Source organism: Chiloscyllium plagiosum, unplaced genomic scaffold, assembly GCF_037043375.1.
Source record: "Chiloscyllium plagiosum isolate Xiang-an unplaced genomic scaffold, Cpla_swu_hap1 HiC_scaffold_15, whole genome shotgun sequence".
In the NCBI taxonomy this organism is placed as follows: Eukaryota; Metazoa; Chordata; class Chondrichthyes; order Orectolobiformes; family Hemiscylliidae; genus Chiloscyllium; species Chiloscyllium plagiosum.
In genome coordinates, this window is record NW_028270153.1 from 69984399 (window position 1) to 70128577 (window position 144179).

The window sequence follows — 144179 nt, forward strand, 5'->3', positions numbered from 1 at the left end:
TTGTCCAAACCTTGCAAAATAAAGACACAGTATGCTTCAGTAACTGAGGAGTTGCAAATCATCAGCGAACATCCCCCACGTCTGACCTTATGGCAGATGGAAGGTCATTGATGAAACAGCTGAAGATGGTTGAGTTTAGACACTCTCCAAAGGAACTCCTACAGAGATGTCCAGGAGCTGACGTGATATACCTCCAACAACAATCATCTTTCTAATATGCCATGTATGACTCCAATCAGCAATGTGTTTTCCCCATATCCTCATAACTCCAGTTTTACTAAGGCTTCTAAATGTCACTCTGTCACATACTGCCTTGATGTCAATGGCAGTCACTGTCAACTCTTTCGTCCATGTTTGAACCAAGGCTGTAATGAGGTCAGGAGCTGAGTGATCCTGGCGGAACCCAAACTGGGCAGGTAATTGCTGAGCAGATGCAGCTTGCAATACTGTTGATATAATTTTCTATCACTTTACTGGTGGATAGGTAGGTAATTGGACGATTTTGATTTGACCTGCTTTGTGTCCAAAGACAATACCTAGGCAAATTTCCACATTGCCAGGTAGATGGGACAGCATGGGTAGGGGATCGGCAAGTTCTGGAGCACAAATCTTCAGTACTATTGGCAGAATGCTGTCATGGCCCAGTATCCAGTGCCTCCAATGGTTTCTTGATACAGTTTCATAGCAATACAAGCAGGAATATGCCATTTGGCCCCATCAAGCCTGCTTCACCATTCATTAAGACCATGGCTGATCCATCCATCGTCTCAGCTCATCCTACCTGCATTCTCCCCATAATCCTTCCATGCAAAAATCCATCCAACTGTGTCTTAAATATATATACACAATGAAGCTACTTCCACGGCTTTCTTGGGCAGAGAATTCCATACATTCACTACTCTCTGGAAAAAGTTCTTCCTCATCTCTGTCCTAAAGCTACTCCCTCTGAGGCCATATGCCCTAGGCCTGGTCTCACCCACTAACAGAAACAACTTGCCTGCCTCTATCTCATCTATCCCTTCCATAATTTTAATTTGTTTCTAGAAGATTCCCATTCTTCTAAATTCTGGCAAGTACAGTCCCAGGTGGCTTAACCTTTCTTCATAACCCTTCATCTCCAAAATCAACTTGGTGAACCACCTCTGCACCAACTCTGAAGCCAGTACATCCTTCCTCAGTAAGGAGACCAGAACTGTGCACAATACGCCAGGTGTGACCTCACCAACACCTTGCACAATTGCAGACCCCATTAAGCAGCAGGAGCTGGATGAACTCCGAATCGCTTGGGAGGCTGAGGAACTGATGAGTTACAGGAAGGTAGTCACACCTAGGTTATGAGATGAAGGTAGCTCGGTGACCATCAGGACAGAGAAAGGGAATCAGCAGTCAGTGCAGTGATCCCCTGCAGCCATTCCCTTCAATAACAAATTGACAGTTTTGGATACTGTTCAGGGCACGACCTATCAGGGGAAAGCCACAGCGGCCAGGCCTCTGCCTTGGAGTCTGGGTGTGTGTGTGTTTGGGGAGGGTGGGGCGGCGGCACAGAGAGAGTGTGATAGGGGGATTCATTGGTTAGGAGGGCAGACTGAAGATTCTGTGGTCACGAACGAGACACACAGGTGGTACGTTCACATGGATGGTATATTGCCTCCTGGGTGCCAAGGTCAGGGATGTCTCAGAGTCTATGACATTCTGAAAGGGGAAGGTGAGCAGCCAAAGTCATGGTACACATCAGTACCAATGACATAGCTAGGAAAAGGGATGAGGGCATTGAAAAGTGAATTTAGGCAGTTAGTAAGGAAGCTAAAAAGGACTACAAGGGTAATAATGTCTGGGTTTCTATCTGTGCCACATGCTAGTGAGGGCAATAATATGAAGAGATGACAGACAAATGTGTGGCTTAAGGGTTGGTGCAGGGGGCAGGGTTTCAGATTTGTGGATCATTGGGTTCTCTTCTGGGGAAGGTATGACCGGTTACACCTGAACTCAAGGGGGAATCAATATCCTTGCCGACAGGTTTGCAAGAGCTGATGGGGACACTCTAAACTAGGTTGGCAGGGGTGGGAACCAGACATCAGGTCAGAAGCAGCAGCAGTTGGTGTAAAGATAGATGCAAAAAGCAGAGAGACTGTGAGGAAGGATTGACTAAAATGGCAAGAGGATGGGAGTCCCAGCAGAAGGAAGCAATGTAGAGACCAGAGCAAAAGTTAAAGAAAAACAAAATCGAGCGACAGAATAATATGCAAAAGACAAGGAGATTGCTAGATTCTAAAGGAATAATGAGCATAAGAGCACTTTATCCGAATGCTTGTAGTATTTGAAACAAAGTCAATGAACTTGTTGTGCAAATCAGTACAAAGGGATATGATTTAGTTGCCATTCGAGAAATGTGGTTGCAAGGTAGTGATGACTGCACTGGTTTTGTAGGTTATTTACAATGACTGGGATAGAACCCATGCTCCTAGAGCAATAGCCTGGTCTTTTGCATTACCAATTTAGTGATATTAACACTGTATGAGCATCCCTGAGATAATAATGGAGGCTGGATGTCTGAATATATTCAAGGCTGTATTAGGCAGATTTTGGATCTACAAGGGAATTCAGATTTATGGGATGCAAGAACATGGAAATAATGCCAAGATCATACTGAAAGGGCCGAAGGGACAGTGATTAACATTAAGCATGGACTATCAGTCTTTTGTTTGCAATACAACTTCAGTTTGGGAAACAATTCCTCTCCACCCTCCCAGCCATTGTAAAGAACATACAGAACCACTGCTGTCCCATGACACAGTCGCATTGTGATTGTGAATGATTCACAGAGGACATTATCTTTTAACATATATGTGAAAGAGGAATAAGGAGGAATTAATGACATTTCTCAAGGCATAATATCCCCAGGTTTCAGTCAGATAACAAATAAATCCCATCGCCTAAAAAAATCAAATACATGATCATTTAAATATCTATATTTTTATTTAGTATTTGGTAAGTTTTACAATACGGTCTTCAAATGGGTTCGCAGTTCCATTCAGACTGCTGGGTCAAAGAGTTCTCATTTAGAAGTTCAGGTCTGTGGACGTTGCTCAGATCCTAGGGTAGATATAACACAATTAGCAGTTGACAAGAGGTGTTCAAAAATAATTTATCAAGGTTCTTTCCTGCAAAATTATGGGTTTCTAAGAACAATGGCAACTGACTACAGAAACATTTAAATGCAACAAATGAGGAAGCAATTGGAAACATAGAACAATACAGCACAGGAACAGGCCCTTCAGCCCACATCTGTTCCGACCATGACACCATTCTAAATTAATCCCATCTGCTTGCATATGATCTTATCCCTCTATTATCTGCCTGTTCATGTGTCTGTCTAAATGTCTCTTAAAAAGTTGCTATTATTTCTGCTTCTACCACCTCCCCTGCAGCATGTTTCCGTCACCTACTACTACCCTGTTTAAAAAAAAATTGCCTCATATCTCCTTTAAACTTTACCACTCTCACTTTAAACCTACGCCCCCTAGTAATCGACATTTCCACCCTGGGAAAAAGACTCACTATCCAGCCTAAACATACCTTGTAATTTCATAAATTTCTATCAGGTTGCCCCTCAGCCTCTGATGCTCTAGTGAAAACAACCCACGTTTGTCCAACCACTAGCTAATACACTTCAATCCAGGCAACATCCTGGTGAACCTCTTTTACACCCTCTCCAAAGCCTCCACATTCTTCCTATTGTATGGGGACCAGAACTGCACACAATACTCCAAATATGGACTAACTGATTTGATTTATTGTAGTTACATGTACTTAAGTACACAGAGAAAAACTTTGTTTCGCAAGTACTGCAGGGAAATCATAGTAAGCAAGGGCATACAGATCATGGGGTGCTTACACACAGCAAGACAGACAAGGTTATTACTGCACAGAAGGTGCACAAAGCAAGATCAACAGTATTTGTAGTTAGAGAAGTCCATTCAGCAATCTATGAACAGGGAATAAGCTGTTCTTGAACCTGTTAGTACATGTGTTCAAGCTTCTATAACTGCTGCTTGACAGAAGTAGTCAGGCAGGAACTAAAGTCTCATTCAACTGCAACAACTTGTCAACCTTTACACTCAATGCCCCGATCAATGAAGGCAGGTATGCTGTACAACGTCTTTATCACCTTTTACACTTACGTTGCCAGTTTCAGGGAGCTATGGACTTGCACCCCAACTATAAAGCACCTCTATATCAGTGCTCCCGGGGTTCTACCATTTACTGTACAAGGTCCCTCTTGCATTTGACCTCCTGAAATGCATCACCTCACTTGTCCAAATTAGACTCCATCTGCTGTTTCTCCACCCAACTTTCTACATCCTTTGACAACCTTCCTCACTATCCACAACTCCATTAGTTTCATGTCATCTGCAAACTAACTACTCAGGCCACTTAACCTTTTCATCCAAATCATTTATCTATATTACAGACATCAGAAGTCCCAGCACTGATCCCTGTGGAACACCACTGGTCTTTGTCCTCCAGTCAAAACAAAAATCTCTATAACTGCCCTCTGCCTTCTATGACCATGCCAATTTAGTATCCAACTTACCATGGATCTCATGTGACTTAATCTTCTGGACCTGCTAACCATGAGGGACCTTGTCAATACTGCAGATTGGGATATACACAGTGGTGTTTCAACAGGAATGTTGTGAATACAATGGTAATGTCCCTACTTCTGAGCCAAGAGACTTGCTCCACAGGTGTGCAAGACAACTCTAAACAGACTGATTAAAAACATCTACAGTGGCATTCCACACAGGGACAATTTTACATATAAGCATATTAATAATGCGAACTGCTACACATTTGATATAAAACTAGGAATTTGGTAAGTAATGAGGAAAATAGTAAATACTTCAGAAGGTTGGTGAAATAAACATATATATGGGAAAACAAGTTCAATTCAGGGGGTATAAACAGACATTTGGATCTGAAGAATGTACTATTTAGTTTCAATAGCTGCTTCTCAATATTAGATTAGATTACATTACATTACAGTGTGGAAACAGGCCCTTCGGCCCAACAAGTCCACACCGACCTGCCGAAGCGAAACCCACCCATACCCCTACATTTACCCCTTACCTAACACTACGGGCAATTTAGTATGGCCAATTCACCTGACCCTGCACATCTTTGTGACTGTGGGAGGAAACCGGAGCACCCGGAGGAAACCCACGCAGACACGGGGAGAACGTGCAAACTCCACACAGTGGAGCCTGAGGCGGGAATTGAACCCGGGTCTCTAGCGCTGTGAGGCAGCAGTGCTAACCACTGTGCCACCGTGCCGCCCACAGGTAGTGGGCAGTATTGTAGTGCAGGTACAGAGACTTCTGGGGGCAAACGAACAATGAAGTTGGAAAAACAATTGAAAAGACAGTTTAATAAAGTTTTGTTAAAAGAGTCAGAGTTCTCGTTATCCGCATAAAATACTGGTTAAGCTTCTGCTGGAGTATTATATCAATTCCCGCAGACTTTAGGATGGCCCAAGGGTACTGAAGAGATTTATAAGAATGGTATCCAAGATGGTGATTTTCAGTTTAGAAAGACTGAGGTTGTTCTCTTTAAGAGGAGGTTTGAGTGCAGAGATTTTTTTTAAATTTCACATGTGGGATTTGGGTGTTGCTCCTGGGCCAGCATTTACTGCCCATTCTAAGTTGCCTTTGGAAGTCATGGTTGACAGTTTCATATGAATAGAATTGTTTGTACTGATAGATAGATCAGTAACCAAATGATAAATTGACAGCTGATTGGCAAAACAATTTTTTTAAATAATGCAGCAAATTGTTGAGAACTAGAATACAAAGCTAAAAGGGTAACAGAAGATTCAATAGTGACATTTATGAAAGAATTGAATGCAAACCTGAAGCAAAAATATTTACAGGACTACAGGGGAAGAGAAGGGTATTGATTGCATCATCACTACAGTCGCTAGGAAATATGCAGCCTTTCTGCTGGGGTGTTACCATTTGTACTAAAAACCTCAGTGACTCAAGTGTTCATGGTAACCTCTGATATGGATGTTCCGAGGTTTACTTCCTGGTCTGTCAAGTTAGCTAATCTGACAATTACAACTGTTCTGTCTCAGAATGGTCAGAAAATTGCAGTACTTAGTGGTGAAGTGGATCTCAGCAAGGCTGATTTGCATGATTCACAAGAGTGCTGCAGTCACTCAACACTGAAGAGCACTACTGTCTCTTCGGGCAAGATCTTAGATGCACAGTTAACCTTTCAGCTTCATAACTGAAATGAAAGCACTTGTTTGTTTGATAAGAGCACCACATTAGATACAGCTGAGGATTAATGAAAGTTATTATTAATAATTAACAACCAGCTGATGATACCAATATCTACCATTTATTGTGATTTTTTTTAGCTTTTAATACAAATTCACTATTTAATTTTACTACTTTGATACAGCTCAAAATCCACATTCTTAGTAGAAGCAACACACTTCTTGTTAAACTCCATAAGAATGGGAATAGGGGACAGTGGATTGTTTTAACATTTCAAAAGGGAGCTCAACACTGACGCTGCTCAATACTCTAGTACGGTGACTCAGTGGTTTGCACTGCTGCCTCAGCGCCAGGGACCAGGTTCATTTCCAGCCTTGTGCAACTGTGTCGTGTCGACACGGGCTTCCTCCCACAGTCCAAAGATGTGCAGGTTAGGTGGACTGGCTCCATTAAATTGCCATAGTATCTAGGGATGTGCAGGATAGGTGGATTAGCAGGATTACAGGGATGCTCTTCAGAGTCTGTGCAGACTCGATTAGCCGAATGACCTGCTTCCACATTGTGGTGATTCTATTCAATTCTAGATCTATGGCTTGAGCATGGCTGATGGTCGGAGCAGATTGCTCATATGGAGAAAATGACAAATGATGGGCAAATGGAAGGTTTCTGACTGCAATATCGTTTGGCGCAAATGTTTTTGTAAACAAGGTGTATTTCTACAGGTAAGTTCAGGCTCAGCATTTTGTTTCCAAGAAAAAAATGCCATATTCAGAATTTCACCATCCCAAAAACAGGAGATCACCACAGTACAGCACTTACACTTTACTCTTTCGGCTTATTGACTTTGACATTTACATCTGCTGCTTTCTTGGCCTCTGCTTGGTACTGGGGTTTCAAAGCAGCTCTCACAGCTTGTGCACAGATTCGAGAGTACTGGATGTAACTGGAGAAGGCAAGATAATAAAAACCATCGTTGAGATCTTGATTGAACCACGATGAAACAATTAGATTACAGAAATGCTCAGCCTAACAAAGCTTAAAAGCAAACCCCAGTACTCCCAAGCTATGGTCTTGTTCATCTCAGACAAAAAGTTAAATTCTACTAGAATAATGGAGAAAAGTCAGGCCTAAATTGTACCCAGGCAGAAGATATGCAAGAACAATTGATTCACATTTCGTTTTCTGATTACTTCCACAAGATTACAAAAGGTACAACTATTGTGTTCAAAACAAAAAAAAAATCATGGTTTTCATATGATGCAAAGATGTCAGACTAGGGTGGGCAGTTAGAAGTCACATTACGTTAGATTATAGTCCAAGAGTTTTATTTGAAATCACAAGATTTTGGAGCATTGTTCCTTCATCAGGTGAGGCCTAATCATTAGCAAGTTGACAGTAGCTACATTTGAGTCAAAAAGTATGGTGTTCGAAAAGCACAGCCAGTCAGGCAGCATCTGAGGAGCAGAAGAATTGACATTCGAGCATAAGCTCTTAATCACATCCCTGGTTAACAGTTTATGCTCAAAACATTGACTCTCCTGCTTATCAGGTGCTCCCTAACTGGCTATGCTTTTCTAGCACCACACGTTTTGGCTCAGATTTCCAGCATCTGCCATCCTCACCTTTTCCTGGTAGTGGATTTGGATCAATACAGCCAGAGCAAGTTGTATTTATAACAAAAATCTCAAGCATCTCTATCTGCTAAAAACATTAATCACGTGGAATCTGTAAAGGAACAAAGCGTCCCAAATATTTTTTTTTAAATTAAACAACACGTGATTCAGTATTGGCATATGGTGCAGAATTCAGAGAAGCTCTCAAAGCTGGGTCAAGGACAATATTCCTCATTCCTGAAGAAAGGCTCATGCCCGAAACGTCGATTCTCCTGCTCCTTGGATGCTGCCTGACCTGCTGCGCTTTTCCAGCAACACATTTTCAGCTCAAGGACAATATTCTCCTGCAGACAACACAAGTCTAAACAAAGTTATCAATATCCTAGAATAGACTTAATACAGCCTGCACAGATTAACTGCAATTGTTTACAGCTTATCCCAATGATACTGAAAGGTGCTGCATCCTCAGGGTGTAACCTGCTCCGATCACAGCTTGATACCGGGCTCCGAATGATTCGTTGACCGGGTCTTTGCCGCACTCCCGGGCCCGGGTTCACCTTGGCCGCCCGCATTGACCTCTAGCCCAGGACACAACCGCAGTTATAGTTATGGTTATGGCTCCCTCAGCCTCGGGCCGCAGTTATACCTCAGGCCCTGTCCCCCTCAGCCCCGGGCCGCGGTTATACCTCAGGCCCTGTCCCCCTCGGCCGCGGTTATACCTCAGGCCCTGTCTCCCCCTCGGCCCCGGGCCGCGGTTATACCTCAGGCCCTGTCCCCCCCCGGCCCCGGGCCGCGGTTATACCTCAGGCCCTGTCCCCCCCCGGCCCCGGGCCGCGGTTATACCTCAGGCCCTGTCCCCCCCGGGCCGCGGTTATACCTCAGGCCCTGTCCCCCCCCGGCCCCGGGCCGCGGTTATACCTCAGGCCCTGTCCCCCCCCGGCCCCGGGCCGCGGTTATACCTCAGGCCCTGTCCCCCCCGGGCCGCGGTTATACCTCAGGCCCTGTCCCCCTCGGCCCCGGGCCGCGGTTATACCTCAGGCCCCCCTCAGCCCCGGGCCGCGGTTATACCTCAGGCCCTGTCCCCCCCCGGCCCCGGGCCGCGGTTATACCTCAGGCCCGGCCCTGTCCCCCTCGGCCCCGGGCCGCGGTTATACCTCAGGCCCTGTCCCCCCTCGGCCCCGGGCCGCGGTTATACCTCAGGCCCTGTCCCCCCGGGCCGCGGTTATACCTCAGGCCCTGTCCCCCCCCCGGCCCCGGGCCGCGGTTATACCTCAGGCCCGGCCCTGTCCCCCTCGGCCCCGGGCCGCGGTTATACCTCAGGCCCTGTCCCCCCTCGGCCCCGGGCCGCGGTTATACCTCAGGCCCTGTCCCCCCCCCGGCCCCGGGCCGCGGTTATACCTCAGGCCCGGCCCTGTCCCCCTCGGCCCCGGGCCGCGGTTATACCTCAGGCCCTGTCCCCCCTCGGCCCCGGGCCGCGGTTATACCTCAGGCCCTGTCCCCCCTCGGCCCCGGGCCGCGGTTATACCTCAGGCCCTGTCCCCCCGGGCCGCGGTTATACCTCAGGCCCTGTCCCCCCCCCGGCCCCGGGCCGCGGTTATACCTCAGGCCCGGCCCTGTCCCCCTCGGCCCCGGGCCGCGGTTATACCTCAGGCCCGGCCCTGCCCCCCTCGGCCCCGGGCCGCGGTTATACCTCAGGCCCGGCCCTGTCCCCCTCAGGCCCTGTCCCCCTCGGCCCCGGGCCGCGGTTATACCTCAGGCCCTGTCCCCCCCTCGGCCCCGGGCCGCGGTTATACCTCAGGCCCGCCTGCCTCCAGAACGCCACCATCTTGCCCAGATTCCGGTCTCCGCTTCAGACAAGATGGCGCCGCGCGTCCAGCCAATGAACGGCAGGGGGAGCTCGGCTCAACCAATCACAGAGAGACGGCTATGGACCAATCACGGAATAGTGTCTCCGGTAACTGTGGAATCTGCTCCAATCAGAGTATAGATTCTGACCTCTGACCCTTGACCCGTTCCCACCCCAGCCCTAAACCCTGACCTTGACCCTTGTATTGAATTGAATTTATTGTCACGTGTACCGAGGAACAGTGAGAAGCTTTGTCTTGCGAGCACAGAGTGAAGTATCATAGACAGTAAATAGTGGGTAAAGAGGGGCAGGAACAAAACACTAACAGTCTGTGAAGTTAAACATCACACTGCACCAGGTTAGGGTCCAGCAGGTTTAATTGGAAGCACTAGCCTTCGGAGCATCGCTCCACTACCACCTGCTGAAGGAGCATCGCTCCGAAAGCTAGTGCTTCCAGTTAAACCTGTTGGACCCTAACCTGGTGTTGTGTGATTTTTCACTTTGTACACCCCAGTCCAACACCGGCACCTCCGAATCAAGAGTTTGTGAGTCCATTCAGTATTCTAACAACAGTCAGGTAGAAACTGTTAACTAAACCGGCTGGTGCGTGTGTTCAGGCTTCTGTACCTTCTCCCAGATGGTAGAGGTTGTAGAAAAGCATTGCCAGGGTGGGATGGATCTTTGAGAATGCTGGAGGCCTTTCCTTGACAGCGGGCCTGGGAGATGGATTCTATAGATGGGAGGTTGGCCTTTGTGATTGTCTGGGCCAAGTTCACCACTCTCTGTAACCGTCTCCGATCTTGAATGTTACAGTTGCCATACCAGGTAGTGATACATCGAGACAGAATGGTTTCGATGGCGCACCTATAAAAGTTGGCAAGGGTATTTGCCGTCATGCTAAATTTCCTCAGCTGCCTGAGGAAGAAGAGACATTGTAGGGCCTTTGTAACCAGTGCATCTACATGAATAGGAGAATCGACGTTTTGGGCATAAGCCCTTCTTCAGGAATGAAGAAGGGCTTATGCCTGAAACGTCGATTCTCCTGTTCCGTGGATGCTGCCTGACCTGCTGCGCTTTTCCAGCAACACATTTCCAGCTCTGATCTCCAGCATCTGCAGACCTCACTTTCTCCATCTACATGAATAATCCAATAAAACTTGTAGATGACCACATCCAGGAGCTTAACGCTCTCCAGTCATTCCACCTGTATGCTGTTAATGTGTAGGGGGTCATGAGTAACATCTCACCGAAAGTCAATAATGAGTTCCTTGGTTTTGCTGACTTTGAGAGATAGGTTGATCTCAGTGCACTATTTTTCCAGGTCTTCCCCCTCCCGTCTATAGTCTGTTTCGTCACCATCGGAGATTTGACCGACTATGGTGGTGTCCAGTCATGGTATACAGTGAGTACAGTAGGGAGCTGAGTACACACCCCTGGGTTGAGTGTTAGTGAGGATGAAATATTGTCCCAACTGTTCACTCATTGTGGCTTGTGGGTCAGGAAACTGAGGATCCAGTTGCAGCGAGAGGGGCTTAGTCCGGAATCACTAAGTTTAGTAATCAGTCTTGAGGGGATAATACTGTTGAAGGCTGAGTGTAGTCAATGAATAGGATTCTTACGTAGCTGTTCTTGGTGTCAAGATGTTCTAGGGAGGAGTGAAGGGCAAGTGATATGGCATCTGATGTGGATCTGTTGATCTGACAGGCACATTGTGGGTCAAGAGTAGTGGGGAGGCTGGAGTTGATTAATGCCATGACCAGCCTTTCAAGGCACTTCATGATCACTGAAGTTAGGGTCACTGGGCGGTGAGACATGCTGCATGAGTCTTCTTAGGCACAGCGATGATGTTGGCTGCAGTATTTAGGGATGGGTTGTGTAATTGTTTTAATATAATTTTAAGAGAAGCTGCAGTATGAAGCATTAAAATGCAATGATTATTCTATATCATTATAAAATAAGAGGGATACAACCTGCCAACAACCAGAAGGATTCCAGATGGTGCATCTCAGGTGGCTTTAATGGTAATACTGGATGTGGCTATATCCAGTCTCACTTAGAACAAGTAGTCATGTCTTATGTCTTACAGTTTTTTTCTAATCAATATATTATCCACAGAAATATCATCTAACAACACATCTTATTTCACATCTCACCCAGCTCTACCTCAAAACTAGCACTTCTCATGACCTTTTTGCTCCCATGCACTAATGAATAGGCAAAAATGATAAATGTTGTGTTGCGACTGCCACACAGTGTGTTTTGACACTTATATTCAGCAAAGAACTGTAAGTTGACTCTTAACAGTAATAAGAAATGATCTTTGTCTATTTCAACACAGTTAATACTATAATAACAAGTACACTACAAACTAACAATTAACACTATAAATCTAATTAACTAACTAATACTTTAACTTAATGATCAAGTACCACCACACTAGATCTTGGCCTCGATCCATGTGGCGATAATTGTCTGGTCTTCTTCTTTTGGTCTCAAGTTACCGCTCCTGAGGGTGGTGTTGTGGAAATTCTTACACCTGGAAGCTTTTGTGCATCTTTGGATAGGTCATCGATTCCTACCAATAGCTCAATCAGGGCTTGATCACCCCAATTGATTGGGTCCAATCAGGTGTGGGTGTATTGATGGTAGGGTAGTCCTTGGGCTTCCATTCCTGAAGGTATTAGGGGCACGAAGGGCAGGTAGCCTTTCCCAAAAAAGGCGCCCATTTGTTTTGGAAAACAACTGAATGTTTCCTATTGTCCAAGGAATGGGCTAGGTCAATTGTAAATAGTGCTGTCTGGATCTGTAGCCTGTAGCTTGTTTATTACAGTAATTTTAGCATAGGTATTTTTGGCCAATGCATGGCTCAATTTCCCAGCATGCTTTATTTATTATCTGGTTTTCATAAGTCCGACATTTCGAGTGGCCTGTCCGGTCACAGTCACAGTTCTCTTGATACTGAACATGAAATGTGATTCAGATCAATTTCTGTGTAGTGACTATATGATCATCCAAGCTCAAGCAAAGTACAACATACACTTAAACATTTAAAATTCTACAGATAGAGTGTTCGAAAGTGACACCTAACTGAGATCAAGCAAAAGTCAAACTTTACATAAATGAAACATCAAAATTTGGACTTAATGGCTTATCAAGCAAGTGTGGTAAATTAGAAATAAGACATTGGAATTCATGGCAAAAATGAAACAAATGTTACAAAACCAGATATATATATATTATATCAGTTAGTGATCAAACAAGGGTTGCAGTGTACAAATGAACAAATAATATGGAGAAACATTTTATACAAACAATAGGATAAACAAATATTTATAGTGTCGCAATAAGATGACCTTTTAATAGGCTCATCGAGACTGTGAATTGAGTAAGGTCTCTATTCAGTCTTCGTGATCGTTCTCTTTTCCACCAGGTGAATTTGACAGTGAGGATGATGATGTATACCAGAGTAACCAGGATTAACAACGCAGACAGATGTGACACAAGATGGACCCAGGGATGGATTTGTATGCTGGAGCCCCAGTCCCAGAAATCTTCCCAACAAGTTATAACTTTAATTTCTTTTATTTAATCTTTGGCATCATTGACCTGATGTACTACATTATTGACCTGATGTACATCATTGACCTGATGTACAGCAATAAGCTGTGTCCAATTGGGTTCCAATTTGGCGTAACCCCTCTGGCAGGGATTTGAGACCAATGTTGTACTTCTCCAGTCATTCCCCCACAGTTTGCTGGTGTTCCTCACTTGCATTAAATTCCTCCTTTTCCATTTTGTGTACATTTATCAGCTGAGTTCAGCCTTTCATGGCAGTATGTATGTCCTAATACAGAAGGTAGCGTTGGTAACATTACATTGGGCTGTTCTATACTGATACATGCTAAGTGAGGTTGTGAGGCAATATTCCCGTTCTTCCCTGTAGGCCACCCCGGGTTATGTCAGTATTCCCGTTCTCCCCTGTAGGCCACCCTGGATTATGTCAGTATTCCCCTTCTCCCCTGTCGGCTACCCCGGGTTATGTCAGTATTCCCGTTCTTCCCTGTAGGCCACCCCGGGTTATGTCAGTATTCCCCTTCTCCCCTGTAGGCCACCCTGGATTATGTCAGTATTCCCCTTCTCCCCTGTCGGCTACCCCGGGTTATGTCAGTATTCCCGTTCTTCCCTGTAGGCCACCCCGGGTTATGTCAGTCTTCCCCTTCTCCCCTGTACGCCACCCCGGGTTATGTCAGTATTCCCCTTCTTCCCTGTAGGCCCCCCCGGGTTATGTCAGTGTTCCCCTTCTCCCCTGTAGGCCACTCTGGGTTATGTCAGTGTTCCCCTTCTCCCCTGTAGGCCACCCCGGGTTATGTCAGTATTCCCCTTCTCCCCTGTAGGCCACCCCGGGTTATGTCAGTATTCCCCTTCTTCCCTGTAGGCCACCCTGGGTTATGTCAGTATTCCCCTTCTCCCCTGTAGGCCACTCTGGGTTATGTCAGTGTTCCCCTTCTCCCCTGTAGGCTACCCTGGGTTATGTCAGTATTCCCCTTCTCCCCTGTCGGCTACCCCGGGTTATGTCAGTATTCCCCTTCTCCCCTGTAGGCTACCCTGGGTTATGTCAGTATTCCCCTTCTCCCCTGTCGGCTACCCCGGGTTATGTCAGTATTCCCCTTCTCCCCTGTCGGCTACCCTGGGTTATGTCAGTATTCCCCTTCTCCCCTGTAGGCCACTCTGGGTTATGTCAGTGTTCCCCTTCTCCCCTGTCGGCTACCCCGGGTTATGTCAGTATTCCCGTTCTTCCCTGTAGGCCACCCCGGGTTATGTCAGTATTCCCCTTCTTCCCTGTAGGCCCCCCCGGGTTATGTCAGTGTTCCCCTTCTCCCCTGTAGGCTACCCTGGGTTATGTCAGTATTCCCCTTCTCCCCTGTAGGCTACCCTGGGTTATGTCAGTATTCCCCTTCTCCCCTGTAGGCCACCCCGGGTTATGTCAGTATTCCCGTTCTTCCCTGTCGGCTACCCTGGGTTATGTCAGTATTCCCCTTCTCCCCTGTCGGCTACCCCGGGTTATGTCAGTATTCCCCTTCTCCCCTGTCGGCTACCCTGGGTTATGTCAGTATTCCCCTTCTCCCCTGTAGGCTACCCTGGGTTATGTCAGTATTCCCCTTCTCCCCTGTAGGCCACCCCGGGTTATGTCAGTATTCCCGTTCTTCCCTGTCGGCTACCCTGGGTTATGTCAGTATTCCCCTTCTCCCCTGTCGGCTACCCCGGGTTATGTCAGTATTCCCCTTCTCCCCTGTCGGCTACCCTGGGTTATGTCAGTATTCCCCTTCTCCCCTGTCGGCTACCCTGGGTTATGTCAGTATTCCCCTTCTCCCCTGTCGGCTACCCTGGGTTATGTCAGTATTCCCCTTCTCCCCTGTAGGCCACCCCGGGTTATGTCTGTATTCCCGTTCTCCTCTGTAGGCCACCCCGGGTTATGTCAGTATTCCCGTTCTTCCCTGTAGGCCACCCTGGGTTATGTCAGTATTCCCCTTCTCCCCTGTAGGCCACCCTGGGTTATGTCAGTATTCCCCTTCTCCCCTGTAGGCCACCCCGGGTTATGTCAGTATTCCCCTTCTCCCCTGTAGGCCACCCTGGGTTATGTCAGTATTCCCCTTCTCCCCTATAGGCCACCCCGGGTCATGCCAGTATCCAGATTGTGTGTCTCTATGGGGCAATTCAGTCTTGAAGCCACAAAGTGCATGTTCATTCCAATAAATTGGGTACGGGCATGTTAATACTGTGTTAATTTATTGACATCCGTCCAGAGTAGTGCCTATGAGCCTCCCTTCCTTCTCCACATCATACAGTAAGGTGCCATCATATCCTATCCATAGCCGTCTTGAATAGTGCCTATGTTTTGTACTTCGAATACCCTTAGTCCAATTCTGTCATCTGTAATTATTGTGAGACCTAATACTGTTCGTAATGCTTTCCCGGGAATCCATTTACAGTTGTTGTTGAACCAGACTTTGGTCAGCTGCATTTAGTTGGCAGCCTGATAATTTGCGGTGGTTCTTTCCCCTAAATAAATGCTCTTTCTGTTCGTCGCTGACCCCTGTCTAACTTGTTCGAAATTTTCTCTCAGCTGTTGTATTATCCAGTGTCCATATATGCGGCATAGTGTTTGACTCTGTTGCCTGCTGTCATCTTCTAATTTCCCTTTTATTATCTGGTTTATTGTATTGACATGTCCTTCTTGCACAGCTACCATAAGGCTGCCGGCTTTATCCCCAACTCGTTCCCCTTGGACATCCTGCCAGCTATTCTCATTAATTGTGTCCAAAGTCTGTTTTAATTGTTCGGTCAGGACTCTGAGCTTATTGTCCAGGTCGGCCAAATCAAGGGCATTAATGGTTGATACCCCTGCCCCATATCCTGTCACTAAGTCACTCAGTATTTCCCTTTTATGTTGCTTCTCCATTCTGGGTTTGGCCTTCCCTTAGTCTGTCCCTATCTCTTGTCCCAGTAATCTATGGATCAGTGGAGGTATAGTCTTCTACATTGGGGGGAGCACCACTCTGGCAGTTGGGTTCCTGCTAAATTCACCACTGGAGGTACTAATTTGTGGTGGATGTTATCATACAGGACTTTTCCAATGAGTTTTAAAACTAGTCTGTTTTGTGGATCAGGGTAAACATAGGTTGGGGTGCCTGTATGGCTGGTTTTAGCCCATTCTTAATCTTGTACAGAATGATCTTCCCCGTTACGAGTTTCCCAGGGCATCGCTGACTGAGTTCCAGTCCCTATTCTGGGAGCCCAATATGGAATGTTAATTTCGGTGTAGATGTCTGGCAGGTTCCACCCTCGGTTTCTAATGGCTATGGTCTTGTTTCCTAATGGTAGGGTTTTGTCAAGTGTGCAGGTTTAAATGGCCTGGCCATGGAATGGTTGGAAATGACTGGAATGAGGCGGTCAACTTGGACCCCAAAAATTTTCATTTAGTGCTATGAAGTGGTTGTTATGACCAAAGAATTAGCAACACGATGAGGCAAGTTCTGTCACAGAGGTTGTACCTAGTGAACAACGCTGGGAAACCATAGGTTCAGTGGCAACCTGTAGGAAAGTCACTGTAAAGAGACTAAGTGGCGCCTGGAAGTAAACAGGCAATTGTCTGAACTGAGCATAACTGATCTTTGATCTGTCTGCTACTATGCTAACCTGGTTAATCCAATCAGAATTTACAACAATATGAGTCGGTCCGACTGGACCTATGAAGAAATGTGAATTGCATTTGAGTGCAGACTATCAGAAATAGTTGCACCTCACCTTGGGTGACTGTCAGGAACCGTTTCATCATCTGGATTAATGACTTAGTACCTTCATTAAGTAGGCAGTAGGGTTGGACGAGGGTTGGGGGTGGGGGCAGGTGGGGGCGGTGTTGGATGAGGTTGGGGGTGGGGGCAGGTGGGGGCGGTGTTGGACGAGGTTGGAGGTGCAGGGGGCAGGATTGGACCGTGTTGGGGGCCCTGGGGCAGACAGGGGGCAGTGTTGGGCTGGGGGCGGGTGGGGGGTGGTGATGGGGGCGGGGGCTCGCACGCTGTCCTGCTGCTGTCTCCTGAACGGGGAGCAGAGTTTAAAAACTCCGAGCCCCAGAGGAAAGGCATTTAATGGATTAACCAAATAATTGATTATCCAAATGAAATAGTGCCCGCCCACCTTGTTCGGATAATCGAGGTTCCCCGTACATGGTACCAGCCAGTCTTTCCTGTGGCTAGTAGAACCTTGTATAATAGGAGTTCACCTCATCCACCACAGTGTGGGGACCTGAATATTTAGGGGAGAGAAAGGAAGTAGGGTTGTATATCTGTAGCATCACCTGCTGTCCTATGGGGTATTCGACAGGGTTAACTTTACTGTCAAAGTAAGCCTTGCTCACTTGCTTTTTGGTCCCTAACCTGGCTGCTGCTGCTAACTGAGAGGCCTTGCTATTCTGTGTGAGCTGCTGCACCCCTTTTTAGTGGGTGAGTGCAGTGAGGGCAAGTTCTGTGAAATTGAGACCAAACAGGTCGTCACCTCCTTTCATGTCATCAGAGTGTGAGGGTATACTCTGTGGATCAGGAGATGGTGTTATGCACTGTCATGAGGACAAATGGAAGTACGTGTCCCAGGCTGCACCATCTTCCCAACCATCCCTTTTAGGATGCAGTACATCCTTTCCATGATCCCACTGGATTAGGGGTGGTATGCAATGTCAAATTTCTGCTGGATGCCAAGCATAGTCATCACATTCTGCATGACTTGGCCACTGAAATGGCTTCCCTGATCTGACTCGGTACTGCAGAGTAGACCACATCTCGTAAATACCTGTTGTGTTAGGATTTGTGCAGTCATTTTGACTGTATTTGTCCTAATGGGAAAAGCCTTGACCCATTTTGTGAATGTGTTTATGACTACTGGAATACAGGTAAATCCATTGCTTCATGGTGGAAGGGGACCTAGATAATCAATTTGCAGATTTGTCCGGGGCCCTTCCACTGGACAGGAGCGTACCTGTCTGGATTATTTTGGGCGCACACCACACAGTTTTCTATGTTGTGTGCTACATCCTGACATAACTCAGGCCACCAGCACAGTTCTTTCAATCATTCGGAAGTGGCCTCAATTCCATGGTGTCCATGCCTGTCATGGTATTGGCATATGATCTGATTTCTGTCTTGAATTGGAACTACATAAACTCCTGCCTTTAAGGCTAATATGTTCTGTACCTATAAGGAACCTTCCCATTTATCATAAGCATCTGGATAAACTCCGTCCAAAATCTGTTTCAAAGAATCATCATGGTGTTGTGCTTGGCTAAGGTCCTCTGCGTTCATGTGGCTGATAGTGTTCTCCTATAGGTGGCTGCCAGACCTCTCCTACATGAGTGCCTCTCAGTTAACTTATCTGCTCTGCGGTTGCTTTCTGGGGATGTTTTGTGGTGGTTCCTAACTTTAATTATGCCATATTTCCTTCCATTAGCCACCTGTAGTACATATTTTAATTAGGGGACTGATGGTAGGGATTTCCCATCGGCAGAAATAAAACCTCCAACTTCCCATAATGGTAAAAATACAGTGAGGCTGTTGCACACATCCATGTTGTCAGTGTAATGTCAATTCTGCTGGAACGTGGTAGTTCCGTTCTCATGCAACCCTATTGTTGCAACTGCCACACAGTGTGTTTAACTCTTATATTTAGCAAAGAAACTGTGAGTCAACTCTTAATAATAATAAGTAATAGCATTTATTTATTTAACACAATTAATATTATAATAACAAAATACACTACAAACTAACAATTTACACCGTAAATCTAATAAACGACCTTTTGTGCCTTAACTCTGGATGATCATATCCCAGAGTTTGGCTTTGATCCACGTGGTGATGGTCAGCTGGTCTTCTCCCTGGGTAATACCCCAGGGGTATCTTCTTCTCTTGGTGGCTGGTCTCGAGTCACCGCTCCTGAGGGTGGTGTTGCAGCCATTATTATACTTAGAAGTCTTCGTGCCCTTTTGGGAGGGTCTTCGATGTTCACCGATAGATTGATCAGGGTTCGATCACCCTGATTGATTCGACCCAACCAGGCGTTGATGTGTCGATGGCAGGATGGTCCTTGAGCATTCACTCCTGGAGGTGTTAGGGGACATACAGCTCAGGTAGCCTTTTCCAAATAAGGATGTGAGGCTCCCCTTCATCTGGTAGACAACTCAATGTTTCTGATTGGCCCGGGGATGGCATTCAGGTCGATTCTATTCAATTCAAACTCAAGTCTGTCAGTAGCCTGCCTGGATTATGCAGCTTATTATAGAATCATTGAGCACAGTCACTTTTGGCCAAAGCTTGCCTCAATTTCCCGGCATGCCTCATTTAATGTCCCTTTTTTTCATAAGTCCTTCGTTTTGAGCAGCCTGTCTGGCCACACCATCTTATAACAAAATCCCGTAATAGCAGCACCATTTAAACTAATGGGGCTGGAATCGTGTTATAACCAAAACACGCTTTAAACGTTCACACTTCAGAAACAGTGTCCCCCCAATTCGTGTCCCCAACACGGGTTATAGCAGAACAACCTGGATATTTCTGTGGGTGAAGGGAACAGATCGGGGTGGCTGACCACAATGGCTACAGCTGCTAGTTCTGCAGCTTGACCGCTGAGATGGCCAGGTAATTTTAAAGCGGGTTCAGTAAGTGGCTTTCCCAGCGTGACTGTCATATATATACCATAGCCAGTAATCTGACTGCCGTCCTCCACTGTGAAAGAAACATCTAGACAGATTTTGACTGCGGTTTCTATGCTCCTATCCTTTTGTCTCATCTCTAACCATCTCTCATGCTGCTTTAGGATGAAAAGGCCAGCGTGGTGTCTTGCTGCTATTATTTGGCGGTCATATTAGTCTCCCCCATAATTTAGTTTATCGGCTAGGAAGGTGGACACCTTGGTATGTCTGACTGTGATGTCCCGACCTTGAAACAGTAAGAGTCTATTGTGTGACTCGAATCTGGCTCTCTGAGCTGCCCAAAAGACTGCAAGGAGATGTCGTTCGCACATGGAAAACACTTGCTCCACGGGCTGTAGGATCCTGGAGGCATAGGTCACTGGGCCTGAACAGCAGCTATTGTTATGGTTTGTGGCTGCAACTTCTAAGGCGTTTGGTACATCAGGGTTGTGAACTAGCAAAGCTGGTGCGAGGGTGTGTTTTAAATCAGTTATTGCTTTTATATGTTGGGATGTTCAATTCCAGGTGGCATTCTTTTCCAGCAATTCTGAGAGTGGGGGTGTTTTGGTAGTGAACCCATCGATGTAGTTCCTGCAGTATCCCACTAGACCTAGGAAAACTCAGAGTGGGAAATCTCAGGGGAGTGGGAGTTAATCTATCCACTTTTGATGAATGTCTCTTTTGCCATGGGTGACTATGGTTCTCAAGCATGTAAGTCAAAAAGTGTGGTGCTGGAAGAGCACAGCAGGTCAGGCAGCATCCAAGAAGCAGGAGAGTCGATGTTTTAGGCATACGTCCTTTATCGGGAATGTAAGGGTTGGGGAGGGAGAGGTTGGTGGGGGAGGAGGCTGAGAGATATATAGGAGGGGGGGCTGGGGGAAGGCGATAGATAAATGAGGTGGGGGGTGATAGTGATAAGTTGGAGAGGAGGGTGGAGTGGATAGGTGGGAAGGAAGGTGGACAGGAAGGACAGTTCAAGAGGGTGGTGCCGAGTTGAAGGGTTGGATCGAAGATGAGGTGGGGGGAGGGGTGATTAGGAAACTGGTTGATGTTGATGTTGTGTGGCTGGAGGGTCCCAAAGACGGACTTCCACCAGGCATCGGGTGGCTTGGATCTGGCGTTGGAGGCAGCCCAGCACTTGCATGTCCTTGACGGAGTGGGAGGGGGAGTTGAAGTGGTCGGCCTCAGGACTGGTTGGTTGGTGCGTATTGTCCCAGAGATGTTCTCTGAAATGTTCCGCAGGTTGGCGTCTTGTCTCCCCAAGGTAGAGGAGACCACATCGAGAACAACGGACACAGTAGATACCATGTATGGACGGTGCAGGAAATACTCTGTTGGATGTGGAAGGATCCTTTGGCGCCTGAGATGAGGTGAGAGGGGAGGTGTGGGCACAGGTTTTACACCTCCCGCAGTGGCAGGGTAGGTGCCGGGAGGGGAGGGAGGGTTGGTGGGGGGCATGGACCTAATGAGGGAGTTGTGGAGGGAATCATCTGTGTAGACAAGAGTTGGGAGGGAAATATATGGTGGTGGGGTCTGACTGTAGGTGGCGGAAATGGTGGAGGGAGGATGATGTGTTGGAGATTGGTGGGCTGGAAGGTGAGGATCGGGGGGCGTTCTATCCTTGTTGCAGTTGGAGGGGTGGGTTTCAAGGGCGGAGGTGCAGAAAGCTCACGGCATGGTTGATCACGTGCAAGGGGAAATTGCAGTCCCTGAAATAGGAGGCCATCCGGGGTGTCCTGGAGTGGAATTGCTCCTCCTCGGAGGGAGCAGATATGGTGGAGGCGGAGGAATTGGGAGTAAGGAATCATGTTTTTACAGGAGGGGCTGGGTGGGAAGAGGTGTAGTCCAGGTAGTTGTAGGAGTCGGTGGGTTTGAAATAGGTATCTGTATTGAGTCGGCCATTGAGATGGAGACAGAGAGGTCCTGGAAGGGGGGGAGGTGTCTGAGATGGTCCAGGTGAATTTAAGGTCAGGTTGAAAGGTATTGGTGAAGTTGATGGACTGTTCAACCTCCTCGTGTGAGCACGAGGTCGTACTGATACAGTCATCGATGTAGCGGAGGAAAAGGGGGGGAATGGTGCTGATATAACTCCGGAAGATGGACTGTTCCACATACTCGACAAAGAGACAGGCAGAGCTGGGCCTCATGCGGGTCCCACAGCTACCCCTTTGGTCTGAAGGAAGTGGGAGGAACGAAGGAGAAGTTGTTGAGGGTGAGGACCAGTTCCATCAATCAATTGAGCATGTTGGTTGAAGGGTACTAGAGGTCGATGAAGAAATGGAGGGCTTGGAGGCCTTTGCTGTGGTAGATGGATATGTATAGGGATTGGATTTCCATGGTGAAGGGATTTTCCCAAAACATCAACTCTCCTGCTCCTCGAATGCTGCCTGACCTGCTGTGCTTTTCCAGCACCACACTTTTTGACTCTGATCTCCAGCATCTGCAGTCCTCACTTTTTCCCAAGTATTTATCCCTAGGCTGTCGAATCTACACCTTTTTTGTGTTTATTTTACAACCTAGCATGTGTAAAAGGTTAAGTAATTCACCCAGGCATTGAATGTATTCCTCCTTTGTTTCGGTTTGTAGGAGTAGGTCATCTACATATTGGATAAGGCAGTCAAGCCGGGAAAACGTCTCTCATCCGTTGGCTAACCGTCTATGAAAAATTGGAGGGTAAGTTATGGAACCCGTGCAGCAGCAAGTCCAGGTGTACTGCTGTTCCAGGGACGTAAATGTGAATTTGTATTGACAGGACTGATTTAAGGGTAGGGACATAAACTGTCAAGTATTTCGCTTGTGGGGCTTGCTTCATTATTATAGCTGGGCTAGTGGCTACTGTTGATGCAGTGAGCAGTGTGACTTTATTAAGCTTCCGATAGTCAATGGTTAAACGCCATGACCAGCCAAACTGGAGTATTATTAGTGGAGGCTACAGGTCACCGCACTTCTTGCTCTAAAGGACCTTCAGTCACCTTGGTTACCTCTCCCTCTGCCTGTCTGGGGAAACCGTATTATCTTTGAGGTTTCGAGTCTGGCCCCTTGATTATCCGCTCTCCTGGGATACAGTCATGTTTGTGCTGGGCGAATACCTCCTTGTGTTTGACAATCACCCATCTCATAGGCAGATCCTTGGTCATTGTTAGGGCATTGAACCAAAACTCCCCCATTGTGCTGATTCGATTAGCATAACTTCCTGTTGAAATGATGGGTGAGGCATTGCTAAGCTGAGACATCTGCCATATGCAAGAATTTACTGGATCAACAGCAAGTTTACGCTCAGTCATGTAATCGGCCTGAAGGATGTGTTAGATTAGAGTACTTACAGTGTGGAAACAGGTCCTTCGGCCCAACAAGTCCACACTGACCCGCCGAAGCGCAACCTACCCAGACCCATTCCCCTACATTTACCCCTTCACCTAACACTATGGGCAATTTAGCATGGCCAATTCACCTGACCTGCACACCTTTGGACTGTGGGAGGAAACCGGAGCACCCGGAGGAAACCCACGCAGACACGGGGAGAATATGCAAACTCCACACAGAGAGTCTCCTGAGGCGGGAATTGAACCCAGATCCCTGGCGTTGTGAGGCAGTAGTGCTCACCGCTGTGCCACCGTGCCGCCCAAAGTCAACTACACCTGGTATTCCCAGGTGGTCTCCCATCCAAGTACTAACTAGGCCTGAGTCTGCTTAGCTTCCGAAATCAGACCAGATCGGGCGTTTTCAGACTGCGGCTTGGGGCAGGTCGACTGTGATAGCAGGGTGGTGGCATGTCATGCCTCCGAGTTTAAATCCCATAGGTTCAGTAATGTATTCCTCATGTATATGGCCAGTAAATCTGCTTAAAGCAATAGTCCCTGGGATCTGCCAGGCTGGATTATTAAATCTCAAGGTGATCAGGGTTGTGTGGGAACCTCTGGTATCCCAAAGAAATTCTGTGGGGTGACCTCCTACCTTGCCATTGACTAGTGCTCTACCTACAGTATCCCATTTTGTGTTGCAGACCCACACTGAGGAGCAGAAGCCTGATATTGTAATACGGATGCCTTGTGGGTTGGAGGTAGGGGGCACATTGGTTGGCTAGTATCCACAGCATGGACCGGTCCCTACCGAGTGGAGCCTTCTAACAGGAATTAGTGACGCCCCTCTATCATCCCTTGGTCCCACTGTAGTCGGTGGTCACTGTGGCTATGAGTCCAATCATGCCTGGGTTCCACATTATTGAGCATAGTGCCCTGTGTGCCAGCAGTAGTGGTACCGTGCTGGCTGCCCCCCACCCCCCCATCTCTTCCCCCCCCAGCTGTGTATGGAGGAGCTGGGTTCTTTTGATAAGAATTGCCTCCTCTTCTGTCATTCCTCCACACTAGACCTTGGCTGGATGTTCGGAAAGGAAGCATTTTCTCTTCTTTCTCTGTTTGTGGATCAGACTGAGGGTACGGCTTTCACTATGTTCTGGTCCTAATCTCACCAGGTCTGTACTGACATTTGGTGTTTTACCTTACCTATCCCACCAAGAATCTGCCCCCCACCACACACACACACACGTACACAGACAAAGAAACAGCCATTTGCATGATCAAGAGTAAACATCTGTTGACTTTATTCTTTAAAGAACATTCCCATGTAGACCTTTCTATTCCCTTTGATTTGCTTGAATTCCTGGCCGTCACGTGGGACTTTGTTTTCTTAATTCAGGCTCAAACAAAATTTTAGGGAATATTAGGTTCTGTGGGGTTTAATTTCAGAGCAACAAAGTCACTTCTTATCAGGTCCCACTAGAGTCTCCAATTTGTTGTGCCTGCCACACAGTATGACCGTCTGATCTTATTCTTCTGGCGGTCCCAGCATCGAGTTCTCATCTCGGTTGGTGGTCACAAGTCTCCACTCCCGAGGGTGGTGTTGCAGTGATTCTTATACTTGGAAGCTTTCACGCCCCTTTGGGTGAGTCTTTGATTCCTACCAATGGATTGATCAGGTCTTGATCACCCTGAGTGATAGGGCCAATGGGGTGGTCCTTGTGCCTCCATTTCTGAAGGCTAGGGGCACGTAGGTCAGGTAGCCTTTCCCAAATAAGGCTCATTCAGGTGCCCTTTTGTTCTGGAAAACAACTTAATGTTTTCTATTGTCCTGGGAATGAGCTGGGTCAATTGTATATTGTGCTGCAGGCTGTTTGGCTCCATAGCTTATTTATTTAGTTGGTTTTAGCACAGGTACTTCTGTCCAGTGCTTGGTTCAATTTCCCAGCATGCTTTATTAATTGTCCGGTTTTCGTAAATCCGCCATTTTGAGCAGACTATCCGGCCACAGTTTGAAAAACTGTTCCTCAGGCAAAAACCTCATCCTTACCTCTGCAAGTGAATGCAGGAGGAATAAATAAGTTATAAGTATTAAGTTAAGTAAGTAAGAATTAGTACATTTGCAGATGACACCAAAATTGGTGTTGTAGTGGACGGTGAGGAAGGTTATCTCAAGAGTAGAACGGGACCTTGATCGGATGGGCAATGAGTTGAGGAGTGGCAGGTGAAGTCTCATTTAGATAAATGCTAGGTGTTGACTTTCTGTAAGGCAAACCAGGGCAGGACTTATACATAATGGTCCAAAGGAGTGTTGCTGAACAAAGAGATCTTGGCAGGGGGGGAGGGAGCAGTGGGGCAGGTTCATAGTTCCTTGAGGGTAGAGTCACAGGTAGACAGTTAGGAAAGAAGATGTTTGGTACACTTGCCTTTATTGGTCAGTGCATTGAGTAGAGGAGTGAAAATGTTGCTCCTCAGGTCCCTCTTAAATCTATGGTCCTCTAATTTTGGACTCCCCTACTCTCAGGCAAAGATCTTGACTATTTACCCTATCCATGCCCCTCATGATTTTATAAACCTCTATAAGGTCACCCCTCAGCCTCCCACTCTCCAGACCAGAAAAAATAGCCCCGGTCTATTCAGCCTCTCCCTACAGCTCCCTACAACCTTCTCGACATCCTTGTAAATCTTTTCTGAACCCTTTCAAGATTAACAACGTTCTGCCTATAGCAGGGAGACCAGAACTGAATGCAGTATCCCAAAACTGGCCTAACCAATGTCCTGTACAGCCGCAACATGGCCTCCCAACCCCTAGTCTCAATGCTCTGACCAATAAAAGAAAAAAACCCGAACCATTAAGTGTATATATCCTGCCCTGATTTGCCTTTCCAAAATGTAGCACTTCACATTTATCAAAATTAAACTCTATCTGCTACTCCTTGGCCCATCTGATCAAGGTCCTGTTGTAATCTGAGGTAACCTTCTCTGCTGTCCACTACACCACCAATTTTGGTGTCATCTGCAAACTTACTAACTGTACCTCCTATGTTCACATCTAGATCATTTATATAAATGACGAAAAGCAGTGGACCCAGCATGGATCTCTGTGGCATACCACAGGTCACAGGCCTCCAGTCTGAAAAGCAATCCTCCACCACCACTCTCTGTTTCCTACCTTCTTGTCAATTTTGTATCAAATGGCTAGTTCTCCCTGTATTTCATGTGATCTAATTTTGTTAACCAATCTACGATATGGAATGTTGAATGCCTTACTGAAGTCCATATAGACAACGTCCAGTGTTCATCAATCCTCACCATTTCTTCAAAAAACTTCAAAAATACATGCAACTACATGCAAATCCTATCCCTCAGAATCTTCTCCAACAACTTGTCCACCACCAATATCAGGCTCACTGGTCTATAGTTCCCTAGCTTTTATTTACCACCAATCTTAAATAATGGCACCACGTTAGCCAACCTCCAGTCTTCTAGCACCTCCCCCGTGACTATCAATGATGCAACTATCTCATCAAGGGGCCCAGTAATCACTTCACTAACTTCCTACAAAGTTCTAAGGTACACCTGATCTGGTACGAGGGATTTATCACCTTTATGCATTTTCAGACATCCAGCACCTCCTCCTCTGTACTTTGGATATTTTTCAAGATATCACTATTTATTTCCCCAAGTTCTCTAGCTTCCATATCCTTCTTCACAGTAAACACTGATTCAAAATACTTGTTTAGTATCTCCCCCATTTCCTGTGGTTGCCCACATTGGTGGCCTTGCTGATCTTTGAGGGGGCTCTATTCTCTCCCTAGTTACTCTTTTCTCCCTAATGTATTTGTAGAAACCCTTTGGATTCTCCATAACCCTATTCGCCAAAGCTATGTCATGCCCCTTTTTGCCCTCCTGATTTCCCCTTAAGTATACTCCTACTGCCCTTCTACTCCTTTGAGTTTTCACTCGATCCCTGCTGTCTAACCTGACATATGCTTCCTCCTTTATCTTGACCAGAACCTCAATTTCAGTCATCCAGCATTATCTACACCTACCCGTCTTCCCCTTCACCCTATCAGGGACATACTGTCTCTGGACTCGTCATCTCATCTTTGAAGGCTTCCCACTTTCCATTTGTCCCTTTACCTGCAAATATCTGCCTTCAAGCAACTTTTGAAAGCTCTTGCCAAATCATTTTAGAATACTACATTCAATTCTGGTTTCCCTAATTAGATTAGATTACTTACAGTGTGGAAACAGGCCCTTTGGCCCAACAAGTCCACACCGACCTGCCAAAGCGCAACCCACCCAGACCCATTTCCCTACATTTACCATTTCACCTAACACTACGGGCAATTCAGCATGGCCAATTCACCTAACCTGCACATTTTTGGACTGTGGGAGGAAACCGGAGAACCCGGAGGAAACCCACGCAGACACGGGGAGAATGTGCAAACTCCATACAGTCAGTCGCCTGAGGTGGGAGTTGAACCCGGGTCTCTGACACTGTGAGGCAGCAGTGCTAACCACTGTGCCACCATGCCAACCCCAAATATAGAAAAGATATTGTTAAATTGAGAGGATGCAGAAAAGATTTGCAAGGATGTTGCCAGGATTGGAGGGTTTGAGCTACAGGGAGATACTGAGTAGGCTGGGACTGTTTTCCCTGGAGTGTCAGAGGCTGACGGGTGACCTTATGTAGGTTTATAAAATCATGAGGGGCATGGATGGGATGAATAGCCGAGGTCTTATTCCCATTGTAGAGGAGTCCAAAACTAGAAAGCACAGGTTTAAGGTGAGATCGGAAAGATGTAAGGGGCAACTTTTTCATGGTTTTATGGAATGAGCTGCCAGAGGAAGTGGTGGAGGCTGGTACAATCACAGTCTTTAAAAGGCATCTGAATGGATATATGAATAGGAAGCATTGAGGGATGGACCAAACGCTGGCACATGGGACTAAATCAGTTTAGGATATCTGGTCGGCATGGATAAAGTTGTGTGTTGTACATCTCAATGATTCTGTTATACCTAACACTATGGGCAATTCAGCATGGCCAATTCACCTAACCTGCACATTTTTCATTAACGTAAACTTAAGCAAAGCAGCTCTGCCCTATCCTAATTCCCATTCATACATCAGCCTATGCTCGCTGACCTAGTGGAAACATTGCCTCAATTTTAAAATGTTCATCCTTTGCATTGCAGCTCTCTGTCTCTGTTTTCTCCCTCAGCTGTACAACCCTCCAAGATCTCTATGCTTATCTCTCTGGCTTACCTACTCTCATAATTTTAGTCATGCCACCCTTGGTGGCTGTCCCTCCAGTTGCTGAGTCACAAAGGTCAGGAACAAGATGTGAAACTCCCACCCAAAACCTGCTTCAATCATTGCTCAGACCCCAGCTGGACCTAGTGGCCAGTTCTGGCCATTAAGCTTCAGGAAGACCCTGAGCAAAGGGTCCACAGGAGCTTCACCAGGATAGTATTAGGCATGAGAGTCTTCGGTTTTGTGAGAATCAGAAAAACTGATATTGTTCTCACAGAGAAAGTGAATGAGAGGTTCTGAGTGATGAAAGGTAAATAGGCACTAACTGTTACCAGTGTTATAAAGGTCTTTCACTGTGTCTCCTGGTTACAGTATTTGCAAATAGAACCAGAGGCAAGTTCAATGTTTTTCCCTATTGCTGCGAGTTATTATAGGCAAAAATACAAGGCCTGAAAGGAAAGATTCATTAAAAGCTTTGAAAAAAAAGTTTAGGTAAAATACCTGAAGGGGAAAAAAATGGTGGAAAGCAGTAGTGCAGATCACTGCTGCATCATCCTGTGATGCTATGTCACTCAGGGTAATGTTATTTCAGCACAAAGTCAAACCTGGGATTAATACCCATGCACACACATATACACCGCCCCCCCACCTCCCAAACCTGCCAACCCATGGGACATTACCACAGAGGCTATCATTGCCAGGGTAATGGCAATACGGGGATTTCATCCCACAGGAGTCTTTGAGGAAGGGTCACCCCCAAGGAACTTCTACCTCTGCCTTAGAGTCTTTGAAGATTTCTGTCTCCACAACCATTTGAGATAGCGTTCCAAAGATTCAATCCTGTCAGAACATTTCAACTCTTAAGTAAGCTTATTTTCAAACTGCGACCTTTAGTGCTACATTTGCCAAGAAACAACATTGATTCCACATCCCCTCCTGTCAACACCCCTCAGAATTTTACATTTTTCAATAAAGTTCATGGTTTGACTGGATGCCATTAAGTATTATTGCCTGATGACATCTGAAAGATGTCTACATTGGGTGATTTCCCCTGAATTAGTCCCTTGATAGAACATGGATCAATAAACTGTGATTTTGCTCTTAGTTCCCAAATCTGCTTGAAAGGTTTCTTTAAATCACATTTGTGCTTTACCTTTGGTATCAGTCCCATGAAAAATAAAATTGGTTGTGTATTTTGATGGTAATCATTCCACAATCTACTATTGTTGGTGTGAATCTAAAAGCCATACTATTGCCTTTATTCTGCAGCACACACTAGTATCCAGCCAAATGAGCTCACCCAATCCTTGTTCATTACCATAAAGAACAACTACTTCCTCCTGTTAGGCAGTCTGGCTATGCTAAATTGGTCAATGTCCAGGGATTTGCAAGCTAGGTGAATTAGCAATGGGAAATGTAGGGTTACAGGGATAGAGTAAGAGGAAAGGATGCCCTTCAGAGGGTCAGGGTGGCCTCAGTGGGTCAAATGTCCACACTGATGTTCTAATCCTATGGGAGTCCTGTGGGAGATGATGCTCAACCAAAGGCCCACTGGATAGTGTTAATACATAAATGAAATCTCATTCAAACAATGCCTAAACCTTTTTTAAAAGTAATAGTTAAGATCATAAGATATGAGTAGAAATTAGGCCATTCAGCCCATTGAGTCTGCTCCACCATTTAATCATGGCTGATAAGTTTCTCAACCCCATTCTCGCTTCCTCCCTGTAACCCTTGATCTCTTTGACAAGCAAGAACCTATGTATCTAAGTCTTAAGTATGCTCATTGACCTGGCCTCCACAGCCTTTTGTGGCAGTGATTCACCACTCTTTGGCTGAAGAAGTTTCTCCTTATCTCCATTCTAAAGGGTCTTCCCTTCATTCCAAGTCTGCGCCCTTGGGTCTTAGTCTCTCCTACCAGTGGAAGCATCTTCCAAACATCCACTCTGTCCAGACCATTCAGTATTCTGTACGTTTCAAGTAGATCCCTCCCCCTGTCTGCGTGGGTTTCCTCCAGGTGCTCCAGTTTTCTCCTGTAATCCAAAGATGTGCAGACCAGGTGAACTGGCCATGCTAAATTGCCCGTAGTGTTCAGGGATGTGTAGGTCAGGTGCATTAATCAAGGTTAAATATAGGGGAAATGGGTCTGGGTGGGATACTCTTCAGAGGGTCAGTGTGGACTTGCTGGGCCCAAGGGCCTGTTTCCAAACTGTAGGGATTCTCTGATTCTACTCCCCTAACCTGTCCAAATCCTTTTGCAGTCTTCTGTAGCAACACAACAAAGGAAAATCATTTCTAATCAGCAACTTCCCCAATTCCTGACCCCCACCAAGCTCACTTCTTGCATGTTTGTTTTTAGCTCTTGCATGGGGTCATCAATCTTTGATTCAGTTAAATAGAGTCTCATTTTGAGCACTTCGCTGTCCGTGTTGTAATGGATATCCAAAGTCAGCTATCTGTCCTCTGACTTAATAGTTGCGGGGGTGCAGACAAATCTTAAATCCAAAAGAATACACTGACAATAGACTACTTTAAAAACACTAAATTTTATTGTCTGTTGTTAAAAATGTTAACAACTTGGCTGGAGCTTGAAGTACAATTCAGTGCTATTAAAATAAATACTATTCCATACAAAAATGTTATGGAACTGCAAAGTAGCAGAGATCTTACACAGGAAAGTCATTTTAAAAAATGTAACACTGTTGTGTTTGAATTGAATTAGCCTAATGCAATGTTTCATTCTTCTTGTTGGTCACATTAAGTTAAACAAAACCTTCATCTAGCAAAACATTAAATAATAAATGTTACTAGCAGCATATAAAAAATGTTTGTATTTCTGTAGCTGTAAAACCTTCCATACCTTGGGACATTTTATGTAGCAAAAGAAATAAAAGTAGATACAGTTTGGTCCAGGAAGGATCATCCATTGTATCATAAAAGTAGGTGTAAAGGTGGAACACAGAACAGCCCTCCGAGTCCAATTAACATATAACAGAATTCTATGTAGAACTGTCCCTTTAAACTCTCAAAACAGTATGGATTACGCTGCCTAATCAAACCTGCTTCCTTTTGGACTCCACTTTTAAAAGAGCGGTCTTTTGAGCTTGTAGATATCAGGCAGTAAACCAGACTAAACCCCATATAAAGTTTATGGGGATGAACCACCCATATCACCTACTTCTCCAGAAGGGCATCAAACTTTGTATTCCCAGAGAATCAAAAAAACTATCCCACAAAAAAACTGTACTCGTGTGAACTCTTCGACATGGAGCTACTGACCATACAACACAAAACCACAGAAGCTGAATATCTGAAGTCCTGTATAAAATATGCTGCAAACACTCAGCTTAGGTGGTAAGAGGAAGGTAGCATTAATACATCAGTCTCTTGACCTTTGTCAGAAGTTGTTCTGATGAAAAGTTAATCGACCTGAAACATTAAGTATACCTTCCCCTATGTATTTATCTACTTCAAGCTCAACTCCTTGTTGTACAGTTATACAAACTAAGCCTTAACAGCAAACTCATTATATGCAGTGACATTTTCCAATATATTAATGGAGAAACCCAATTTATTAAAATTTCATTCCTATTCACGTTTAAGTGGCACAAATTATCTGTATGTTCGACAATGGCAAAACTCCAAGGTGAACTGAGAGATACGCATATTAAGTATTGCTAACAGGATTGCTTAAATTAAAATGTGATGTTTGGAACAAAGAGGAGTTTTTTTATTACAAGAAATGTTGTATGTGATGCTTTATGGAAAATAGTGAAGATCAGGAGTACCCACAAGTCTCTGCATCAGATTTTCATTGTGTCCTGGGTCAGAAGGCACAGGTGAATGAAGGCATTGGTAATTGGTACTTGCCACTGAAGCAAACTTCTGCACAGGAGACACAAGCTCTGCATTTGCCCTCCCTCTCAGTATAATGAAGGCAGAGCACAAAACCTTCCCTGAGAGCAAACCAAAACCCTGCTGCACATAGCTGGTAGTCTGTAAAATCAGTGCCCATAACAGGGAATAGCTCAGCAGCATCACTTCAGGAGACAAAAGCTCTCAACTCTCCCAATAAAAACAAAAAAAGTGGTACAGAAAGAGAGCTCGGAGATAAGCAGCTTTCAAGTATGCCAGCTCAAATATGATTCTCAATTCCAAACTGTAGCGAAAGTTACGGTCAAAGTCTAATAAATTAATGAAGCACTCACTTCTTAAGCTCATCTTTAACTAAATACCATTGAGTGACTTGTATAGAGTAACATACAGTATTTCAAACACAGCGAGGTCCCACAACTAGTAAAAAGTGATCAGTTAATACACCTTTGATGGCACTGAAGGAGGAATGTTAGCCAAAGCAGTAGGAAATCCCCTTTTGTCAAATACTGACTCGGGGTCTTTTATGATCGCTTAACTTGATAAAGTTTCATATGAAGAATAGCATTACTATGTGCTGTGTCACTATTGTATTGTCAATGTTTTAGTGTGGCTTGTATCAGCTGCCTTCTGATCCTGAGGCAGGGTTGATGGCAAACTGACACTTCAATCAACAACTCTGCAAGTTACAGTAAACACTTTACATTCAGAACTGGAAACCTTTGGAACTAGAACCCTGCAAAATACAATGAAATTCAAATTCTGTACACTCTTAAGTGCTTTGAAAACCTTTAAAGCAACTTAAGAATAAAAGAGACCACAGAGGGCGAGCCTAGCTCCAGAATTTGTCAAGTGTCTCTTACCACAACAAAGATTCTTCTCTACAGAAAACACAGCACAAGAATTCTCATTTGGTAATGCTATGTTTAACCGTGAGACGTTAGTGTGGAGCTACTAAAGTATTGATTCCCTATGGTCAACAAGTGGCTACAGTAGCATCCTGGGTATAAGATCAGTAGCCAAAACCAACACTGGGTCTTAGGGTCAGAAGACAGAGCCCCATGTCTAGTTACTAAGGTAGCCATGATATGCAAGGATGATCACAAAGCTTCAGTGAAAATTTGATAACTCCAGAAATTAATAAACTGAGGTGAGGCGAACTGCATTTTCTTGTGCTAATTTACTGTTAGATCAGAGGACAGTCCTGTGACGATTAAAAATAATTAAGGCAGAACAATCTTATGGCTGCTCTTTTAAAAAAGCACCTGATCTAAGTTCCACAACATTCAGAAAACTTTCAGTTATGCTTCAGTGCTTTCGGAATGTTGACACAACATAGAATATCCTTGGCAACTTTGTTGGACAATTCACACTGGGTTAAATTGTAAATGTTAATGAAACAAATAGATTACCAAAATTTGGTTACCCAGAAATTCACAGGAACATTCATACAAAATGCACAATTTCAACATTTTTTTAAGGATGATGGCTATACAATTGGTTTTCTGCTGCAGACTTGTTATTAACCTGAAGACTTCAAATCTAAATGTTTTAGCTCCTTAAATTCTGTACAATATTATCTCTCACAATGATAAAGGCCCATTTATTTAAGAATATTGCTGTACATGACTGAGAACTGGATAATAGTTCTACAAGTTTAACTTCCTAATTTTAATACTGAAATTTAAATTATGCATGCTGCAATATTTGCTGTTTGTCACAGGAGGTTAAAGCAACGACTTTTCTCAAGTTCTCAGAGCAGTTAACAGACAGGATCTTTGTTTAGTGATCCACCAGGGAGGGTACTGCTTTATGATCAACTCAAGTAAACAGCACAAATACTTTCATTTTTAAACTCTGCAAGTACATGGGCTGCCAAACTGGAGATCACAAGCTCCTCCATCACCAACTTTGCCATCTTTCAATTCTGTCAACATTATAATATACCTAGTAATAAATATTGAAGCCAATACTTCCCTCTGTGCATCTATTCTAATATATTCATCAAAACAAACCAAACACCCCTTCAGGAAAGCCTCTGCACTGCATAGCAGGTGCACAACCACAATCAGTCGACAGCTGTACATGGTGTGCCACTGAAACAGAGCAAGAATCAAGTAGGTTTATGCTGCTTCAACCTGAAGCCCTGGTGAACTAGGGAAATGAAATGCACAGTGGGAAGGAATTGGCTGAGTAGCTCAGAGGCCAGCAACATATTTCTCAACAACTCTCCATTACTCTACTGATGTCGCAGCCATTGGCATTTTGATACTTCCTCTTGCAGATGCAGCCAACTCTTCAATTTCAGCATTTAACCTGCGGATTACCCACTCCATTGCTTCTCGTCCCTGCACAGAAAAACAGACGTTGAGCAGTGGCAAAAACAGAGCAAGTCATTCAATAAATATATTTAAGGTGCATAGCCAGGAAAGAACAATTATAAACCAAGACAGTAACACTGTTTGGAGTCTGTTGAAAGCAATTCAGCCCATTAGTCAAACCATACAAGCCAAAAGTAGCCTCACAACTATTTCTAATTCCTGTCAGTAACTTTCAGGGCAAGCATTACTGGTGCTGCAATTGCCATTGATGCTGACAAGGCAGAAAATGGAAATGTATCTGGTTCACAAGAAGAGAGTCAGTATGCCTACAATGCTCAACTAAGTCAGGGCTAATCTCTTAGATAGGAAAAGAGATAGAAAAGAGACTAGCAGCATAGAAGGATATTTAAAAGCGTAGGAGGAAATGGTTGGGAGGGTGCATGAGAAGTCAGGACAAGCACACAGATAAATCAGTAATTGGGTTGTTGAAAAATCATCACTGTGGCAGATACAAATTGTAATGTCAAAAATAAAAACATGCACTCATAATTCATAAAAATTACAAATAAAAGTATAAAGCATTGCATAATTCTGATCATTTCAGAATTCACAACTAAAATACATTGCAAAATGCAGGACTGCTTAGTTTACAGAAGTCACATAGCAAAGTAGAGAGTCATAGAGATGTACAGCAAGGAAATAGACCCTTCAGTTGAACTCATCCATGCCGAACAGATATCCTAACCTAATCTAGACACATTTGCCAACACTTGGCCCATATCCCTCTAACCCCTTCCTATTCATTTATCCATCCAGATGCCTTTTAATTGTACCAGCCTCCACCACTTCCTCTGGCATCTCATTCCATGCACACACCACCCTTTACGTGAAAAAGATGCCCCTTAGGTCCCTTTTAAATCTTTCCCATTTCACCCTAAACCGTATGCCCTCTAGTTCTGGACTCCCCCCAACCCAGGGAAAAGGCCACGTCTATTTACCCTAACCATGCCCCTCATGATTTTATAAACCCCTATAAGGTCACCCCTTATCCTCTGATGTTCCAGAGAAAACAGCCCCATCCTATTCAGCCTCTCCCTCTAGCTCAAACTCTCTAACCCCAGCAACATCTCTGTAAATCTTTTCTGAACCCTTTCAAGTTTCACAACATCCTATAGGAGGGAGGCCAGAATTGCACACAATATTCCAAAAGTGGCCTAACCAATGTCCTGTACAGCTGCAACATCTCAGAAATACAATACAAGTAATTTTTAAAAATTCTCTTTTCTGTTGTATAACATACAATTCTCTTCTCCCAATCACTGTACTCACTTTATTTGCATTAGCAGAGATCGTGTTTGCCATTATTCCTTCCATATAGCTGCTGAGACTGACCCCTTTCACACTGATAATAGCTTCTTGGGTAAGGATAGTTCTGAAACAACAAAACAGAATTATACAGGAAATCCTACGAGAAGAGGAGCAGCAAAATTATTAATATATAATTTCCAAGTTCATTTTCTACTCGATTCTACTATAAGCAATTGCTGCAGAAAGCAATTTGCCTTTCCACTGAAGGTAAGTCAACAAGATCTGTGGATTAGACATTGGGAAACATCTTTACATTGAATGTAGAAAAGATGAGACATCAGGGAGACATAGTAACACACAAACCAAGGAATGGATGCATCTTACAAACTAATGCATTGCCTGGAGCTTGTCACTAGCCTCATTGAAATTGACAGAAAAGGATTGGCACCAGACTGGCAGCTGGAATGCGAGTGGTTGACATGAGAAATTTATGCTCTTAGAAAGTTTCTAATTCTCCACTTGTCGTCTTCAAAGCAGACAGTGGACTGCTCTTAGTCACCCAAAAAGAAAACATGGAAGTTACCTATGCAACAAGACCAAGAAGAAATCGAAATATTTCCAAAGTGGAGTAGCCATATAGACTCGTGACATTGCTACTGTAGATACAGAGTGTTTTGTGTAGAGTCACTGCACTTCAACAACACTTATACCTACTTTTCCGGATCCTGCGGGTGAGGTTTATACTCCAATCGTTCATCCACTGATACTAGATTTGTTAATGTTATCTGAAACATACCATAATGAAGAGACAAGACTTTAGATATTATTCAGAACAGAGCTCTACAATTAAGATACTCAGAGTTATACACCATTAATGACAGATAACATGCCCACCAATAAAATGCCAAAGTGGATGATGGTGCCTGGTTTCACATCAAACCTAGAATATGGTCTGATTTGAGGGCTGTGAAGTCATGTCAGCTTGGTATAAATCATAAGGTGAAACTGTACTCCCAGTCTTGGGAGAGACCACACGCTGGGTGTTTCAGTGAATGGAAACTCATCATTGGTACAGCAGGGTTTGCTGTTCTGTAGCACAGTGTTACACTACATTGATCTTCACATTATCACACTACTACATTCTGCTATGGAGATAATGCTGAATTACACTAACTTCACAACAGACTACTTGATATGGCAGGCCCATGACTTATGCGCTGTATGAGTCTCCCTCTTATTTTCTTCATTTAACTATACCATTATGTTCTTCTGGTCCTTTTCCCATCCATGTATTTATTTAGACTCCCTTTCATGTATTAATGCTATTTGCTTCAACTACTTCATATAATCATGAATTCTACTTTGCACAGCTCTCTGGATAAAGTAGTCCTCTTGGATTCATTAGTGACCCCTCATATACTCCTACCAGTTTTGAACTCACTCAGTAGTAGAAACATTTTCCTTACATCTACCCTATCGATTCCTTCCATCGTCATAAAGACCTTCTATCAGGTCAAATGAAACTCACTTTTTCCTGGAGGGAAGTCCTTTGCTGAGGTATAACATCTCAGTCCTAATATCATTGTACATCTGTAGTGCAGCTTCTGCAGTGCCTCTGCATTCTTTTCGTAAAATGGAAACTGAAATTATAGATAGTGATCCACCCAAGATCCTGCAGAAACGTGGCATAACTTCACTAAATTTTAATTCTATTACACTGCAGGTACCTTTTAACTTGTTTTTAATTTAACTAGTTTGAGAGATTGAACAAGGTCTCTATTTCTTAAGTACAAACATGCAGCCAGAGGGAAGAATCGTGTTACTTTGATTCTTTTTGATGCAGTTCTATTGTATGATTCTGGAAAGCAAAGAAGAAATTTTCACTCGTGCACTGTCACAACATGTGAGGTACCTTGAATTTTAGACTAATGGAAAGGACCAGCATCAGTCACCTCAATATTCATCCAGCCAATGATCCAGACAGGAAGGTGTGTCACAATAAATTTGAGAATAAAATCTGAGCTGGCACCAGAAATACTGCCCATGAAAGTTACTTTGATTTCATAGCCCAACTGGTTTATTGAACTTCTTCCAGTAAGGGAATCTTTTACTCCTGTAATAATTGTTACGACTTGCAGGAGGGTCAGCTACCAGAAGACAGTTTTAAGATAACTTCTCTCTAGTTCTTTTTCTGATCAGGAATGCACTACCTGAAAGGGTGATGGAAAGAATTTCAAAGGTAACTGGATGAATACATGAGATGGAAAAACATTGCAGTTATAGGAAAAGAACAGGGAGTGTGACTAATTACACATATTGTTCTGAACTGCAAGATCCATTGAATAGAATGTGTTCATGTTAAAAACAAAACCTGAGGCAAATCCAGAGAAGCATATATAGTCATTAATCAATTCTTATCAAAGGTGATTACCTGAGCTGTTTCAAAGCTTGGATAAAGAGGAGTTTTTCAGGGATTAAAGGTGGAAAGAAAGCCAGAGGGTTTGAGGGATGGAAATCTAGAGCTGCAGGCAAAGACACCTGAGTTCACGGTTTCCACTGGTGGCAAAAAGAGGGGATTTTGGGGTTCACAAAACACCAGAATCACAGCAGCAAGGTCACAGAGGGATTTAAACATGACTAAGAATGTAAAATTTGAGGCATTGAGATACTGGATGGCAATGTAGGTCAGTTAAGTACATGGGTGTTCATGCTGATGTGGGGGCTGGATTCTGGACAGCAGAGTTTTGGACTAGCAAGTTTATGAAGGAAGCACAGGAATAATCAGAAATAGCAACATAAGGTGCTGGAGAAACTTAGCAGGTCTTAGAGAGAGAAACAGACTTAATGTTTTCAGTCCAATTATGCTACTTCAGAACTTGGATTTGAAATGTTAACTGTTTCTCGCTCCACAGATGATACCAGACCTACTGAATTTCTTCAGCCCTCTGTTTAGAGCTCAGGTTTTCTGCATCCACTGTATTTTGTTTTCATTAGAATAACTGGATTTGGAGTTTAAAAGAAGACCTGGATGAGGATTTCAGCAGGAGATGGACTGAGGCGGTGGAAGTAGGCAAACGGGAGGTTAGAAGCTCAGCTCAGGATCAAAAATGCAGGAAAGGTTTAACCTGAAACCATGGGCAGGTGAGGGACAGGATGAGTAGCAAAGGAATAAAGCTTACATCAGACACATCACCTTTTGATACCAACAGGTTACCGAACATGTGAAAGGAGAAAATTAAAGTTCCCTAAGGCCGAGTGTTATACAAGAAATCTGAGGACACAAAAGCAGTAGAGGGGCTGAGTGGATTGATGGAGAGATAGAGGAGCAAATTGCTGCTGATGCTGGAATCTGTACTGAAAATAATCAATGCTGGAGATCACAGCGGGTCAGGCTGCTGTGATTTCCAGCATTTTTCTTTGTTTTCAGAAAGAGAGATAGAGTTAAATGTAGTCAGAATACATGTGGAATTTGGCCCCTTGTCAGTCCGGCTTTTCACTTCTGTTACTCTGCAAGATTATTCCAGTGTCAAAAAGTGTGGTGCTGGGAAAACACAGCAGGTCAGGCAGCATCCGAGGAGCAGGAGAGTCCACGTTTCGGACATAAGCCCTTCATCAGGAATGTGGGAGGGAAGGAAGTTGAAAACTGTGGATGTAGGTGGGGCAGTAATTGTGATAGATTGGTGGGGAAGGTGGAGCGGATAGGTGGGAAGGAAGATGGACAAGTGGGACAGGTCAAGAGGGCGGTGCCAGGTTGGAGGGTTGGATCAGGGATGAGGTGGGAGGAGAGGAGATGAGGAAACTAGTGAAGTCGACATTGATGCCATGTGGTTGAAGGATCCCATGGTGAAAGATGAGGCGGAAGTTCTTCCTCTAGGCTTTGGGTGGCTTGGATTTGGCGGTGGAGGCAGCCCAGGACTTGCATGTCCTTGGCAGAGTGGGAGGGAGAGTTGAAGTGTTCGGCTACAGGGCGGTGGGATTGTTGGGTCCATGTGTCTCAGGGATGATCCCTGAAATGCTCTGCGAGTTGGCATTCTGTCTGCCAAATGTAGAGGAGACCATACCGAGAGTAACAGATGCAGTAGATGAGGTGTACAGCACAGGTTTTATACCTCTTGTGGCGGCAAGGGAAGGTGCCGGGTGTGCAGGGTGAGTTGGTTGGGGACGTGGATCTAATGAGGGAGTTACAGAGTGAATGATCTCTGCAGAATGCAAATAGGGTTGGGGGGGGGGGGAAACATATCTCTGGTGGTGGGGTCTGATTGCAGGTGGAGGAAATGGCGGAGAATAATGTGTTGTATTTGATATTAGTGGGTGGAAGGTGGGGGGGGGTTCTATCCTTGTTGTGGTTGGAGGGATGGGGCTTAAGGGCAGAGGTATGGGAAGTAGAGGAGATGGAGATGCGCTGGAGGGCATTGTTGATCATGTGTGAGGTGTCTTGTTTATATTTTTATGGTCTTGTCAACCTTTGTTTTTACTATTAGGTATACAGCAGTTAGGTATTGCAGAATATGGAGTAAATTACATCTTTGGCAAACTGAACTGAAGGAGATTACTTTCATCTTGGAAAAAGTACAGGTTTTCATAATCTCCAATACTACAGCACAATCAAAGCTATTAACCAGAATGAAACAGCTTGACCATTATATCCATTATGTGTAGGGATATATTGGTCAAGATTCAAAAATAGCCTCAGCATTTGATTTTTAAGAATTTTGCTAGGAATTCAGCTCAGAGTTATCCATAACAATTCACATTCCATAAGAACACTTTAGATGAAAAGGACGCAATGGAAAAAGAGTATTTACTAATTTGGCAAATTTTTAAAGTTACATCTTTAAAGTTGGATGCTTAAAGTCTGTAGAGCATTAGAGGGTTGTAGATTTGATGTCCAATCTGTGCCAAGCTGAAGTAATGCTATCAAAATTGACTGCAGACTCCCTAGATTAGAAAAAGGGCTGGTGGGGAGTGAAAGTGCCAGCTCAAGCACCCATTCACAAAGCAAAGACACTGTGGAAAATGTGCAGTTGACCAGAATGAGTTGGGTTCAGATCCTGGTGCCCTTAAGTCAAATAGCTGCCTCACACATGGACTGGGGCAGTGGCAGGAATGCTACTCAATGTGGAGCAAAGTGACAGCACTGTTTGAGAGTAAACTATCCAAAGGTGACTGCAATAAGCTTCCTGTTGTACCATAAATGAGATACACCTGAGAATAATAAGCAAAAGTAGTAAATAACGTTTAGTGAAGACAAAATAGTTGAAATATTGTCATAGCAAAAATATCCTACAGTAATAAAGTCTGATCCACAGTGTACCTACCAAGATACCAATTAGTTTATGCCTGCTAGTCACTGGTACAAGCTGGTTGCCACAAGACCATTTTTAGTGTGTGATTTTTCCCTGGCCCTCAGGTCATTGGGAATGTTTTCTGTTAAACCTGCAGAAGGAACTGCAGATCCAGAAGCACAGCATCTTGGACATCAAATACAGCCCATTATATAAAACAGGGTATCATCACTTCAGAAGGTGAGACTGATTATTAGCTAAATCTGGAGTTTGTACAACATAGAGTTTTTCCGATCACATATTAAAACTCCAACTAAACCCCCACATATATTAGACAAGGGAAAATCATGCATAATTTCTAGTCATGTTACTTGACTAACATTCGCAGATTTTAACTCCATAGTCCGTTTCACAGGGTCCACAACGGAGTGTTCCTGTACATATGTCCGTGTCCTTGATGCACCAATGAGCTGAAAAATTGAAAGAAAGATCAATGTTTCCTTTAAGCAATAATTTAGCATTTGACAAAATGTGACATTTTATGTTATGACGAAACTAGCCACATGACTGCTCCCCAACCACATGGTTTTTAAGTGAGATTCTCCAGATTCCCAAAGCTACATCTGTGGACAATTATTTACTTTGAAAAGGTTCTTTCTTTCAACATCCTTCCACCTATGAAAGATAGTGGACATGGAAGAAACAGCCATTTCAGATGGTGCGTTTTCATATGATGCAGGTTTGCGGAGGGCTAGTAGGGCAATCCTCGAGGCAGGCTTTGTCATGTGCAGCACATGAATTTGCTACATGCTGTTGGTTGTTGTTTTTAACATTGGCATTTTTTGCTAAGTACTTTACTGACTAGTTGTAGTGGCCATTCACAGCCCACAGGATGCATCGTCATTTTACTCTGTCACTGAGTGATTCCCTGGTTCAAGGCCTCCTGGTCACTTTTATAAATGTCTCTCTGTAGCAGATCGTTCAATTAGTTGTCTGGCTGTAGCTCCCTCATGATACAGAAATACCCGAGGCATGTTTTCCATCTTGCTTGGACACGTCAGCAGAATGTTTGGAGTGGGAAGCCAGAATAGAAGTGGTGGATGATGGTGGTTAGAGAAATTTGTTCAATTATCAAATTACTCCTTTTTTTCCCCAACAGTTAAACATAAAGGCCTCAATTACATTGATCCACTGGTTGTTCAAAGTTTGTGAGAAGATTTGTAGCTCGGGTGCTCGTTGCTGTGGTTCTGTTCGCCGAGCTGGAAGTCTTTGTTGCAAACGTTTCGTCCCCTGTCTAGGTGAGATCCTCAGTGCTTGGGAGCCTCCTGTGAAGCGCTTCTGTGGTGTTTCCTCTGGCATTTATAGTGGCCTGTCCCTGCCGCTTCCGGTTGTCAGTTTCAGCTGTCCGCTGTAGTGGCCGGTATATTGGGTCCAGGTCTATGTGTTTGTTGATGGAGTTTGTGGATGAGTGCCATGCCTCTAGGAATTCCCTGGCTGTTCCCTACCATTATAGGGCAAGCGAAACAAAGAACAGCCAGGGAATTCCTAGAAGCATGGCACTCATCCACAAACTCCATCAACAAACACATCGACCTGGACCCAATATACCGGCCACTACAGCGGACAGCTGAAACTGACAACCGGAAGCGGCAGGGACAGGCCACTATAAATGCCAGAGGAAACACCACAGAAGCGCTTCACAGGAGGCTCCCAAGCACTGAGGATCTCACCTAGACAGGGGACGAAACGTTTGCAACAAAAACTTCCAGCTCGGGGAACAGAACCACAGCATTGATCCACTTCAATTAACACCAGGAACTGCCTTGTTCATCAGCATTTGAGGGAAGTAAAGTTGTGAGAGTAGACAAATATAACTGACTGGGTTTTTCTAGTGATGGAATGGATGGCTGAATGGCCCTCTCTTGGGCTATAATGGCTCTAAATAATGGACAAGTGATATTAGGACACGCTACACACAAAAAAAGGGAAGTTGTAGATAATTTGGATTTTAGGACTTTAGACTCCCAATCATCCTCGATTGTGAAAACACTCTAGCTACATCTTGCACAAATGATTTATTTACCAAGCTGTTGCAAATAGACCTTGATCTCTCTTACAGACAAGCAGTGCCAAATAGAATAATAGAATTTTACATTATAGAAGACTGTACCTGCACTGGCGAAGGAGCCACCCAGCTGGTGCCATTCTCCTGCCATACCTCTGCAGCCCTCTAAAGTCATCACTTTCAAATATATACTCAGCTCTCTTTTGAAACTTCACATTTAATCCACCTCCAACAGTATCCCAGGCAGTCTCATCTCACTCCTAGCTCTCTTGCTGACAATCTTGAAATTGTGACCCCTAGTTAATGACACACCAACTAGTGGAAACAGAATATCTTTATATACCATGTTAAAATTGTTCTAATTCTGAACACCGCACTAAAATCACCTCTTAATCTTCTCAGAATAGAACATTAGAGCGCAGTACAGGCCCTTCAGCCCTCGATGTTGTGCCCATCTAACCTATACTGTTCCATTCTCGTCCATATGCCTATCCAATGACAATTAAATGCCCTTAAAGTTTGTGAGACTACTATTGTTGCAGGCAGTATGTTCCATCCACCTACTACTCTGAGTAAAATAACTACCTCTGACATCTGTCCTATATCTATCACCCCTGAATTTAAAGCTACGTCCCCTCATGCTAACCATCGCCATCTGAGGAAAAAGGCTCTCACTGTCCAACCTATCTAACCCTCTGATTATCTTATATATTTCAATTAAGTCATCTCTCAACCACCTTCTCTCTAACAAAAACAGCCTCAAGTCCCTCAGCCTTTCCTTGTAAGAACTTGCCTCCAGACCAGGCAACATCCTATAAACCTCCTCTGAACACTTTCCAAAGTTTCCACATCCTTCCTATAATGAGGTGATCAGAACTGTACGCAATACTCCAAGTGCAGCTGCAACAGAGTTTTATGCAGCTGCAGCATGACCTCATGGTTCCGAAACTCCAATCCCTCTACCAATAAAAGCTAACACACTGTATGCCTTCTTAACAACCCTATCAACATGGGTGGCAACTTTCAAGGATCTATGTACATGGACCGACAACATCCTTCAGCACTATCCACAACTCCACTGACTTTAGTGTCATCCTCAAATTTACTGACCCATCCTTCTACACCCTCGTCCAGGTCATCTATAAAAATGACAAACGGTAGTGGACCAAAAACAGATCCTTGCAGTAGACACAAGTAACTGAACTCCAGGATGAATATTTGCCATGAACCACCACTCTGTCTTTTCAGCTAGCCAATTTCTGATCCAAACCGCTAAATCACACTCAATCCCATGCCTCCGTATTTTGTGCAATAGCCTAGAGTGGGGAACCTTATCAGATGCCTTACTGAAATCCATATACACCAGATCTATCGCTTTACCCTCATCCACCTGTTTGGTCACCTTCTCAAAGAACCCAATAAGGTTTGTGAGGCACGACCTATCCTTCACAAAACCATGCTGACTATCCCTAATAAACTTATTCCTTACTAGATGATTATAAAACCTATCTCTTGTAGCTCTTTCCAACACTTTACACACAACTGAAGTAAGGCTCACTGGTTTATAATTACCGGGTTGTCTCTACTTGAACAAAGGAACAACATTTGCTATCCTCCAGTCTTCTGGCACTATTCCTGTAGACAATGATGACATAAAAATCAAGGCCAAAAGCACTGCAATCTCCTCCCTGGCTTCCTAGAGAATTCTAGGATTATTCCCATCCAGCCCAGATTTGCCAATTTAGTAAATACTCTTTTTTAATTGTGTCCTTATCATCACACTTTCCAGAACTGCTAACATTTCCTCCTTGTGAACCTCGATTCCATCTAGTTTAGTAGCATGTAATCTCAGTATTCTCCTCGACCACCCTATCTCCTCTGACTCCATGCACATATTTCCATTACTATGCTTGATTGGCCCCAATCTTACTCTAGTCATTCTTTTATTCCTGATATACCTACAGAAAGCCTTAGGGTTTTCCTTGATCCTATCTGCCAATGACTTCTCATGTCTCCTCCTGGCTCTTCTTTACTCTCTCTTTTGGTCTTTCCTGGCTAACTCTCATGTGCCCTAACTGAGCCTTCACATCTCATCCTAACTTAAGCCTCCTTCTTCCTCTTGACAAGAGATTCAACTTCTTTAGTAAACCATGGCTCCCTCACTCGACCACTTCCTCCCTGCCTGACAGGTACATACTTATCAAGGATCTGCAGTAACTGTTCGTTGAATAAGCTCCACATTTCAATTGTGCCCACCCCCTGCAGTTGACTTCCCCATCTTATGCATCCTAAATCTTGCCTAATTGCATCGTAATTGCCTCTCCCCCCAGCTATAACTCTTGCCCTGCGGTGTATACCTATCCCTTTCAATCGCTAAAGTAAACATAACTGAATTGTGGTCACTATCATTAAAGTGCACACCTACCTCCAAATCTAACACCTGGCCGGGTTCATTACACAGTACCAAATCTAATGTGGCCTCACTCCTTGTTGGCCTGCCTACATACTGTGTGTCAGGAAACCCTTCTGCGCACATTGGACAAAAACTGTCCCATCTAAAGTACTTGAACTACAGTATTTCCAGTCAATATTTGGGAAGTTAAAGACCCCCATAACAACCATCCTGTCACATTTGCTCCTATCAAGAGTCATCTTTGCTATCGTTTCCTCGACATCTTTGGAATTATTCGAGGCCTACAGAAAACTCCCAACAGGGTGACTTCTCTTTTCCTGTTTCTAATCTCAACCTCAGTTGATGAGTCCTCAAACGTCCTTTTTGCAACTGTAATACTGCCCTTGACTAACAATGCCACACCCACACCCTTTTACAATTTTCTCTGTTCTTTCTCTGTCCCTACTCTGCTCCAAGTAGAACAAGCCCAATTTCTCAAATCTTTCTTTCTATCCAAAATGTCTCATTCTGGTATCATTCCAGTAAATCTCCTTAGAACTTTCTCCAGGGTTTTAACATCCTTCCTTAAATAAGATGCTCAGAGCTGACTACAATACTTTAAATGTGGTACTACCAATGATTTGTGGGAGGTGCAGCATCACTTCTTTGCTTTTATACTCAGGGCTCTATTTATATTCTGTGGAAAAGTGACAGTTGGTCAGAGGGGGCATTGGTCAGGGAAGATGCAATTGAATCAATTATTTCAATTTAATTAAAAGAACAAGGGATTTCATCTCATACGAGAGTTTTATTTAGCAGAAACATAAGTTTTATATGGAAAGCACTTGAATGTGACTCAGCAGTAAACTGACATCATCCAATTTAAAACAAAAACTCCTCCCATGGATTAAATTCCTATACTTAGACTAAAGTGATGCATTGGAATCTTGGCTCCTGGATCTAGTTTGGGAAGTAATCCATTGGAAGTCATCAGGTAAGGTATCACATGTAAACAGGAATTATCAAATGCAGCCAGTGTGCACTTCCTGACCTTTTCTCAAGTGCACATCCCGTTCTCTATTTTCTGAACGATGCTTAGTAGTAACTTGCTGATCAACCCAGCAGGAGTCACAGTGAAGGAACAGAAAGGTGACCTTGACCTTTTTGATGTATTGAACTATTGTGCAATAGTAGGAAGCCTGATACAGAATTACACAACTGAAGTTATACGCAACCAGTGTAACCTTTAACATACATTTCATGACAGAATACAAGATCATTGTGACTATGACTGAACTTTACTTGCTCTGTCAGTATGAATTGATGAAGCAAATGTATTATGCAATTCATAGACTCACTGGATAAAATAAATAGCAAAACTATAAACCTAAATCACAAAACTCCACCTACTAGGATTAACTTCTTCTATAATTTCATCTTCCCTTACCCCACTATTATACACAATAGATTCAATTAACTCAGCAGAATACACGTACACATGCACGGACGTAGGCGAGAATATCATTTAGCCAAACTTTACAAGTCAGACTAGATCAGTGAACCAAACGCAGTTCAAAACAATGAAAACAGAACAGAACACACTCTAGGTTTTCGTCTCCAAGTGCATACATCTATCAGATCAGTTACATGTTGAAAACTATGCATACCAACAAAACCTGGCACAGTAACTCAGAATTTATACACCAAGGTAACAGCTTACCTATATAAGTAAATAGATTTCCTATGCAAAATTTTAATGAACACAATTATGTGTAATTAGGAAAATGACAAGGTGCAGCATACGTGCAAAGTACTTCTAACAGGACTCAGAACAGGTCTTCTGGAACCTCTAGGAACATGAAAGCCAAAAAGGAAAGTTTGGTTTGTCAGCAAGAAGCTATTAATACATGTAGGTGCAAAGGCTCCTTGGCTACAGGTGACTTAGAAAGTATATAGATAACTGACTTCAGACTTAAATAGATAAATGCACATCAATAACCTTGCTTTATAAATTTCCCAGTCATTACTGGACCACAAATTAATACAAACTATGACCACATGATTTTGAGAAGTCAACTGGACTGAAGATTGATGAGACAGCTCAAACGTTTCTCAGGTTGCAAGCTCGCTGTTAAAACTGGAAATCCAGTTAGAGGATTGAATTAATTTTGAAATATTTATTTTTTTAATTCTTGGCCATTCCAAATAAAGTGCTGAGCATTCCTATCAGTTATTGTTTCACCCCACAGCTAGTGTACTGACTCTGATCTCCCTCCCCTTTGACTGCAGACCCTCCCAAGCTGCTGATATGAAGTTGCAATATCATTCTCTTCCTGACTAAAGGGGCTGTTCGCAGCCTATTATGGAGTCATCAGATTCCCATACATCAACTTCTGGGTAGTGGGAAACTGGCCCAGATTGATTAATGTCACAATGACAACTGTAAAATATGGCTTGTAGTGACCCTGTAGATTGATCCTGGTGAATGATAACAGTTTGGGACATGTTCTTAAACTTGTCCCGGAGTTCTTCATTGGGACATTGCCATTGCACTATCATGGGTCAGGGTCTACTATATTTGGAGTAGCAGTAGTTAGACATGTCACCAAACATACTAACACATAATTCACAATACCATGAACAAATGACTCTGACTTGTTAGATAAACACTGTGGTACAACAGAACACTGCTATCCCACTCCCCAGAATTACTTTCAGGCTAATAAAATGTACGTTTGGATGGCACCCCTCGTGTCAATGCAATGAGTGTGAGGATAAGGTGGGATATTTGGCACACGCCCTGGTTACTAGGGACTGCTGCTGGCGCAGCAATAGTTATGGTGCATTGAGCGGAGGAAGAGTCTGGGGGATAAGAAGCTTCATGTGAAGGTGCATTCTCTGACCTTGACCACGCCAGTTCATTCACAAGGGAATTAGATATGCTGCTTAAAAGAAAAGAGAGACTCTATGGCAAGATGACAGGGAGGCAGATGAGGAGCAGCTGAGTTGTTCTTGCAGAAAGCCAGCACAGACACAATGGGACAAATTACCTCCTTCTATTCTGCAACCATTCACTTCTATCAAGAGACAGATAGCTCAGTATTTAAGAGAATTAAAAGTAAGGAACAAAAACAGAAGGATCAGTGATAGGAAAAGGAAATGGCATGGTGAAGCAAAAGGTTTAAAATGCTTTTCAAACTGGGATAACATGACAGCATTTATAGAGTGCTTTGGTGAGCAGAAGCAAAGTCAAAAGAATAATAACTGCCAGGTTGATCATGCAAAGTTAAAGGGCAGTACTGATATAAGCTGGGGAACAAGCCTTTTACCCTTTCAACTACAGATTGACATTGTCTTTGCAGGGCTAAAAGAAGATAGGGTTAGAGGTCTTAACAACATTGGAAGGATCTGGTGTTTTGGAAAAAATAAAAACTGGCAAGATTGACAGAATACCTGGAAAGATTTGATGACAGATTCTGCTTCTTATTACCTAAAAGTGATGGTTAATAGTTCATAACAAAGAACAATACTTACTGATTTAACAACAGATGGTAGACCCCATTCCGTACTGAGCAGCCTCTGACTATGTAACTTGCCTTGGTCATCAATACGTCGATCTAATACATCCACTCCTACAACACATGGGTTCATGGGATTGGGATACTTCTGCATGGCAGCTTTGAAAACTGTTTCCCAAGGGTGGCTGAAGAAAGAAGGACAAAGATTCAGCAACAAAACACTGGAGAAGAAAAATTACAGACTGCAGAAGTGTATCGGTGAATTTTGCCTTTGACAGCAACGAAGTAGGATAATTCTGATAATTAAAAACTCCAATTCTGTTGTGAACTTGCCTGTTCAAGAATTAGTCTCTCATTTGAAGACATTATCCTCTGCTCTTTAATTCCTAAATGAATCATATTTTAAAACTTATAATGTTTGTGTTTTCAAATGTCTATGTTCAGAAGTTAAAACCGATTCCACTGTCCAGTATGCCAATTTCAACACTGTTTCTGGAATCTAAAGCATTGCATTTCCCGAGACTAAGAAGGCAGGAAGCTTTGAATTCTCTCACCCAATAAGAAACTGTAGACCTGATCAACACTAATTAATTACCATTCTTAAAATAAGCTTGTACCTTACTTATACAAGTGTGTGTCCTGAATTTACAATTTAAAACATGAGAACTTATAAGGATAGACAACAAAAGCTGTCAGAAATTTAAGGAACTATGAAAATGCTAAGAGGATATCTCAAAAAGCAGAATGAAGAAATGACATAAAGCTTTTTCTATGTATATTAGCAAATATTTAAAAAGATAGAAGAGGGTGAATGAAATTAAATTTTAAAAATGAAGAAATGACAGAAACATTGAACAAGTAATTTAGGAAAATTCTGAACTACCAATTATTAAGAGGTTAACATTGATAATTTTCAATAAATTCGAATTGGACCAAAGGGTCTATTTCTGTACTGTACGACTCTATGACTCTAGATGGCAGAATCAACAAATGACTCCAAGATAAATTGGAAAAAAAAGATTTAGGACCGTATCCTAGCATACTGGGGGAAGTTCAGGCCAAACAAAATCCCAGAGCATAACTTCAAGGATGCTGCCTGGTCTGGAGGATATATCTTATAAAGAAAGGTAGACAGTGGATTACAATGGGGTCTTGATGAAATGGGTCAATGGGCCGAGGAGTGGCAGATGGATTTAACTCAGATAAATGAGAGGTGTTGCATTTTGGGAAAGTAAATCTCAGTAGGATGTATACACTTAATGGTAAGGTCCTAGGGAGTGTTGCTGAACGAAGACACTTTGGAGTGCAGGTTCATAGCTCCTCGAAAGTAGAGTCACAGGTAGGTAGGATAGTTTGGTATGCTCTCCTTTATTGGTCAGAGTATTGAGTACAGGAGTTGGGAGGTCATGTTGTGGCTGTACAGAATGTTGGTTAGGCAAAAATGAGGACTGCAGATGCTGGAAATCAGAGTCTAGATTAGAGTGGTGCTGGAAAAGCACAGCAGGTCAGGCAGCAGCCAAGGAGCAGGGAAATAGACGTTTCGGGCAAAAGCCCTTCATCAGGAATGAAGACCGGGAGCCTCCAGGGTGGAGAGATAAGTGGGAGGGGGGTGTTGGTTAGGCTATTTTTGGAATATTGCATGCAATTCTGGTCTCCTTCCTATTGGAAGGATGTTGTGAAATTTGAAAGGGTTCAGAAAAGATTTACAAGGATGTTGCCAGGGTTGGAGGATGAGCTATAGGGAGAGATTGAATAGGCTGGGGCTGTTTTCCCTGGAGCATCGGGGGCTGAGGGGTGACCTTATAGAGGTTATAAAATCATGAGAAATATGGATAGGGTAAATAGATAAGGTCTTTTCCCTGGGGTGGGCTGAGTGCAGGGCTAGAGGGCATAGGTTCAAGGTGAGAGGGGAAAGATATAAAAGGAACCTATGGAGCAACTTTTTCAGGTAGAGGGTGGTGTGTGTGTGTGGAATGAGTTGCCACAGGAAGTAGTGGAGACTAGTACAATTGCAAAATTTAAAAGGCATCTGGATGGGTATATGAATAGGAAGGGTTTGGAGGGATATAGGTCAGGTGCTGGCAAGTGGGACGAGATTAGGTTGGGATATCTGGTTGGCATGGATGGGTTGGTCTGTTTCCGTGCTGCACATCTCTATGACATTATGACTCTAAGATGTTGAAGTGTACAGTCTGATATAAAATTACAAACCGATCAACTAGGACCCGTCAACCTGGATTTCTTAAAAGCAAACTGAGCCTGAGTCAAGAGTGAGCTGCTGGAAAAGCACAGCAGGTCAGGAGCATCCAAGCAGCAGGAGAATCAACATTTTGGGCATAAGCCCTTCGTCAAACTGAGCCTGACCAAGATTCTAGAATCCTCTGTAGTACTAAAGAAAACCCCAGAAGATACACAGGAGAATGCAGTAAAATTGGTTCCCATAGATTTTTAAAAAAAAACGTACAGAACTGTTTCTTGAAGGATAAAGAAACAGAGGACACTTGGATGTGGTGGTTGAAGTGGAGCTGCTCTTATTAACTCCTTATATAATTGACCTGGAGTTAGGAATTGCAACCTAACAATAATCGTGAAAGAAATCAGAAGGACACAGATGAATCAGCAGGATGAGTTTTTAGTTAAAAATCACACAACATCAGGTTTTAGTCCAACAGGTTTAATTGGAAGCACTAGCTTTCAGAGCGCTGCTCCTTCATCAGGTGGTTGTATGCTCCGAAAGCTAGTGCTTCCAAAAAAAAAGCTGCTGGACTATAACCTGGTGTTGTCTGATTTTTAACTTTGTACACCCAAGTCCAACACCGGCATCTCCAAATCATGATGAGTTTTCAGGTCATGAATGTAGTTCATGTTTTTAAAGATGGAAATTCATCCAATAATAATTCAAAATTGTTTTCAATCAATGAAGAATATTTTGATTGTAAAGATTCAAAATAATTTCGAGGAAGCTTAGTGTGCAAATACACAAGCATTAAAATCACCAGAGGTAGACAACCCACATAAAAGCAGAATCCTTGGTTTTATACTTTAAAGATGTAGAATAAAACACTAATGATGAATCTTTAGGTCATAGTTAAGTACTTGTAGTATCGCCTAGACTTTGTAGCAAATGTCACAGGGACACTTTATAAGCAATAAAAAGATGCCAAAAGAATAATCTAGATAACTCAAGGCTGTTTTCACTCAAGTTGTGAAATTTAAAGAATGATCTCAACTTTTGAATAGTGATAACATGAACTGTGGATCATTTCCAATGGTCAGAGAGATTGTTCCAGTGCAACTCAAATTCATTACCACGGAAGGTTAGAAATAAAGACAGAAAATGATGGAAAAACTCAGAGAGGTCAGGGAAAATCTGAGAGAGAGAAATGTTAGTTTTCCAGGTTAGAATTCCAATTTCATTAAAGTTCAGCCAGTACTTGTTGCTCATCCCAAATTCCAGTGAAGGTATGTAACTTTTCAAATACATATACAAAATGATTAGAGAAGGAAGCACTCTGTAAAGAGAATTACTGAAGCAGAATTCACAAATGATCTCAAAGGGAATTAGGCATTATACAAAAAAAATTAAGAAATGTATGGAATTAAACAGGAGCGTTGAATCAGATTAGATACACAAAACTCTTTGTTGACATTTAATTGATCTGATTTCTTAATACTTTATTAATCTCAAAGTCTGTGAGAAGATTTGTAGCTCGGGTGCTTGTTGTTGTGGTTCTGTTCACCGAGCTGGGAATTTGTGTTGCAGACGTTTCGTCCCCTGTCTAGGTGACATCCTCCGTGCTTGGGAGCCTCCTGTGAAGTGCTTCTGTGATGTTTCCTCCGGCATTTATAGTGGTTTGAATCTGCCGCTTCCGGTTCAGTTCCAGCTGTGCGTTGCAGTGGTCGGTATATTGGGTCCAGGTCGATGTGCTTATTGATTGAATCTGTGGATGAGTGCCATGCCTCTAGAAATTCCCTGGCTGTTCTCTGTTTGGCTCGTCCTATAATAGTAGTGTTGTCCCAGTCGAATTCATGTTTTGTGGCTAGTTGGTGTTCAGCTCAGCGAACAGAACCACAACAACTCTATTAATCTATTTTCAATAAGCATTACCACACATGAATTATAAAAGTTATTTATTTTTAACAGAAGTTGATCAAACCGCAGTCAGATCTGGCAGGTGATAATGACAACGAAATTGTCAAAGTTCACCATCATTAAATTATGTCTGGAATTTGGATAGATTAGCATGGGAACTATAAGCAGTCAGCAATTTTACATTCCTTTTAAGCTGCAGAATTAAAGTCTCCCAGACTGTAATCAATTGTAACTCACTGAACTGAAGAGAACTTCACTTTATACATTAATAGTCTCACTGTAAAGCAATTCAAAAAGTTACAGCATTGTGGTGAAATTAAATTCTTAACTGTGCATAATTACTATACTGAAAAACAGTATACTTGCAAAATGTAAAATGACAAATAAGATTCACATTTTTCAAAGTGTTAAGGGTAAACCTGGTTCTACAGTTCTCACGTGTGTCCCAATGTATTTTACTTCCAGGTTTGCTGAGAGAATATTTCAATATGCTACATTCTTAACTCGTTTGATGATATCACTTCTGCTGGAGCCCTAGAGAAGTATTTCACTTTGCATTAAACTAAATTCAGGAAAGCGGAAATCCACGCCACAAAATTGTCAGGTTTTTGTGAGGAACGCTCCTTGAGGTCAGTGGTGAGCTCTGTTGCTTCACGGCTGACCATGAATTGCAGGCCACTGGCCCACTGTTGTTTGATAATACAGTGCAACCACCAACACAAAGATCTTATCATATTTAACGTGACATTGCTGGTCAGGGCTCCCAGCAAGGATATGGCAGTGTACTAATAGGAATTTTTTTTCCTATCCTTCCTAATCATGGGTATCTGAAAGGAGGCCTTCATTTGTGAATACAGACAAAGTCTTTTCCCTGGGGTCGGGGAGTCCAGAACTAGAGGGCATAGGTTTAGGGTGAGAGGGGAAAGATATAAAAGAGGCCTAAGGGGCAACTTTTTCACACAGAGGGTGGTACGTGTATGGAATGTGCTGCCAGAGGAAGTGGTGGAGACTGGTACAATTACAACATTTAAAAAGGCATTTGGATGGGCATATGAATAGGAAGGTTTTGGAGGGATATGGGCCAGGTGCTGGCAGGTGAGATTGGGTTGGGATATCTGGTTGGCATGGACGGGTTTGCCAGAAGGGTCTGTTTCCATGCTGTACATCTCTATGACTATGACTCTAAAAATGCACATTGTACTTCAAATGTGGCCGAGCCATTATTGAATTCGCCATTATCAACATGCTGGGGATCTTAGATGACCCAAGTATTAAATTCAAGGTTATAGTCTATTTTAAAGATGATGAGTTGAAGGGAAATGTTAACGAAATAAAAATATTTAGAAAGCCTTTTATTCTTGCATTGTAAAAACTAGAAATTTATAAGAATGTGGTCAGGTGCAAACCTCACATATGGCAATTAACCTAAAGCCAAATTGAAGACATTTACACAAAGGTGCTTTGCAGACTTAAAAGTGCAGGGCAGTTAAAATTATTTTTACAGAATGACAGTATCTACAACTCTCATTATAACAGTATCAGATCCACTGGTGTGTATAGTCAATACACAAACTGCTACACAGACCACTTGGAGCGAGTAAATTAGACTCCAAACTCTGCAATTTGTACACAAAGTAACTGGATATGTTGCCACAATATAGAACACTAACCTTTGTGGAGATGCATGAAGAACTTTGTGCTGACTGTAAATTACAGTCAAAACACTTAGGTTCTGAATTATCAAGTGAGGTGTTAAGCCTGCTTCAAACTGAAAATTATTTTATTTTTAAAAATGTATTTGACCTGTCAAATTCTCCTCCACTGGTATGGAGTCTTGCTGGAGTATGATTCACATGCACAGGATTTCCTGAATGCAAACAACGTGTGTGGGCCAAATGAGAACATTAGCAAATTATCTGTGGCTAGTATCACCATGAAAAGTAACAGTGTCTACCAGCAACAATCCTTGGCTAAGTTTAACCAACTCCCAAAACCCTATCTACCATCGACAAGGCACAACTGAAGAGTGTTGGAATACTGCATCTGAGGAGCAGGAAAATTGACATTGAAGGCCCGAAACATTGATTTTCCTGCTCCTTGGATGCTGCCTGACCTGCTGTGCTTTTCCAGCACCACTCTGATCTAAACTCTGGTATCCAGCATCTGCAGTCCTCACCTTTGCCCAGTGTTGGAATACTCCCCAGTTGCCTGGATAAGTGCAGTTCTAACTCAAAATGTTCGACAGTATCTAGCAGCCTGCTTGATCAGCGATCCACCCATCACTTTTGCTGTTAACCACAGAGGCATAGTGGCAGCAGTGTACACTATCTACAAGATAATTGCCTCAGATCACTAAAGCTTCTTCAAAAGCACCTTCCTAACTTGTGACCTCTACCACCAAAGAGGTCAAGGGCAGCAGAAAAGTAGGACCACTACCACCAATAAGTTTCCCTCCAAACGTATTGTTGTTCCTTCTGTGTCACTGGGTTAGAACCCTGAAACTTGCTCCCTAACAGCACTTTGGGCGGATATACAGCTAATGTTTCAAGATGACAGTTCCCCAGTTTCTCAAGGGCAATTATAGACTTGGACAGTAAATGCTGATCTTCCATAACACTCACATTTGTTCCCCCCTGTCACCTCTGACAGAAAGGAGAACAGCTTACCTTCAGGCACCTACCCTGAGGGTCAGTCAGGGCCTCTCTCAGAAACACAGTGACAGGTCAGATCAGTGAAACTATCAACTAGCTGTTCGGACTGGCGGGGGGGGGGTAAGGTGCAGTCACCTTGACCACCCACATGAGGATAACAGCGGGGCGCTGCTCCCCCGGGGGCTGGAAAAGCACAGCCGCCCACGCAGCACCCGCCTCTTCCAGAACCACACACTTTCTCCCAACTCAGCGCCAGGGCCAGGGCCCGCGAGGCGGTCACCTACTTGAACACATGCTCTGAGGTCCAGATCTTCATTTTCTCGCCAATCTCTCCCTCTCCCTCTCCCTCTCCTCCTCCTCCTGCTCCTGGGACCGGGCCCGGTCTCTCGAAAAGCCTCGTCCAGGACCCGCCGGCCGGCCCCTGACGTCAGCACGCTCACGCGCGTCGTCCGTGACGTCAGCACGCGGCCGTTCGCAGGCCCCTGACGTCAGCACGCGGCCGTTCGCAGGCCCCTGACGTCAGCGCGCCGGGTCCCCGGATGTTTGACCCGACTGGCTGGCTGGGTGAGTGAGCGCGCGCGCTCTGTCTCCGTCTTTGACCTCCGTCAGCGCTCCCTGTCCAGTGACTAACACACAGGCCGGGGACGCTGGAGAAACCCCAAACAGCCCCGACCGTGTCCATGTGAAGAAACAGAGTTCATATTTCCAGACCATGAACCTTTATTGGATGGTAACGGCCGGAGGTCACGACGCCTCTGGTGAAAAGTGGTGGATGATCGAGCGGGCTGCCCTGTCCTTGATACTGCCCAACATTTTCAGTTAGAATTGCACCTACCCAAGCAACTGGGGAGTATTCCAACACTCTCTGTCATACTCCAATCAGGCCACCCCAGGAATCTCCTCTGCACACTCTCCATTACAGTCACATCCTTCCCCTATCAAAGGTGAATCGCCCATGCTAAAGTGCCCACAGTGTTCGTGGGTGTGTAGGTTTGGTGCATTAGGCAGGGGGAATGTAGCGTAATAGGGCAGGGAATGGGTCTTGGTGGGATTCCCTTTGGAGGGGGGTTGGCATAGACCTGTTGGGCCAAATGGCCTGTTTCCACACTGTAGTGATTCTCTGATAAAACAACATTCGATGCAAAGTCACAACATTATCTACAATCCATGAGCTAACGTTTGGAGAATGATTTCAGTGGAAATACATCATTGGAATCTGCTCTAGAGGAGAAGTGACCTGTACAAGAGGGACAGATTGCACCCAAAGTGGAAGGGGACTAATATACTGGCAGGGAGATTTGCTAGAGCTGCTCAGGAGGATTTAAACCAATAAGATTGGGAGGGAGGGATGAGACCCAGGGAGATAGTGAGGAAAGAAATCAATCTGAGACTGGTACAGTTGATAAAAGAAGCAAGTCAAAAAGTTAGGGACAGGACTGGCACCTTAATGTTCCAGGATACAAATGCTACAGGAAGGACAGAAAGGGAGGCAAGAGAGGAGGGGGAGAGGAGTTTTTGATAAGGGATAGCTGTACTGAGGGAGAATATTCCTGGAAATACATCCAGGAAAGTTATTTGGGTTGAACTGAGAAATAAGAAAGAGATGATCACCTTATTGGGATTAATCAGTCAGTCAGAGGGAAATTGAGAAACAAATTTTGTAAGGAGATCTCAGTTATCTGTAAGAATAATAGGGTGGTTATGGTAGGGGATTTTAAGTTTCCAAACATAGACCGAGACTGCCATAGTCTTAAGTTAAAAATCACACAACACCAGCTTGTAGTCCAACAGGTTTAATTGGAAGCACACTAGCTTTTGGAGCGATGCTCCTTCATCTCCGAATCATAGTCTTAAGGGTTTAGATGGAGAGGAATTTGTTAAGTGTGTACAGGAAAATTTTCTGATTCAATATGTGCATGTACCTACTAGACCTACTCTTGGGAAATAAGGCAGGGCAGGTGAGTGAGGTGTCAGTGAGGGAGCACTTTGGGGCGTGTGACCATAATTCTATTAGTTTTAAAATAGTAATGGAAAAGGATAGACAAGATCTAAAAGTTGAAGTTCTAAATTAGTGGGTGGGTGGCACAGTGGTTAGCACTGCTGCCTCACAGCGCCAGAGACCCGGGTTCAATTCCCGCCTCAGGTGACTGACTGTGTGGAGTTTGCACGTTCTCCCCGTGTCTGCGTGGGTTTCCTCCGGGTGCTCCGGTTTCCTCCCACAGTCCAAAGATGTGCAGGTCAGGTAAATTGGCCTTGCTAAATTGACCACAGTGTTAGGTAAGGGGTAAATGTAGGGGTATGGGTGGGTTGCGCTTCGGTGGGGTGGTGTGGACTTGTTGGGCCGAAGGGCCTGTTTCCACACTAAGTAATCTAATCTAAAATTGGAGAAAGGCCAATTTTGACAGTATTAGACAAGAATTTTCAAAAGCTGTTTGGGGGCAGATGTTTGCAGGTAAAGGGACGGCTGGAAAATGGGAAGCTTTCAGAAATGAGATAACGAGAGTTCAGAGACAGTATATTCCTGTGAGGGTGAAAGGAAAGGCTGATAAGTATAGAGAATGCTGAATGACTAAAGAAATTGAGGATTTGGTTAAGGAAAAGGAGGAAATGTGTCAGGTATAGACAAGATAGATCGAATGAATCCTTAGAAGAGTATAAAGGCAGTAGGAGTATACTTAAGAGGGAAATCAGGAGGGCAAAAAGGGGACATGAGATAGCTTTGGCAAATAGAATTAAGGAGAACCTAAAGAGTTTTTACAAATACATTAAGGACAAAAGAGTAACGAAGGAGAGAATTAGGCCCTTCAAAGATCACAAAGGCAGCGTGTGTGTGGAGCTGTAGGAGATAGAGGAGATACTAAATGATATCTTGCATCAGTGTTTACTGTGGAAAAGATATAGAATATAGGGAAATAGATTGTCACATTTTAAAAAATGACCACGTTAGAGAAGGAAGTGCTGGATGTCTTGAAACACATAAAAGTGGATAAATCCCCACGACCTGATCAGGTGTACCCTTGAACTCTGTGGCAAGCTAGGGAAGTGATTACTGTGCCCCTTGCGGAGATATTTGTGTCATTGATAGTCACAGGTGAGGTGCTGGAAGACTGAAGGTTGGCAAACGTGGTGCCACAGTTTAAGAAGCAATGGTAAAGACAAACCAGGGAACTATAGACCAGTGAGCCTGACGGTGGTAGGCAGGTTGTTGGAGGGAATCCTGAGGGAAGGATGTACGTGTATTTTGAAAGGGAAGGCCTGCTTAGGGATAGTCAACATGGCTTTGTGTCATGTCTCATAAACTTGATCGAGTCTTTTGAAGTAACAAAGAGGATTGATGAGGGCAGAGCAGTGGATATGATCTATATGGACTTCAGTAAGGCATTCAACAAGGTTTCCCATGGGAGACTGATTAGCAAGGTTAGATCTCATGGTATAAGGAAGAACTAGCCATTTGGATACAGAACTGGCTCAAAGGTAGAAGACAGAGGGTGGTGGTGGAGGGTTGTTTTTCAGACTGGAGGCCTGTGACCAGTGGAGTGCCACAAGGATCAGTGCTGGGTCCACTACTTTGTCATTTATATAAATAGTTTGGATATGAGCATAAGAGGTATAGTTAGTAAGTTTGCAGATGACACCAAAATTGAAGGTGTAGTGGACAGCAAAGAAGGTTACCTCAGATTATAATGGGATCTTGATCAGATGGGCAATGGGCTGAGGAGTAACAGATGGAGTTTAATTTAGATAAATGTGAGGCGCTGTATTTTGGGAAATCAAATCTTAGCAGGACTTATACACGTAATGGTAAGGTCCTGGGGAGTGTTGTTGAACAAAGAGACCTTGGAGTGCAGGTTCATAGCTCCTTGAAAGGTAGATAGGATAATGAAGAAGGCATTTGGTATGCTTTCCTTTATTGGTAAGATTATTGAGTACAGGAGTTGGGAGGTCATGTTGCAGCTGAACAGGACATTGGTTAGGCCACTTCTGGAATATTGCGTGTAATTCTGGTCTCCTTCCTATCGGAAAGATGTTGTGAAACTTGAGAGGGTGCAGAAAAGATTTATGAGGATGTTGCCAGGGTTGGAGGATTTGAGCAATCGGAAGAGGTTTAATAGGCTGGAGCTGTTTCCCCTGGAGCGTGAGAGGCTGAGGGGTGACCTTATGGAGGTTTATAAAATTATGAGGGGCACGGATAGGATAAATAGACAAAGTCTTTTCCCTAGGGTGGGGAAGTCCAGAACTAGAAGGCCTAGGTTTAGGGTGAGAATGGAAAGATATAAAAGAGAGACCCAAGGCTCAACTTTTCACGCAGACGGTGATACGTGTATGGACTGAGCTGCCACAAGTAGTGGTGGAGGCTGGTACAATTGGAACATTTGAAAGGCATCTGGATGGGTATACGAACAGGAAGAGTTTGGAGGAATATGGGCCGGGTGCTGGCAGGTGGGACTAGATTGGGTTGGGATATCTGGTCGGCATGCTGTACATCTCTATGACTCTATATTCAGATTTGCAAGGAAAATCCAGGCCTAATTAAGGCCTTTGCAACTTAAAGTGTAAAAGTAGGGGTTCAGAAAAGACTACAACTGGAGTAGCAAGTATGTCAAGGTTTGACATTGGGATGGAGTTACTTGCACATGAAATGGTGAGGCCCTTGCAGTGTAGTGCTAGCAGTCCATCACTTGCTACACAGGCCATCCTGGTTTGGAGATGGACATCTAATTTTTTTGGTATATCTGATGCTGCTGCTGCTCCTGCTGGCATACACTTTGTTTTTCATCGAACCAGCTTGACTCGATAGAGCAGAATATGCCAGGCCAATAGGATACAGATTGTGTTGGGGTAATATTCTGAGGACCCACAGCAGATGTCCAGCCTCGAGATACTAGAACTGTTTGAAGTCTATCCCGTTTATCCCACTGATAGAGCCACACAGCATGACGCAGGACATTTAGGTTGTGAAGATGAAATTGTCTCCCTAAAGACTGTGTGGTGGTCATTGTTACTGATATTGTCCATAAGACCATTGAAAATGCAACAGGGGTAGACTGTTCAGCCTCTCAAGCCAGCTGGGTCCTTCCTTGGGATAATGGCTGATCTGACATTCCTTCATATCCACTTTCCTGCATTTTCCCCAAAGGCCTGATTCCCCTATTGATCAAGAATCTGTCAGAGTCTTAAATATACACAAAGACATTGTCCCCACAGGTCTGTGGCAAAACGTTCCAAGGTCTCAACCTTCAGAAGAAATTCCTCCTCACCTCATTATTGGTGCCTCTTTTTTCTGACAGATCTGTCATGGTCAGATGCATCTGCAGCAGGCAGATTAAGATCAAGTAAGTTTTTCCCTGTAACAAAAACAAATTACTGGAGAAAGCCAGCAGGTCTGGTAGCATCTGTGGAGAGAAAGCAGTGCATTGAGTCCAGTAAGCTCATTTAGAACAGATTTTAGTTTTTGTTTCAGATTCCAAGCATCTGCAGTTCTTTGGTTCCCTCATCACCTGCTATGGACCCAATCTAGCAGCGATGTTCTATAGGGCCTGACCAGCTTAACCAGTAGTACTGCTGCCAAGACACTTTTGGTGATGGACATTGTAATTCCCCTCCCAGAGTACAATCTCTGCCCTTGCAACCCTCAATGCTAGTTCAACAGTCAAAGGAAGGTTTGCAGTCAGATGTCCTTGTCCGTGACTCTTCATGGGCTCTTTAGTCAATGTTGAGGTTGCCCAGGGAAACTCCTTACCAACTGTATGCCACTGTGCCACCACCTCGACTGGGTCCTGCCAGTGCAGCAGGGATATTGGGGCAGTACGGTGGCCGTGGTTAGCACTACTGCTTCACAGCACCAGGGACCTGGGTTCGATTCCAGCCTCCGGCAACTGTGTGTGGAGTTTCCACATTCTCCCTATGTCTGCGTGGATTTCCTCCCACAGTCCAAAGATGTGCAAGTTAGGTGAACTGGCCAAGCTAAATTGTAGGTACAGTGCATTAGTTAGGGGAAACGTAGAGTAATAGGGTAGGAGAATGAGTCTAGGCAGATTATTCTTCAGCGGTCGGTGTGGACTTGTTGGGCAAGTGGGATTTCTATGATTGGATGGTGTTAGTGGTTTCTGAGACTTTATTGTAAGGAATAATTCGGAGTATGACTTTCAGGCTATTGCTTGACTAGTCTTGTGAGACAGCTCTCCTAATTTTAGCACTAGATCCCAGATGTTTGTAAACAGGGCTTTGCAGAGTTGACAGTACTGTGTTTGCCCATGCCATTTCCTGTGCCTTAGCTGATGCCAGGTGGTCTGTCCAGTTTTATTCCTTTGCTTTACTAGCATTTGACACAACTGATGGCTTACTCAGTCACTTCAGAGAATAATTCAGAGTCAACTACATTGTAGGTCTGAAGTAGAGGTGTTTTAAATTTATTTGGAAGTGCAGACAGATCTTTAGTTTAATGGCTCATAACTGACACTTGCAGAAGTAGAGCACTCTATACTGCATTAGAAGGTCAGCCTCAAGTTTGTGATCACATTTCAACCTGTCACTTCAAGTAACCAATGAGTCACATCTGACAGATCGAGTCTACATAGTAAGAAACCAGTGGAACTCTTGGTGTAGCATAGTATCCCTCTCTCTGCCTGTAATGCCAGCTTAGAGTACCATGCCTGGATTTGGTGGCCTAGTAATCTGTAGCCACAATGTGACCGTGCAGATTGATAATCAGCCTGTAAATCCTTCCAAATGCCTGGAGGCAGGTAATAAGAGTTTGTTTGGGTGGGGTGGGGGTGCACTGGTCAGCCATTCTGCAAAAGGGCAACAACAAAATCACTCAACACTTTGCCCATAAGCATGGGCCAACCTTCAGAAATGAGGAAAGCACATAGCAAGAAACCAACAAAAATTCTCAAAAGAACATTTTATTAACATGTGAGTTTCTAATTTTGTCAACAAACATTAAAAAAGTACAGCAAATCTCAGACACTGTAGGTAGAGGTTACCCAGCAAAAAGACAAAGCAATGTTATTTTAGCCTTCAGGGAATGTCTACAGATAAAATGTTGACCCCCATGACCACCACCAGAAATAGATAGATCTCTGCTCAATTCACAGCTATTGAACAGATTTGTTCCCTCCTTATTCCTATCCTGAAATCAACCCACCTATCTACCATCCAGCAATCCAGACATACATTCTATTTCCTTCAACCTTACACTATCTGCTTTGGTGACTTTTCCTGCTCACCAACTTGAAACTCTACTAGCCTTTGGAGGGCAGTCAGTTTCCCCTCGATACCCTAGTGTTTTAATATTTAACCTGGGCTCCTCTTTGTACATAATTAGACAATATAAAAGAGACAAAGCCAGATTGGCAGTTTTTATTACAGCAGAGTAATTCATGTCTGAGAGCAGCAAATTTTAGAGAAAAGTCTTCAGTATAGACTGTGATTACTTCACCTTTCTAGCATGACTTAATCGGCAAGCTGGCAATTGTGTGTGCAGCCTTAGAATCCTATTAATGGAGAAGATGATGCAGAGCAACAGCCCTCTATGTCGCCTGTGAATGAAAGAGAAGATTCCTTCTTGTCAGACTCTAGGCTTTTCCATTGCTATTTCTGACAGACCAGTTAGTGAACGCAGTACACAGTACCAAGAGGGGAGGGGAAAAAAAAAAATCACAATGTCATAAAGATGCTGTTTTTATAGCAGAGAGCCATTCAGCCCATCAAGTTAATGCCTGTTCTTTGAATTCACTAAGTCCTATTCGCCCACTCTTTCTCAATGCTCTGCACCGATTTTGCTTTTCAAATATATATCCCATTTTATTTTAAAGTTACTATTGAATCTGCTTCCAATATTATCTCAAATACATTCAGCTTGATAGTTATTCAGGTTGAAAAAAAGCACTTTCCTCCAAAACCCCCTTTACAGTAATAGGGAGCAGGTACGAAGCTAATGGACCAGAAATTGGGTGGTGAATGGTTAGCAATCATGGTCATTGCCACTTTGAAATTGACAACTTGAGGATTTAGCACAAGTGCAAATTGATGCACAAATCCTGATATTGTGGTCTGTCATTGACAGCTCTGTCACGAGGCACGTAATGGGCCAATTCGTATCTTCCAACTTGAGCCAGTGATCAATTAAAATCAATTAAGTTGATGAGAATTTCCAGTCTCATCACTGTTTAACACCCTATCAAAGTAAAGCTCCAACATGAAACAGGGTTTTCAAAACAGTGATCTGATTAATAATTAATATTGAACTTTAAGTAATTTTATAACTGGAATATTGTTTAGTTCCCCCAATACATTAATAACTTTTTAAAACAATCAAAATAATCTATTTCTAAAGTTTGTTCAAGTACTCCACTTACTCTTATTTGCATGTCCCAACTCAGTAATTGGATTATCATTTTTCATTTCCTGTTTGGTACCTGCAAGTAATCTTTAAAACGAAGAATTGCTTAGATGGCTTAATGATATCCCTGTGGTTCAATGTTGGACATCTGTTATAGAACACTACTGTCAATTGCACATTGAAAAAGTTAGAAGGTCTCACCACGCATTGCTAGAATTGTTCAACAAGGTGCTTTGTTACGAACAAGAAAGTCTGGACCAAAGTCACAGCAGCACATGGAGGATGGACAGCTCAGAGGCTTTCTGTGGGTCCGAATGCCCCCAGATTTACAAGAGAAATCAAATCAACAGTAAACAATAGGTGGCACAGCAAAGCACAAAATTTAAAGTTGCACATACTCCCTAAAGCCCGGCCTTTGAACATTTCATTTCTCAGGTTGAATCAATATTTGTTGCTCGAAATTTGCTGAATCATTTCAAGATAGAAGAATCTCATTTGAATTTCTAATGTCATCCGTAACATACTTAAACAACTTAGCATTTGTAATACTACCATGTTAAAATCAAAACCGGATTTAAATTTAAGCTCAGTGCAGGAGCCAGGATTTCAGAAATTGTCCATTTTGTGATTTCTGGTTAATTGTTTTTGGGACTTTACATTGGCAGAAGCACTGTTGACCTCCACCCCCACTTCAGGTACACACTTAAACCCACTGCCCCAACACACGAGTACACACTCAACCCCACTGCCCCAACACACACGAGTACACACTCAACCCACTGCCCCAACACACACACCTGTACACACTCAACCCCACAGCCTCACACACACGTGTACAATGTGCTATTAACTACATGGAGGCTAGGCCTCAGGAGTGTACACTTGATTGCAAGGAAAATCATTTCAGGAGTGTGTCATAATCAAAGAAAGGACTTAAAATATTTACAGAAAGGTCTCAAACACAGACAGGACTTGGTTTAGAGTGTGTCAGGAGGCAATTTTCAGTTTGGAAGTGATGGTTCATGAATTGTCCATAGCCCTCCAACATCAACACTCAATCCTTCAATTTATTGCCTCAGAACACACTTGAAACTCTTTTCCTTCTATTTGCACTTTTGTCCAGCGATATAACCTCAATCTTCAGATTTCTTGGTGTAGTTCATCTTGGGTCATTGTCAATATGGCTCCTTATGAAGGAAACGACTGAAAAATGTAAATGCAGCCAGAGGTTTGTCTGTTGGCACCATGTGACCTGCTCCCTGTCAAAGATGGGACAAAATAAATTAAATACTCTGTTGCAGTGCAACACCCAATTATTCAAATCTACTTTCTTCTTCTAAACTTCCTCAACTACTATCAGGAGGGACCAACTCAATTCTTTGATGTGATCAAATGATCATTCTGTGGAAAGAGTGGACAGACTAATTTCAATCCTGTGGCAAAAGAGGTTTTTGAACATGGTAAAACATATGAACATACAATCAAATGCATGTTTCTTCAATGTCAATTGGCTATAACGCAATTGAATAATTTAGATCTTTATTTGTAGAACACAAAAACTTTCCTTACCTGTATTGGCTATATTGCAATTCCGGCCCTATTTGTTTAAATGATGCAGCTATTGCACAATTTTCTTATAACGCGAGATTGCATGAAAATGGAACTGCCACGTTATATCAGAACAGACTACATATAAAACAGAAGTAAAAGTTGGTCACTCAGACTCAAGTCCAGTCTGTCCTTCATGTCATGGCTAGCCTGGTTGTGTTTAGAATTCAACACTCCCATCTACCACTCTTTTGATTCCCCTGCCTAAGTAAAAAACTACCTTTGCCTGAAACATTATAGGTTGGCTGCACAGCTGATTTGTGATGCAGACTGATGCAAACTGTGCAGGTTCCAAGGAGGACCAGAAGTGATACAATTCTCTGTATAACTAAAACAACCTTACTTTAACTGTCTTTTGTTCGACACCTAAAGCCTCTGCAGAATTCTGCCAGTTGTTTTCCATTTGGTCAACACTGTTTTTAATTCATCCTGCCAAAGTGAACAGTTTCACATTTTCTCATTATACCGGCAGATTTATTTTTGTTGCTCACTCACCATTGGGCTGCATTTTTCTTATGCCCTCGTCACAACATACTTTTCTATTTATCTTGGTGTCAATATGAATTTAGTTACACTTTTGCTCCCCCCAAATCATTAAAAATGTTGCAAAAAGTGAAGGACTCAGCACTGATCTGCCAATCAAAGAAAGACAGTTTATGTAATACTGCTTTCTGCCAGCTAATTTTCTACTCACGCAAATCTGTTAGTCTCTGGCATCACTCGCTCCTACTTCACACAATAATCTTTGAAGTGACACCCTGAAAAATGTTTTCTTGAAATCCAAGTACATTATACCTTCATCCTTTATCCACATGTTCTTGCTTAAAGGAGCTTTCAATAACTTAGATAAGACATTATTTCTCCTGCATATGATGACTCTTCTGATCACCAAGATTTTATCTCCCCATTGCCCAGTTATAACTGGCTTAGAAATCTAGTCCAACACCATCCCCATAAACATCAAGCTAATTGGTCTACAGTGTTGTTTTCTGCTCACTCCCTTCTTGAATGGAAGGGTTATTTTTGCTACTTTCTAGTCTGATGGAACCTTTCCAATTTTCAAACATTTGATAAATATTATCAACTTACCTACAACTTGATTAGCCACCTCATTTACAACACTTAAGGTGAAGTCCATTTGGAAACATTTCATGGAATTTTACAGGGTTACCATCAGACAATACTTTCCACCAGAGCTTAGTAATAGATTCTTAAGAGGAGAGTGGCTGGAATAAGTGGGGCAGTTTGAAAATTTGATTTCAAGAGCTGAGGAACTATGCAGGCAAAGGAGGCTCGATAAAAGGCCAGAATTGGAGAACAAAGAATTAATGAAGGGTTTTAAGAGGTTACACTGATAAAGGAGAGTCAAGACTACACAGGAATTTGAACACAATTGCATTGCCAGACAGAGTCCATTCAGCAAGCTCAGCGTCAGTGGATGACTTGAGTTTTGCTTTGCATTAGGATGTGGAAAATAGTTTTAGGATATGATAAAATATACAGAGCATGAACAAGGTTAAGAGGTCATGCTGGTGGGGCAATTCATTCCTTGCCTTAACCTACAGGTTCATCTGTCACTCCCTACTTGTCCCGGTTCAGATCAGCACAGCTGACTCACACCGTGATGGATTTGATCCATCTGATTAAGCCCACTGTTGACAACAGGCCAGCTACGAATGGGTTTCAACTTCGCTGTTCGGAGGCGGATATAAATACTGGACAGGTTCTAGTTGCTTTGCTTTTGTTGAAGCATGAAAGGAAGTTGGAAACAAATGGGTCAGGCAGCTGGAGGAAATTTCATCGACATTTGATGCAATGACCTTTCATCAAAATAGGAAAACGAATTAGATAGAGATGTGATAATTAATAAACAAAGGTAAGGGAAAGAGGAGAAAGGAAAGAATGTGAAAGAAAGAAACTAGGATTAATTAACAAAAGGAATGATGAATGATAACTAAACTACAAGATAATGAAGTAAAATATCAAAAAGATGATTTTTAATGTCATTGCCTTGAGCTATTAGAAAAGCCACAATGCTAACAGAGAGGAAGTTCCAGTATTTTGAGTTAGTCACAGTGAAGGAATGACAATATATCATATATACTCAAGTAATATTCGAATGTTTTGACTACTTTAAGGTTAAATTTATGGGGTCGACTATTACAAATATTAAATGGATACTATTTTTGAGGGGCTGAAATTCATACTGTATCATTAGCAGAAACCCAATTGATCTCTAAATGAAAAAAAAAATTATAGGTCATTCTGAAAATCCGGAGTGGCTCACAACAGCCAGTAGACTGGAAGTACAGCAGAACAACGTGGAAGGCTGGAGCAGAATGTGACATCCGGCAAAGAACTAGGGTCAACTTTTACACAAGATAGATGGAAAATTCCAGATTTGGCCAAAATAGGGAGGTCAATTTTTACATGAGATTGACTATTACTTGAGTATATATGGTATTTTCAAGTCAGGATAGTGAGTGGCTTGGAGGGGAACATGCAATTGGATGTGTTTCCATGTATCTACTGCTCTTGTCCTCCTAGATGGAGGAGGGTGCAGGTGTGGAAGGCTGCTGTCAAAGGAAACTTGGAGAGTTATAACAGTGCATCTTGTAAATGGTACAGTGTGTCTGGGTTAAACCCAGTTAGCACGACAGCAGTAGCACACAACAGAATGGAGGATATTCTTAATATGAAGGTGTGATTCTTACTGACGCAGTCATGATCGGGTGTATCTATGACAGATAGATTAGAGAAGAGGAGGTCAAGCAGGCTATTGCTTAGTTTTCCCTGACTGCCACAGACCCAGTTGAGCAGAGATGATATAACTGAAACACTCTTGGTGGTGGACATTGGGCACATTGTGCAACATGTAGAAATACAGAACATCTCCAGGACACCATGCACGAAACAACTCCCCCAAGGACATGCAGGTCCTGGGACACCTCTGCTACCAAACCCTTACCATCCGATGCCTGGAGGAAGAATGCCTCATCTTCCGCCTTGGGACCCTCCAACCACACAGGATCATTGTGGATTTCACCAGTTTCCTCATTTTCCCTCCCCCACCTTATCTCAGATCCAACTTTCCAACTTGGCACTGCCCTCTTGACCTGTCCATCTTCCTTCCCAGCTATCCACTCCACCTCCCTCTCGGACCTATCACCTTTATGCCCAATTTCACCTACCTATCGCATTCTCAGCTACCTTTCCCCAATTCCCCAGACTACCCACTCATTCCTGATGAACAGCTTATACTAGAAACGTTGATTCTCCTGCTCCTCGGATGCTGCCTGATCGGCTGTGTTTTTCCAGTCCCATACTCTTCAATTCTGATCTCCAGTATCTATGGTGCTCACTTTCTCCCCGTAACAGATTCATCAGCTTGGTAAGGGTGGTATGTGATAACGAGCAGATTACTCATGTTTGACCTGACACCACAGACATCATGGGGTCCAGAGTCAATGTTGAGGGCCAATCCCCCTGACTGTATAGCACTGTACCATCACCTCTGCCGCACCTGATCTGCTGGAGAGAAGGGAGATAGCCAGGGATGTTGATGGTGGCATCTCTGGAATTGCGTGAAGGTAGGAGTCCACGAGTATAACCACACTGACCTGTGCTTGCCCAGCTTAAGTGGCTGCTGTTGTACAATATAGCAGAGACTACAATCTTAAGCAATGAACTCAAATGTTAAATCCCAAAGATTGCAAAGAGTTCCCAAAAGATGAAATTCTGTCCCTGAAGATGAGTACTGAATTTTTCTTTGCCTTCATTAATCTGTTGGTTATGAACTTTTAAATCCCAAACTTCTGGAGATTGTTTTGCAAAGGCATGGATCAGAACTATTTCTCGTTTCTGCCCACAGACACTGCGATACCTGTTGGCCTTCTCCTGCATTTCTTGCTTTTATTGAACATAGATTAGATTTCCTACAGCGTGGAAACAGGCCCTTCGGCCCAACCAGTCCACACTGACGCTCTGAAGAGTACCCCATCCAGATCCATTTCCGTCTAACTAATGCACCCAACACTATGGACAATTTAGCGTGGCCAATTCACCTGACCCTGCACATCTTTGGACTGTGGGAGGAAACCGGAGCACCCGGAGGAAACCCACGCAGACACGGGGAGAATGTGCAAACTGAAGCTGGAATCGAACCTGGGACCCTGGCGCTGTGAAGCAGCAGTGCTAACCACTGTGCCACCATGCTGCCCTATAGCAGGGGGAATAGGCCATTTGACCCCTCAAGTTTGCTCTGCCAACCACTTCATGCTGGATCATCTATCGCAAAGTCATTTTCCAGCACAACCCATCTATTTCTCAGTAACTTTAATATCCAGAAGTTTAATTCACACTAATGCACCCATACCTTTACTGTCAAGAAAGCAAGGTTGCCAAACTCCTTGACAAATCCTCCCACCTGATCACCGTTTCCATCATCATACAGCCAGGTTCGACGGTTCACTGTCACCTAAGAAGAAAACAAAACGGGTTGACACAGAGACCAAGTTTCCAACACAATAGACCCAGAAGTGCCAATGCATTGTGAACAAGGTCAGAAGATAGAGGTCTTTTCTACAATTGGGCCCTTGAAGACAGAAACAGGGGAATAGATTACGGGGAACAAAGAAATGGCAGAAGAATTGAATTGGTACTTCAGATCTGTGTTCACTGGGGAAGGCACAAACAATCTCCCTGAGGTAACAGTGGCTGAAGGACCTGAACTGAAGGGAATTTATATTTGCCAGGAATTGGTGTTGGAGAGACTGTTAGGTCTGAAGGTTGATAAGTCCCCGGGGCCTGATGGTCTACATCCCAGGGTACTGAAGGAGGTGGCTCGGGAAATCGTGGAAGCGTTGGTGATTATTTTCCAGAGTTCGATAGATTCGGGATCAGTTCCTGCGGATTGGAGGGTGGCTAATGTTGTACCACTTTTTAAGAAAGGTGGGAGAGAGAAAGCAGGAAATTATAGACCAGTAAGTCTGAGCTCAGTGGTGGGAAAGATGCTGGAGTCTATTATAAAGGATGAAATTACGACACATCTGGATAATAGTAACAGGATTTATGAAGGGGAAATCATGTTTGACTAATCTTCTGGAATTTTTGAGGATGTAACTCTGAAGATGGACGAGGGAGATCCAGTAGATGTCATGTACCGGACTTTCAGAAAGCTTTTGATAAAGTCCCACATAGGAGGTTAGTGAGCAAAATTAGGGCGCATGGTATTGGGGGCAAAGTACTAACTGGGATTGAAAGTTGGTTGGCTGATAGGAAACAAAGAGTAGTGATAAACCGCTCCATTTCGGAATGGCAGGCAGTGACCAGTGGGGTACCGCAGGGATCAGTGCTGGGACCGCAGCTTTTTACAATATATGTTAATGATATATAGAAGATGGTATTAGTAATAACATTAGCAAATTTGCTGATGATACTAAGCTGGGTGGCAGGGTGAAATGTGAGGAGGATGTTAGGAGATTACAGGGTGACCTGGACAGGTTAGGTGAGTGGTCAGATGCAGTTTAATGTGGATAAATGTATGGTTGTCCACTTTGGTGGCAAGAACAGGAAGGTAGATTACTACCTAAATGGAATCAATTTAGGTAAAGGGGCAGTATAGAGAGATCTGGGTGTTCTTGTACACCAGTCAATGAGGGTAAGCATGCAGGTACAGCAGGTAGTGAAGAAGGCTAATAGCATGCTGGCCTTCATAACAAGAGGGATTAAGTATAGAAGCAAAGAGGTTCTTCTGCAGCTGTACAGGGCCCTGGTGAGACCACACCTGGACTATTGTGTGCAGTTCTGGTCTCCAAATTTGAGGAAAGACATTCTGGCTATTGAAGGAGTGCAGCGTAGGTTCACGAGGTCAATTCCTGGAATGGCAGGACTACCTTACGCTGAAAGATTGGAGTGACTGGGCTTGTATACCCTTGAGTTTAGAAGACTGAGAGGGGATCTGATTGAGACACAAGATTATTAAAGGATTGGACACTCTGGAGGCAGGAAACATGTTTCCGCTGATGGGCGAGTGCCGAACCAGAGGACACAGCTTAAAAATACGGGGTAGACCACTTAGGACAGAGATGAGTAGAAACTTCTTCACCCAGAGAGTGGTGGCTGTGTGAAATGCTCTGCCCCAGAGGGCAGTGGAGGCCCAGTCTCTGGATTCATTTAAGAAAGAGTTGGATAGAGCTCTCAAGGATAGTGGAATCAAGGGTTATGGAGAAAAGGCAGGAACAGGATACTGATTAAGGATGATCAGCCATGATCATATTGAATGGTGGTGCAGCCTCGAAGGGCAGAATGGCCTACTCCTGCACCTATTGTCTATTGTTCATTCAATTGATGATGGTATCAATGGCAATGCTAGCATTTATTACCAATCCAGAGGGCAGTTAAGAGTGCACCACATTGCTGTGGGTCTGGAGTCACATGTAGGCCAGACCAGGTAAGGATGGCAGTTTCCTTCCCTAAAGGACTTTAGTGAACCAGATGGATTTTTCCTGACAGTTAACAACGGATTCATGGTCATCATTAGACTGTTAATTCCATATTTTATTGAATTCAAATTCCAGCATCTCCTGGGATCTCCAGAACATATCTAGGTCTCCACGATAATACAACAAACCATTGCCTTTCTATAGCCAGTCTTAAGCATAAAATTTGCTTTGCCCAGATTCGAGAGAGAGATTCCAAGCCTGCAGCTCCTTCCCTCCCTCAGATGACTCCTCCTCCTGTAAATTAAAGACTGAAAGCTCATGATTACTGACAGCTGACTGGCACTATTTCAGTCCTTTGTGGTTACAGCTACATGCAGCACTGGATTTGATCCAGTTGATCCATTTAAAGAATGAGCAATGTAATCTGCAAAGCAAGATGACTCAAGGTCCAGATAAAATAATAAAGTATATACAATAAAAGCAATAATATTTTTCATATAAAGCTGCTAAGTCAAAACAATAGGTAGTATGAACTTGTGCTGAACAGATATTGCTCATAAGTAACAGTTTCAGTGAATCAGGATTCTGTGTTGCACAACTTCTGTTTATGTATCCAAAATTTAAACAGCAGTTTGAAAACTAGCACAATGTCCCACTTCCCCAAACTCTGGAACTCCACACATTTGGAGCTCAGTCTACATTTCAGACTTTATTTACCTGCTCCTTTTGTGGAGGTGGAGGACGCAGAGATTGACTGCAATTTTCTCTCCCTATTACCAATCAATAAAATTCACATCCAAAGACTGGGTTATCCCAAGTTCTTTAAGAGAGGAATCAAGCCCTAACCATAATTCACATACTGTCCCCCCCCCCCCCCAATAATTACGTTTCTCTTGCTATGCCTGGTCTCCATTTGGAATGAATTAATTAGTTCAGGGTCTCTTACAGCAGGGGAAGCAGCCATTTGGCCCATCACACATTTGCCAGCCGTTTCCAAAGGGTTTTCCAATTATTCCCACCTTCACCATATCTTAGTGGTTAAGTTTAAAATTAATCCGATAATGAATGTCAGAGTAAAGGATGTGAGAACAGTTTCATTAATTTTTGGAATGTACCTGTGCATATTGAAACAATATTCTGTATCACTTGCTTACAAGGCACAAGACAACAAACAGGACCATGGTAATGGTCCTTACAGCTGGTGTCTCAACTCATCATCATTGGGATCCAATAGAAAAACAAATGGAATTCTTGACTGTTCCTGCTCATTTCCCTGTTGAAATCGAGTGTCTGCTCATCCTTTTAAAAAGGTTTCTTTTCAGATGATTACAATGCGGTAAAGTTCAGTTCACACCATTATTTTGTGTAATATCTGAAGCATCACAAAGGTTTCTGCTGTAAAAATCATAATCATTTCATTGCAAATTGAGAGGACAGTTCATGCGAATTTGTCTCTGTAAATGGAAAACACAATACTATTCTGTCTCAGACTTTCTCCAGTTGTACAGAGGTGTTTCAAGAATCGAAGCTCTTTCCCCTTTATTTTAATGAATTTGAATTCAAATTTTGTGACAGTACTCAAACGTAGATGTACACAATTAGTCCTCTGCCACTTCCACTCACTCTGTTCTCGAGAACAATGAGCAATGAATAGAAGCACTCACCTTTTGTTGAAGTGACTCCACAAACCACTCATCTCCCATGAAGTTACAGGCCATATCCACGTCGCCATTATAAACTAGGAGCTGGTATTGCTGTTGCCAGAAGTGCGGCAATATTGAGAGGAAAACAAAACACACAGAATGAATATTCTGTCTGAAGAGATCATAAAGCATTTGCGTTGCAGACAGAACGAACAGATTACAGGCACCTGGGGCTACAGGTACTCACTCACAACGCTGACACTTTGATGCAGTGCAGAGGGAGTACTACCTTGTTGGGGATGCCACAATTTAGATTACAGATTCAATAAAGGCTTTGTTTGACCCCTACGATAGATGTAATCTCTCCCCTACCATCATTGAGGAAGAATGGACCACATACCTATGACCTGTCAAATCATCACCCTCAAATCAATATTATTGGAGCAAATGATCCCATCAGTTCCTCTTTGATGTTACTGGGATCTTGCTGTGCACAACCAGGCTGCTGAATTTTGTTACGTTGCAACAGTAAGTGCACTTCTAACCTGCTTCACAGACCGCAAAGCACTTGAAGACATCTGGAGGTTGCAAAAGAGTCCCTCCCAGGAAAGCAGCTGGCGATAAGTGCTGTCAACAAGGGTTAGTGTTGGGACCACAACTTTTCACTTTATGTATTAATGACCTAGTTCTTGGAATGGACGGCATTCTGGCTAAGTTTGCAAAACATACAAGGATAGTATTAAGGCAGCAGGGAGGCTGCAGAAGCATTTAGACAGGTTAGGAGAGTGGGTAAAGAAGTGGCAGATGGAGTACAATGTGGGAAAGTGGGAGGTCATGTACTGTGGTCAGAAGAATAGAAGTCTAGATTATTTTCTAAATGGGAAGAAAATTTGGAAATGTGAAGTGCAAAGGGACTTGGGAGTTCTTGTCCTATATTCTCTTAAGGTAAACTTGCACGTTGAGTCAGTAGTTAAGATGACATATAATGTTGGCATTTATTTCAAAAGGATTAGAATATAAAAGCAGGGATGTACTTCTGAGGCCCCTTAAGTCTCTTATCTCTTTCCCCTTACAATTGGGGAGTGTGCTGTCAGTATATGGGAAACCTCTGGATGAATATTAAAACTCAGACTCTGTCTGCCAGGTGACTGTGGAGAGATTTTAATAGCATTGGTCAGTGAGCATAAATCTGCTCATCATTCTTCTCTGTCAGTCAGTCAACATGGCCAAAGAAAAAGTAACACAGGTTAACTGACCATTCATTGGTGGCAACAGTATTCAGGAATATGTAGGTTAGGTGCATTCGTCAGGGTAAGTGTAGGATAATAGGGTGGGGGAATGAGTCTGAGTTTGTTACTCTTCAGAGGGTCCTGTTGGGCCAAATAGCCTGTTTCCACACCAGGGATTCTATAATTAAAACCTAGGTCCCCTGTACATCATCTGGGTCTCTAGATTAATAGCCTTGCGATAATACTGCCTCCCCCACAGTCAAGACAGTAATTGGTCTAGGCTGAGAAAGGTGATCACAACTTGTAGGCTGCCAACAATAATGGTCTCAGCTTGTATGGAGCATAGCCTTGCAGGTTAGATATCAGAGGGACAGTGGTACGAACAAAGCTGTGAGCGGTCAAGTATCAAGATAAGGTGAAGGCCATTTAGGACTGAGAGGAGGAGGAATCTCTGGAATTCTCTGCCCCAGAGGCTGTGGAGGGTCAGACATTAGATACATTCAAGGGAAAAAGTGAGGACTGCAGATGCTGGAGATCAGAGCTGAAAATGTGTTGCTGGAAAAGCGCAGCAGGTCAGGCAGCATCCAAGGAGCAGGTGAATCGACGTTTCGGGCATGACCCCTTCTTCAGGAATGAGGAAAGTGTGCCCAGCAAGCTAAGATAAAAGGTAGGGCGGAGGGACTTGGGGGAGGGGCGTTGGAAATGCGATAGGTGGAAGAAGGTCAAGGTGAGGGTGATAGGACGGAGTAGGGGTGGGGGCGGAGAGGTCAGGAAGAAGATTGCAGGTTAGGAAGGTGGTGCTAAGTTCGACAGTTGGGACTGAGACAAGGTGGGGGGAGGGGAAATGAGGAAACTGGTGAAATCTGAGTTCATCCCTTGTGATTGGAGGGTTCCTAGGCGGAAGATGAGGCGCTTTTCCTCCAGCCGTCATGTTGCTATGGTCTGGCGATGGAGTCGTCCATCGCGGAAATGACCATGACATCACTTTCGCCCCCACTGACCATGCAGCATCTGCGATCGCCGCCCAGACAACCGCCTCCATGATCGCCAGGAAGACCATCGCCGATGTGCCCTCCTCTATATTGGGGAGACAGGCCGCCTACTTGCGGAACGTTTCAGAGAACACCTCTGGGACACCCAGACCAACCAACCCAACCACCCCGTGGCTCAACAATTCAACTCCCCCTCCCACTCAACCAAGGACATGCAGGTCCTTGGACTCCTCCATAGCCAAACCATAGCAACACGACAGCTGGAGGAAGAGCGCCTCATCTTCTGCCTAGGAACCCTCCAACCACAAGGGATGAACTCAGTTTCCTCATTTCCCCTCCCCCCACCTTGTCTCAGTTCCAACCCTCGAACTCAGGACCACCTTCCTAACCTGCAATCTTCTTCCTGACCTCTCCACCCCCACCCCACTCCGGCCTATCACCCTCACCTTGACCTCCCCCCACCTATCGCATTTCCAACGCCCCTCCCCCAAGTCCCTCCCCCCTACCTTTTATCTTAGCCTGCTGGGCACACTTTCCTCATTCCTGAAGAAGGGGTCATGCCCGAAACGTCGATTCTCCTGCTCCTTGGATGCTGCCTGACCTGCTGCGCTTTTCCAGCAACACATTTTCAGCATACATTCAAGTGAGAAATCAATAGATTTTTAAATATTAATCCTACCATAGGATATGGGAATAGTACAGGAAAATGACATGGGAAATCAGCCACAATCCAGTGGAATGATACAGCGATCTCAATGTGGCCAAATGCTGCTTCTGGTCCCCATACTGTTGCAACAATGGGATGAAGCTTTAAGTCCCCACAGTCCCAAACCAGTGCTACACGATTAAAACATGCACAATCCCTCAAAGTTAATGGCTGAGTTAAAATTGATCAGTGGAATGGAAAGAATGATTAATTACCCCGGCAGACAGCAGTTTCATGTACTGATCCTTCATATCACTGTACAGCCGTTGATAAAGCAGGTTCACTACTGCGCTAAACAGGAGCAAACAAAAATCAAAGTGAGTGTTAAAAGTAATTCAATCATCCACATGTTCTAAAGGAGGCAATACTTCCAATATCACAGCATTCCCCAGGACTTCCCTGTGAATGTAGAACCCACTCCAGCTAGAAAAGCCTTCTTCTCCACCCCCCCACCATATCAACCCCACAAAGCAGCAGGCAATCCAAGGGAAAGTCAAACCCTTGCTGAAAATATTTTAAATTCACATTCAATTTAGAAATAACGCAGGCAATTTGAACTTAATCCATTCAGTTGCAAACTGACAGGATCAGGTTCAAAATCTGTCTTCCATCCTGTCCAACTTGGCCTGTTGTCAAAGTCAGTGGAGAGTTAAGATCATGCTGGGGACGTCTAGAATTTCATCACATGCCGTGGGATTTCTGACAGTGGATTAGGCTAAAGGAGAACGAGAATTTATGATGTACTGTCCCAAACAAACAAGGATCAGATCAGTCAGACTGGTCTCCGGTTTATAAAATCATACAATACAATAGAAACTCTTTGGCCCATTGAGTCTGTACTGCCAGAGTCACTAAATTTACACTATCCCACTTTCCAGCACTCAATCCATTGTCTTGAATTTTTATGACATTTCAAGTGCTCATTTATGTACTTCCTAAAAAGGTTCAAGGTTTCCCACCTCAACTAAGTGTCTAAAATAATGTATTCCACAACCTCGCCAGCCTCTGGGGCAAAATAATTTTTCCCTCAATCCCCTCTAAACATCCTATCTTTCACCTTAATATTAGTCCCCCCCTTGTTATTGATCCTTCAACTAAGGGGTCAGCTGCTTTCTATCGATCATGTCCATATCCCTCATAATCCTATATAGTTCTATCAAGTCCCCCTCAACCTTCTCTGCTCCAAAGAAATCCAACTTCTCTTCATAGCTATACTGCTCCAACCCAGGCAACATCCTGGTCAATCTTGTCTGCACCCCCTCCACTGAGATCACATCCTTCCAATATAGTGTGGTGACCAGAACTGTACACAGTACTCCAGCTGTATAGCTCCACCATAATCTCTCTGCTCTTATAATCTGACAAAGGCAAGTGTGCCGTATATCTTGTTAAATCGCCCTATCCTGCCAGTTCAGGTATTTGTGGACCAGCCCTGCCAAGAACCCTCTGTTCCTGAGTTTCCTAGTGTCCTGCCACTCATTGAGTACTCTTGGCTTTTTACTTCCTCCAAAGTCAAAACAAAACCTACACAAAGTTTAGTTCAGCTCACTTAGGAAATGTGATCACCACTGAAGGTTTTTTCATGGATTAAGAGAGAAGGTATAATAGATTAAGTGGGCAAAACTAAGGAAAATGGATTTCAATCTAAGCAATTCGAGGTCCTCCACTTTTAACCCAAACAGGATAGAACAGGAGCTTTCTAAATGATGAAAATTAGAAAGAATGGAAGATCAAAGAGATTGTCAGTTCATACACACAGATCATTGAACTGTCCTGAACATGTGGAAACAAAAGGACTTATGAAGCATTGACTTTAGTTTCTGAATGACTAGGATAGAACAGCATAGGGATCATACTACAGCCATACAAAATTCTGGTTAAACCACATAGACAGTGATAGGAGCACCACACCTTAAAGAAGATAGATTAGGGGAGCATAGCCCAGTTTTAATCAGAACGATGTCCAAATGTCAGAGATATATTGGAGGAGAGATTACACAGGTAGGAATGTATCCCTTAGAATTCGCATTTAAGAGGTTAATTTGGTTGAGATTATTTAAAAGAAGTGGAACATAAGAGAATGGGAGAGGTAGAGAAAATGCTTGCTGCTCTTTGGAGAGTCTAGGCCATGATCTAAGGATTTGAGCCAGATCTTTTAAGTACAAAGTCAAGAAACACTTGTACAAACTAAGGCTGGTGGAACACTTCCACAATCACAATTAACGCTGGACTAAATATTCATTTTAACTTGGAGATTGATGGATCTTTATGATCAAGGAGCACAGGCAGGATATGTTGAATTAGGTCCTGGATCAACCAGGAACTCATTTAACAGCATATAAAAGGGACCTATGGAGCAACTGTTTCACGCAGAGGGTGGTGTGTGTATGGAATAAACTGCCAGAGGAAGTGGCAGAGGCTGGTACAATTGCAACATTTAAAAGGCATTTGGATGGGTATATGAATAGGGGCAGCATGGTGGCACAATGGTTAGCATTGCTGCCTCACAGCGCCAGAGACCCGGGTTCAATTCCTGCCTCAAGCGACTGACTGTGTGGTGTTTGCACATTCTCCCAGGTGCTCAGGTTTCCTCCCACAGTCCAAACAACGTGCAGGTTAGGTGAATTGGCCATGCTAAATTGCCCATAGTGTTAGGTGAATGGGTCTGGGTGGGTTGCGCTTCGGCAGGTCGGTGTGGACTTGTTGGGCCAAAGGGCCTGTTTCCACACTAAGTAATCTAATCTAATCTAGTATTTGGAGGAATATGGGCCAGGTGCTGGCAGGTGGAACTAGATTGGGTTAGAATATCTGGTTGGCATGGACAGATTGGACCCAGGGGTCTGTTTCCGTGCTGTACATCTCTATGACGTGAGAACAGCAGGACAGGGTGGAGGAGCTAAATTGTTTTGTCGTTTTTTTACCAAGTGCCAAATCCTCCATATATCACCACATATCCTCCTCCAGACAACTGGAATTCAGATGATTGACAATAATAATCGTTTGCAGTCATCAGGAGGGGAGAGTCAGGCTGTTGGTGTGTCGGGGGGGGGGTTGCTGGAGATGGTGGTGTGTGCGCATGGTGTGAAGCTGTGGTTAGAGGGGTGTGATTATTGGAGGTAAGGTAGCCAGTTCATTTCGAACAACTGTTGGACAAGGTTGATGACAGATCATTGGTATCACCAAGGCAAAAAGGAGTGGCTACCTTTCACCCAAGGAAGGTATAGCAAGTTCTCGGAAAATGCTAGAACTACTGATGAAGGATCACTCTGCACACCTCATGGTTTTAGAAGCATTTGATAAAATCCCTTGGACATGGTGACACCAAAGTGAAAGGTGGCTGTACGTCTCGATAATCATGGCAACTATTCTGTTCCAGTGAATGATGGATACTATGGTATCAGTGCATGGCCCCTGTTAACTTCTCTGGGCTCAACTGTAACCCCATATGGGACTGTACAGTAAAGCTGGGACTGATGTTGGCTTTTGCTGAAAGTGGCACCTATAACTACACAAAGCCAGATACTCCAGATGAGCCAGAAGGGGAAAGCCTGCAATACCATATACATGGAGTATTGTGTAGCGATTAGTGTCAAGTCAAACAAATTAAAAAGGATAATGAAGTCGATTCACAAGGAAGACGTAGGAGGCAGGACCTTTAAGAGTGGAGAAACAAGACACTATATAATATCCTACGTGAGAGGATACCATCTACATACATGGCCATGTCCCAGCCATATTGTGAACACCATTTATACCAGAGTTACAAATCACATGGACAGTGCATGTACAAAATGTCAAACCTAGTAAGAAAGAGTAGAAGTAGGCCATGTAGCCCCTCAGGCCTATTCTGTCATTCAATAAGATCATGGTTTATCTGATTGTAACAATTTCACATTCCCACATATCCTCAATAATCTTTCATCTCCTTACTTACCAAGGAGCTATCTACCATGGTCTTAAAAAATATTCAAGAAATTCTATCCATCATTCAGGAAGACTGTTCCAAAGACTCTGAATTCTTGAAGAAAAATTATTAGCCTTATGTTAGTTTTAAATGAATAAATCCTGATTTTTAAACAGTGACTCCCCACTTCTACCTTGTCAAGAGCCTTCAGGATTCTGTGTGTTTCAATCAAGTACTCTCTTATTCTTTTGACCCAGTGACACTGATGCTTTCAAGTCAGGATGGCGAGTGGCTTGGAGGGGAACTTGCAGGTCGTGGTGTTCCCATGTATCTGCTGTCCTGTCCTTCAAGATGGAAGTGGTTGAGAGTTTGGAAAGTGCTATCTAAGGATCTGTGATGAATTTCTGCAGTGCATCTTGTAGATAATACACACTGCTGCTACTGAGTGTTGGTGGTGGAGGGAGTGGATGCATGTGGATGTGAAGCCAATCAAGCGGGCTACTTTTATCTGGATGGTATAAAGCTAGAGTACTGTTGGAGCTACATTCTTCCAGGCAAGTAGGGAATATTCTATCACCTTTCCAACTTCTGCCTTGTAGGTGGTGAACAGGCTTTGGGGAGTCAGGAGATGGGTTTCTCACTACAATATGCCTAGCCTCTGATCTGTATTTAAATGGAGTGTCCAGTTGAGTTTCTAGTCAATAGTAGCCCCACAGGATGTTGATAATGCGGGATACAGTAATGACATCATCATTGAAATGTCAAGAGGTGGTGGTTAGAGTGTTTGTTATTGGAAGTGGTCAATGCCTGGCATTTGTTAGGTGCAAATGTTACTTGCCACTTGTCAGCCCAGACCTTGTTGCATTTGAACATGGACTGCTTCAGTATCTGAGGAGTCGTGAATGGTGCTGAACATTGTGAACATCCCCCTTTCTGACCTTATGATGAAGGGAAGCTCATTGATGAAGCAGCTCAGGGATAAATGATAATGTTCTATTACCTTTCCTAATTGCTTCTAGATTCCTTCCAACACCAGACTACAAACAGTCTAATATTTGTGGCACATGACTCACTTTTAGGTAACTTGAAACCAAATGACCATCCCCAGATGAGAGATACACCTAACTGGAACCCATCCCAAAGCATGAACACACCTCATATCAAAACACAGTAGGGACAGGATAAAAATAAGAGTGAGAATGTCAATTTTTGTATTGATCACATAGATTTGCTTCTAATTCAGAAGCCGGGATGTTACCTGCACATCTCCCAGTTCTGCACAAAGGCAGGGATATGCAGAGCCTTCCGAACCTCTGGGTCATTCAGGTAGTTGCTGCAGGCAGTGGTGTTGGTGCATGGGGGATCAAGCCGAACGTTTCTGTGGCTCTGATGTACATCTTTCAGTTTCTGGAAAAGATATGCAGAAGGTGAACACGGAGACAGGGCAGGGAAATCCACTTTAGAAGGATGAGGGGTGATCTCATTGATGTATATCATAGGAGGTGTAGGAGGCGGCCATTCAGCCCATCATGCCTGTAATGGTTCCAATAGCCAGTGCCAATCTTCTGCCTTTTCCTGAGGTTTTTACTGAGATCCAGTTTCAATCCCATCCTCCATTCTACATACTTTAATTCAACTGATGGAATATTTGCAGTGACCTCAGATTGTCTTCACAAATTGAATAGTGATGCATGCTGACGCACATGCCAACTGCTGCCTCCTGCCAGCATCAGTATCCCATCCAGCAGGTGGCACCCCTAACCCCCACCCCACCAATAGCCAAGTGCTGGAGCACCCACTTCCCTCCTCAGCCAGCACGGCCAGAGCCCGTTTACTCAACTTGCTGTATTTCGGTTTAATCCCTCCCAACTATACCACGAAGGGGCTGATGGCAAACCTCGTGCCCCTGACAAATGAAACCAGTGGGAACCTAGTCTTGTCTGTACCAGAGTCTCCTTTAACAGGCAGCAGTGTCTGAACAGAGCCTATCCCCTCAAGACCAATTTCATTAAAGTATCCCCAGATTCACCATTACAACATAAACAAAGAGCAGGGACTCCTAACCACCACCCCGCACCTCTGCTCCAACATTGTCAGCTGCACCAGTTCAGCAGTCGCACTTACTCTCCTCAAAGAAATTCTTTAAAATGTACTTTAAGAATTCTGGATCACCCATGGCTTGGTTTCACATTTTATTGTCCAATTATACTCCAGCCTGAAATCTTAAAATCGTGAAATAAATGCAGGTTGTTGGCAAATTATAAAATCTGGCCCCCACTTTCAGGAAAGGATGTATGGAGTTTACCTTGCGCCACCACAGACTCATTTCATTTTTGGGGAATAGGTTTCCCAAGTCACTGATGACCAGCTGCTTCCGACTCCCATCAAATCTGTGAAAGGACAGATCACTTGTTGGTTTAAATTTTGGCTCTTTGAAGTGATTTTAGGTTTTACATCTCATTTGGAGCTAACTCAGATCAACAGTATTTCCCTGATGACTTCTGTCCACTGAGTTCAAGCCAGTCAGTCCATCTCACAAACACTTGGGTCTTTAGGATTCACAGTATCATCCCACAGAGCAAGAAGCCACCCAATAATGTTACCTTCCTCCAAAAAGGCCTACTTAATTTTACAAGCCTTAGCGACACTATAAGCATCCCAGATACTTGAAAGAGTCTGGGATTTCTCACTTCAAAACATAGACCTCCCCATTTCAGAATAGTGTTTGTTTCAGTTACTCTGTTACAACTCAAATGAGAATGTATTAACATTACAATTTCAATTGAAATTAAGCAATATATTTCAAGTAAATTGCTGTATCAAAAACTATCAAGAGGTTTAATTTAAATCTACAAGAATCCATTATCTTGGTGTTATTTGTAACTCGTCAAGGAATATTAAGAGCATCTAAGAATATTTTAAAATATCCAAGAGCTAAGAATATCAACATTTAAAGTAAAGTTTTATCTAAAAGCTCGAAGCAAGATATTTTTTCTCCTCTGCAGAAGCTATCTTTTGAGACATATTATCTAAGGGTTTCTACAACCTCAGATATACTTTTCTGACTCAGATATACCCATTTGCCTCGAATGGTCTCTGAGCACTTTACACCAAGGCAGGAGATATTCATTACAAACACAGAATGCTGGAGAAACTAAATTCTCATGTGGAGAAAGAAACAGAGTTTATGTTGAGTCCAGTGTGACTCTATCCACAGACTCTGCCACATTTAATGGGAAGGTCCTAGGGAGTGTTGCTGAACAGAGACCTTGGAGTGCAGGTTCATAGCTCCTTGAAAGTGGAGTCACAAATAGATAGAATAGTGAAGGTGGTGTTTGGTATGCTTTCCTTTATTGGTCAGAGTTTTGAGTACAGGAGTTGGGAGTTCATGTTGCGGCAGTACAGGACATTGGTTAGGCCACTGTTGGAATGTTGCGTGCAATTCTGGTCTCCTTCCTATCGGAAAGATGTTGTGAAACTTGGAAAGGTTCAGAGAAAGATTTTCAAGGATGTTGCCAGGGTTGGAGGATTTGAGCTACAGGAGAGGTTAAATAAGCTAGGGCCGTTTTCCCTGGAGCATCAGAGGCTGAGGGGTGACCTTATAGAGGTCTATAAAATCATGAGGGGCATGGATAGGATAAATAGATAAAGTCTCTTCCCTGGGGTTGGGGAGTCAGAACTAGAAGGCATAGGTTTAGGGTGAGAGGAGAAAGATATAAAAGAGACCTAAGGGGCAACACGGGTGGTACGTGTATGGAATGAGCTGCCAGAGGAATTGGTGGAGGCTGGTACAATTGCAACATTTAAAAAGGCATTTGGATGAGTATATGAATAGGAAGGGTTTGGAAGGATATGGGCTGGATGCTGGCAGGTGGGACTAGATTGGGTTGGGATATCTGGTCGGCATGGACGAGTTGGACCGAAGGGTCTATTTCCATGCTGTACATCTCTATGACTCTATGACCTGGTTTGAAGATGCCGGTGTTGGACTGGGGTGTACAAAGTTACAAATCACACAACACCAGGTTATAATCCAACAGGTTTAATTGGAAGCACTAGCTTTTGGAGCGCTGCCCCGATGAAGGAGCGTCGCTCCAAAAGCTAGTGCTTCCAATTAAACCTGTTGGATTATAACCTGGTGTTGTGTGATTTGTAACTCTATGACCTGAGAGTTTCTGTAGGATGCCGTTTGTTTCAGATTTCCAACATCCCACAGTATTTTGCTTTTATTCCATGTTGCCTTTCATTTTCTGGCATTTGCCCTCCTTTAAACTGCTCTAGTGCCACCTTGTTGCAGAGTAAAGCCCCTCAGCAAGGGCTGGTGAGAGGTGATGCACATAAACATGGTGCTGTATGTAGTCCTGGAGTTGGTTACAAATACAATTAGAAAGTGCAAAAATACATTAATGTATGTGACAGTGAGCAGGAAAAAGGTTTTAACTGGATGGTCAGGTCGGGGTGGGGAAGGCAGGAGATAACCCCACCTTTGCCCCCGATTTCTATTTGAAAACCAAGTGCACGTGTGCAGTGCAGGTTCTGTCCACAATGCAACAATGTACAGGGTCTTTTATTCACAGGGATTAGAGCACGTAATCCACGGTCTCAGCAATTTGCAGCCCTGCCCAACCTCCTGAACCTGGTTAATCTTAATGCCAGGATATTTACTTTCAGCAGGCAAAGTCTGGTTCCTGTTTATTTGCCTGGCAGCACTTACAACAGGCAGCCAATACAAAACACTGCAAACTCTCACCTGGGTTGGCGGCCTCTGTCAATGTCTCTTTCAGTTCCAATAAAGTGTCAGGGTTTTGAAGGCAGGAAAGTCAAGGAGAAGAAGTGTCTTCCCCACAGGGTGTGGGTTTGGAGGCTGATGGAGGCATGGATCAAACATTCTCTGATCTTACCTGCACCCTGATCGAGGGTTCTGTTAAAGTCACCTTCCCTCTCCCACCGCAACCATCAGCCATCACCAAATCTTTCAGATGGCAGCACCCTGCAGTGTCTCCTCACCCCTGGATAACTTACTGAATCTCACCAGGCACACCTCCAACACAATCAGCATACAAATTGTACACATTCAGACCAGAGGACCACACGATGTGTGACACTTCTTTAACCTGAAAAAGAAACAGAAATTACTGCATTGCAGTTCACAACCAAAAAAATCTATCCCATGCCAGTAAGACAACTATATTCCAATATTCATTTCTGTATAGTTTACCCTTCAAAATACCCGTTAATCTCCGCAACTGGACCACCACAGGATTGGTATAATCACAGCTGCAGACCACCATGAGAGCATTAAAACTTTCACAGAGAAACAATATTATTGGAAAGAAAAAAAAAAGTGCAAGAGTTCAAATGCGAGTTAAGCTTTTATAAACCAGTGTCGTGTGTTCAATTCTGGGCACCACTGAGAACGTGCAGAAGAGATTTACTGAGGTGGACCAGGGATGACTGGAATACTGCGAACAGTTCTGGATCCCTTACCCAAGGAAAGAGAGAGATATGCTGGCACTGGAGGCGGTCCAGAGAAGGTTCACGAGACTAAACCCAGGTATGGAAAGACTGTCTTCTCAACAGAGATAGAGTAGATTGAGCTGTGCCGTTTGGAATGGAGAAGAATGATAGGCAATCTTATCGGAACGTACAAGATCCTTCAAGGACTTTACAGGGTAGATGCAAAACGATAGTTTCCTGTTGTGGGCAAGTCCAGGATCACAGGTATAACCTTAGGTCATACATTTAAGGCAGATGACAACGAGTTTCTTCTCTCAGATAGCATGAATTCTGTGGAATTCTTTACTGCAGGTTGAGGTTGGGTCATTAAGTATATCCAAGGCAGAGACAAGACAGATTTTGAATTGGTAAGGGAATAGAGTTTTATGGGGATAATGTAGGAAAATGGAATAGAGGGTGATCAGATCAGCCACGATATCACTGAATGTCAGAGTACACCCAACAGGCTGAATGGCTTCTAGCCTCATGATCGTAACATGCCATACAAGAGACGACAGCTCAAAGTTACAACGCCTGGAATTGGGGATATTAGAATGGATTGTCAATTGAATATAGGAGAAATAAATGGGTTTTTATAGTGTTTACACTTGTAAATAATGGGGTGCCACAAGGATCAATCCTTCAGCCCCTGCTATTTACAATCTACAATAATGTTATGGATGGGAAGAGCAAATGTACAATGATCTGAGATTACTGATAATACAAAGCTGAAGGCAAGGTGGTGATATAGTGGTAATGCCACTGGACTAGTAATCCAAGGATCCAGGTGAATTCTGAGGATACGTAGTCAAATTCAACCCAAACAAATGGTGGAAATTAAATTCAAAATTAATAACACATCTGGAATTGAAAGCTAGTATCAGTAATTGATCATGAAACCATCAGTGATCATCATAAAAACCCATCTGGTTCACTGACGAATGAAGTCAGTTGTCCTTACCCACTCCAGCCTACGTGACTCCAGACTCTCAGGAATGTGATTGACTCAGCTACCCTCCGAAATGTCAACTCAGTTCAAGGGTAAGTAGGGACAGCCAACAAATGTCAGCCTTGTCAATGATGCCCACATCCCATGAAAGAATAAATAATGTAACCTGTGAGCAAGGAGTAAAGAGGCTGAGAAGAGAAATAGATTGATTAAGGAATTGGACAGATCTGTGAAAATGTGACACTTTCCCACTTTGGTAGGATCAATCAAGTAGTATCACATGGTTTCCTGGGTGTTCTTTTGGTGGGGGATGGGTGGGGAGAAATGGTGTCATAAGGAGACATCTGCTTCAACCTTATCAGCAACACACAATGCTTGCCACTGAACACGGTGGCTACCAGAGCAAGTCAGAGGTCTATCCCCCATCCACAAGGCACAAGTCAGGAGTGTGATGGAATACTCCCCAATTACCTGGATGTGTGCAGCTCCAACATCACTCAAGAAGCTCGACACCATCCAGGAGAAAGCGGCCTGCTTCAGTGGCACCACGTTCACTCATTCTGCCACAGATGGAAGGTAGCAGCAGTGTGTGCCACTTACAAGATGCACTGCTGAAATTCATCAAGACTCCTCAGACAGCACCTTCCAAACACACAATCACTTCCATCTAGAAGAACAAGTGCAGCAGCTATATGGGAAAACAGCTGCATTTTCTTCTCAAAGCCAAGTGGGCAGCACGGTGGCACAATAGACAATAGGTGCAGGAGTAGGCCATTCTGCCCTTCGAGGCTGCACCACCATTCAATATGATCTTGGCCGATCATCCTTAATCAGTATCCTGTTCCTGCCTTATCTCCATAATCCTTGATTCCACTATCCTTGAGAGCTCTATCCAACTCTTTCTTAAATGAATCCAGAGACTGGGCCTCCACTGCCCTCTGGGGCAGAGCATTCCACACAGCCACCACTCTCTGGGTGAAGAAGTTTCTCCTGAGCTCTGTCCTAAATGGTCTACCCCGTATTTTTAAGCTGTGTCCTCTGGTTCGGCACTCACCATCAGCAGAAACATGTTTCCTGCCTCCAGAGTGTCCAATCCTTTAATAATCTTGTATGTCTCAATCAGATCCCCTCTCAGTCTTCTAAACTCAAGGGTATACAAGCCCAGTCGCTCCATTCGTTCAGTGTAAGGTAGTCCCGCCATTCCAGGAATTGACCTTGTGAACCTACGCTGCACTCCCTCAATAGCCAGAATGTCTTTCCTCAAATTTGGAGACCAGAACTGCACACAATAGTCCAGATGTAGTCTCACCGGGGCCCTGTACAGCTGCAGAAGAACCTCTTTGCTTCTATACTTAATCCCTCTTGTTATGAAGGCCAGCATGCTATTAGCCTTCTTCACTACCTGCTGTACCTGCATGCTTACCCTCATTGACTGGTGTACAAGAACACCCAGATCTCTCTGTACTGCTCCTTTACCGAAATTGATTCCATTTAGGTAGTAATCTATCTTCCTGTTCTTGCCACCAAAGTGGATAACCATACATTTATCCACATTAAACTGCATCTGACCACTCACCTAACGGTGAGTGGTCAGATGCAGGGCAGCACAGTGGCACAGTGGTTAGCACTGTTGCCTCACAGCGCCAGAGACCAGAGTTCAATTCCCACCTCAGGCGACTGACTGTGTGGAGTTTGCACGTTCTCCCCGTGTCTGCGTGGGTTTCCTCCCACAGTCCAAAGATGTGCAGGTCAGGTGAATTGGCCATGCTAAATTGCCCGTAGTGTTAGGTAAGGGGCAAATGTAGGGGTATGGGTAGGTTGCGCTTCGGCGGGTCGGTGTGGACTTGTTGGGCCGAAGGGCCTGTTTCCATACTGTAATGTAATCTAATCTAACCTGTCCAGGTCACCCTGTAATCTCCTAACATCCTCCTCACATTTCACCCTGCCACCCAGCTTAGTATCATCAGCAAATTTGCTAATGTTATTACTAATACCATCTTCTATATATCATTAATATATATTGTAAAAAGCTGCGGTCCCAGCACTGATCCCTGCGGTACCCCACTGGTCACTGCCTGCCATTCCGAAATGGAGCCGTTTATCACTACTCTTTGTTTCCTATCAGCCAACCAACTTTCAATCCAAGTTAGTACTTTGCCCCCAATACCATGCGCCCTAATTTTGCTCACTAACCTCCTATGTGGGACTTTATCAAAAGCTTTCTGAAAGTCCGGTACATGACATCTACTGGATCTCCCTCGTCCATCTTCAGAGTTACATCCTCAAAAATTCCAGAAGATTAGTCAAACATGATTTCCCCTTCATAAATCCTGTTACTATTATCCAGATGTGTCGTAATTTCATCCTTTATAATAGACTCCAGCATCTTTCCCACCACTGAGCTCAGACTAACTGGTCTATAATTTCCTGCTTTCTCTCTCCCACCTTTCTTAAAAAGTGGTACAACATTAGCCACCCTCCAATCCGCAGGAACTGATCCCGAATCTATCGAACTCTGGAAAATAATCACCAACGCATCCACGATTTCCCGAGCCACCTCCTTCAGTACCCTGGGATGTAGACCATCAGGCCCCAGGGACTTATCAACCTTCAGACCTAACAGTCTCTCCAACACCAATTCCTGGCAAATATAAATTCCCTTCAGTTCAGGTCCTTCAGCCACTGTTACCTCAGGGAGATTGCTTGTGTCTTCCCCAGTGAACACAGATCTGAAGTACCAATTCAATTCTTCTGCCATTTCTTTGTTCCCCGTAATATATTCCCCTGTTTGTGTCTTCAAGGGCCCAATTTTAGTCTTAACCATTTTTTTGCCTTTCACATACCTAAAAAAGCTTTTACTATCCTCCTTTATATTTTTGGCCAGTTTACCTTCATACCTCATTTTTTTCTCTGCGTATTTCCTTCTTAGTAATCCTCTGTTGTTCTTGAAAAGCTTCCCAGTCCTCCGTTTTCCCACTTATCTTTGCTATGTTATACTTTTTCTCTTTTAACTTTATATGTTTCTTAACTTCCCTCGTCAGCCACAGCCACCCATGCCTCCTCCTAGGATCTTTCTTCCTTTTTGGAATGAACTGATCCTGCAACTTCTGCATTATACACAGAAATATCTGCCATTGTTCCTCCACTGTCATCCCTGCTAAGGTATTGCACCATTGAACTTTGGCCAGCTCCTCCCTCATAGCTCCATAGTTCCCTTTATTCAACAGAAATATTGTCACTTCCGATTGTACGCTCGCCCTCTCAAATTGTAGATTGAAGCTTATTGTATTATGGTCACTACTTCCCAATGGCTCCTTCACTTCGAGGTCCCTGATCAATTCTCATTCGTTGCACAACACCAGATCCAGAATTGCCTTCTCCCTGGTAGGCTCCAACACCAGCTGTTCTAAGAATCCATCTCGGAGGCACTCCACAAAGTCTCTTTCTTGAGGTCCAATACCATCCTGATTCTCCCAGTCTATCTGCCTGTTGAAATCCCCCATAACAACTGTAGTAACATCTTTGTGACAGGCCAATTTCAGCTCCTGATTCAACTTACATCCAACATCCAGACTACTGTTTGGGGGCCTGTAGATAACTCCCAAGAGGGTCTTTTTACCCTTAGAATTTCTCAGCTCTATCCATACTGACTCTACATCCCCTGATTCTAGGTCTCCCCCGCGCAAGGGACTGAATATCATCCCTTACCAACATGGCCACCCCACCCCCTCTGCCCGTCAGTCTGTCCTTACGATAGCACATATAGTTTTGAATATTCATTTCCCAGGCCCTGTCCACTTGAAGCCACGTCTCAGTTATCCCCACAATATCGTATCTGCCAATTTCCAAAACAGCCTCAAGCTCATCCATCTTATTTCTAATGCTTCACAGCACCAGAGACCTGGGTTTAATTCCCGCCTCAGGCGACTGACTGTGCGGAGTTTGCACATTCTCCCAGTGTCTGCATGGGTTTCCTCCGGGTGCTCCAGTTTCCTCCCACAGTCAAAAGATGTGCAGGTTAGGTGAATTGGCCATGCTAAATTGCCCGTAGTGTTAGGTGAAGGGTTAAATGTAGGGGTATGGGTGGGTTGCGCTTTGGCAGGTCGGTGTGGACTTGTTGGGCCGAAGGGCCTGTTTCCACACTAAGTAATCTAATCCACTCACCGTCCTATTTGGGAATTTATCACTATTCCTTCACTGGGTCAAAATCCTAGAATTCTCTCCCTAAGGGCATTGCACGTCTACCTATAGCATATGGATTTCAGCAGTTCAAGACGACAGCTCACCATCACATTCTCAAGGGCAGCTGTTGGTGGGTAATTAATCTGACCGACCACATCCTATGACCAAAAAAAAGGTGTCTGGATTTAAGAAAAATGAAATGTTTTGATTAAAATGGGTAAAATTCTGACAGGGGAGCTGCCCAGAGCCTTTCCCCTGTCTGAAGCATCAGGAACTAGAGGTCCTGCTTAGATAATGCTAAAAGGTCAATTGTTTAAAGAGGAGAAATTTGTTCAGGGAGGTGTGGATGTTTGGGACCCCCCATCAAAGAAGACTGGTTGTTCAGTCATTGCATTTATTCAATACTCAGATTGATCAGTTTGTTTTTCAGCTGCAAGAGAGGGGGACATGACAAGATGATGAAGCTAATGTGAAAAACAGCCGTAATCTTACTGATCTTTGGAAAAATCTTGAAGGTATTAATGAATTCCATTCCTTCCTGCTGTTTGTGGTGTATGATTCTCTGAAACTCAAGGAAGCACAGATGCTGAAGTTACCCATTATGACTGAATGAGCATATGAAACACTACTCACCCTCAACTGACAGTCCTCATCTTTATTGTCATGGAAGTTGCATTTTCCCTCAGAACAGCAGAATTTCTGGAGTTCAGCCCACAGTCTGGAAAAAGAAACACGTGAAGAACAAAGTCTAAACATTTAGTCACAGATGCAGTGGGTGTAATAGGGGAGGAGGGAGAACATTGAAATGAAATCCACTATTCCAAGTTTTCCATCACCTGGCTTTTACAAAGTCTCTGCTGAAGGAGTAGCTGATAGTGGCATTGAACAGAGTTTGGAGAGTTGGGGGAAGATGCTCCTTTGCTTATACATTTTCTAACTTCTGTCGCCCTCCAAAATTCAGTATTTACCTCTCATTAGGGAAAAAAAGCTGGTAGGCGTTTAAAGGGATATTCTATTCCTGATATTTAAAATACTGTATCCTTGTGAATGAATTGCAATAGTATGCAGGGACAGCAAGTAAACAGGAAAACAAATAGACTAATCAGTTATTGCAAGAGAATTACAGCAGAACTGCAATTATTCAAATTTTGGAAAATCCGAACAAGATCTCAAGGTCCAATAAAGACGTTTCAAAGAGGCAAGTGAATTTGATTTACCTGTACTGAAGAATATGTGAAAACACTGGCAAAAACAAAGAAACAAGCACCTCAAGCAACAGCGACGTTTTCTTTTTTTTAAAAACGTAAGGTTAGTTACACGGCTCTTTGCAAAATGGCTTTATTCCCATCACTTTACTGGGACGTTCATGGGGGGGGGGGGGGGGGGGGGGGGGGGGGGCCTTCACGAGGCTGAATGAAGGGAGAAGGATCTTCCAGACTGGAGGAAGCCAGTTGTGCGAGGGGGCAGCAAGCTGCAGGAAGGAGCTGCCAGCAAAGCTTTGCCTGTGGATCTTGGGAAGGAGGGAGAGGGGTTTGAAAGACATGGAGGAAAAACAGCTGGTTAGTGACAGGCATGGAAAGAATGGCTTGATGTTTGACAGTGAGATTGAAGTCGGGGAGGGGGGGGGGGGGGGGGGGGGGGGCGGCGGAGGCAGGAGGAAGCAGAGTTGACCTCCAAGATTAAATGCGGCACGGTGGCTCAGTGGTTAGCACTGCTGCCTCACAGCACCAGACACTCGGGTTCAGTTTCAGCCTTGGGTGACTGTATGGAGTTTGCACGTTCTCCCTGTGTCTGCGTGGGATCCCTCCCAGAGTCCACAGATGTGCAGGTTAGGTAGATTGGCCATGGGAAATTGCTCATAGGGTCCAGGGGTGTTTAGGCTAGGTGGATTAGCCATGGTAAATGCAGGGTTATGGGAATAGTGTGGGTCTGGTGTTATGAAGGTGTAGATGTGTACTGTACCTTCGAGAGCGAGAGCGAAACTAGCAAGGACTGATCGAAAGCAGAGTGCGCTGACCAATTTAACAATGTAACATTTGGTTGAAACAAACAGCTGGAGTTGTGTTGCCATAAAACAAAAACAAATTCAAATCTGGCCACTTTAAATTATGCCCCACATACCAAAATCCAATCAAATTTGAATTGTACTGTTTGGGAGGACATCAAACCAACGAAATGATCCGACGTTTTGGGGTATAAAATCGGCCATTTTGAATAGTTGGGGGAGAACTGCAAATTGTACCAAGTACAGACTCCTAGCCAACTAGCTCTCTGAGAGATAGCTGTCCGTAAGAAAAGTTGTGCAGCAGAGGACCGAAAGAAAACGACCGAGGAGAATCGACAAAGCTGGCTGGTTTTGAAAACATGATAATTTTTTTTGTAAACCTGGGGCTTTTTAAAAAAAGAATTACAAATAAAAAAACAATCAGACCAGTATTGTAGAATGAGAGGTAAACGATAGGTTTAAGAGAAAGGAGTTGTAAATATTTGTTGTTTTAATGTTCTCTTTTGGACTTAAAGAATAAAATTGTTACTTTTTACTTTAAATAGTGAGATCTGGGACAGTTCTTTGCGTCTCAAAAATTTAACAGATTCCGGCGGGAGGTGAGCTTCTGCGTGCTGGGTTTAAAATGGCAGAGGGGTTTACCCCTTGTCGTAACACTGGGTGGGTTGCTCTTTGGAGAGTTGGAGTGCACTCAATGGGCTGAATGACCTGAGGGATTTTATGATGATTCTATGAAATAACTGCAAACATCAAATTGCAGCATATGTTAGTGACAATGTTAGGCTTGGAGCGTTGAGAATGGAGTGCAACAAGTTCCCAGTTTCCTTAGCTCCATGAAGGGTCAGCTCTGAAACATAACTGTTTCTTACATCGGTGATGGTCAAATTATTGGAGAGGATTCTGAGAGACAGGATTTATGATTTGAGGGGGCAGGTAATGCCTCACAAGCCTTATTGAATTCTTTGAAGATGTGACAAAACACACTGATTAAAAGGTAGAGAAGTGGATATGGTGTATATGGATTTTAGCAAGGTGTTTGATAAGATTCCCTGTTGTAGGCTCATTCAGAAAGTAAGGCATGGGATACAGGGTAACCCGGCGTTCTGGATACAGAATTGGCTGACCCATAGAAGACAGAAGGTAGGAGTACATGAAAAGCATTCAGCCTGGAGCTTGGTGACCAGTGGTGTTCCACAGAGCTCGGTTCTGGGACTGCTGCTCTGTGATTTTTATAAATTATTTGGATGAGGAAGGGGAAGGGTGGGTTATTAAGTTTACCGATGACAAAGGTAGGAGCAGCTGTGGATAGCGTGAAGGGCTGTTGTAGGTTGCAACGGGACATCGACAGGAAGCAGCGCTTCGCTGAGAAGTGGCAGATGGAGTTCAACCTGGAAAAGTGTGAAGTGATTCATCTGGAAGGTTGGATTTGAATGCAGATTACAGGGTTAAAGGCAGGATTCTTGGCAGTGTGGAGGAACAAAGGAATCTTGGGATCCACGTTCCCTCAAAAGTTGCCACCCAAGTTGGTGGCAACCCAAGATTGTTAAAAAGGCATTATGGTGCGTTGGCTTTCATGAGCAGGGAGATTGAGTTTAAGAGCTGCAAGGTTATATTGCAGCTCTGTAAAGCCCTGGTTAGACGACACTTGGAATATTTTGTTCAGTTCTGGTCGCCTCATTATCAGGAGGATGTGGAAACTTTAGAGATGATGTAGAAATTTACCAGGATGCTGCCTGGAGTGGAGGTTGAGAGAGCTAGGGCTTTTCTCATTCGAGCAAAGAAGGATGAGCGGTGACTTGATAGAGGTGTACAAGATGATGAGAGGCATAGACAGAGTGGATAGCCAGAGACTTTTTCCCAGGGTGGAAATGGCCATCACAAGGGGTCATAATTTTGAGGTGATTGGAGGAAGGTTTAGTGGAGATGTCAGTGGTAGGTTTTTTTACAGAGTGTGGTGGGTGCATGGAATGCACTGCTAGCAGTGGTAGTAGAGTTAGATACATTAGGGACATTGAAGTGACTCTTGGATAGGCACTTGGGTAATAGTAAAATGTAGGGTATGTAGGTCAGTTTGATCCTTGATTAGGATAAAAGTTGGCACAACATTGAGGGTCAAAAGGCCTGTACTGTACCATTCGATGTTCTTTCTCTCTACAGATGCTGTCAGCCTGAATTTCTCCTCGGTTTCTATCCTCAATTAGATTTAACCCTGCTCTTTCTTCAGGCCTCCACCTATTAATCCCAATGCACAATAGCCCAAACCAATAGAAGGCAACATTTAAACAAGACCTGCATTTCAAATGCTGCAGGACATTTGGTAAACCTGCTCCCCCTGGTGCCCTGAACTCTCAACAGCAGCAAAACCCTCCCACACAGAGCATAGCTCAAGGCTCAAAATTAGAGTTGTTCCTACTTACGTGGATCTCAACAGCCCATGGTAGAAAGCAAAGTAAACCAAAGAGTTGTCATTATATTCCCAGCTTGATAATCCATTTCCAACAGCCATTCCCTGAAAAAGCAACATTAATATTATGATGGAACAAAAGAACTGGGAGATCGATTAGTCCCCATTCTATTCAATCATGACCAATCCTCTCTAAAACCACGTACTCACCTTTACTCTATACGCTCTGCATCCTTAACTAACATCTCAACGCCCATAGCCTCTAACGGAGAATGTTCCGGATTTCCACTGCCTTCAGGTAGGATGAAGGCTTCATACAGGGTGAACTAACTCTTTGGTTCATTCCCCTACAACAGCAAATAGTTTTTCTGCATCTCTTCTACCCAATCCTGTTAAATGCTTTGACTAGGCTGCCCTGAAAACATTATCAAATCCAAGCGGATTTAGAAAGCCACTGTTCACAATTGGAGCCATGCCTGATAATCTGACCCACTAGCACATTCCTGAAGAAGGGCTTATGCCCGAAACGTCGATTCTCCTGTTCCCTGCATGCTGCCTGACCTGCTGCGCTTTTCCAGCAACACATTTTCACCACTAGCACATCAAACCAGGAGACAGTGAGGTTTGCAGATGCTGGAGATCAGAGTTGAGTGTGTGTTGCTGGAAAAGCACAGCAGGTCAGGCAGCATCCGAGGAGTGGGAGAATCGATATTTCGGGCTGGAGCCCTTCATCAGGACATTAAAGCACACAGGCCAGCTATTTGCATGGAATGTTGGTCTGGATGAGAGAACCAAGACAACTTCCAATCTCACGGTTATTGGATAGTGGAGAAATACCCTGAGGGATTGAGCCCAGATTATGGTAGAATTGAGGCAGTGAGGAAATGAAATGTAGAATTTAAATCAGATTTGTTCTTCAGATGAAACTACACTGAGAAAGCAGCATTGATTGCCTTTAGGATATTGTAGAGTTGTAGGGTCTTTTTCTGTGCTGTAGAACTCTTTGGCCAATTGAGTCTGTGCCAGTCAAAAACAATTCTAAATTTTCTTATTATTATTCTAATTTTCCAGCACTTGGCAACACGAGTGCACATTTAAACGCTAGGAGCATTCGCCTTGTGGTGTGGGACTGGAGTCACATGTAAACCAGACCAGCTTAAGGAGCAGATTTATTCCCTGAAGGAGATTATTTCATAACAACCCAAGAGCTTGTTTCCATTCCATAAATCCACCCTCAATTTGTCATGGTAGAATTGTAATCTGGTTGCTGGTCTGATGCCAATAATTACTAAACCTCCGTACATTGTATCCTCCAGTAAAACACAATCACAATGAAGGAAAACTCTTGGAAATCACCTTCACCAGGCGGAGTCAGGATGATAATAAATTCTGGCCTGGACTCCTATGATCCCACACCATACAATTGTGGGATTTCCTCAAGTGAAACAAAGAAGACTGAATGCTTTTGATTTCAGGATGTTCCAAAGTGCTTTTGAGATGTAGTTACTTTTGTTCTCGTGCAATCCAGTGTTAAGAAAATTCACCATAGATGTTAGCATCAGAATCCCTACTGTGTGGAAACAGGCCATTCGGCCCAATAAGTCCACATTGACCCTCCAAAGAGTAACCCACTCAGACCCATCCCCATACACTATTACTCTACATTTACCCCTGACTGATTGCTCAATAGCTGCGCTACTTAAACTGATGGGGCAGGAATCACAGTATAGCCAATTCAGGCAAGGACCTTCGCATTTTACAAACAACAGTCTAAATTCTTCAATCACATTAAAAACGAATGCGTGTTGAAGAAACACGCATTATAGCAGAACCGTCTGTATAGTAACTGTTGTAACGTAGGAAATAGGCAGTCCAATAATGCACAGCAAGATCCCACAAACAGCAACAAGCAGAGAGCCTGTTTTTAAATAGTGAAGTTAGTTGGAGGTAAACATTGGCTCTTGAAAACTCAAAAGGATTTTATTTTGAAACAGTGTTGAATTCTGACATTTTACCAACAAAGGATACTCCCATCAGGATGTTGACACACCCCACTTCCCCTTTTCTGATTAAACAAAAACCAAACACTGCACATGGAGCCATTTACAGAGACAAAACGAGTCACTAACATGCGGCATTGACTGGGATTCCCAACCTCCCTGCAGCCCCCTCCACTATTCCTGCCCGACTTGAAACCATCTGGCATTTTCTTTATGATTTTTCATCGTGCAGCTCCCCACCTGAAAACGGATGCTGCTGTCTGTTATAACACGCTCTGCCAGTGTTGGCACGTAGATCCCTCCATAGCTCTCCCCTGTGATGTAGAAACTATTCTTGCTGTATTCAGGGAACAGACGGAAGAACTCCTTCAGAGCCAGGTAGTTATTGAATGAAACCTGAAAGAGGAGAAACATGGTGGGGAGATAGAGAGAAATACAACGTTCCATCAGTACAGATAGAGGATTCATTTGGGTCCACATTAAACATGATGTAAGGCAGAACTCAACCAGTCTTATTGTGACCCCTATCATGGGACTGCAAGACGCTGAGATCCCCCAACCCAAGGCAGGAGATGGGTAAAGGGGCCAGGAGAAACACCTGTAGGTGGTAGGGGAGGGAGGAGACACCTGTAGGCAGTGGGGGGTGGTGGTGGTGGAAGGGGGAGATGTTCGTAGGTGGTGGTTGGGAGTGGGGGCAGGGGAAAATGCCTTTCAGAGGCAGGGCATAAGGGAAGGGAATCAGTGACCTGTGACAGTGGTGAGGGGGTGAGGGTGAGTACAGTACATTTAACTGATTGGACTTTTAAAGTATGCAGCTACCTCCCATTAGTTTCTCTTGTGGACAGGTTCTGGCCTATTATGTCAGGCAAGAGGCCTCACACATTGGTTAAAGGATGTGCAGGATTTTTAAAAACCTGGAGGTTGTGGACTGTTAGAGTTGGAGCCCCATTGCAAACAGACATCACTACATCAGAGTGTGATGATCCCAGCGAGGGTCACAACTTACAGTCTGGGAAACCTTGGTGTAAAAATAAACAGGCCCAGCATAACTGAAAATGACAGCACTTGTAAATTACCCCATGATCAACTTTGTGACTTGAATGAACATGGGAAAGAAATTATTATTTATTTCTACACCAGGATAAAGGCAGCACAGTGGTTAACACTGCTGGCTCAAAGTGTCAGGGACCAGGGTTTGATTCAACCCTCAGGCGACTGTGTGGAATTTGTACATTGGCCCTATGTGCGTGAGCTTTCTTTGGGTGGTTGGATTTCCTCCCGCAGTCAAAGATGTGCAGGTTAAATGGACTGGCCATGCCAAAGATGTAGAGGGATGTGCAGGCTAGGTGGATCAGCCATGGGAAATACAGAGACCGGGGTAGGTCTCTGTGGGATGGTCTTCAGAGGGTCAGTGTGCACTCAATCTGCCAAATGTCCTGCTTCCACACTAATGCGGTTCTAGAGACAGCTGCAAAGACCGTCAATTCAAGTCCAATGGGGAATTAAGATTCCTAGTTTTAAAGTCTAATCCAATAGGCTTCATCCATTTACTCTGGACGAATTGAAGGGAAGAGATTTAGATAAAATCACAAGAACTATTGAGAGATTGTTTGAGATTGAGAGATACCAGTTTTAAAGATTGGGGACCAGGGTGAGGCAATTCAACTGTACCAGAGTGTGACTAGACTGGACATTTGATCCATGATCTCCAAGCCTCGTTTTGAACACCAGAAGGTGTTATGAAGGAATTTTCCAGGATTTATATTCCCCTATTGGTCCTGGGATTTGCTTCTTCATGGATAGGAGGGATGTGAGGGGGTAGAAGGGCAAGTGGGAGAGGTCTAGTCACATAGCCCACCTGTCGGGAGTGTGCAGCAGACTAGCTAAACAAGATAGCTTCAAACTGCAACCACGTGAAAAAGACTTTCAGGTCAGACTGCCTCTTTCCCATTCCCACCTATTGGTAGAGGTTGTAACAGGCAAAATGATGGCACCATTTCGAGTTGCCAACTGTGATGAAATCAATTCCTGGAGATTGTGTGTCATGGCCAGGCTCCAGTCAGTAGTCATAGAATCCCTATAGTTAGGGAAGAGATTTATAGAGGTTTATAAAATCAGGAGAGGCATGGATAGGTGAATATCCTAGGCCTTTTCCTAGGGTCAATGTAAAAAGGACACAAGGAGTAACTTTTTCAGGCAGGGAGTGTTGCATGTATGGAACAAGCTGTCAGAGGAAGTGGTGTAGGCTGGTACAATTACAACATTTAAACAGCATCTGGATGGGTAGGAGTAGGTAGGGTTGAGAGGAATATGGGCCATATTGCTGGCCAATAGGACTAGGTCAGATTGGGATGTCTGGTTGGCGCGGATGAGTTGGACTGAAGGGCCTGTTTCCGTACTCTATGACTATGACCCATCAAATCTGTACCAATCCTCTGAAGAACATCTCACTCTATCCCATAACCTCTCATTTACTGGCTAATTCACCCAGCTTGCACATCTCTGGATACGAGGGGGCAACTTAGCATGGACATGTACATCTTTGGGTTGTGGGTGGAAACTGGAGCACCTAGAGGAAACCCACACAGACACTGGGAGAATGTACAAACTCAACAGACACAGTCACCCAAGGCTGGAATCAAACCTGAGTCCCTGCTGCTGAGAGACAGCAGCACTAACCACTGAGCCGCCTAGTTTGACAATAAATTGACAATCTTCCTCCAGCAATCAGAAAGCAAATAACTCAATTCAACTAGATTTTCTCTCTTCCCTCTGCATCGTGCCAATTTTAAAAATGTTTATGTCTGATAGAGAAGAAATGTTAAAAGAAAGCAGGCCTTTGTTTTATGATTTTTCTCTACTGTTGCACACAACAGTGCTCTGGAGATCCAGCTTCGATTCCTAGAGACCCAGGCCAATCCTGGAGGGTTGCCAACCCTAGTATAACTGAGACAGAAGTGGCAATCGAATGCATTGTGGGAGAACATGAAATTGTTAATTTTGGCAGGACGAACCAAAAAAAAAACTAAACCTGACACAACACCAGGCTATAGTCCAACAGGTTTATTTGGAAGCACTAGCTTTTGGAGCGCTGCCCCTTCATCAGGTGGATGATGATGAATATTTTAAGGTAGCCTAGACCCTAACGTTTTCTTATTTAAAAGGCAGATGTGGCATGATGTGATGCAACTGAACAAACAACTTAAGCAAAACAGATTGTATTTAAACACGACAGTTGAAGACAAAAAACAAGCAGTATTTAGAATAACTCAACTATTAGAAAAGTGACCCAATACAGCAACTATTACTAATGAACTGTTCTAATACAGTAACATCCCATAAACACATCCCTTGTCAAAAAAAGGTAAATTCAAACATTCTTAGAGGCAGGAGGGAACAACGTCCAGAGAGAGATTTCAGAAAAAAGTCAGGAATTCTTTACAGAAGTTTGCCTCTCCCTGGTATCTCACATCTTGCGACTGCGAAGGCTAAAAATCAAAACTAGAATAAACCTGAACTGGGAGAGCCGGCCACACCCCTTCCATTGTTAAACTAGATATTGTGTTAGCTCCGCCTTTACGACCTCTCCAATTAAAAAAAACTCCAACGACAAAATAACCTTTTTAAAAGTGATAGCATTGTCACAGGGGTCAGAGTGTTTCCTGTACGAATCACAAGAAATTATAATGCAGACACAGCAATTAATGCGATAAATTATAACAAGGAGAACAAAATAAAAAAGGAGGGAGATTATGTTCCAGTTATACAGTTTACTCTCGCTGTCACATTCCCTCTCATCCTCCCCAACCAGCACACCCTCCCAACAGTCTTACCGCAGTATCATTGGTTTTGTACTGCTGGTCATCAGAATAGGAGAATCCAACTCCTGCTGGCGACTCAAGATACAGCACATTTGCAATCTGTGATGGAAACATGGTTCGTTATACACTGTTAAAGCAGAATAAGTAACCAAGTGAAAGGACAGACTAATGGTTGCACAGTCTACTTAGTCAGTTGACATAGAGAAGAACAAGATCCTGGTTAGTGACTATGAGTCAAGAGTCATACAGCACAGAAACAGACACTGCGGTCCAACGCATCCACATCAACCAGACATCCCAATCTGAACTAGTCCCATTTGGCCTATATCCCTTTACCCTTTAGGTTTGCTCTTCCTATTTATGTGCCCATCCAGATGGAATTGGAATTGTACAGACTCCACCACTTCCACTGGTAACTCACTCCATACATGTACCACATTCTGCGTGAAAAGGTTGACCTTCAGGTCCTTTTAATATCTTTTCCCTCTCACCTTAAACCTATGCCCTCTAATACTGGACTCTCCAAGTCTAGGAAAAGGCCTATGATGTTCACCATATCCATGCCCTTCATGATTTTATAAACCTCTTGGCTCAGCCCTCAGTCTCCAATGCTCCAGGGAAAAAAAAAACAGCCTATTCAGCCTCTCCCTTTAGGTCAAACCCTCCAGTCCAATCAACATCCTTGTAAATTTTTTTCTGAATCTTTTCAAGTTTTACAACATCTTTCCTTATAGGAGAATGACCAGAATTGTATGCAGTATTCCAAAAGTGGCCTGACCAATGTCTTCTGCAGCCACATGATATCCTAACTCCTATCCCCAATGTTGTGACTAATGAAGGTAAGAGCTGAAAATGTGTTGCTGGAAAAGCGCAGCAGGTCAGGCAGCATTCAAGGAGCAGGAGAATCGACATTTCGGGCATGAGCCCTTCTTCAGGAATTGTAGAGGAAGACAGCTTCTTCAAGGAAGGCATCCTTGCAAGAGGATTCACAGTAGGTTAAAATCCTCTAGGAGAAAGTGAGGACTGCAGATGCTGGAGATCAGAGCTGAAAATGTGTTGCTGGAAAAGCGCAGGGCAGGCAGCATCCAAGGAATAGGAGAATCGACGTTTCGGGCATGAGCCCTTCTTCAGGAATTTAATGAAGGTAAGCATGGCAAACACCTTCTTCACCACTACCTACCTGAGACTCCACTTTCAAGGAACTATGCACCTTACTGCCCCTATACTCTTCTACAGATTCACCCAATCCTAACTGTTTATAGCTGACATAAGCCTCTTCCTTTTTTGTTGACCAGAGCCTCAATTTCTCTCGTCATCTAGCATTCCCTACACCTACCAGGCTTTCCATTCACCTTAACAGGGTGATAGTATCTTGGAACTCATTATCTCATTCTTAAAGGCCTCCCACTTTCCAACCATCCCTGTGAACAGCCTCACCCAATCAAGGTGCTGTCTAATACCATCAAAATTGGCCTTCCTCCCATTTAGAAAATCCGCATGTTTCTAAGTGCCCCAGTCAGAAAATTCTCTTTTCCAATTTCCACTGGATAGGATTCATATGTCAGTCAATGGGTAAACCAATAGTTACTAGAGTTCAGTGTGGGAAAGCAGGAAATTCTCTCCTCTGGATCTAAGGTAAGTCAATCTGAGCACTTTATAAACAAAGTATCAGAGAGCAAGGTTATGGGAAGGCAAATTGATTGGAGTGTCCAAATATCATTGAAAATGAATAAATATGAACCAAAACTAATCAAAGATTTCTCTGTCATTGAATCCAATCCTCTTGAAATAAAAGCCAAAGCAGCGGAAATTGTGCTTAATTTGCCTTGTACAGATTGTGTCTAGAAATATAATGTTCAGATTTGGACACAGCTCCTCAGATATTTCACTGAGAAGGGGATTATCCACAAATACATCGAAACTCGGTGGTGGAGTTTCTATGTTTCTTTACAGAAAGAGATAAATTTCTAGTTGCTAATAATAGCAAGGAATATAGGGATAGTGAGGCAACAGATCGTTGAGGTACATGGTCAGACGTGATCCAGCTGGAGGGACCTTAATGACCTTCTCCAGCTCCTCAGTGATACTGGGGCCAAAGGGATGAAGTTATATGGATATCTTGCAGAAAATTTCCTCATTCCTTTGCGTTTCAGGGGAGAAGCAGAAGAGAGAGAGACAAAAGCTCATTAAAAACCAATTAAAGGACAGCCAAAAAAAAACACTTGCAATGGAAAAGAATACATACCAGATTCCAGGAATAAGGATTATATTGAAGTGTCTTCCCATCTGGTTGGATCTACAAAGTAAACAATATTGAATCAGTTTATTCAGTACTGAGGGCAATAGTGGGATTGAGCAGTGGTTTGCCAATATTAGCTGAAAGATATCTTTTCAAATGGATCCATCGTCTTGGAGACCCAGTTACATGTTAAACACCTGGCACATTTACATAAAGATCACCAGTATCCTGTTAGAGGAACTTGCAATGTCATTGTGTCAGGGTACAGAAAACATCAATGCGATCAATGAGGTGAAAACCTTTTCCTTTCCTCAGTTGGAAAGTTGAGCAGCTTAACAGGCCTGCACTTTTAAAACAAAAAGAGAGCACGCTGGAGAAACTCGCTCAGCAGGGTTTGGGCAACGTCTGCAGAGGGAAAGATGTCAAAGGTTTGTGAATCTTTGGGGACAACAAATGCTCCATGGTTGAGTATATTCTAGGTGAAGAATTTCTAATCTCTCAGTCAATAAAGAAAGGGGACCCAAGACAGATCATGCTCCTGTTTCATAGAATCATAAAGTCACAGATGTACAGCACAGAAATGGACCCTTCGGTCTAACCTGTCCATGCTGACCAGATATCCCAACTCAATCTAATCCCACCTCACAGCACCCGGCCCATATCCCTCCAAACCCTTCCTAATCATATACCCATCCAAATACCTTTTAAATGTTGCCAGCCTCCACCACTTCCTCTGGTAACTCATTCCATACACATACCACCCTGTGTGTGAAAACGTTGCCCTTTAGGTCTCTTTATATCTTTCCCCTCTCACCCTAAACCTATACCCTCTAGTTCTGGACTCCCCGACCCCAGGGAAAGGACTGTCTATTTATCCTATCCATTTTCTCTCTATATTTGGGACTTTGCACAGGTCAGTATTGCTTGAACTCCACCCTAAACCATTCCAGTGCACCCATCGCTAAGTTAGATTCAGAAATATACAGCACAGAAACAGACCCTTGGGTCCAACTTGTCCATGCCGACCAGATATCCCAAACTAATCCCGTTCCATTTGCCAGCACCCAGCCCTTATCCCTCCAAACCCTTCCTATTCATATATATCCATCCAGATGCCTTTTATATGCTGTAATTATACTAGCCTCCACCACTTCCTCTGGCAGCTCATTCCATACATGTACCACCCACTGCATGAAAAAACTTGCCCCTTAGGTCCCTTTTAAAATGTTTCCCCCTCAGCCTAAACCTAAGCTCTGTAGTTCTGGACTCCCCCATCCCGGGGAAAAGACTGGTCTATTTATCTTATCCATGTCTCTCAGCCTCCCGATGCTCCAGGGAAAACAGCCCCAGCCTGTGCAGCCTCTCCCTACAGCTCAAATCCTCCAACGCTTGGCAACATCTAAATCATTTAAGTGACAAAGAGTAGTGGACCCAGCACCGATCCTTGTGGCACTCCACTGGTCACAGGCCTCCAGTCTGAAAAACAACCCTCCACCACCACCCTCTGTCTTCTACCTTTGAGCCAGTTCTGTATCCAAATGGCTAGTTCATCCTTTTACCATGAGATCTAACCTTGCTAATCAGTCTCCCATGGGAAACCTTGTCGAATGCCTTACTGAAGTCCATATAGATCACATCTACTGCTCTGCCCTCATTAATCTTCTTTGTTACTTCTTCAAAAAACTCAATCAAGTTTGTGAGACATGATTTCCCATGCACAAAGCCATGCTGACTATTCCTAATCAGTCCTTGCCTTTCCAAATACATGTACATCCTGTCCCTCAGGATTCCCTCCAACAACTTGCCCACCACCGACATCAGGCTCACTGGTCTATAGTTCCCCAGTTTGTCCTTACCACCCTTCTTAAACAGTGGCACCACGTTTGCCAACCTCCAGTCTTCCGGCACCTCACCTGTGACTATCGATGATACAAATATCTCAGCAAGAGGCCCAGCAATCACAGAGTTCTAGGGTACACCTGATCAGGTCCTGGGGATTTATCCACCTTTAACCGTTTCAAGACATCCAGCACTTCCTCCTCTGTAATCTGGACATTTTGGAAGGTGTCACCATCTATTTCCCTACAGTCTATATCTTCCATATCCTTTTCCACAGTAAATACAGATGCAAAATACTCATTTAGTACCTCTCCCATTTTTTGTGGCTCCACACAAAGGCCAACCTGCTGATCTTTGAGGGGTAAAAACAATGACTACAGATGCTGGAAACCAGATTCTGGATTAGAGGTGCTGGAAAAGCACAGCAGTTCAGGCAGCATCCGAGGAGCAGTAAAATCGATGTTTCGGGCAAAAGCTCTTCATCAGGAATCAGGATCTTTGAGGGGGCCTATTCTCTCCCTAGTTACCCTTTTGTCCTTAATGTATTTGTAAAAACCCTTTGGATTCTCCTTAACTCTATTTGCCAAAGCTATCTCATGTCCCGTTTTTGCCCTCCTGATTTACCTCGAGTATACTCTTACGGTCCTTATACTCTAAAGGATTTAGATGATTTATCCTTTCTATACCTTATATGCTTCCTTCTTTTTCTTAACCAAGACCTTAATTTCTTTAATCATCCAGCATTCCCTATACCTACCAGCCTTTCCTTTCACCCTAACAGGAATATACTTTCTCTGGATTCTCGTTATCTCATTCCTGAAGGCTTCCCATTTTCCAGCCGTCCCTTTACCTGCGAACATTCTTCCCCCAATCGGCTTTTGAAAATTCTTGCCTAATACCGTCAAAGTTAGCCTTCCTCCAATGTGGAACTTCACGCATTTAGATCCATTTTCTCTCTATATTTGCACAGGTCAGTGTTGCTTGAAGTCCACCCTAAACCATTCCAGTGCACCCATCGCTAAGTTAGAGTCAGAGATATACAGCACAGAAACAGACCCTTGGGTCCAACTTGTCCATGCCGACCAGATATCCCAAACTCCCCCATGTAGCTCCAATCCTGGCAACATCCTTGTAAATCTTTTATGAACCGTTTCAAGTTTCACAAACATCCTTCCAAAAGGAGGGAGACCAGAACCACACACAATGTTCCAAAAGTGGCCTAACCAATGTCCTGTACAGCCAGAGCATGACTGCCCAACTCCTGTACTCAGTGCACTGTCAAATAATGGAAAGCATAAAAAAAAATCACCGCCTTCAATATCCTATCTACTTGTGATTGTACATTGAAGGAACGATGAACCTGCACTCCAAGGTCTCTTTATTCAGCAACACTCCCCAGGATCTTACCATTGTGTACAAGTGCATCCCTGATTTACCTTTCCAAAATGCAGTGCCTCACATTTATCTAAATTAAACTTCATTCAACATTCCTCGGCTCATTGGATCATCCAATCAAGATCCTGTTGTACTCCGAGGTAACCTTCTTCCCTCTCCACTACAGTCTAATTTTGGTGTCATCTGCAAACTTGCTAACTATACCTATGTTCACATCCAAATCATCTACATAAATGAAAAAAAGCAGTGGACCCAGGATTGATCATTGTGGCACACGCTGGTCACAGGCCTCCAGTCTGAAAGGCAACTCTCACTTCGTCAGCCTCTTGTCTTCTACCTTCGAGCCAGTTCTGCATCCAAATGGCTAGCTCTCCATGAGATCTAACCTTGCTAACCAGTCTACCATGATGAACCTTGTCAAACATCTGACTGAAGTCCATATAGATCACATCCATCACCATGCCCTCCTCAATCCTTTTGTTACTTCACCAAAAACATTCAAATTAGATTAGATTAGATTAGATTCCCTACAGTGTGGAAACAGGTCCTTCAGCCCAACAAGTCCACACTGACCCTCCGAAGAACAACCCACCCAGGCGCATTCCCCTACATTTACCCCTGACTAATGCATCTACCACTGCGGGCAATTTAGCTCAGCCAATTCACCTAACCTGCATGTTAGGACTGTGGGAGGAAATCGGAGCACCCGGAGGAAACCCACGCAAACACAGGGAGAATGTGCAAACTCCACACAGACAGTTGCCCAAGGCGGGAATTGAACCTGGGTCACTGGCGCTGAGGCAGCAGTGCTAACCACTGAGCCACCGTGTCGCCCCTAAGTGAGGCATGACTTTCCACGCACAAAGACATGTTGACTATCCCTAATCAGTCTTTGCCTTTCCATATACATGTAAATCCTGTCCCTCAGGATTCCCTCCAAAAACCTACACATCACCAATGTCAGGCTCACTGGTTTATAGTTCCCTGGCTTTTTGTTACCACCACATTAGCTCAATAGTCTGACTTCCTCTATCTCCACTAAGGAGGAGAAAGTGAGGTCTGCAAATGCTGGAGATCAGAGCTGGAAATGTGTTGCTGGAAAAGCGCAGGTCAGGCAGCATCCAGGGAACAGGAGAATCGACGTTTCGGGCATAAGCCCTTCTTCAGCCCTATCTCCACTAAGGCAATCGTCCTTGACGGTTCTTCATCTCAGACAACATCACATTTACATCAGATCATTATGTAGGATTAGGCCAGTCAGCCTACTCCGCCATTTAATACGATCATGATTGGTCATTTCTGACTCAATTCTGCTTTCCTGCCCACTCTCCATTAGCCTTCAATCCATTAATAAATCTATCTCCTCCCTACTGTTACCCAATGTCTTACTTCCTGCTGCCACAGGAAAACAGTCAACATAATCAAAGACCCTCCCAGCCCTTTTACACTCACTTCCATTGGGCAGAAAGTTTGAAAACATACCAACAGGTTCAAGAGCAGCTCGCTGTTATGAGAGGACTGTTCATAAGTCTCATATTAGAGTTGACCTTTCTCTGCAGCTTTAACACTATATTCTGCATTCTGTTCTATTACTCTGATGTGCTAATGTAAGGTATGATTTGCCTGGATAGCACGCAAAACAATACTTTTCATTGTATCTTGGTACATGTGACAATAATAAATCAAATCCAATCAAGTCCCAGCATCCACTGCACACTCTAGCAGCGAATCCCACAGATTTACAACCCTTCGAATGAAGTAATTTCTCATGTGTGTTTTAGGATAAGGGGTAGCAGATTTTAAACAATGCCCTCATTCTAGATTGCCCCCAAATGAGGAAACAACCTATGCCGACTCTATCAACCCCCTTTATGATCTTCCATCCCTCAATGAGATCTCCTCTCATTCTTCTAAACTCCACAGAGTGTCGGCCTATCCGTTCAATCTCTCTTCATAAAATAAACCCCTCACCTCTGGAACCAGTCTATGAACCTTTGGTTGGGTTCCATGATTGTTCTGCTGCTGACCTAGTGAGGCTTCAAGAACCTAGCTGATGCTTATCCCATTAACTCCATCTCCCAAACTTCCCTGAGATTGCAGTTTGGAGACAAATTGGAAATTTGCCAGATGTAACCAGCCCGGCACAGACGAGGGAAATCCACTGACTGACACGAGCTCATTGAGGGTTAACATCTACCTGATCAGCTCATCCCACAGGTTTCGCAGCAGAATCCCAAACTCTTCCCAAATCCATGAATCTTCCATTGGCCCAGCCCCCAGGTCTCTGTTTGCTTACCAAGAAGGGCCCATGTTCATTTAGAAGCCCATCCAAGGAGCTGCAGCCAGGTCCTCCATTCAGCCACAGGACAACAGGATCACTTTCAGGATGGCCCTGAGACTCCACAAACCTACAGGACAAGAGCCAGTAAATATTCAGCACAAAGAGACTGGATCACGACACACAACGCAATGGGCTGACAGAAAGGAAAGGCTGAGCCCAGAGTGGGCGAGAGTGGAGCTGGTCCTGAACCGAGTGAGGGAGCAAGGCAAGTTAAATGCAATTTTATTTAGTAAACTCTCCAAATTAAAGTTAGATTGAGTACTTTATATTTTTACGATGAGGATACCATTGTATTTTTTTTTCCAAATAACAAAGCTTATGACATTAACCAACCTTAAAATGAATAAGATTAGTTAGGGACAGCAGTGTAGCTTCTGTCCTGTAACAGCAGATCAGGGGACTTTGTGGAAAAGCACCAAAATCCTGGATGACAATTTCAGCAGGAAGTATCCATGTCACAAACATCAGCTCAGAGCTGTTGTGCTGGAATCCAAAGCGCAGATGTTGTGGACCATCAGGAAGAGTCTTCCCCGGATACCTGTGTTCCAATAATAGGGTTCACAGGGGTCCAGTGTGCTTCGTGTGGTGAGAGAAGTGTCAGACCAATGGGGGATATTGAGACTTATTGGGTGGATAAACAAACTTATGGAGTTTATACAGACTCTCAGACAGACAGATGAGAAAGAAAGAAAGCACAGTAAATTTGCAAATGATATTAAAGTCAGTGGAGTTGTGGACAGTGCAGAAGGATGTTGTAGGTTACAGACCAACATAGATAAGCTGCAGAACTGGGCCAAGAGGTGGCAAATGGAGTTTAATGCGGAAAAGTATGAGGTGATTCACTTTGGAAGGAGTAACAGGAATGCAGCGTATTGGGTAAATGGTAGCGTTTTGTGCAGTCCTTGCATGGGATTAACAAGAAGACAGCTGATGATCTGCATCCATGAACACCAACTAGCCACGAAACGACACGACCAGCTATCCTTAGTAGCCACACATGCAGATGACATGCAACATGAGTTTGACTGGGACAACACTAATATTATAGGACAAGCCAAACAGAACAGCCAGGGAATTCCTAGAGGCATGGCACTCATCCACAGATTCTATCGACAAACACATCGACCTGGACCCAATATACTGGTCACTGCAGCGGACAGCTGGAACTGACAACCGGAAGCGGCAGATTCAAACCACTATAAATGCCAGAGGAAACAACACAGAAGTGCTTCACAGGAGGCTCCCAAGCACGGAGGATGTCACCTAGACAGGGGATGAAACATCGGCAACACAAATTCCCAGCTGGGCGAACAAGACCACAACAACGAGCACCAAGCTACAAATCTTCTCACAAACTTTGAATATAGGACAGATGTCAGGGGTAGGTTCTTTACTCGGAGTAGTAGGGGCGTGGAACGCACTGCCTACAACAGTTGTAGACTGGCCAATTTTAAGGGCATTTAAATGATCATTGGATAGACATATGGACGAGAATGGAATAGTGGAGGTTAGATGGGCTTCAGATTTATTTCACAGGTCAGCGCAGAGGGCCTGTACTGCGCTGTAATGTTCTGTTCTATGTCCTTTCAGTTTAGGATATCTGGTCAGCACAGACAAATTGGACTGAAGGGTCTGTTTCTGTGCTGTATAACTACAACTATTTATCCAAAAAACGATGTGCAGCTGTCTGGCCTGCAGTTCCCCAGTCTTCTATCTCCTTCTGTTTTGAGTAGCTGTATTACATTACTAACTTCATTACTGTGTGGCCATTACAAAAATATATGCAATTTTGTTAAATAACTTTTGTCATTTGCATAAATGATTTGGACGGGAGCATAAGAGGTACAGTTAGTAAGTGTGCAGATGACACCAAAATTGGAGGTGTAGTGGTCAGTGAAGAGGGTTACCTCAGATTCCAATCGGATCTGGACCAGATGGGCCAATGGGCTGAGAGGTGGCAGATGGAGTTTAATTCAGATAAATGCGAGGTGCTGCATTTTGGGAAAGCAAATCTTAGCAGGATTTATACACTTAATGGTAAGGTCCTAGGGAGTGTTTCTGAACAAAGAGACCTTGTTCATAGCTCCTTGAAAGTGGAGTCGCAGGTAGATAGGATAGTGGAGAAGGCATGTGGTATGCTTTCCTTTATTGGTCAGAGTATTGAGTACAGGAGTTGGGAGTTTATGTTGCGGCTATACAGGACAGTGGTTAGGCCACTGTTGGAATATTGTGTGCAATTCTGGTCTCCTTCCTATCGGAAAGATGTTGTGAAACTTGAAAGTGTTCAGAAAAGATTTACAAGGATGTTGCCAGGGTTGGGAGGATTTGAGCTACAGGAAGAGGCTGAATAGGCTGGGGCTGTTTTCCCTGGAACGTTGGAGGCTGAGGGGTGACCTTATAGAGGTTTATAAAATTATGAGGGGCATGGATAGGATAAATAGACAAAGTCTTTTCACTGGGGTCAGGGAGTCCAGAACTAGAGGGCATAGGTTTAGGGTGAGAGGGGAAAGATATAAAAGAGACCTAAGGGGCAACTTTTTCACGCAGAGGGTGGTACGTGTATGGAATGAGCTGCCAGAGGATGTGGTGGAGGATGGTACAACTGCAACATTTAAGAGGCATTTGGATGGGTATATGAATAGGAAGGGTTTGGAGGGATATGGGCCGGGTGCTGGCAGGTGGGACTAGATTGGGTTGGGATATCTGGTCGGCATGGACAGGTTGGACCGAAGGGTCTGTTTCCATGCTGTATGACTCTCTATGACTCTAACAGCCAGCATCCCATATCTCTGTAGCTGTCTCTTAGACCTAAGAATGTGGATCATCGAGTCCTGGGAATTTGCCAGATTTTAGACCCTCTTTCCCTGCTGGTATTAATTAACCACAATTCCCTCAATCACCTGGTTTACCCTTCATATCTGGTATGTAAATTCAAATAGAATAGTACAGCACAATACAGGCCCTTCAGTCCACAATGTTGTGCCAAGCGATTATCTTAATTTAAGATCAACCTAACCTACACACCCCTGAATTTACTGCCATCCATGTGCTTGTCCAGTCGCTTAAACGTCCCTAATGGCTCTGACTCTACTAGTACTACTGGCAGTACATTCCATGTACCCACCACTCTCTACATAAAGAACCTACCTCTGATCTCCCTATACCTTCCTCCAATCACCTTAAAATTATGACCCCTTGTGACAGCCATTTCTGACCTGCAGAAAAGTCTCTAGCTATCTACTCTCTCTATGCCTTTCATTACCTTGTATACCTCCACCGAATCACCTCCCTTCCTCCTTCTCTCCAGTGTGGAAAGCCCTTCCTCAATCAACCTCTCTTCACAAGACAAGCCCTCTAAGCCAGGCAGCATCTTGGTAAATCTTTGCTGCACCCTCTCTAATCCTTCCTATGAGGCAGCTAGAACAGGACACAATATTCCAAGTGTGGTTTTACCGAGCTGCAGCAAAACCGCACGGCTCTTAAAACACAATCCCGTGTTAATGAAAGCCAAAAACACCATATGCTTTCTTAACAACCTTATCAACTTGAGTGGCAACTTTGAGGGATCTGTGTGTGTGTGGACCTCAAGATCCCACTGTTTCTCCACACTGCTAAGAATCCTGTCTTTAACCCAGTATTCAGCATTCAAATTCGACCTTCTAAAAATGTATCACTTCACATTTATCCAGGTTGAACTCTGTCTGCTGCTTCTCAGCCCAGCTCTGCATCCTGTCAATGTCTTGTTGTAGCCTGCAATAGCCCTTTCCACTATCTACAACACCACCAACCTTTGAGTCATCAGCAAACGTACTAACTCACCCTTCCACTTCCTCATCCAAGTCATTTATAAAAACTACAAAGAGCAGAGGCCCAAGAACAGATCCCTGTGGGACACCACTGGTCACCGACCTCCAGGCAGAAATCTTTCCATCCACTGCCACTCGCGGTCTTCTTTCGGATAGCCAATTCTGTATCCAGTCAGACAAATGTCCCTGTATCCCATACCTCCTAACTTTCTGAACGAGCCTACTGTGGGGAACCTTATTAAATGCTTTACTGAAATCCATATACACCACATCCACTGTTTGACCTTCGACAGCTTGTCTCGTCTCATCCTCAAAAAAACTCAATAAGGCTTATGAGGCATGACCTGCCCCTCACAAAAAGTATGCTGACTATCTTTAATCAAACTGTTTTTTTACAAATGGTCATAAATCATCTCTCTCAGAATCCTTTCCAGTACCAAGACTGACTGGTCTGTAATTCCCAGGGGTTTCCCTATTCCCTTTCTTCAACAGAGGAAAAACATTCACATTCCTCCAATCATCCGGTACTACTCCCATGGAGCGTGAGGATGCAAAGATCATCGCCAGAGGTGCAGCAATCTCATTCCTCACTTCCCATAGTAACCTTTGGATAGATCTGGTCCAGCCCTGGGGACTAGTCTATCTTGATGCTTCCCAGAATTTCCAGCACATCCACTTCCTTAATATCAATCTGTTGAAGCCTATTAACCTGCTCCACAGTGTTCTCACTATCAACAACTGAATCCTCTAGCACGCAGACAGACAGAACACTTGTTCTATATCCATCAATTCTTTATTCCCCATGATAATTTATCCTGTCTCCACTTCTAAAAGGACCAATATTTGCCTGATCTACAATGAGGTACTGAAACTGCTGCAGCGCAGCCTGCTATCTGGAAACAGGGCAGCCACCCTACACTGGTGAAGGAGGAAGTGGATACAAAAATATACAGCTCAACAAATGCCACTAGCAGTTAGAAAGTGAATCACTGACCAGTAATGGAGGTGTATGTTTTCAGATACATTCAGGTATCCAGAGTACTGTCTAAAGCTGGGTTGCTTGGCCAGTCCTGGTAGGTAGTTGATCTCATCCTTGGCTGGGGCAGATTCAGTAAGAAAGATTTCCAGCAGCACAGCTAACAGCCCAAGCCAAACCATCTGTGTGAAAGAAAACCAACAGAGCTTTTGTTTTAAATAAAATCACTGAGTTACACAGCCCTTATTTTCTCCTGGCTCCACAGATATCCCGCAGCTCAGAGTTCACTGCCAGGACAACCAGCACAACTGCCACTCAGAACCTGGGCCGATCGGCCTCCGACAGTTCCGGGATACGGGAGAGTAGACAGGCCCTCAGAAAGACACCGGGAATGTCGGTGTGGGCTCAGCGCCCAGGTCCCTGGAGTGGGAGGTGGGGTTGGGAAGCGGAGCCGTGTTCCCCACGGGGCCACAGATCCTGCTGCCTAAGAAGCCGAGGAGCAGGAGGCAGGAGGCAGCCCGTGCCCGTGCCCGTGCCCGTGCCCGTGCCCGTGCCCGCGCCCGCGGTCCCCTGGGCCAGGCATCACCTGTAGACAGTGCCCGGGACACACAGGGAACTCTCCCCCACACTCAGGGCGCTGCCGGGACCCCGGTCATGTGGCCGCTGGTCACGTGACTCCGCGCTGCGGCAAGGCGGTCACATGACTCGGTGGGAATTGCTACATAGAAGGAAGTGTCAATATTTGCACTGAGTGGCCAGCGTTCGCCCTGTCTCCAACACGTTGCTTTCTCCCCAGTGACCTGTACTGATCTCTGGGTGCAGAATGCAGCCTCTGCCCCACGCTGTTGTCAGTAACTGTTCTTCCTCACTGCAATTTACATCTGACCACTCTGCTCTCCAGCTCATGTACACTTGTATATGTGACCAGTCGTTATTCCCAATTCCACTATCTATTTCCTTCTCAAATGATACCAACTTTCAGGTGTCACAGGGACAGGGCATTTCTTTCGCAGTCATCCTTGGCTGTGTGCCAGTGCTGCTATTTGAGCCACAAAGTTGGGGGGTTCAACTCCCATTCGAGCACCGATTGCAGGCGGGAACTCCAGTGCAGGACGAAAGGAGCATTACACTGCTAAAAATGCTGGCTTTTGCACAAGACATTGAAATGAGTTTCCGTCTGCCCTCACAATGTGTTAAGTTCACTAAAAGTCACTATTTCGAAGACTGCATCGGCACCTCCTCATGCTCCCACGAGGAGGTTGAACAGTTCATCAACTTTACCAACACCTTCCACCCAACCTCAAATTCACCTGGACCATCTCGGACACCTCCCTCCCCTTCCTGGACCTCTCAATCATTATCTCCGACGACCAACTAACCATAGACATATACTACAAACCCACCGACTCCCACAGCTACCTAGACTACATCTCCTCCCACTCTATCTCCTGTAACAAATCCATCCCTTATTCCAATTCCTCCACCTCTGCCGCATCTGTTCCCAGGATGATTAATTCCACATCAGAAAGTCCCAGCTGGCCTCCTTCTTCCATGATCACAACTTCCCACGCGATGCCCTCCAGCGCATCTCCTCCATTTCACGTACCACCACCCTTGAACTCCACCCCTCTCAATGCAACAAGGACAGAACCCTCCTGGTCCTCATCTTCCACCCCACCAACCTCCATTGCATCATCCTCTGCCACTTCTGCCACCTCCAAACAGACCCCACCACCAAAGATATATTTCTCTCCCTACCCCTATCAGCGTTCTGGAGAGACCATTCCCTCTGTGACTCCCTCGTCAGGTGCACGCCTCCCACCAGCCCATACCTCACTCTTGGCAACTTCCCCTGCCACCATAGGAAATGCAAAACCTGCGCTCACACCACTCCCCTCACCTCTGTCCAAGGGATTCTTCCACATCCATCAGAAATTTACCTCAACCTCTAACAAAGTCATCAAATGCATCCGTTGCACCCGATGTGGTATCCTCTACATCAGGGAGTCAGGACGTCTTCTTGCCGATCGTTTCAGAGAACATCTCTGGGACACCCGCTCCCACCAACCCCACTGCCTTATGGCTGAACACTTCAACTCCCCCTCCCACTCCATTAAGGACATGGAGGTCTTGGGCCTCCTCCATTGCCAAATCAATACCACCCAATGCCTGGAGGAAGAACGCCTCATATTCCGCCCTTGGGACCCTGCAACCATATGGGATAAATGTGGATTTCAACAGCTTCCTCATTTCACATTCCCCCCACCCCACATCATCCCAGTCCCAAGCCTCCAACTTGGCACCACCTTCCAGACCTGTCCATCACTCCCCACTCTGACCTATCACCTTCTCCCTCACCTTCATCCACCTATCGCTTTCTCAACCCGAACTCCACCCCCTCTTCCCTTTTATCTCTCAGCTCCGATGCACAAGCCTCATTCCTGATGAAGGGCTTATGCCTGGAACATTGATTCTCCTGATCTTCGGATGCTGCCTGACCAGTTGTGCTTTTCCAGCACCACACTCTCGACTATTTCAAAAGTTGCTGAGTTCACCCTACTGTCCAAAACTTACACTTCACTTAAGGGCTAGAACACATTGACTGCTACTTGTGAGTTTTTGCGTGTGTAAATTGGTAAATGTATTTTATTTCAGGTATCCGTGAGGCTTTGGGGCCATTAGCAGCATTGTAGTCAACTGCAGTAAACCTCATGGCCTAGAATATTCCCCCCTCCTCAAACTCTATCATTACTATCAAACCGAGAGCTCTTGTTCAATGCAGAGTGCAAGAGGGATGCCAGGAGCAGCACCAGGCACACTTAAAAATGAGAATTTACAAATAAACCTGTTGGACTCTAACCTGGTGTTGAGTGATTTTTAACTAATAAAAAGCAAGACAGATCCAACCTGACCAATTCCCACCTATTAGTCCACTCCTGATCATCAGTAAAGTGATAGAAGGTGTTAACAGTGCTGTCAAGCAGCACCTGCTTAGCAGTAAGCTGATCAGTGATGCTCAGTTTGGGTTCCACCAGGGCCATTCAGCTCCTGATGTCATTTCAGCTTTGGTTCAAACATGGACAAAAGAGCTGAATTTCAGAGGGGAGGTGAGAGTGACAGCCCTCGATATCAAGGTTGCATTCAACCAAGTGAGACATCAAGGAGTCCTAGCAAAACAGGAATCAATGGGAATAAGGGAGGAACGTCCATGTTGATTGGAGTCATGCCTGGTACACAGGAAGATTGTTGAAAGTCAGTCATTTTAGCTCCAGGACATCTCTGCGGGAACTCCTTACGGTAGTGTCCTAGGCCCAACCACCTTCAGCTACTTCATCAATGACCTTCCCTCCATCATACAGTCAGAAGTGGTGATATTCACTGATGATTGCACAATGTTCAGCACCTTTTGCAGCTCCTCAGACACTGAAGCAGTCCATGTTCAAATGTAACAAGTTCTGAACAATATCCAGATAATATCATGACAAGTGGCAAATAACATTTGCATCACACAAATGCCAGGCAATGACCATCTCTAACTAAAGAGAATCTAACCATCACTATGAGAAACTTCATAAGTTACAACATTCAGCATGCAGCCTTTTGGCCTTCACACTCTCACATTTACTCAGGCAAACATAAAACAAACAGGGGATAGTGTACGTAGGAAAGGAAGAACAATGAATATGCAGATTGGAGGATTTTGATTTCCTTCATTTAAGGATCAGGATTTCAACCTGACACCATGATAGACTGGTTGACTTCCAGGACTGTCAACAGTAAATTGCAACAATCATTTTCCATTCGATGTTGTCACTGGGCTTTTCTTCTTGAGAACAGGGGAGTGAACCTTCTCCTCACTTTCTGTAGTTAAAACTCTATCTCCTCTGTTTCTAGTTAAAAATCCCCCTACACTAGGTTTTAGTCCAACAGGTTTATTTGGAAGTACAAGTTTTCTGAGCGCTGCTCCTTCGTCGTTCCAAAAGCTAATGCTTCCAGATGAACCTGTTGGACTATAACCTGGTGTTGTGTGATTTTTAACTTTGTCCACCCCAGTCCAACACCGGCACCTCCACATTGTCCTCTGTTTCTGCCATAGAAAAATTGCTCAAAATAGCAGTTTGCTTTATATTCTGTCTGAACATAACATTTCAGCTTCAACATGTGAAAATACCCATGATTGTGCAAAACAGTTTGGAGATAAGGATCCTAGGTTGGGCATTGACTACTTTAATTTCCTTTGAATAAAATGTTACTTTCAGCTTGGTACTTCTTAACTAATCAAGTTTTTATAAAACTTTGCCAGGCTGGTGAAGTGATGCCAAGGGCCATTTTCAGTCGACGTCTTTAAAAACCATTTATGGTATTAAATTCAATGATGGGGTTCTAGATCAATAGTCCATTTTTTATATCATTGTGAGCTAGCACAGAAGGAGGTCATTTGGCCCGTCATGTTTGTACCAGTTCTCCAAATCACTAAGTTTCCTTCTCCTGCTTCCTCCCTTAGCCCTACATCTACTTCTTTTGAGATAACGGTCTAATTCCCTTTCGAATATCATGCACCTGGTCTGTTCACACTAAACATTGCGGAACTTGACCACTCACTGAATAAAGTATCAATTCTGTCTCTTTTGAAAATGATTTTCACACTCATTCACAAACAGATCATTTAGTTCCAAGAATCCACTCTCGTTCCCCTCACAAGAGAGTCTCAACTGCAGGACAATTATATCACCATTTGCACAAAGAAACAGAGAGAGTCATTGGGGTCAAACACTGAGTATGAATCTCTTTCTTTAAATGGTGTTTTTTGTTCATTGATGGGTTATGGGTGTCACCTAAAGGCAAGCACTTATTGTCCATCTTCCATGGTCCTTGAACTGAGTGGCTTGTTGGGACCATTCAGAGGGCAGTTAAGAGCCAACAGGTTGCTGTGGGTCTGGAGTCACATGTAGTAGTCCAGATCAGGCAAGGACGGCAGTTTTCCTGCCATGAAGGGCATTAGTGAACCAGGGGCAGGCCATATAGGCAGGCCCTCAGCTGGGTCCATCCACTCAGTAGTTCTGGATGAAGGTGATAGGTCACAATTAGCAGAAGATTTCCTTGCCCATGTTTGATCTGGTGCTATGTGACTTCATGGGATTCAGAGTCACCGTTGAGGACTCCCAGAACCACTCCCTCCTGACTGCTGCTGAAATAGGACATGCCCAGGGATGGTGTTAGAGGAGGCTCGAATGTTGACCAGAAGATATGATTGGTTGAGCAGTGTCATACTGTTAGTTGATGGGTCTGTGGGATGGCTTTCAAACCTTTGGACAAGTCCAGACTTGTTAAAAAGGAGCACTGTGGATAGCTGACTGCACTGGTTGGGCCCTTTTTTGGTGTTCAGTTTTATGATAAGATTTTTCTGTCATGGTTTGCTACAACTGAATGGTTTGCTGCACCATTTCAGAGGATGGTTCACAGTCAAGCTCATTGCTGTGGGACTGGAGTCACATGCAGACAAGACTGGGTAAGGACAGCAGATTTCCTTCCTGGAAGGACATTAGTGAACCAGGTGGCATTTAACAAGACAATGCTGATGGCTTCAAGGTCACCCACATCACCATGCCTGGTGTCTGACCAGGTAATAATCAAACTGTAGATAGACAGTGAGCAGTATCCTTTCCCCTGAGCGTATTTAACAGCAGGAACTGATTATTAAGAAAAATAGTTGAGGTAAGGACACTGAACTGAAAAAAAAACACTGGATGCTCTCGTGGAAGAGCCAGTCAGATTAAATTGTCTGACCCTGCAAGTAAGTCTGTCTTGTGAATCTGAACATGACTGGGCAGGGAGCCAGCTCTAATCTTTCCACAAACTCATTACTTCCTCGTTCTGTTGTTCCGTTTTGACTGGCTTTTCTTAACCAGGTTAAAAATCACACAACACACAACATTATAGTCCAACAGGTTCAATTGGAAGCACACTAGCTTTCGGAGCGACGCTCCTTCATCAGGTGATAGTGGAGGGCTCAATCATAACACAGAATTTATAGCAAAAATTTGCAGTGTGATGTAACTGAAATTATACATTGAAAAATTGATTGTCTGTTAAGCCTTTCATCTGAATACAGTGATAGTTTCACTTCTTTCATGTTAGCTGTTAACAATGGTGATAGCTAGACAATATGCTGAAGGTTCTGGATCAGTGGTGCTGGAAGAGCACAGCAATTCAGGCAGCATCCGACCTCCAGCAAAATCGACGTTTCGGGCAAAAGCCCTTCATCAGGAATAAAGGCAGAGAGCCTGAAGGGTGGAGAGATAAGCTAGAGGAGGGTGGGGGTGGGGAGAGAGTAGCATAGAGTACAATAGGTGAGTGGGGGAGGAGATGAAGGTGATAGGTCAGGGAGAAGAGGGTGGAGTGGATAGGTGGAAAAGGAGCTATGCAGGTCGGACAAGTCCGGACAAGTCAAGGGGACAGTGCGGAGCTGGAAGTTTGGAACTAGGATGAGGTAGGGGAAGGGGAAATGAGGAAGCTGTTGAAGTCCACATTGATGCCCTGGGGTTGAAATGTTCCGAGGCGGAAGATGAGGCGTTCTTCCTCCAGGCGTCTGGTGGTGAGGGAGCGGCGGTGAAGGAGGCCCAGGACCTCCATGTCCTCGGCAGAGTGGGAGGGGGAGTTGAAATGTTGGGCCACAGGGCGGTTTGGTTGATTGGTGCGGGTGTCTCAGAGATGTTCCCTAAAGCGCTCTGCTAGGAGGTGCCCAGTCTCCCCAATGTAGAGGAGACCGCATCGGGAGCAACGGATACAATAAATTATATTGGTGGATGTGGAGGTAAAACTTTGATGGATGAGAAAAGCTCCTTTAGGGCCTTGGATAGAGGTGAGGGAGGAGGTGTGGGCACAGGTTTTACAGTTCCTGCGGTGGCAGGGGAAAGTGCCAGGATGGGAAGGTGGGTTGTAGGGGGGCGTGGACCTGACCAGGTAGTCACGGAGGGAACGGTCTTTGCGGAAGGCAGAAAGGGGTGGGGAGGGAAATATATCCCTGGTGGTGGGGTCTGTTTGGAGGTGGCGGAAATGTCGGCGGATGATTTGGTTTATGCAAAGGTTGGTAGGGTGGAAGGTGAGCACCAGGGGCGTTCTGTCCTTGTTGCGGTTGGAGGGGTTGGGTCTGAGGGTGGAGGTGCGGGATGTAGACGAGATGCGTTGGAGGGCATCTTTAACCACGTGGGAAGGGAAATTGTGGTCTCTAAAGAAGGAGGCCATCTGGTGTGTTCTATGGTGGAACCGCTCCTCCTGGGACCAGATACGGCGGAGGCGGAGGAATTGGGAATACGGGATGGCATTTTTGCAAGAGATAGGGTGGGAAGAGGTGTAATCCAGGTAGCTGTGGGAGTCAGTGGGTTTGTAAAAAATGTCAATGTCAAGTCGGTCGTCACTAATGGAGATGGAGAGGTCCAGGAAGGGGAGGGAGGTGTCAGAGATGGTCCAGGTAAATTTAAGGTCAGGGTGGAATGTGTTGGTGAAGTTGATGAATTGCTCAACCTCCTCGCGGGAGCACGAGGTGGCGCCAATGCAGTCATCAATGTAGCGGATGAAGAGGTGGGGAGTGGTGCCAGTGTAATTACGGAAGATCAACTGCTCTACGTAGCCAACAAAGAGACAGGCATAGCTGGGGCCCATACGTGTGCCCATGGCTACCCCTTTAGTCTGGAGGAAGTGGGAGGATTCAAAGGAGAAATTATTAAGGGTGAGAACCAGTTCGGCCAAACAAATGAGAGTGTCGGTGGAAGGGTACTGTTGGGGACGTCTGGAGAAGAAAAAATGGAGGGCTTGGAGGCCCTGGTCATGGCGGATGGAGGTGTAGAGGGATTGGATATCCATGGTGAAGATGAGGCATTGGGGGCCGGGGAAACGGAAGTCTTGGAGGAGGTGGAGGGCGTGGGTGGTGTCTCGAACGTATGTGGGGAGTTCCTGGACTAGGGGGGACAGGACAGTGTCGAGGTAGGTAGAGATGAGTTCAGTGGGGCAGGAGCATGCTGAGACAATGGGTCGGCCAGGGTGGTCAGGCTTGTGGATCTTGGGAAGGAGGTAGAACCGGGCAGTGCGGGGTTCTCGGACTATGAGGTTGGAAGCTGTGGGTGGGAGATCTCCTGAGGTGATGAGGTTCTGTATGGTCTGGGTGATGATGGTTTGGTGATGGGGGGTGGGGTCATGGTCGAGGGGGCAGTAGGAAGAGGTGTCCTCAAGTTGGCGTTTGGCTTCAGCGGTGTAGAGGTCAGTGCGCCAGACTACCACTGCGCCCCCTTTATCCGCTGGCTTGATGGTGAGGTCAGGATTGGAGCAGAGGGATTGGAGGGCTGCGCGTTGTGAGGGTGAGAGGTTGGAGTAGGGGAGGGGGGCCGACTGGTTGAGGCGGTTAATGTCTCGGCGGCAGTTGGAAATGAAGAGGTCGAGGGCAGGTAATAGGCCAGTGCGGGGTGTCCAGGTGGATGCAGTGTGTTGGAGGTGGGCCAAGGGGTCCTCGGAAGGTGGGTGGGAGTCCTGATTGTGAAAGTAAGCTCGGAGGCGGAGGCGACGGAAGAAGTGTTCGATGTCACGGCGTGTATTAAATTCATTGATGCGTGGTCGGAGGGGGATGAAGGTGAGTCCTTTGCTGAGGACTGATCGTTCGTCCTCAGTGAGGGGGAGGTCTGGGGGGATGGTGAAAACTCGGCAGGGCTGGGAGCTGGGAGCTGGTGTGGGTGTAGAGCTGGGAGTGGGGTCGGAGCCAGTACCTGGAGTGGTGTGATGGTGGGGAGAATGGGGGTGGAGGCATGAGCAGGGATAGTGTTCCCCTCGGGGTTTTGGGGGGTGGGAATAGTGACAGTGGGGTCTGTGGGGGGCGTGTCAGCAGAATGCAGGTGAGTGGCGCTGGTGGGGGCGGAAGTGGTGGCAGACACGGCAGTAGGGGTGGTGGAAGTCACTGAGCGTGTGGCATCAGCGATGATGTGAGGGGCGGAAGTGGCTGTGGGAGTGGCCATGGTGGGGGCAGAAGTGACATCATCAATCAGCGTGGGGTGGTAGCTGCATCAGCCGCATGGCTAATGGTGTTGGCCCCCTGTGTTCTCTGTCTATGCCATGATGCTTAGATTGATTCTAATCTAAAAAGTGAGATAACGGAGTTTTCCATAAATTCATGCGGCTTTTGAACTCAGAGTTCTACATGAATGTATGCAGTTTTTTAGCAAAGTACAATGTAATCCTGCAAGTACAAATTCACCGCCCCAAATATATGTGTGTATCTGGGTCTTTGTCTGTCTGTGTGTGTGTGTGTCTGTCTGGGTTGGTGGTTGTGAATGTGAGAATGTGTGTGTGTGTGTAGTGAGTGCAGTGTCTTAAGTCTGTGAGGGGGTGCATGTGAGAGTGTGGGAGTGTGTGTGTCTGTAAGGGTGTGTGTGTATGTGTGTCCGTGTGTATGTGTGTATAGGAGTGCCTGTGTGTGTGTGAGAGTGAGTGTGTGTAGGAGTATCTGTGTGTGTGTATAGTGCAATGGTGGTCACCTGTAATGTGACATGAACCCAAGGTCCCGGTTGAGGCCCTCCCTATGGGTACCGAACTTAACTATCAGCTTCTGCTCAGCCACGTTTCTCTGCTGCCTGTCCCGAAGTCCACCTTGGAGGATGGTCACCCGAAGGTCCGAGGCTGAATGTCCTGGACCACTGAAGTGTTCCCCAACTGGGAGGGAACCCTCCTGTCTGTTGATTGTTGTGCGGGCCCATTCATCCGTTGTCATTGCCTTTGCTCGGTTTCCCCAATGTACCATGCCTCCGGGCATCCCTGCCTGCAACGTATAAGATAGACAACGTTGGCTGAGTCACATGAGTACCTGCCATGTACAAGGTGGGAGGTGTCCCCACACATAATGGTGGTATCTATGTCCACACTCTGACACGTCTTGCAGCGTCTACCGTGACAGGGTTGTATGGAGTTGTCCTGAGAGCTGGGCAGCTTGCTACAAACAACGATCTGTTTGAGGTTTGGCGGTTGTTTAAAGGCAAGTAGTGGAGGTGTGGGGAAGGTCTTGGTGAGGTGCTCATCCTCATTGATAATGTGTTGCAGGTCACGAAGAACATGGTGTAATTTTTCAGCTCCTGGGAAGTACTGGACAACGAAGGGTACCCTGTCAGTTGCAACCCATGTCTGTCTCCTGAGGAGGTCATTACGGTTCCTTGCTGTAGCACGTCGAAACTGGCGGTCGATGAATTGAGCATCATACCCCGTTCTTTGAGGGCATCCCTGAGTACTTCCAGGTGTCCGTCACGTTCCTCCTCATCTGAGCAGATCCGGTGTATGCGTAGGGCTTGTCCATAGGGGATGGCTGTTTTAATATGTTTAGGGTGGAAGCTGGAGAAGTGTAGTATTGTGAGGTTGTCTGTGGGTTTGCGGTAGCGTGTGGTGCTGAGGTGTCCGTCCTTGATGGAGACGCACGTGTCCAAGAATGAGACAGATAGTCGAGAATAGTCCATGGTGAGTTTGATGGTGGGATGAAACTTGTTGATGTCATGATATAGTTTTATCAGTTTTCTTAACCAGCCAGTCATTTTTATGTTTCCTCATTGAGATTTTGTGGTTATGGAGGTAACATCTGGGCCAGAAAAAAAAGCTACACCGACAGCACAGCATATCACCAGGGAGACCTGGATTTGTAAGATTATGAGGGGCATGGACAGGGTGGATAGAAAACAGCTGTTCCCCTTACTCAAAGAGTCAAGAATAGGGGGCCACATTTTTGAAATGAAAGGCAGGAGGTTTAGGGTGGATTTGAGGAAAGTCCTCTGTCATTGAGAGTGTGGTGGGAGTCTGGGATGCACTGTCTGTACTGGTAGTTGAATTGGGAAACCTCACAACCTTTAAAAAGCATTTGGATGAACACTGAGGTGGAGGTGGTCAAAAGCTTCAAGTTCCTCGGAGTAAATATCACCAGTAATCTATGCTGGTCCATCCACATTGATGCTACAGTCAAGAAAGCATGCTTCTTACTTCCTCAAAAGGCTACAGAAATTTAGTATGTTCACAATGACTCTTACCAATTTTTATAGATACACCATAGAAATCATCCCAACCTGATGTATTATAGTTTGGAGTGGCAACTGTTCAATCCAAAGCCGCAAGAAATTACAGCCAGTTGTGAACGCAGCCCAGTCCATCACTTCCTTCCATTGACCCCATTTTTACTTTCCACTGCGAGGGAAGGCATCCAACATAATCAGAGACTCCTCCCACCCCAATAATACTCGTTTCCACCCTCTTCCATCAGGCAGAAGACACAAAAGTTTGAAACATGTACCAACAGAATCAAGAACAGCTTCTTCCCCGCCTGTGGTCAGACTTAGGATTGGTGCTCTCCTTTACTGGAGCTGATTTTCTCCGCACCTTCTCTGTAGCTGTAACACTATATTTTGCATCCTGTTCTATTACCCTGAGGTAAGGTATTATTTGTCTGGTTGGCACACAAAACAATACTTTTCATTGTATGTCAGTACATGTGACAATAATAAATCAAATCAAATCAATAACATTCAAGGCTAGGGGCCTATTGCTGGAAAGTATAGGTAGTAAGGTATCTTTGATGGTATAGACTCAATGGACCAAAGATCCCTTTCTAAACTATATGATCCCATGAACTGGTCAAAAGAAACTCCTGCAATATATATTGGAAATTACAAGTTATTATTAACAAATCCACTCATACCTATTAACAACATAAAACATCAACTTCTAATTGAATAAAGATTCGTGCACTTTGTGTCTTTCACTGTGTCTCACACCTGCACACACACACCATGGGTGCTGGGGATAAAATAAGCACTACCGCACTTAGGTGGTAGTGTGGGGGTTAAATTATATTTTAAAAAAAAGAGGAAAAACAAAATCAGATGATCACACAGCACTGCCCTTAGAAAAAAAAAACATCAACTTCTGTCTCTCAACTGTGAAGACTGCACTGACCCACTGGGTTTGCACAATCTTGGATAAAGCCCAAATATGTTCATGGACATAGATTTTCACCAGCCATTCACCCTGGTTTCAGTAGTTGTCTTAGTGCATGTCTTTATTGTTGCATTTACAAATCAGGGCATCCCAAAAAAGCTTTACAGCCTAACAAGTACTTATAATGTTATAATATTTATAACTTATAGCTACTGTTGCAGGAGTCAAACAATTTGCATTCTGTGTCCCATAATTTTATACTTATTTCAGAAAATAAAATAAATGGTATTCTAGATTTCATCTTTGGAAACCTCAAAGGTGGATGAAAGACAGGTGGATGAAGTAGTAATAGGTGGCCATTTTGGAGATAGTGATCATAAAATAGTCAGATTCAGCATTGTTATTGAAAGGAACAATAAGCCAGCAGGAGTAAAAATTCTAAATCTGGGGAAGGCCTTCTCCCAGTCTTTCTGCTGGCCAGCTCAGGCTGCCTGTTCCTCTGTTTGCTGCCAGCTGTTTTAAAGTCCCTGATCCTGCTCTCGTCGCCGGTCACACTGGGCTGCCTGATCCCACTCTTACCATCGGCTACCTGATCTTGCCGATGCTACCTTCTTTTCCCGTCACCACCTATCCTGCCACTGCTGCTGTCTGTTATTGTTAGCGTAGACAGAGATGGGCTGTTTCCTCTAGTAGGTAAGTTCCAAACAATTGATGGTAGTAGTACAGTGGATGTTATCTATGTGAACTTCAGACAGGCATTTGACAAGGTCCAACATGTCTGACTGGTCAGAAAAATGAAAGACCCTGGAATATAGGGGAATATGGTGAGGTCGATCCAAAACTAGCTCCATACAGGATACAGAGGTTAATGGATGTTTTTGTAACAGGAAGGCAGATTACAAGACTTGGTGTTGGCTCCCTTGCTGTTTGTGGTACATTTTAATGATTTAGACTTAAATATAAGAGGCATAGTTGGGAAATTTACAAATGAGACAAAAATTGACCTGTACAGTATATCACGAGGAAGATGATTATCAATAGTTTAGTGCATGGAAAATGACAAATGGAATTCAGTCTGAAAATGTGAGATCATGCATTTGGGGAAAGACATTAAAATCAAGGGAGTACATTAAGAAGTCTAGAGGAAGTGAGAGACCTTGGAGTGCATGTCCCTCGATTGTTGACAGTGGTGGCATGGTGGCTCAGTGGTTAATACTGCTGCCTCACAGTGACAGGGACCCGGGTTTGATTCCAGCCTCGGGTGACTGTCTGTGTGGTGTTTGCACATTCTCTCTCTTTATGTGTGGATTTCGTCCCACAGTCTGAAGATGTGCAGGTCAGGTGAATTGGCCATGTTAAATTACCCATAGTGTTCAGGGATGTGTAGGTTAGGGGTAAAACATATAGTGGTAGGGGGTGGGTTACTCTTCGGAGGGTTGGTGTGGACTTGTTGGGCCTAATGGCCTGTTTCCATACTGTAAGGATTCTAAGTTTTATAAATTGTAAGGTAGATCCCACTGTTCTATCAATGCAGAGGGTTGTAAAGAAGACATAGAGCTGCTTTACTTCAGTGGACGAACTATTCAATACAACAACAGGCACGCAATACTGGAACTGTGTAAGACATGATTAGATCACACTGTAGTTTTGTGTACAATTTTGGGCACCACTTTTCAGGAAGAACTCAATTACTCCAGAGAGAGAGAGACAGAGAGAGAGCCAAGGAATGATTTACAAGATTGTTGGCAGGACTTAAAAATTGCAGCGATGGGGAGAGATTGGGCAGGCAAGGATTGTTTTCCTTAGAACAGAGGAGGCTAAGGGGAGACTTTATGGATGTGTACAAAACAATGAGGTGCTTGGATACCATAGAGAAGGAAGATCTGCTCCCCTGCCGTGGACAAGTCAGTAACCAGGGAACCCAGATTTAATGTGACTGGGAGAAGAATGAGAGGCATCATGAGAAAATCCTTTTCCACCCAGAAGGTGTTGGGTGGCTATATTTCACTGCCTAGTGCAAGCCCTCAACTCACTGAGAAGGTACCTGTGGTTCTGTTGGTGCTGGTAAGTAGGGCCAGAATGCTCAGCTAGTATATTCAACTGGCACAATAGGCTGAATGACTTCCTGTGTTATAACTATTCTATGGTTCTATCTGATAACATATAGAAAACAATAACTTTACGTACATCTTTGAGATGTTTGATGTTGTGTCAGAATCAGAATGTCCACAAATGAAGCAATTGACAAAGTCAAATCCCCTCTGATCACAACTTTGACAGCTAAAATACTAATCACCTCTTGGCCAGACTAAATTATTGATGATGGGTCTCCTAGCTCTTTTCACCCACAATTCCTAGCCCTGAAATGACAAATGGTGAACCAGGAGTGAGCAGGCAGTTCAAATTCTCACCCACAGCTATTTCTTCCCTTTGAACCTTGAGGTCAGCATGTGTAATAGTGAAACCTCCAGCACAACAGAGAAAGGGCCACCACAACTATCACATCTGTAGGCCACAGTGGGCCAAGCCAGGGTTCCTGGCCTTTCCGCTAATGAAGGCACGGGGAAAACTGACTGTTCCACCTTCATAAACAAAACTGAGTCCTGGCCAATATAACTTTGCTGAGGCATAGGCTCTAAAAATGAAGACCTTCATCCAGACACTGTTAAATACAATGGCCTCTTCTACTTTCTTTCAGCTAAATCAAAATTGCATTGAGAATTTTGGAGCAATTTCTGTCCCTAGGCCTACTGAGATTTCTTATTGTATCTGACCAAACCCGCCACATTAATTACCCACCCACCCCATAGCGTCTCTCACATCCGATTCCAGCTCCATTTTGCTAGCTGCCATTCCCAGGACAACTCCACAGATATCCGCCAAAAAACAAGTATCCCTTGTGTCTGCACCATCTTTAAAAAGCTGCCGTGTACCTGGATGAGCACGGGCAGTCTGAAACCACTCTTCACCCTCAAGGATAGAGTGTGAACATGTCAGAGAAAAGGAAGCTGGCACAGGGATTCTCTGACAGGGACCTAGAGATCATGATTGAGGGGTTGGTGCAGAGGAGAGGTCTCCCCTTCCCAGAGGAACAGCAGAGGAGGTCACGCCACCAGAGCCTGGCCACTTGGTCCAAGGTGGCCATCAGGGTCAGAGCGATCTCTAGGGTGGGGAGGAATGCCGTGTGGTAATGTAAGAATAATCTTCTCCTCACTTCCAGGGTAAGGACCACCTTCTTCGCACTGCCACCTCATATTCACTCTATCTCTGCTCCAGCATCCTCCTCCTACCGCAGCTCAGACTCTGTCACCCTCAGTGTTACCTTCGGCATCCTCCCTCCCTCCCTCACTCTGTACCCCTCCCACCTCCCACTAATCTGATATTGCCTCTGTGCTCCCTCCTCACTCCCTCAGGACCTCCTTCTGTCCGTCTGCATCAGTGTCTTACTCAATCCCTCCCCTTCTCTTACTCCAGGAGAAGACAGTCCATGGCAGGGCAGAGGGACCCTTACTGTCCCTGTCAGGACAGTCCAGAGGTTCCCAGGCCCTCCAATCTGCCTATCTCCCTCCAATCCTCAGGAGCTCACTCTGAGGCGGGTTCACTTGCTTTTGGTATTGTCTGGGCCGTCCAGGCACAAACACCCACAGGGTCTCCTGGCCAAACCGCCAGGGCCAACAGGCTCCACTGGTGAGCAGGCTTCCTCCACTGCAGCTGTGGAACCAGAGAGTCCACTGAGACAGAGTGGGAGGGAGTGCACTGAGGGAAATAGATGTGGGTGGTCAGGGTCACCTGAGGGATCCTGTGGATCTTGTTCTGACCAGTACATAGTTCTGTGTGTGATGTTGAAGACCCTCATATTGAATGGTGCTACAACCCCCTCCCTCACAGCTTGAGACCCTCCCCCACCCACTGAGGCTGTGTTACCGGCCATTTTCTTGCCCCATTGTGTACTCTCCATTCCCAGCTCGATGGAAGGTGACAGTGAGTGCATATCAGCAACAGGCTTCTGAATGTGTGGGCAAGGTCCGAGAACATCTCGATCACCTTCCTGATATCCCTTCACCTTCACCCCATCAGTTTGTTATATCCCTAGGATCCTGGTCTACCTGCCCCTGCCCCAGCACTCACCCCCATCCTGCACCCCAGACCTGGGCATATCAGATGACCATGGTAGCTCCGGTCATACACTGATCCCCCAAGGGCAGGGAGCCTTGCCTGCATTAGCTTTACTCCCTGGACTTGCCTCTGTGGAACCACAGGACTGACCGTGAACCACTGCCCGGACTGTGGTGCCACAGGACTGACCGTGAGCCACTCCCCGGACTGTGGAGCCAGAGGACTGACCGCGAGCCACTCCCCGGACTGTGGAGCCAGAGGACTGACCGCGAGCCACTGCCCAGACTGTGGGGCCACAGTAGTGACCGCGAGCCACTCCCCGGACTGTGGAACCACAGGACTGACCGTGAGCCACTCCCCGGACTGTGGAGCCACAGGACTGACCGTGAGCCACTGCCCGGACTGTAGGGCCACAGGACTGATCGTGAGCCATTCCCCGGACTGTGGGGCCACAGGACTGACCGTGAGCCACTCCCCGGACTGTGGGGCCACAGGACTGATCGTGAGCCATTCCCCGGACTGTGGGGCCACAGGACTGACCGTGAGCCACTGCCCGGACTGTAGGGCCACAGGACTGATCTTGAGCCATTCCCCGGACTGTGGGGCCACAGGACTGACCGTGAACCACTCCCTGGACTGTGGAGCCAGAGGACTGACCGCGAGCCACTGCCCAGACTGTGGGGCCACAGTACTGACCGCGAGCCACTCCCCGGACTGTGGAACCACAGGACTGACCGTGAGCCACTGCCCGGACTGTGGAACCACAGGACTGACCGTGAGCCACTCCCAGACTGTGGGGCCACAGGACTGACCGCGAGCCACTGCCCAGACTGTGGGGCCACAGTACTGACCGCGAGCCACTCCCCGGACTGTGGAGCCAGAGGACTGACCGTGAGCCACTCCCCAGACTGTGGAACCACAGGACTGACCGTGAGCCACTCCCCGGACAGTGGAGCCAGAGGACTGACCGTGAGCCACTCCCCGGACTGTGGAACCACAGGACTGACCGCGAGCCACTGCCCAGACTGTGGGGCCACAGTACTGACCGCGAGCCACTCCCCGGACTGTGGAGCCAGAGGACTGACCGTGAGCCACTCCCCGGACTGTGGAACCACAGGACTGACCATGAGCCACTCCCCAGACTGTGGAACCACAGGACTGACTGTGAGCCACTGCCTGGACTGTGGGGCCACAGGACTGACCATGAGCCACTCCCCGGACTGTGGGGCCACAGGACTGACCCTGAGTCACTCCCCGGACTGTGGAGCCACAGGACTGACTGTGAGCCACTCCCCGGACTGTGGGGCCAAAGGACTGACCGTGAGCCACTCCCCGGACTGTGGGGCCAAAGGACTGACCGTGAGCCACTCCCCGGACTGTGGGGCCACAGGACTGACCGTGAGCCACTCCCCGGACTGTGGGGCCGCAGGACTGACTGTGAGCCACTCCCCGGACTGTGGGGCCGCAGGACTGACCGTGAGCCACTCCCCGACTGTGGGGCCAAAGGACTGACCGTGAGCCACTCCCAGACTGTGGGGCCACAGGACTGACCGTGAGCCACTGCCCGGATTGTGGGGCCACAGGACTGACCGTGAGCCACACCCCGGACTGTGGGGCCACAGGACTGACCGTGAACCACTCCCCGGACTGTGGAGCCACAGGACTGACCGTGAGCCACTCCCCGGACTGTGGGGCCGCAGGACTGACCGTGAGCCACTCCCCGGACTGTGGGGCCGCAGGACTGACCGTGAGCCACCCCCCGGACTGTGGGGCCAAAGGACTGACCCTGAGCCATTCCCCGGACTGTGGGGCCGCAGGACTGACCGTGAGCCACTCCCCGGACTGTGGGGCCGCAGGACTGACCGTGAGCCACTCCCCGGACTGTGGGGCCAAAGGACTGACCGTGAGCCACTCCCCGGACTGTGGGGCCACAAGGCTGACCATGAGCCAATCCCCGGACTGTGGGGCCAAAGGACTGACCGTGAGCCTCTTCCCGGACTGTGGGGCCAAAGGACTGACCGTGAGCCACTTCCCAGACTGTGGGGCCACAGGACTGACTGTGAGGCACTCCCTGGACTGAGGGGCCAAAGGAGTGACCGTGAGCCACTCCCCGGACTGTGGGGCCAAAGGACTGACTGTGAGCCACTCCCCGGACTGTGGAACCACAGGACTGACCGTGAGCCACTCCCCGGACTGTGGGGCGACAGGACTGACCGTGAACCACTCCCCGGACTGTGGGGTCACAGGACTGACCGTGAGCCACTCCCCGGACTGTGGAGCCACAGGACTGACCGTGAGCCACTCCCCGGACTGTGGGGCCACAGGACTGACCGTGAGCCACACCCCGGACTGTGGGGCTGCAGGACTGACCGTGAGCCACTCCCCGGACTGTGGGGCCGCAGGACTGACCGTGAGCCACTCCCCGACTGTGGGGCCAAAGGACTGACCGTGAGCCACTCCCCGGACTGTGGGGCCAAAGGACTGACTGTGAGCCACTCCCCGGACTGTGGGGCCACAGGACTGACCGTGAGCCACTCCCCGGACTGTGGGGCTGCAGGACTGACCGTGAGCCACTCCCCGGACTGTGGGGCCGCAGGACTGACCGTGAGCCACTCCCCGACTGTGGGGCCAAAGGACTGACCGTGAGCCACTCCCCGGACTGTGGGGCCAAAGGACTGACTGTGAGCCACTCCCCGGACTGTGGGGCCGCAGGACTGACCGTGAGCCACTCCCCGGACTGTGGAGCCAGAGGACTGACCCTGAGCCACTCCCCAGACTGTGGGGTCACAGTACTGACCGTGAGCCACTGCCCAGACTGTGGAACCACAGGACTGACCGTGAGCCACTGCCCAGACTGTGGAACCACAGGACTGACCGTGAGTCACTCCCCGGACTGTGGAGCCAGAGGACTGACCCTGAGCCACTCCCCAGACTGTGGGGTCACAGTACTGACCGCGAGCCACTCCCTGGACTGTGGAACCACAGGACTGACCGTGAGCCACTGCCCAGACTGTGGAACCACAGGACTGACCGTGAGCCACTGCCCAGACTGTGGAACCACAGGACTGACCGCGAGCCACTCCCCGGACTGTGGGGCCGCAGGACTGACCGTGAGCCACTCCCCGGACTGTGGAGCCAGAGGACTGACCCTGAGCCACTCCCCAGACTGTGGGGTCACAGTACTGACCGCGAGCCACTCCCTGGACTGTGGAACCACAGGACTGACCGTGAGCCACTGCCCAGACTGTGGAACCACAGGACTGACCGTGAGCCACTCCCCAGGCTGTGGAACCACAGGACTGACCGTGAGCCACACCCCAGACTGTGGGGCCACAGGACTGACCGTGAGCCACTCCCCGGACTGTGGGGCCAGAGGACTGACCGCGAGCCACTCCCCAGACTGTGGAGCCACAGGACTGACCGCGAGCCACTCCCCGGACTGTGGGGCCAGAGGACTGAACGCGAGCCACTCCCCGGACAGTGGAACCACAGGACTGACCGCGAGCCACTCCCCGGACTGTGGAGCCACAGGACTGACCGTGAGCCACTGCCCGGACTGTGGGGCCACAGGACTGACCGTGAGCCACACCCCGGACTGTGGGGCCACAGGACTGACCGTGAACCACTCCCCGGACTGTGGAGCCACAGGACTGACCGTGAGCCACTCCCCGGACTGTGGGGCCGCAGGACTGACCGTGAGCCACTCCCCGGACTGTGGGGCCGCAGGACTGACCGTGAGCCACCCCCCGGACTGTGGGGCCAAAGGACTGACCCTGAGCCACTCCCCGGACTGTGGGGCCGCAGGACTGACCGTGAGCCACTCCCCGGACTGTGGGGCCGCAGGACTGACCGTGAGCCACTCCCCGGACTGTGGGGCCAAAGGACTGACCGTGAGCCACTCCCCGGACTGTGGGGCCACAAGGCTGACCGTGAGCCACTCCTCAGACTGTGGGTGCACAGGACTGACCATGAGCCAATCCCCGGACTGTGGGGCCAAAGGACTGACCGTGAGCCTCTTCCCGGACTGTGGGGCCAAAGGACTGACCGTGAGCCACTTCCCAGACTGTGGGGCCACAGGACTGACTGTGAGGCACTCCCTGGACTGAGGGGCCAAAGGAGTGACCGTGAGCCACTCCCCGGACTGTGGGGCCAAAGGACTGACTGTGAGCCACTCCCCGGACTGTGGAACCACAGGACTGACCGTGAGCCACTCCCCGGACTGTGGGGCGACAGGACTGACCGTGAACCACTCCCCGGACTGTGGGGTCACAGGACTGACCGTGAGCCACTCCCCGGACTGTGGAGCCACAGGACTGACCGTGAGCCACTCCCCGGACTGTGGGGCCACAGGACTGACCGTGAGCCACTCCCCGGACTGTGGGGCTGCAGGACTGACCGTGAGCCACTCCCCGGACTGTGGGGCCGCAGGACTGACCGTGAGCCACTCCCCGGACTGTGGGGCCAAAGGACTGACCATAAGCCACTCCTCGGACTGTGGAGCCACAGGACTGACCCTGAGTCACTCCCCGGACTGTGGGGCCACAGGACTGACCGTGAGCCACTGCCCGGACTGCGGAACCACAGGACTGACCCTGAGCCACTGCCCAGACTGTGGAGCCACAGGACTGACCGTGAGCCACTGCCCGGACTGTGGGGCCATAGGACTGACCATAAGCCACTCCTCGGACTGTGGAGCCACAGGACTGACCCTGAGTCACTCCCCGGACTGTGGGGCCACAGGACTGACCGTGAGCCACTGCCCGGACTGTGGGGGCACAGGACTGACCATGAGCCAGTCCCCGGACTGTGGAGCCACAGGACTGACCCTGAGTCACTCCCCGGACTGTGGGGCCACATGACTGACCGTGAGCCACTGCCCGGACTGTGGGGGCACAGGACTGACCATGAGCCACTCCTCGGACTGTGGAGCCACAGGACTGACCCTGAGTCACTCCCCAGACTGTGGGGCCACAGGACTGACCGTGAGCCACTCCCCGGACTGTGGGGCCACAGGACTGACCGTGAGCCACTCCCCGGACTGTGGAGCCACACCCCGGACTGTGGGGTCACAGAACTGACCGTGAACCACTCCCTGGACTGTGGGGCCACAGGACTGACCGTGAGCCACTCCCCGGACTGTGGAGCCACAGGACTGACCATGAGCCACTGCCCGGACTGTGGGGCCACAGGACTGACCATGAGCCACTCCCCGGAGTGTGGAGCCACAGGACTGACCGTGAGCCACCCCCCGGACTGTGGGGCCACAGGACTGACTGTAAGCCACTGCCCGGACTGTGGGGTCACAAAACTGACCGTGAACCATTCCCCGGACTGTGGGGCCACAGGACTGACTGTGAGCCATTCCCCGGACTGTGGGGCCACAGGACTGACCATCAGCCACACCGCGGACTGTGGAACCACAGGACTGACCGCGAGCTACACCCCGGACTGTGGGGCCAAAGGACTGACCGTGAGCCACTCCCCGGACTGTTGGGCCACAAGGCTGACCGCGAGCTACTCCCCAGACTGTGGGTCCACAGGACTGACTGTGAGCCACTTCCCAGACTGTGGGGCCAAAGGACTGACCGTGAGCCACTCCCCGGACTGTGGGGCCAAAGGACTGACCGTGAGCCACTCCCCAGACTGTGGAGCCAAAGGACTGACTATGAGCCACTCCCCGGACTGTGGGGCCAAAGGACTGACCATAAGCCACTCCCCGGACTGTGGGGCCACAGGACTGACCATGAGCCACTCCCCGGACTGTGGGGCCGCAGGACTGACCGTGAGCCACTCCCAGACTGTGGGTCCACAGGACTGACCGTGAGCCTCTCCCCGGACTGTGGGGCCACAGGACTGACCGTGAGCCACTCCCCGGACTGTGGGGCCACAGGACTGACCGTGAGCCACTCCCCGGACTGTGGGGCCACAGGACTGACCGTGAGCCACTCCCCGGACTGTGGGGCCACAGGACTGACCGTGAGCCACTCCCCGGACTGTGGGGCCGCAGGACTGACCGTGAGCCACTCCCCGGACTGTGGGGCCACAGGACTGACCGTGAGCCACTCCCCGGACTGTGGGGCCACAGGACTGACCGTGAGCCACTCCCCGGAGTGTGGGGCCAAAGGACTGACCGTGAGCCACTCCCCGGACTGTGGGGTCACAGGACTGACCGTGAGCCACTCCCCGGAGTGTGGGGCCAAAGGACTGACCGTGAGCCACTCCCCGGACTGTGGGGCCGCAGGACTGACCATGAGCCACTCCCCGGACTGTGGGGCCGCAGGACTGACCGTGAGCCACTCCCCGGAGTGTGGGGCCAAAGGACTGACCGTGAGCCACTCCCCGGACTGTGGGGCCGCAGGACTGACCGTGAGCCACTCCCCGGACTGTGGGGCCGCAGGACTGACCGTGAGCCACTCGCCGGGCTGTGGGGCCAAAGGACTGACCATGAGGCAATCCCCGGACTGTGGGGTTACAGAACTGACCGTGAGCCACTCCCCGGACTGTGGTGCCACAGGACTGACCGTGAGCCACTCCCCGGACTGTGAAACCACAGGACTGACCGTGAGCCACTCCCCGGACTGTGGGGCGAAAGGACTGACCGTGAGCCACTCCCCGGACTGTGAAACCACAGGACTGACCGTGAGCCACTCCCCGGACTGTGGGGCGAAAGGACTGACCGTGAGCCACTCCCCGGACTGTGGGGCCACAGGACTGACCGTGAGCCACTCCCCGGACTGTGAAACCACAGGACTGACCATGAGCCACTCCCCGGACTGTGGGGCGAAAGGACTGACCGTGAGGCACTCTCCGGACTGTGGAACCACAGGACTGACCGTGAGCCACTCCCCGGACTGTGGAACCACAGGACTGACCGTGAGCCACTCCCCGGACTGTGGGGTCACAGGACTGACCGTGAGTCACTCCCCAGACTGTGGGGCCACAGGACTGACCCTGAGTCACTCCCCGGACTGTGGGGCCACAGGACTGACTGTGAGCCACTCCCCGGACTGTGGGGCCAAAGGACTGATCGTGAGCCACTCCCCGGACTGTGAAACTACAGGACTGACCCTGAGTCACTCCCCGGACTGTGGGGCCACAGGACTGACTGTGAGCCACTCCCCGGACTGTGGGGCCAAAGGACTGACCGTGAGCCACTTCCAAGACTGTGGGGCCACAGGACTTACCCTGAGCCACTCCCCGGACTGTGGAACCACAGGGCTGACCGTGAGCCACTGCCCGGACTGTGGGGCCACAGGACTGACCATAAGCCACTCCTCGGACTGTGGAGCCACAGGACTGACCCTGAGTCACTCCTCGGACTGTGGAACCACAGGACTGACTGTGAGCCACTTCCCAGACTGTGGGGCCAAAGGACTGACCGTGAGCCACTCCCCGGACTGTGGGGCCAAAGGACTGACCGTGAGCCACTCCCCAGACTGTGGAGCCAAAGGACTGACTATGAGCCACTCCCCGGACTGTGGGGCCAAAGGACTGACCGTGAGCCACTCCCCGGACTGTGGAGCCAAAAGACTGACTGTCAGCCACTCCCCGGACTGTGGAGCCACAGAACTGACCATGAGCCACTCCCCGGACTGTGAAACCACAGGACTGACCATGAGCCACTCCCCGGACTGTGGAGCCAAAGGACTGACCGTGAGCCACTCCCCGGACTGTGGAGCCACAGGACTGACCGTGAGCCACTCTCTGTCTGTAGAACCACAGGACTGACCGCGAGCCACTCCCCAGCCTGTGCGGCCACAGGACTGACCGTGAGCCACTACCCGGACTGTGGAACCACAGGACTGACCCTGAGTCACTCCCCGGACTGTGGAGCCACAGGACTGACCCTGAGTCACTCCCCGGACTGTGGAGCCACAGGACTGACCCTGAGTCACTCCCCGGACTGTGGAGCCACAGGACTGACCATGAGCCACTCCCCGGACTGTGGAGACAAAGGACTGACTGTGAGCCACTCCCCGGACTGTGGAGCCACAGGACTGACCCTGAGTCACTCCCCGGACTGTGGAGCCACAGGACTGACCATGAGCCACTCCCCGGACTGTGGAGCCAAAGGACTGACTGTGAGCCACTCCCCGGACTGCGGAGCCACAGGACTGACCCTGAGTCAGTCCCCGGACTGCGGAGCCACAGGACTGACCGTGAGCCATGCCCCAGACTGTGGAACCACAGGGCTGACCGTGAGCCACTCCCCGGACTGTGGAATCACAGGACTGACCGCGAGCTACTCCCCGGACTGTGGGGCCACAGGGCTGACCGTGAGCCATGCCCCAGACTGTGGAACCACAGGGCTGACCGTGAGCCACTCCCCGGACTGTGGGGCCACAGGACTGACCGTGAGCCATGCCCCAGACTGTGGAACCACAGGGCTGACCGTGAGCCACTCCCCGGACTGTGGAACCACAGGACTGACCGCGAGCTACTCCCCGGACTGTGGGGCCACAGGGCTGACCGTGAGCCACTCCCCGGACTGTGGGGCCAAAGGACTGACCGTGAGCCATGCCCCAGACTGTGGAACCACAGGGCTGACCGTGAGCCACTCCCCGGACTGTGGAACCACAGGACTGACCGCGAGCTACTCCCCGGACTGTGGGGCCACAGGGCTGACCGTGAGCCATGCCCCAGACTGTGGAACCACAGGGCTGACCGTGCGCCACTCCCCGGACTGTGGGGCCACAGGACTGACCGTGAGCCATGCCCCAGACTGTGGAACCACAGGGCTGACCGTGAGCCACTCCCCGGACTGTGGAACCACAGGATTGACCGCGAGCTACTCCCCGGACTGTGGGGCCACAGGACTGACCGTGAGCCACTCCCCAGACTGTGGGGCCGCAGGACTGACCGTGAGCCATGCCCCAGACTGTGGAACCACAGGGCTGACCGTGAGCCACTCCCCGGACTGTGGGGCCACAGGACTGACCGTGAGCCATGCCCCAGACTGTGGAACCACAGGGCTGACCGTGAGCCACTCCCCGGACTGTGGGGCCACAGGACTGACCGCGAGCTACTCCCCGGACTGTGGGGCCACAGGGCTGACCGTGAGCCACTCCCCGGACTGTGGAACCACAGGACTGACCGCGAGCTACTCCCCGGACTGTGGGGCCACAGGGCTGACCGCGAGCCACTCCCCGGACTGTGGAACCACAGGACTGACCGTGAGCCACTCCCCAGACTGTGGGGCCGCAGGACTGACCGTGAGCCATGCCCCAGACTGTGGAACCACAGGACTGACCGTGAGTCACTCCCCGGACTGTGCGGCCACAGGACTGACCGTGAGTCACTCCCCGGACTGTGGAGCCACTGGACTGACCGTGAGCCACTCCCCAGATTGCTGAGGTACAGAGCCACTGGACCAAGATCGCCCAAAGCAGATGTCTGACTGTGGCCATCCCCCTGGACTGCGAGTGGAGGTTGCCCTTGTCTTACTGTGTCGTGAGCCCCTGATTGACCGGTACCTCCATGGACCTCAGTGAGGACCTCCCCCCGAAGAGTTTGTGACATGGCTGCCTCCCACACATGGCGTGCCGTGTGTTTATCATGGAAGCTGCTGGCACATGGTGCTGGTGTGAGACTGAAACAGCATACTGCCCTATTGCAAGATGGTCACCCCATTAACCAAGGACTGGTGATCAGCAAGGCAAGTGGCAAGGTGTGTGACAGTGTTAAGACGCACAGCAAGGGTCAGGCATGCTAAGGAAGGGATGCAATGAGTGTACAGGCAGGCAGAGTGAGGACGCACTAAGGGAGCAAGCGAGCAACTCTGAGACGCAGCCTGCTCCAATCTGTGAGCTGGCTGCTTGAGTCTGTGTGCAAAGTGACATGTAGCAGCTTTTCCATGCTGATGTCCCTTACAGTGTAAAGCTGTGCTTCTTGGAGAAAGTGAGGACTGCAGATGCTGGTGATCAGAGCTTAAAAATGTGTTGCTGGAAAAGCGCAGCAAGTCCGGCAGCATCAAAGCAGAAGGAGAATATCAGCCCTGAAGAAGGGCTTATGCCCGAAACGTCGATTCTCCTGCTCCTTTGATTCTGCCTGACCTGCTGCGCTTTTCCAGCAACACATTTTTAAAATCTGTGCTTCCACAATATCCGTGTGACAATGCTGCTGCTTTAACAAGGTTATCACATCCTTGGTTTTTTTCTGAGAAGCTGTAAATGACACAGACTGTGAAAAGTCTGGGGTTGAAGGGTTTCAGGGCCAATTTGATTATAGCTAATGGATACTGCCACAGTTAAAAGGCTTTCAAGTTTAAGAAAAACAGGAGATTTTTTTTTACAATGAAAGGGGAGTGGCCAGTTCTCCCAGCTCAGATTTCCTCTGGTTTGGTTTTTTTTTAAACCGTAGTGTGTTGAAGTTGCCAGACCCAAGAAGCGGGTCCAGGCTGGTCCTCCTCTCCCCCTCTCTCTCTCTCTCTCTTTCTCTCTCCTGTAACACCCTGTGTTTGATTTTATCTTTTGTGCCATGGGGTGTTTATAGGGATTGTTTCAAGTTTTTGGAACAGCATCATTACGTTGGGATGATCTGCTGGGTTCTCGGAGAGGTTACGTTATTCAGTATCCTCTTCTCTTCTGTTTGTGTTTCACTCAGTAAACTTGTAAATAAATTCTGTTTGTTTAAAACTAAGTGGTTTGACCAGCTGCATCTCCCGGGATATCTGTGATACACCTGCTTAAAACAACGAGCAAAGTTAGGGTCTGGGCTACCTTCCTGAAATGTTTTGAGGGGGTCTGGCCTGGTCCACAACACCCGCCAGTGTATCACAGAGGTGCCAAAATGGTTCTGAGGGGTTGGCAAATGCTGGATGACAATGGCATGTGGATGAGGGTACCATAATAGAATCCCTATAGTGTGGAAACAGGCCATTTGGCCCAACAGGTCCATACTGACCCTCTAAAGAGTATCCCACCCAGACCCATTCCCCTGCCTATTGCACCTAAGCTATACATCACTGAGCACTATGGGCAATTTAGTATGGCCAATTCACCTGACCTGCACATCTTTGGATTGTGGGAGGAAACTGGAGCACCCGGTGGAAACCCACGCAGACACGGGGAGAACGTGCAAACTCCACACAGAACGTAGCCCAAGGGTGGAATCAAACCCAGGTCCCTGGTGCTGTGAAGCGGCAGTGCTAACCATTGAGCCACTGTGCTGCCCTTGTGTCTGCTGCCTGTGGATTATGCCCCGAGGTGCATTTTGGTACTGACCAAGCAGTGGAGCAAGCAGTGAATTAAATCAGCCAAGTACCTGCTCTGATTTCCATGTTATATTTTCACAATGTCCAGCTCGTTTGGTAAATTTGATAGGATAGAGAGCTGAATATTAAGGAGGAGAGTTGGGCCATTAACAAAGTGTTTAACCAGCAGTAATCTCCCTTAACTAGCACCTCTCCACTGTCCAGTGAGAATCTCACACCACTGCTTGTGAAGTTCATAAAAAGATGGTGTAAGCAACTCCTGACATTGAAATGGGCGTCTCATCTGCTTCTGTCCCACATCTCACTATAGCTCACATCATCACATCCACCCGATGGCCCAGAGCCGTGAGGCAGAACCTCCTGATGGTTGCAGCTCAGCCTTTTCATGGAAAGAGAAACAACATTCGATTTGCCTTTTTGATCAGTTCTTGTGCCACGCCCACTGTAAAATATTTAAACAAGGAGACAAAAATACATTCACTGTTACCGAGATGTAACACTAACTCGCCACCACAGTGGTGTCATCAGCAAACCTGCAGATGGTGTTCATTCAGAATTTGGCAACATAATGGCGGGTGAGTCAAGGGAGTACAGTAGGGGGCTGATAACACCATCCTTCAGGGGCTCCAGTGCTGACCATTATCTTGGAGATGATGCAGTTACCTATCTTCACGTCTTGCAGTCTGTGGGTCAGAAAGCTGAGGTTCCATTGCAGAGGGCGGAGCCAAGATCTAAGTCTTAGAGTTTTGAGATCAGTCTGGAGGGTATAATGCTGTTGAAGGTGGAGCTATATCGAGACAAGTGAACCCGCCTCCCCCACACTCTCAGACGATACATCCCAGACCCTAACTACTGAAGTGAACCCGCCTCCCCCACACTCTCAGACGATACATCCCAGACCCTAACTGAGTGAACCCGCCTCCCCCACACTCTCAGACGGTACATCCCAGACCCTAACTACTCGAGTGAACCCACCTCCCCCACACTCTCAGACGGTACATCCCAGACCCTAACTACTGAAGTGAACCCACCTCCCCCACACTCTCAGATGGTACATCCCAGACCCTAACTACTCGAGTGAACCCGCCTCCCCCACACTCTCAGATGGTACATCCCAGACCCTAACTACTCGAGTGAACCCGCCTCCCCCACACTCTCAGACGGTACATCCCAGACCCTGAGTGAACCCGCCTCCCCCACACTCTCAGATGGTACATCCCAGACCCTAACTGAGTGAACCCGCCTCCCCCACACTCTCAGATGGTACATCCCAGACCCTAACTGAGTGAACCCGCCTCCCCCACACTCTCAGATGGTACATCCCAGACCCTAACTGAGTGAACCCGCCTCCCCCACACTCTCAGACGGTACATCCCAGACCCTAACTGAGTGAACCCGCCTCCCCCACACTCTCAGATGGTACATCCCAGACCCTGAGTGAACCCGCCTCCCCCACACTCTCAGACGATACATCCCAGACCCTAACCACTGGAGTGAAGCTGCCTCCCTCACACTCTCAGATGGTACATCCCAGACCCTAACTACTCGAGTGAACCCGCCTCCCCCACACTCTCAGACGGTACATCCCAGACCCTAACTACTCAAGTGAACCCGCCTCCCCCACACTCTCAGATGGTACATCCCAGACCCTAACTACTCGAGTGAACCCGCCTCCCCCACACTCTCAGATGGTACATCCCAGACCCTAACTACTCGAGTGAACCCGCCTCCCCCACACTCTCAGATGGTACATCCCAGACCCTAACTACTCAAGTGAACCCGCCTCCCCCACACTCTCAGATGGTACATCCCAGACCTTAACCTGACACCTATTTAAAAGTTGCTCACATTTTGTGAAAAGTATCTGTTAAAAATAGCCAGAAATTGTTTCTATTTTTAAAAAACAACATTATTTGATTGTATTTAAACATGATTACTGTTAAGAATAACGTTTATCTTACTTTTTCTACCTTGATTTAAAATTATCAAGAATCCAGCCAATTGATGCTTTTACAGCAAGTGGTTCATTACAAAAGAAAGTTAATCTGTCTTTGTCCTTTATTTAATTCCCAAATTACTTTGAAATTCCCAAGCCCACCTGCATCTGTGTGATGTTTTTCTTTTGCTGCACCAGTCTGTTGTACCTCCAACAGTTTACGTGAAACTGAACTGTGACAGCATAAGCTTTACAATATATAAAGGTCAGCATGGTGGCTCAATGGTTAGCTCTGCTGCCTCACTGGACCAGGGATCCAGGTGATAGTCTGTGTGGAGTTTGCACATTCTCCCCATGTTTGCATGGGTTTCCTCCAGGTGCTCTGGTTTCCTCCCATGTTCCAAAGATGTGTAGGTGAAATGGATTGGCTTTGCTAAATTGCCCATAGTGTGTAGGATGTGTAGGTTAGGTGGATTAACCATGGGAAATGCAGGGTTACAGGAGTAGGGTAAGGGGGTGAGTCTGGATGGGATGCTCCTTGGAGGGTCAGTGTGCCTTGTTGGGCAAAATGGCCTGTTTCCACAGTGGAGGGATTCTATGAACTA

General features: G+C 45.8%; 3 protein-coding genes across 3 annotated transcripts; all 3 read right to left on the reverse strand.

Moving 5' to 3' along the window:
* Positions 1-2953: 2953 nt before the first annotated feature.
* Positions 2954-9796, reverse strand: atp5f1e (ATP synthase F1 subunit epsilon). The gene is made up of 3 exons (XM_043676993.2): positions 9688-9796; positions 7101-7224; positions 2954-3093 (listed from the first exon to the last, which is right to left on the reverse strand). Exons 1-2 carry the CDS (start codon positions 9717-9719, stop codon positions 7104-7106), a joined length of 153 nt encoding a protein of 50 aa, XP_043532928.1. The 5' UTR covers positions 9720-9796; the 3' UTR covers positions 2954-3093; positions 7101-7103.
* Positions 9797-31057: 21261 nt separating this feature from the next.
* prelid3b (PRELI domain containing 3) lies at positions 31058-56480 on the reverse strand. The gene is made up of 6 exons (XM_043676990.2): positions 56321-56480; positions 49309-49477; positions 41698-41787; positions 36747-36817; positions 36054-36156; positions 31058-34751 (listed from the first exon to the last, which is right to left on the reverse strand). Exons 1-6 carry the CDS (start codon positions 56350-56352, stop codon positions 34638-34640), a joined length of 579 nt encoding a protein of 192 aa, XP_043532925.1. The 5' UTR covers positions 56353-56480; the 3' UTR covers positions 31058-34637.
* Positions 56481-62925: 6445 nt separating this feature from the next.
* Positions 62926-115023, reverse strand: ctsa (cathepsin A). The gene is made up of 15 exons (XM_043676989.2): positions 114945-115023; positions 114377-114540; positions 109532-109643; positions 104008-104058; positions 101775-101861; positions 98182-98337; positions 95955-96046; positions 92166-92250; positions 85928-86019; positions 83211-83295; positions 82164-82312; positions 77217-77292; positions 74096-74185; positions 70364-70465; positions 62926-65639 (listed from the first exon to the last, which is right to left on the reverse strand). The coding sequence occupies exons 2-15, from the start codon at positions 114538-114540 to the stop codon at positions 65556-65558; spliced, it is 1425 nt and encodes a 474-aa protein (XP_043532924.1). The 5' UTR covers positions 114945-115023; the 3' UTR covers positions 62926-65555.
* Positions 115024-144179: the final 29156 nt, after the last annotated feature.

Excerpts from the sequence above, each read along its gene's own strand:
- atp5f1e (XM_043676993.2), bottom strand. The coding sequence starts at position 9,719 with ATGGTGGCGTTCTGGAGGCAGGCGGGCCTGAG. Across the intron at positions 7,225-9,687 it reads TGGAGGCAGGCGGGCCTGAG|TTACATCCAGTACTCTCGAA; the intron begins GTATAACCGCGG and ends TGCCTTCTCCAG.
- prelid3b (XM_043676990.2), bottom strand. The coding sequence starts at position 56,352 with ATGAAGATCTGGACCTCAGAGCATGTGTTCAA. Across the intron at positions 49,478-56,320 it reads ACCTCAGAGCATGTGTTCAA|CCACCCTTGGGAAACAGTTT; the intron begins GTAGGTGACCGC and ends TTCTTTCTTCAG. Across the intron at positions 36,818-41,697 it reads TGGAGTTAAAATCTGCGAAT|ATAACATTAACAAATCTAGT; the intron begins GTTAGTCAAGTA and ends GGTATGTTTCAG.
- ctsa (XM_043676989.2), bottom strand. The coding sequence starts at position 114,540 with ATGGTTTGGCTTGGGCTGTTAGCTGTGCTGCTGGAAATCTTTCTTACT. Across the intron at positions 109,644-114,376 it reads AACATACACCTCCATTACTG|GTTTGTGGAGTCTCAGGGCC; the intron begins GTCAGTGATTCA and ends CTTGTCCTGTAG. Across the intron at positions 74,186-77,216 it reads TGAAACTGCTGTCTGCCGGG|CAATACCAGCTCCTAGTTTA; the intron begins GTAATTAATCAT and ends TTCTGGCAACAG.